General features: G+C 44.3%; 5 protein-coding genes across 5 annotated transcripts; 2 read left to right on the forward strand and 3 right to left on the reverse strand.

Annotated features, from left to right (window-relative positions):
- Window positions 1–18764: 18764 nt before the first annotated feature.
- hibadha (3-hydroxyisobutyrate dehydrogenase a) lies at window positions 18765–42720 on the reverse strand. The gene is made up of 8 exons (XM_070985328.1): window positions 42584–42720; window positions 39763–39923; window positions 39541–39650; window positions 39251–39372; window positions 28038–28171; window positions 26018–26094; window positions 20983–21139; window positions 18765–20242 (listed from the first exon to the last, which is right to left on the reverse strand). The coding sequence occupies exons 1-8, from the start codon at window positions 42651–42653 to the stop codon at window positions 20084–20086; spliced, it is 990 nt and encodes a 329-aa protein (XP_070841429.1). The 5' UTR covers window positions 42654–42720; the 3' UTR covers window positions 18765–20083.
- A 432-nt stretch (window positions 42721–43152) lies between these two features.
- Window positions 43153–61722, forward strand: tax1bp1a (Tax1 (human T-cell leukemia virus type I) binding protein 1a). The gene is made up of 17 exons (XM_070984471.1): window positions 43153–43274; window positions 44748–44962; window positions 48174–48276; window positions 48803–48993; window positions 49298–49453; window positions 52419–52567; window positions 53087–53177; window positions 53301–53486; window positions 53657–53908; window positions 54057–54248; window positions 54386–54458; window positions 55032–55531; window positions 57527–57613; window positions 58481–58667; window positions 58757–58965; window positions 59589–59671; window positions 60176–61722. The coding sequence occupies exons 2-17, from the start codon at window positions 44774–44776 to the stop codon at window positions 60384–60386; spliced, it is 2859 nt and encodes a 952-aa protein (XP_070840572.1). The 5' UTR covers window positions 43153–43274; window positions 44748–44773; the 3' UTR covers window positions 60387–61722.
- A 51-nt stretch (window positions 61723–61773) lies between these two features.
- Window positions 61774–76673, reverse strand: jazf1a (JAZF zinc finger 1a). The gene is made up of 5 exons (XM_070985304.1): window positions 76297–76673; window positions 69432–69504; window positions 67875–68071; window positions 65883–66052; window positions 61774–64686 (listed from the first exon to the last, which is right to left on the reverse strand). Exons 1-5 carry the CDS (start codon window positions 76409–76411, stop codon window positions 64510–64512), a joined length of 732 nt encoding a protein of 243 aa, XP_070841405.1. The 5' UTR covers window positions 76412–76673; the 3' UTR covers window positions 61774–64509.
- A 5088-nt stretch (window positions 76674–81761) lies between these two features.
- Window positions 81762–95712, forward strand: LOC139345907 (cyclic AMP-responsive element-binding protein 5-like). Its single transcript, XM_070984790.1, has 11 exons — window positions 81762–81795; window positions 84328–84394; window positions 84694–84787; window positions 86725–86834; window positions 87267–87499; window positions 90338–90464; window positions 90758–90829; window positions 93673–94026; window positions 94151–94444; window positions 94525–94633; window positions 95438–95712. The coding sequence occupies exons 2-11, from the start codon at window positions 84341–84343 to the stop codon at window positions 95572–95574; spliced, it is 1584 nt and encodes a 527-aa protein (XP_070840891.1). The 5' UTR covers window positions 81762–81795; window positions 84328–84340; the 3' UTR covers window positions 95575–95712.
- Window positions 95713–97824: 2112 nt separating this feature from the next.
- Window positions 97825–100407, reverse strand: tril (TLR4 interactor with leucine-rich repeats). The gene has a single exon (XM_070985073.1). It carries the CDS (start codon window positions 100312–100314, stop codon window positions 97825–97827), a length of 2490 nt encoding a protein of 829 aa, XP_070841174.1. The 5' UTR covers window positions 100315–100407.
- Between the last annotated feature and the right edge of the window lie 4184 nt (window positions 100408–104591).

A 104591-nucleotide genomic window follows, 5' to 3' on the forward strand; every position in this document is an offset into this window, starting at 1 on the left:
TCCAAATCGCCCTACATGTATTGTTAGTTAGGCGAGAATGATGCTTTCCGTCTCTCTTTTTAACAAGGGGATTTGTTAACAGACTGCGCCCGTCTCATTATAACGCAGCTCTCCACACCGGGGCCCTCCACGGCGGCCCGGGCCGAAATGTGCAGATGCTAGGAAAATTAGTAAGTGATGTATATGTACGACCCGGTGAATTTTGAGTGTTGAATTAATGATAATACCAGGAAGGGATCGTTACTGCCAAAAGGTAACAAGGCGCCAGGGGAACGGATTACTACAGCCCGCACGGTTTGACGAGGGGAGGGGAGGGAGAGGGACCCAGAAGAGGATGGAGAGAGACAGAGGGAGGACAATCACAATGGAAAAAAAGGAAGTGAACATTTTTAAAGGCCATCGACCACTCTTTCTGTTCTCTCCCTTTACGACATGAGAGCCAGTTCTCCAATCTGATGAAAATGTGATTGATATACGCCTACAGGCCTCTTTTAAAATATGTTTTCTCGCTTTGCACTGCTACAGTGTCGCCACATTAGTGGGATTTTGTGGAGAAAGTGGACTAGCAAGTGACTGATTATGTTGTTTTTGTCGGTTTTTATTTTATTTTATTTTTTGGCTGGGTTGTCCTCAACGTCTAATTTGCAATAAACACTGTCAAAGAATCAATGGAGCAACGGAGTGTGTGTCTTCTCAACACCTTTATGATGTTATTTAAACGGCCAACAGCCCGAATACGGGTATAAGAGAATGGAAATTCATCCATTACCAAAATGTTACGGAATAAACATTCAATCAGTTTCAAACAAGTTTTCCTCCCTTCAGGTCATTTTTATTTCGCTTGTAGCCTGTTAAGGATTTTCTATGCTGACAATTGGAGTGTCATCCACACCAACCCCCTCCAATAATAACACTAATTTTGTTCTCAAGCGGTCGGTGTCAAAAACGCCAGCGCGCCCCCATATCTCCTGATGGGACGGCTAGATTGACCGTGACAGTTAAGTGGTCCCCGGGCTCCACTAACGGCCCTCATATTTTCTCTCCGACCACTTAATAGACACGACAGAATTAGTTGTCTAGAGATATTGGAAATGCAAAGAGATCGATGATTTCAGAGAGGCCCTCCACCAATCAGCGGGATCTTAATTGGCCGCATTTGATTGGGGCCGCGCAAATTAAAAGTCTTTTCTGAGCGTGATGGGATTTGGCGAGGTGCTGCGGCCCGCTGAGAGACACACAAATCACATTTTAAATGGGGTTTTTACGTCGTAGATGGGAGAGATTAGAAGTTTTGCAGTAATGTGCGCAGGCATTTAGCGCGGGCCTTACAGTCCACCTGGCAAAAAAGGCTGGCCAACTGCGTCATTGTAGCTAATCTAACAAGCAAGGTTGCCTTTTTTCAAAAATACCCAACTGATTTTTTGAGGTGAGACACTATCCTGCAGCCTTAACGCTAACGAATAATTAGCAACGCACATTAATTCAAATTATCCTATTGCATTATTTCCAAGCTGCCTCCTCCATGAACACGAATTCTGTGCCCAAACTGAAGCAGACCCCAAATCGTCACTAGATTTTCATCCTCCTCTGAAGCTTTCTGAGCTAAAAGGTTCATCCTAATCAGACACCGCACAAACACACACAGCACCGATGAGCCCCCCCTCTCCCCCTGCGCTCGCGTTTGATTGATGGCCTTATTAACTGGAGTTCTTGTAAGTGTGACCGAGCTGATTAAAATGCATATGTTTGGAATAATACACCGTTTAAGCCGCCCGGGTCGAGGAGAAACCACAAGGCAGATTTATGTAAACTATCAGCCGGTGTCTTTAAGCCTGATGGGGACACGGGTCACGCAGGGAAATGGTTTTGGCTCGCGCATAATAAAATCGTGCTATAAAATAAAGACGAACCGAGTCAGAGTAGCTGAATATTCAAGAGGCGCAGTCTCTCCAAAATTCTGGTTTCATAGCGGGTTATTTTTAACAGCCTGGAAAGCTTGGAGCTGATTTTCATTTGGTTACACAGGAGCGGCAGCACTATACGATCATCTTCTAAAAGCCGCGTCACACTGTGCCAGAATGACATACTAAAGTGAGGCAAATTACAGCCACATTTACCCAGCCACGCATATGGATCCCCATCTCTCTTCACTGCATAAACTACACGGCTGCATCCTCAGCGGCCTAATCCAGCATCAACATGCCATTTAATCGCTGAAAGATTGCGTATGACTGAGCTTCAAGATATGATGGGCTCATAGATTGCGCACAAAACACCAATTACACCAGCCTTACAAGATCCTATTTGTGCGAATTGGCTCAGGGCTCCCCAGCTCCCAAAACTAGCACAAAGCATTTTGATAGGGGCGGTGCAGTGCAGCTGTCCACCGGCAGCAAATTCAAAAACGCACCAAATGGATCTGTGGCTGCTGCTGCCGCTGTTGAAATTGGATTACATCCTAATTTACAGGCCCTTGTCGTAACGCAAGGGGCTGGCGGAGGCGTGGACGGACCAATCACACAGTAATGATGATGAATGGGAGATTAATGCGCATACAAGCAAGACAATTTAAGCCTTCATCTGTTTAAATAGGCTTCCAATATCATTTGGAAACGGGGGTCACGTTAAATCAATCGGGGGACGCGTGAAAGTCGTTTTCGGCGGCGTCTTTATCAGCCTTATTTACGGTGCACTGGAGACAGCTATATGCAGCTGGAAAATGGGCTGCTACGGGCTTGTGTGACATAGAAGAGCAAGAAAAAATACAGCAGGGTGGATTCAGAATACAAAGAGATGCTCTTAAATGTTTTTAGTTGTTCATATCAAAGCTGTTTCTCAAGGGTTCTGTGCTCATGCATGTTAAAATGTTCCTCTCTGGCCTGAAAATGAACATCTTTAATCCAAATACTCTCGGAGTGTTGGGTTCTGTGGACCATGACACGGCTCGTTGAAGAAATGGCAGCATTTTAAGAAGTACAGACGTCAACAACTTCACAATTGTGTGGATTTTTCTGTCAACAGCAACAGCAAATCTGGTTTGTGGTGGGGTTATTTACAGGCCACCGATGGACCTAATTTATCCTACTTCACCAAACTACAAGCAGAGTAGATACAAGCTCAATGCAATCGGTCTGAAATCCCCGTTTTTTCTTCATAATTATCTTTCCTATCAGCACAAAGTGGTTAATTGTCACAGTTCGTGAATAAAACCATTAACATCATTCATAGATGTCCACTTGTGTCAACTCCAGACTGTAGCAACATAAATGATTTCACCTCATGGCGAGAATTTTACCTAATTTCAGTGCATTTATGTGAGAAAGGAAAAAGAAGAGAATAGAAAAAATGCTTGCTTGGAATGAACATGGTACTTCACATGTGATCTAAACTGCTCCGACATTTCTGTCATCGTGACTCAAACACTCTAAGAGAAGCAACTAGCTTCTTTTTATAGATCTTCTTTGCAGGTAAGAAGTTGGAAAATACCATGCAGGTAGAACTAGGACACCAAAAGAATAAATATTTGTCAAAAAACAACACTAAGTGATATTTAACATTAAAACAAACATTTATAAAAGCAGAAATTAATAAAAGTGACGCAGTGACAAACGATTATCAATGTAATAACATAAAATCGATGTTGTCTATGCACTACACTTCCCTCTTTATTAATATGGTTTGCTCCTGGTGCTTTTAAGCAGGTGTGCGGCGTCCAACGTGTTTGTTGCTCGGAAAATGCACGTGCGGTCGTTTGTGTGTCTTTTTGTATAAGATCACTGTTTTCCAGTTCTCGAAACCTCAAATAGTATAACACCAGTGAGGTCAGCGGTCAATAAAAACTGAAAATCAATATATCATTTGTGCATACGATAACGCAGACTTGGGAATTCAATCAAATGTAGATCAATGCAGCTCCGCAAAACGTATTTATTCCATACTGAAGCGTTAAGATTTCTGTTATAACGATGGAGAAATTCAGTTATATGAATACTTCAAGTTCTGAACCTGCTGTCTCTGCAGCAGGAAGGCCCATTTAGTCCACGTCCTGCAGCACCACTTCAGAGGAGTGTCCTTTGTCAACTTCGAAATGAGGATGTGACCAATAATTTCAGCTTTTAGAATTAATTTTGAAGGTGGCGCATTTGAGGTTGAAGTCAGGCTTATGTTGTGTATTGAACATAATGGCAGCACAGAGTTAATTATTCTGAAACTTACATTCACAATTTATTTTGCATTCAAAAGAACCCAGAGGCCCATGTTTTATGTAAATGCAATACATTTTTATTTTAACCCTAAAATTTGTGCAATGAGCTCATACATTTTTAAAAGTTTCCCACTCTCCCTTCATTTCCCCGCTGCTGTTGAACTAAAATACAGCTTTCAGTGACATATTCCCAATTGTTGTGTTTTCAGCTTAACAAAGATGTCAGTGTTCTGCAGGCCACAAAAGTGATGAACCAAGAAAACACAGAATACTGAGTGCAATGAGACTTCTTAAGCAAGTTATTTGGACAGAAAAAATATCTCTTTCTATTGCTGAGAGCAGACATGTAACACAAAATTGTGACTACATTGTAGAAAACAGTTTGATAATTCATCATGTTGAAATTAAAGGGCATGGACAGGGTTGGTTTGAGTGTCACCTCCCGTGTAACAGCTTTTGCTGTGGCTGGTAGTGAAGCAGAACTGCCTCCTGGGGGATTCTGATTTAGTGTTGATCCTTCCTCATTTCTATCCTCTTTGCCATCATTAGAGTTCTCAGATTTGGAGTCATTTCTGAATGCGATAGAGGACACAAGGATTTGATTATTGATTTTAAAAATCAATTCAGCGACAACAGAGAGGGCACAATTTCAAAGGATTTCAGTGTCTTTTTCCTTTGTATTTTGGCTCATTCTCAGTTTTATGGAGCACCAGTCAACACTCCTGTGTTTTTGCAGAAAAAAGGAGTTTTTTGCAGGCAGGGTCCGAGTCACTGCAATCTTCCCAAATGTTGAGAAGCTGGAGATTAGTTGGCATGACAGAGTGGAATCCAGACGAACGCAGTAAGCCAGATATGCAAGAAAAACAACCATGGCAATGTACAGTAGCAAAGAGCATGCAGGTATTTACCAGCATGCTCTATGGATTATGACCCTTAAGCAAAATGATGATTTATGGATTGGGTGTGTAAGCCAGCACGGTATATTTCATCCCAGCTTTTTTGACATTGGCCATCTTCATATTTCACTCTGCAGGAACTCTGTGAAGTTGCCCCAGTCCAGGTGGAAGCATTCCCTCTGCTGTGATTCATGGAGCAGGAAACGTCAAGAACATTTGACACTCATGTTGCTTGTTACTGTGATCATTCAATTCACAGGTGAAGAAAGGAAATGTAGCTACTTTGATTCAAAGGTAAGATTTTTGTATTTTGCCTGTGCTGGGTAGACAGGACACAAAGGGACAGAGAAGGGACAGTGTGCCACTAAAGTCGCATACAACAGCAGATTAAAAAAACAACAACAATACAGCGCTGATTCTAAAATGAGCAGCAGCCATAAGGACAGTGGCTGCACCTTCACCTAACATCCTGATACCTTCTGCCTTTGTTCAGCCTTCCTTTCAAGCAATGGCCATCCAGCCCTTTTGTCACCCCTCTTGGGAAACTCATAGTATGTAGCTGTGATTTGACTACTTGGAGTAAAAGATTAAATCACTGTATTTTGTAGGCATTCAGTTCAGCAGTTATAAATACGGCTTTTTGTTCTCGGGCATTCATGAATGATCTTCATCAAACCAAGAGCCTTTGAACTGGAGTGCACAATAAATTGATATAGGTGCAATGACCAAAAAAAGAGGACGGGGAAAGCAGGAAATTCAGTTTTCTTTGAATTAATTCCAAGACAATGAAACTGTCTCACCATGAAGTACACTGCACACTGTAAGTAACTCATACAGTGTCGCTGTATTTCATTACATTCATTCAGCAGATGCTTAACATGATTAACTTCTACAGTTGATCATTTTAACTTCCTAGCTACAGTGCAGCTCGTGTTTTCTCTCTTCCTGAACTGCAAGACTCTACATCCTCATTACATGTACTGATGCACAAATCCATATGGAACCTCCTGTCAGAGTCCTCTCAAGGTCCCAGTCCTTTATTAGCCCTCCATTGCAGTAATGGTGGTAGAAATCCCTTCACTGCGGATCAATGCAGCACGAGTTTTAGTTCACCAGCCAGCAAGTGTGACAGAGCAACTGCAGATAGGATAGTAAAGATGTTAGGACGAGTGTGTGTGTGTGTGTGTGTGTGTGTGTGTGTGTGTGTGTGTGTGTGTGTGTGTGTGTGTGTGTGTGTGTGTGTGTGTGTGTGTGTGTTGTACATGCCCACTTGGCCACCAACTTTGAGGGCAGTGTCATTACTTCACACTGAAAGTCCAATACATAACATGATGGTATATAACATACACACTGTGTGCACTTTTTTTTTGTAGGTTGTTCCCACCACCGCACAGAAAGAAATAACCACAGGCTTTATTTAAGTAATGCAGGGGGAGGCTGTACTCCTCTGCTCCTCTGATGTACAATTGTCACTTAAAGTCCAAGTAATGGCCACATAATGGCCAAGTGACACTTTATTGATAGTACTGGGAGGAGCTCAGCCACCAAGGTCTCCCAAAAGTCTTACTCAGCGTTGTGATGATGATCAACTTATTAAATTTCATTTGGTTGTTCAGCTGCTTTCCCCATGAGATCTTTTTTTGTTTTGTGCTCACGGAGCACACCACATCGTTCGATATTGTTTAAAATGATTTAATAAGCACTTTGTTTTATGACGGAGTGTTATTATTTTACGACCCTCTGGGCAGCCAATGGCTTTGCAGATCAGTCCAATTCTCTCCACACCTCATTTTATTTTACAGCACGCTGGTCGCTTTACAGCTCAGCAACGGCGGTGGCTGAAGGCGACAGGAAAACTTGTGCCCCTTCTTTCCCAGAGAATCATCAAACAGACTCCAGAGTGGAGCAGAGCAGAGTGTAAGAAAAAGCATGTTCCCACAGTCCCACTGAACTTGGATCACTCAAAATGCAGCATGCTGTGTTTTACAGGGAGATTGGAGCTTATTTGACGTTGTCTGCCACAATCAGCTCAGAGGTTTGATGGTAATTTGATGTCTGTGCGGGCCATTGGTGATGTGGATGCGCAGTCAGTGTGTCACTACTGTATCCCTGGTGGTGTGTGTGTCTGTGACAGAGCACCCCATTGCTGCAGTGATGTATCCTCATTATGCCTCCATCCCATGACCGTCACACCGAGCCCAGTGGTCCTCTCCTGGGGGATCGGGTCGTCTGGGCTTCCCCTTCTCTCCGCTCCTCCATCTCCCAACCCCCCGCCCTTCTGACTCCGATCCCCCCATCCCCCAACCTGCACTCAGGGTGAAGTGCTGAGTCGTCCTGCTGACCTCTAACTGCTGCTGACCAATAGCTGCGGTTTGGTGATGTTAACTGAAGATGAAAAGCTTATTTCAAAAGCAGAGCAGGACGAATTGAGGGTCATGTATAGAGACCTCACAGTAGAGATATGGAACGAATGAACAGGGCAGAACACAAATGTTTTTCTGGAAAGAAATCCTGATGGTAAACCTTAGAGCAGCGATTGCCAGTCAGCTTCGGGACAACTCTTGAACCAACTAACGTTAGCTCAATTAGCTAGCTAGTTAGAGCTGAAAAAAAATACTGCCAGGAACATTTGCCATCTTATTCATCATATTTGCTGGCCTTGGGCTAGAAATGAGAGGCCAGTTTTGTGTATCTCTGCCTACATTCAAGGAGCCACTGTTTCACAATGTATAAAGATGGGCTTCCGTTATCATTGTAAACAGTATTTACGTACTGTGAGTGAATGCAAAGCCAGGCATTGGAGCAATAACTAGGAGTTGAAGCTATGCAAATGGTCAAGTCCCAATGGAGGAGCTCATACTAAAGATGTGCGTGTGTGTGTGTGCGTGCGTGCACGAATGTGTGAGAGAGACAAAGAGACAAGATAAGTTTGGGAGGTAAGGTTACACCATGGGAAAGGTTGCTGAAGAGATAGTGGTACCAGATAGTGCAGGCATCAGAAGAGGAGCAAAGAGTCCGTGCTTAGTGCCTTAATGGATGATTTGAAAGAACACTCATACTTTTTGACCACGAGCAGACCTCCCCAAAACTATAAAACTGTTGTGATTGACAAGGTAGAGGTGGGGTCAGCGGAGTGTGTTTGTATGTGTGTGTGTTCAGTGCTTTAAGTATCTGTACAAATAAACTTGCCAGGATTATTTCACAAAGGATGATTCAACAGAAACACATTTATCTGTAGGATTAAAGGCACGTAGAAGAAAGTACACAATAACATGTAAGGCTGCAGGATTCAGGCTCAAATGCTAATCCCGATTCTTCCTTAGATGCATGATTATTAATATTGATGATATGATGTACCACATGATCAGATTTTATTGCATCTGTTTTGTTAGAATCTATATCATCTTACTGTGTTTTTTAAAAAACAGCAGATAGAACAACGTGATGAGCCAGATGGTTTGTTACACAGAACCATCTGGGAAATCTTCCATGGAATCTGCTTGGAAAAAGAGAGGCACTTCAAAAAAAATACTTGGCAGGTGATTGGATGAATTAACTGTCACTGTCAATCATGGGCGAAGTTGAGCCAGTCAGATCACAACTCATTAGCCAGAATAAATGTTGACTTTCTACATTTCTGCAACTGTTCTTTACATTCTAACTTTCCGGGGGATTTTTTTATATTTCAATGTAAAATTTTGTGCTGTGACAATGCTGGGGTTTAAGTATGAACAAAAACTACTTGATCAGGGTTAGGAAAAGAACATGTTTTGGCTTATAAAACCCAGTGTAGCTGCCACCAATATGGCTGGAAAATGTCCAGAGCCCTCGTAAAGAATTCTCAGTTTTGTAGTCACAAACACGGCTTGAACAGTAGTCTGCTGCTTGGACTTCTTGGTAGTCATCTGCATTAGCAGCTCTGTCCTGTTCATTGCTATATTTGCTGAATATGGTGTGAAAATACTATGAGGAATGTATCAATGTCTTTGTATTTTTTTCCTTATTATACTTAGGACTAAGGAGCTCTAAATGCAATACAAGAAAAATGCTGCGTCTTTATTTCCATGTCCTCCATGTGGATTATCAACCAGAGAGGATGACAGCTTTTTCTTGGGACCTGTTAGCTCTAGTTTGAGTCTTCCAGCGTGATATAATGCCTGTAGCCATCTGCTCTCATTCCCAGGTCATCAAATACTGTCATTTTGTCCCTCTGCGTCTCATACAAGGGTAACAAGGTAACCTGTAGCGTCGGTATGAGACGCACCAGGCTTTCAGCCAAGTCCAATGCAAACCTATCTGCAGCAAAATTAGACACTTTTGCTTGATACCAAAAGTAAATTTTGACTTATTTTAACTCAAGTACTACTACATATTACATACGTAACATCACATACGTAATGTATTTTACTTACACAAATGTGCAATTCTAACCCAAACCACAATCTTTACCTAAACCTAACCGAATCGTTTTCCTGCCTAAAATACCCACGTCATGATAGTTTTGTGTAAAGCCCCTCCTGCAGAAAGAAATGTTGAACATAATGAGACCAAAACCTACATTAACAAATAGACTATGATTTTTTTGTACAATAAATTGCACAGCATTTAAGTCATAATGTAGAGATGGAAAATAATTCTTAGAATCTTCTGAATTTATTTGAAGTAACATTCTCTAAAATGACCTTATATTTATTTCAAAAAAAGTTGTACTTATTACTCTTACCCATAACCGGTGGACTCCACTCCACTTTTACACATATTGTTGTGTAAAGTCTTTGTTACTTGGGTCTCCCCCTGGCGAACGGGAAGTGATGTGTTTTGTTGCTGGCAGAAGCCACCGTGGTTTGCACGGAATCAATCAAAGAAGAGTTGCTTAGTTAGCATATTGTGACAATAGAAAGCAGGACTGAAAGCATCGGAAAAAGAGGGGATTTACAGTGAACGCTCTGGACAGTGCAGAGAGGAGTAGATCTGATGCTGAGTTCAACACCAAAGATGGCAACCAAATTAAAACAATCACAGATTTCCTCAACAAAAGATCCTCACAACGAAAATTCTTGTTTTCACTTAAAGAGAAAACACAGTTTAATTATTGCTTGTGTAATCTAAGGACACTCACGTATGTACTGACTCAAGCACCTTTGATGCAAACTTCTCTGTAAAGCAGATCTACATGAAAGCAGGCGGTGAATGGACATGGATGAATGGCGAGCCGCTTTAATAAGACAGACAGACTGACGCTGACAGATCTGTGGCGTCTTCAGGTTGTGACTCACAGACCAGGAACCCAGATTAAGGGGGGAGAGGGCGTACGGAGGGAGTCCTGTTTTGGTCATCTGAGGGGGAGGAGGGGGGTTAGGGAAAGAGAGGGAGGAAGAGCTGAAGGAGCAGTGGCTATAGGGAATCCTTCTTTTATAGATCTGTGTTTGTCCACCGCTTAGGAAGGAATAAATGAGAAAAATATCAAAAACTAGAAAAAAAAGGACAATAAAATAAAAGGAAGGCCTGAAGGAGAAAAAGACAGAGAGACTGTGAGAGCGAGGGCTAGAGATTAAGAGAAAGATGGAGGTAAAGAAGGAGGATACGGTTTATGGTGATGCTCTGTTTGTGACGGCTGTCTGCTGGATGAAAACAGGGCCTCTTTAACTCCTCGCGGGTTAATGGAACTTTTATGAGTTTGTCCTGCAATCATGTAACCCCTGGTGTCTCCTTTCCTCTCTGTTTCTCTCTGTCCTTCTCTCTCTGTCTTTTCTTTTTCCGCTATCGCAGGGCAGATCAGAGGTGAGCCGCTCCTGTGTTCCTGTAAACACTGCTCTCTCTCTGCTCTGGGTTTATGAGGACAGGAACAGTTAGGAGGAGGTCGAAGACGGTGGGTGACTCACTTAGTTTACATTAGGTAAAGACTTGTTTAGGCAGTGGTTAGTATAGTCAGGTGGAGAGTATGAACAGCAGCAGTATAATGGCTGCACAGGGGTCTTTATTTTTGCAACCATTGCATTTACTAGTGTGAGAAATAATTGGTCCCAAGTTCCAGAGAGTGGCAATGAGTTTGTAATTAAAAATAAAAAGTAGTAGCTCGTTTGGTTTATTACAACAACCACATTTTGCAACCGCAGACACCAAGACTTCTCTGATACTACTCGTCCAAACCCCTCGGCTAAAAACTCCCACCACTCGGATAAAAGCGGCTTGATGTCTGACAACACAAGGTGCATTAAGTACAGGGGAGGTGGAGGTGTCTGTAGGTGTGGTGGATTGATGGAGACTGGCGTGGAAAGGCGATGGGAACAGAACCAGGTTCTCCCCATCATAAAGCACGGCTGAGGGATGAGCGGCTGCGAGCCAGACGCAACTTTTAATGCCCTGCCATGACTCACGCTGACTGTCAGTAATGAGTTTTATTCACTTCCATCATTTGAGTGTCGATTGCGATCATGGTGCTATCTGAGAGGCATGATTGACGGAATGGAGTCAGGTGTGTGAATGGGAGAGTGGAATAAAGGAGGACAGAAAGGAGATGGACACTGATGCTGATGCAGACGTGCCTTTGGTGGCAAAAGCGTGCAAAAAGCGTTGACTACTGATGAGAGAAAATACACATGTAGTGATTCAAGGCCCATTCCACAAACCAGAAAACCAATCTACAAGACTGAACTTGCCTCTCTTATCCATATATTCCCATCTCCCTAACTTTCTTCTCATTGTTTCATTTCTTGTGCTTTGGTTCCACAACTATATTTTGAATCACAAAACCCCAAAATGGGGAGTTCAGAGCAAAAGTCAGCTATTTGTTTCCTCAAACCTCCTCAGTACCTTTAGCTATTCCAGCTCCTGAAGCACATGGTCAAAGACAGGCAGTTTAAAGATGATAATCAAAATTGATCCCAGTAATAGAGTGAGTGTGGAGCAATGAAAGGGGGAGAGGGGACCTCCTTACTACATCTGGAGGTTGATAGGATCAATGAGCTTCAGAGGATCAAGAATGGATGGTTCCTTGTGTCTCAGCTCAGTGGCGACGACACGGCCAGAGAGATTTCCCAGCCTGAGCTCTACATCTCTCTCATCATCTCTCTGTTTCTACCCTTTTTTCTCCATTTTCCCGTAATCTTGTTACATCTTCACATTATAATCAACACGCATGTTAAAGTGCATACATTCACAGCCTCTGTGTGTGAATGTGTGTGTGCAGGGCAGATGCCGAGGGGACTTGAGATGAAACAAGCCTTATTTTTCACCCACTCAAGGGTATTGATTTGGAGGCAATAAGGCGGTAATCTGCTAGGCAGTTACATTAGAAAGACATGACATATATACACCTCTTTTTTTATAGGCCGAGAACATTAGTAATAAATTACAGAGGGGGCACACAAAGACCCATGAACACACACACCAAACCGCAGATACCTCCTTTTTAAACAGTGGAATAATTAAAACAGATGGAAATAGCCTTATGAGACATTTCTTCTTCTAGGAATAGTACAGAAAAGGCGCAACACAGAGGTGCGGAGGCCTCTCGGAATAGCTGAGGGTGACTGTTGCACTGTTGGCCGTGGAGGTAAAGCTCCCAATCGGTCATGCTTACCTGTGACAGTAACAGAGCTTTTTCTATTCTAATAAAGCTTGTCCTCGCTATATTTACCTGCTTAGCACAGTCCAGTGCTCTGGGGCCACAGTGACCTGCTTCCCCCTTCCTGTGTGCGTGTGTGTGAGAGAGTGTGGGTGTGTTTTGGAGAGACATAATGGTGACTTAGCACCTGGACACGTCAACGATATGTAGATTCAGCGATGTTGATACAGCATCGGAATTGGCAGTGAATGCAAATTTATTTGTGGCCCAGAGTGTAGGGAGATTGAGGGAGAAAGTTCACTCTGTGTGTGTGTGTTTGTGTGTGTGACCGGACGTGCGGTGCGCAGCATGAGAGAGACTCAGATGAAGATTCAGCAGTGTGGGTGAGAGTGTCGGATTAGAGATGACAGCCAGGACCGAGAAATCCCATCATTCCACATCCAGGGAGCGTTGCATTCAGCCAGTGACACGGCCCTCTGGGGTGTGGTAGGAGGTGGGGGTGCCAGTTACGCCATGTCAGGGGGTCTTTCGACCTGATGGATGTAACGCTACGGGACACAGGAAACACCCTGAATATTGCCTCTCACACTTACTGTCGTACAGGAACAGAGACAGGCTCACTCTCATCAGTGCTGCAGGACAGCAGTGTAATCTTCTCATAGTCAATTCTTTGCTTTACCACAGTTTGTATCTTATGGCGTGTTCCAGGACGTGGACAGAACTGCACACATGAGCACGCACACTCTGCAGGATCCCATTTGACCGTGCTGAGCAGCTCTCCACACCTATCATTGAACTGCAAAGCCCCAAAGTTGCACATTCTTTTAATAGAGTGGCATAATAACTATCCATCAACTCAGCCAGCCAACCGTATCTCTCCCTCCTGGCTCCCACAGCCAATCGCCGACCTCGATATTTTAGAGCCAATTTGTCACAGTCAGCAGCGTCCCTCCCATTTCGTCCTCTCCCTGAAGTGAGTGTTATTGTCATCTCACGTCTCTGAGGATGGTTTTATCATTCCTGCTTAGTACGGCACTGGGACATGTGACACACACACACACACACACACACACACACACACACACACACACACACACACACACACACATTCATGGCCATTTTTTCCACATTCTGCAAGCTTGTGATGCCTTTTTTTTTAAAAATTAATTTAGCTTCTTTTTCTCTTCATATATTCCTCGCACACATACAGACAGTGATGGCTGCATGTGTGGGGGTGTGCTGTTTCCCTCCACTCTGCTCTAAACGAACCAATTATGGGTGTTTATGTAGCTTTAATGCGTGTAAGCGTCAGGAGAGAAACATTGCACCGCTCACCACCTAATCAATGAGGCCTTGCATGCTACACCACCCCTCGCTTCTCTCCTCTCGCTCGTCCTCTATCACACCATTCCTTCCTCCTCAGCGGCCCTCGTTTTCTCGCTCTCTCTGTTCCTCTTCCTCTCTCTTGTTCCTTCTCTGTTCAATTAGCAAGAGACAAGAGTGAAGCATCAGGTCAATTGGCCATGAAGAGAGCTTTAAACAGAGCGAGATGAGGCTATCACAGAGTTGCTATGCTCAGGACAACTCAAGGCTGGAATTTGGTATATTCAGAGTGAGTGAGCTAATTTTTGATTAGCATTTTAAATGCTTCTGCAGTCGTGAACAGTGTTTCAAAAAGGTCTCCTCTTCTAAGTCAGAAATATTGTAAAAGAGGAGATGTAGTTGTGATTTTCTGTACTTTTCTTACTGTCAGCTATCCTTTTAAAGAAGATGCACATGAACTTTGTGTTTTAGTGGCCTAAAAAAACACACACTGTTGGAGATTTTAGTGTTATAAAGGTGATTCCAGTCCGTTTAGCAAAGTGAACACTTGTTTACAGCAGGTACCATGCAAATGCATGAAAAAATAGCTGAGCATCGATCAAGACAATGGTTTGACCTTTAATTCATTTTGTTGTGCTCCTCTTTACAGACAATAACTGCAGTGTAACTGCAAGCTATCAATAAATGCTTTCTGGGGTCGCTTCTTGGAGTTGCTTCAAATTACACTCCCTGAAGTACATACAAACTTCCTGAAACTCAACTGATCAGGATTTTATTAAGCATGATATGACCGATCAACAGTCGCTTCATCCGTATCATTTTAACAGTCTGTGCTGAAGCTATCATTTACATTCACTGAGTCACGGCCAGCCACTGCCTGAGTTTCAATGATGTCCATGCAGTGCGGTGTACAGATTTTAAACTTCAGAAGAAGATAGCACTGATACCAGCTCAGTAACTTGTAAGTCTGATGAACCACACCGAGCATGTTTAGTGTGAACTGACCCTTCGGGCTCCCTCACAGTCCTGTGATTGATTTGCCACAGTTTAAAAATTTGTTTGAACTCCTAATCTCATTTTTCATTTAAAGCCATTACTACCTCACACAGATGAACCCACAGAACCTCATTCACCTTTCTAGAAGTTGTTGTAAAACAGAATGTGTTGTTCCCTACTGACTGAGTCGGGCTCAGGCTGCCTTTACTCTGCTCTCACCCATTACAGCTATGAAGCAGCACCAGCAGCCTCTAGAACCGGCCTGACAGCTACCTTTGCCACTGGCAGAGATGAATGTAGCTCAGTGGGAACTGCAACCCCCTGGGTATTTAGGGCCCACCCTGGTGGGTCTGACGAGAACGGCGGGGCCGGAGCCCTGCTACCGACACCGGTGATTATTTACCGGGCCTGGGTCTCTGTGGGAACCGGGCGGTGATGGATTCTGACGGGGGCTGATGATCGCTCTTCCAATGAGAGTAATTAATATAATGAAGAGCTACTGAGCATGTGCAGTACAGTGTGATGAATAGAGTGTGCATTTTGTCGTTACTCATAGGTGACAGAGGGTGTGTGGGGGGTAATGTGAAGAAGGAAGTGCGGTGTAAAAGAGGAGGAAAGGGCAGCAAGAGAGAGCCAGAGCATGATAGGAAAGTGTGAATAAATACAATGTTGGAGGATAGAAATATATTGAGATATGTTGATGGAATTATTTGCAGGCCTTCGAACACACACATTCAGCTCAGAGCAAGATGCGACCGCAAAATGAGTGAAAACAAGATAGTGAGACAAGACCACGTCCTTTCCTCTCTCAGACGTTTACTCATATTGAGATGCAATCTTTTAACCAGAAAGCGGCTCCATGCTTCACAACAACTCTCTACGCCCCCATACATATTCTAATGAGGCCTTCATAGTTATAATTAGCTGTTGTTATGTGCCGCGCTGTCGTCATGACATGTTATGTGCTGACCCGCCGTCTGCAATAGAATTATCTTCACTAATGAACCTAAGCAGAGTCAATGACTCAGGATGGGAGAATGTTGTCTACAAAACAGGATGAAGACTTGTGTGGGTGTTGTGCCGATGTGCAGACACTGTGGGTGTGGATATGGGCTCGGGCTAAATAGCCTGACTATTATTGGTGGGTTCATGTAAAAGATATCAAGGCCACATTACTACACAGTGAGACAGTGGCTCGTTACGCACCGCTGGGTTAGCTATTATACCTGCTAGATTTCAGCCACTAATTTGGCCACATGCCACTTAGCGAGCGTTTGATATGAATCACAGGGTGCCTCCCTGCACTGTGACCCCACCGCTCTTACTTCCTTAAAGAGCGAGTCGTTAAACAGGCGAGAGGATCCACCAGCAGTTATAATGGTGAAATAATGGACACCGTTGCCTCAGGTATTTATCACAGCAGCAGCTCTCAGAGCCGAGGCTGTTTTATTCTCTAAGTGGCAGAAGTGGGGGGGTGTACTAAGTGGGCAATTAACTTCAAAGTCTGAGAACACATCAGCAGGAATGGGAAAGATACAAAACTTGATCATCTGTGTATAACGTACTTAAATTTAATTTCAAGACCAGTTTAGCTCAGCCTCACGCACGTGTTCCGACATCTATGATCAGGAGGTGTTGTTTGATGCTTAAAAAGGTTTAAAAAAGCCATATATCTCTCAGCTCAGGATTGCAAAAGCAGTCTATTCAAACCCCACAATACAAACACAAGTCTTGCATCAAACGCTGAACTCCTGCTGACACATCAGACTGGTGTCGTATCCTGGTGTGGACACAGTTCAGTGTGGTGTGTCTGGTGTCCCGCCACTGGCTGCCTGATTGAGAGGGTGAGGCCCTCCAGCTCAGACCGGCTGGCTCGGGATTCGGTCGGTCGTTCGGTTGCTTGCGTCCCCTTCAGACGTCAGCGCAGGCCGGTCTCACCAAGGCTCCTTTACAGCCTGCTTTCATGTGTCCTTTAATGAGGAAACCGCCGGCTCAGCAGCCTCCTATAAAACACAGGCAAATTAAAACACCCAAATATGAATCAGTTACGCTGCCTAATTCTGCAGGCCAGGGCAGAGGCGTAGCTCTTCTTTAGTGAGACCTCAGGACAACCAGAGTCTGTTGTCTGCAAGGGCCAAGATGCTTTTGGGGGCTAAAAGATACCAAGTCCTGCCCGACAAGTGAGCCCAGCTTTTTTATGGGAAGCAACATGTGATATCAACAGCTTCTTCATCTTAACCTAGCAGTGCTTCCCTTTCATAATCAGGTGAAGATAATCTTCAAAGCGCACAGCCGAGGCAAGTGCATACTTCCCAAAGAACAATAACAGAGTGAGTCACAAGCCCACGACACAACCCCTGCCACCAACGGCTCGCCGCAGTCTGCTACAACTGTGGCTGCCACTTAGACGACAGCAGCTCCATAAAATGTCGCGAAGAAACACCAGCCCTCAGAAAAAAAAGTCAGTAAAATAAAACAAAACCGCATTTGTTTTTTTCCTCTCATTTCATTGTAATGATGGAAATAAGGGCATCATTCTGAGATTAGTGCTGCTATTTCTCCCCGACTGACGTTAAGCATTATATGAGCGCCTGCTGAAGAGCTTTGGAGAAACAATGGAACAACAGCCCACTGAGGAGCAGGACGGCTGGATCAGAGCAAACTCCAAGTGAAGTAAGACTGTGTGACAGCCTCTGAAACATGGGACCAGAAGACAGTGGCGTGTACACACGTGGCGAAACATACAGTTGAAAAGGTAAAGTATGACCCAGTGTTTTGTGTTATTGTCCAATAATAGGAGATTAAGTAGAAATTACAGTTACGTAAATTGGTCTGTTTGTCTGTTGGTCCACTGACTGAAGGAAATATCTCAACGACCATTGCTATAGATTGCCGATTCATTATTGAATTCTAAGTGTCTGGGGGAGGGACTGAATTTGATACTAATCCCCATTGTGGTTCTCATAGCACCATGACTTATGTTAATGCATTAAAGACACACAGGAAGTTTCCATCATGCCGGTTTCCTTCAAACAAGAAGAGTTTTAGCTGTCACACAATGCATGCTGGAGGCCTGAAAATATGATGATCGTGCTTCTTTAGAAATTGATTAATTGAAATTTGATGAGTTGAGTTACTCAGCAGTACATTCATTCATCATTTCAAGTCAAAAGACTTGAAATGAATTCATATCTGTAAGTTTTATCCAAACCAGAAAGTACTAAAGTAGTAAGAGTACTAAAAGTACTCAACTAATATCACTTTGGTGATCTCTTGACTTTTTTATTTTGGATAATTTGAACTGGTCAAATATTTTGCTGCCAAATACATACAAAGTGGACATTCTCATCAACCTTTGCTGTATATTGTAAATCGAGATGGTGGACATGGACAACATACCAGCTACGCTGATGTTAGCATTTAGCTCGAAACATCACTGTACCTGAGCACAGCCTCAGGGAACAGCTAGCTCATCTTATTCCAGTGTAATCGGTTGATTGGCTACAGACATTACGTCTGTAGGTAGTGAATATAGTGGGTGCACGAACATGTGCTTCATCATCTGGAATTCATTTTAAAGTAAACACAGCTCCAGCAGCCATGTTGAGGTGACAGTTAAAAAAGCCACTGAGACACTCTTTCAAAAGCTCTGTTCTTACTAATCACGACCAAATAAGCTGTTTCAACAGTGTGTACATATATCAATAATTACATGAGCCATCTTCAGCATCTTCAGCAGCAAACTGTACCTATCTTACAAAACCAGACAAACACCGAATACACAGAACATCTTTTATTTTAGGCTACAGTGTGACTGAGGATCTGTTTCACAGAGCAAAGACAAACTGTAGACACTATTACTGAATTTTACTAAAAAAAATGACAGTCCATGTAGACTCTTCAATACTACACAACAATATGAAATATACAGTATGTACATTTGCTCAGAGCGGGGAAGAACCGTTCCTCGCTTACACTTTACACAGATGTCGTACAAGCTGGGGGGGCGGGGTATGAGGACAGGCTTTCAAGTAAAAACGGCCAAGAGAAAGTGCCAGACAGCGAGAAGAACATTTTGTAGTGAACAGAATAAAATTTTAACAGTGTTGGTCACAAAGTAATACTCAAATGGCTCGATAAGCAGATGTAGACAGTAGAGAAGAGAGGTAAGTTCAAAGGTATTCTGTAACTGTATCAAAATGGCCCGGCACATCGCACTGCGATGCGCACAGTGCAAAAATAACTAGATATATATATCTCACAGTATTCAAACGGAAGAGCAGAACTGGCCAATCCAGTGAGTGGTGCCTTAAAGTTCTCACATGTACCAAAACAAATCAGATGAAACCACTGTTGACTCACGTGTTCACACATTAAAAAATAAACTGAATGGTTGAAAAATGAAATGGCAGGATCACTGAATGACACCACCTTCCTGCCAAAACACACAAATGTAACAAAACAAGCAAACTTTGAGCCCACAGTGCGGCCAGTTTTGGTTACCTTACATGTAGTGCTGTGAATATGGGAACTGTTTTCAGCGGAAAAAGGGTCCATCGCTATAGTCAATCTGTACAGTCGCTTGTGTTTTTTATTCTATCCTCTTTAATTTAACAGGGACAGGTCTGAGTCAGTCATAACAGGCAAAAAGCAAAACTTTGAACAATCGTGCAGTTGTTTCTTATCAATCACCCTGAAATACCCCATATCACTTGCATTGTTATATGTAAACCTGGAGCTCCTTGTCCTACTTTTCATTTTCCACTCTGGCCTCTCGGACAAGGAGCAGAGTTGATTTGTCTCTAGATAATGATCTAATGTCAGTTTTAGCATTTCCCCCAAGCAGAGGAAGAGCCGTGAATTGAAGATATTATTCGGCTAATGCAATGAGAGGACGTGTCAACATACAATATGTGAATTAGATCGCAGATCTGCGCCTGAGGGCAAGGCCTTGGTCTCTCCTGAGCATAGTGGGATAAGGGGCACTGGGGTGTGTGGTGGTGGTGTGTGTGTGTGTGTGTGTGTGTGTGTGTGTGTGTGTGTGTGTGTGTGTGTGTGTGTGTGTGTGTGTGTCTGTATGGTAACATCCCCCTCTATTCACTGGCCTTCCTCCTCACGTAGGAATTGGAAGACAGATGAGAAGTCCTTGTTAGCGTAGCCGCGGGAGCACATGACTCGGAAGATCTGGTGGGCGAGGGAACCCAGAGGGATGGGTGTCTTAGTGTTGGTGGCAGTGTTTTGAGCCAAACCAAGATCCTAGAAACAGAAGAAAAAGAGAGGCAGAGGGTCAGTTAGGTGGACAAATCCAATAATCTATTTTTGTTTATCTAACGGCGGACAATTCTATGAAATTTGGTGTGTGGGACAGGACTGCCCAGGCTGATGTATGCAGAGCACGCACTGGAGTGTATTAATAGACACAAAGATGCACTAAATAATACACAGACGCAGACTGACCCAGCCAATGCAGTGACAGTAAAATAAAGTGGCCCACAATAAGTCACAGATGGGATGGTGAAGAGGGGAACAGGACTATCACACACACAAAAGAACAGTTAAAAGTGACACAAAGCAAATTACAGGGTTGAGAGACTGAGGAAAAAGAGGCCAAAAGAAAAAGAGAAAGCGAAGTAGTACTAGCTGAAACAGTTATTCAATTAGCTGATCAGCCGAAAATTAAATGGCAACAATCTAGATGGATCATTTAGGTCACGTATCCTGGGAAAAACACCAAACATTTGCTGCTTCCAGCGCCTCAAATGTGAAGATTTGCAGCTTTTCTCTGTTTCATTTTATTGTAAAATGTGAATATCTTTAGAATTTGGATTGCTGCATGGAGTAAATAAGATATTTGAAGTCAGCTTTGGCTCTGGGAAATGATATGAACATTCGCTCTATTTTGGGACATTTTGTAGACTAAACAGAAACAGAGAAAACCTGACAATGAAGCCAAAAAAAACAAGAAAAGAAATCAAGAGATGAATCAAAGGTTGTACCTTGGCCATTAGCGTGGTACCAAAGCCACCCTGGTAGTTGTTGGCTGAAGGGACTCCCTCCATGACACCGGGGACTGGATTATACGTGTCGCTGGACCAGCAACGACCTGAGGACATGTTGAGGATCTTTGCCAGCAGCTTGGGGTCCAAACCCAGTCTGGGAAAAGGAGAAGACAGAGGTCAGTGTCTCCCTCAGACCAGGCAACAGGGAAAACATGTTGTCATTAGTGTGAAACAGTCAAATTACGCAGACAAACATAGCAGCATTCTCCGGTTGAGATCAGGTTTAGTGTATGTGTCCATGTCTGAAGTATTGTGTTTATGGACATACTGACACAGGAGGTAAACTTTTGACAACATTAGCTGCTGAAAGCCCACAGAACATCCTCTTGTATGAAGTGCAACATACATGCCTCGTAACAGGATAATACACCTAATATATCACATTTATAGGTGGAAGAAGAATACTTTTTAGCCTTTTGGCTAACGTTCTAATCCAAAGCGACTCAAACTGCTTGTGATGACAGAAAAAGGGAAGAGGAATTCTGCCAGAGGCAGAATGGACGTGGGACAGACGGGATGGAAGGGATAGGAGCGCTGATTATGGAATTAACTTCAAAACGGAGCAAAAGAGGAACATGGAAAAAGATGGGTGTGGGGTGGCTGGTGATTGTAGTGACCCCCATTGAACCTTATGCTAGGCTGTGACCATTCCTCAGTGTTAATGGCTGAAGGCTTTGTAATGCTGGCTAATGCAGTATTGATGTTTACCAGCACATCTATCCTTCATCATCCCTCTTTCATGAAAAAAGAAAGAGGAGGAGGAGGAGGAGGAGGAGGAGGAGGAGAAGTGGTTAAGCAGCACAGGGGAGCCATAAACCTCACTGTCAATGTACAGAAGTATGCTCTTACTTCCTTGCTGCCCCATTTTGCTGCAACCCACTTTCATATGCAAGAAGACAAATCTCCATGCTACGAGAAGAAACAAATGAGAGCGAGAGAGTGCAGGCAGACAGAAGCAGGGAGTGAAACAAAGTGCCAGCCATTACAGTAGGGAGGGTGTAACTGTAGCGTCTGTGTCGGTCGTTCAATCTGCTTGTGTAGTGCAGCTTTTGTATATTAACGTTTTAAAGGCCAGTGTAAAGCTGACCACATCAAGCCCTGGCTGCCTCTGTTCACTGTTACTTACGGGCCTGTAACTCTATTCTGCTCTCAATATGACAATTAAACCATCATAGGTCCTTAAGGCCAACAGCCTCCCCCCCCCCCCCCCTCCACCTGGCTCTCATTCTGCCATTACTACCACAGTTTTTATTAGCTGTCTACTAACTAATTAAGAATGGGAATTGCATTTACACTCTCTCCATGTCTCTCCCTCCTCCCTTACTCTTCGTCTCTTTTGTGTTCGCTCAGCCCTCTTGTGTTTTTTAACAAACTGTTTTGGAAATGTGGCATAAGTGGCACTACGTGCGTGCATGTGTGTGTGTTTTAGCTTGCAATTTTTTTTTTTAATGGCAGTCTCTCTGATGATGGCTTTTTTAGCTTATGTCTGTAAGCATCCCTACACCATCCTGCCTCCCTTCTCCTCCGCCCCTCGTCTTCCCCACTGACACCTCCCTGTCTGAGGACTCTAGGGGACATATGTTTGACATCTCGCACAAACCCCAGCTCCCCCAATCTCTCCATGCGCACACACACACACAAGCAGGCAGCCCCTCCCTGCGTTCTGGGTCAGCAGCTGAAAAGGTTACTGGCTGAGCTACAATAAAGCGCGTCCGAGCGCGCAGATCGTTTGTTATAGCGACCAGAGACGCTGACGGGGAGCTGTTGTCCTCTGTTAACGATAAATCAATGAAGTTCCCCTCCTGCTCCCATCACACACACACGACCGCTCACACACGCACGGCAGTGGTTATTAGCTGCCGCAGTGGTGTTGTTCCTCGCCTGCGGTAATTTGCGTGGAGAAGAGGACATGTCACGCTTTAACAAGATTGACATGGATAAACACACAAAGACACGGACGGTGAGAAGTACGTGTTGCTGTGTGACGCTGCTGCAGATTAAAGAAATGCAAGAGCGAGATGGACGGAGATGAAAATAAGAGGGGAGGGTGTTTATGTGTTTATGCACTGAGGGAGCTCTAGCAGGTGGAGTTCATTTGCAGCGCCGATATTAACTGTCTGTTTCATTGCGATTAGCTTCTCATCCTCGTCTGATGCCACAGGAGAGGAAGCCCAACCCGTTCCTCATTTATTATTACATTAAAGAGCTAACGAGCACATATACACACACACCAGCATTTACTGTCCCATTTATAGAGGCAACAAGCGCGTTTATCATCCAACTTTAATCTTCATCGGAACATATGTTCACAATTCATTTAAAAGCGGGCAAGATGTGTGTCTGTGTTCATGTGTGTGGTGGCAAACCTATTTCTGTCTCTCAACACAAAGGGTTGTGTCTTATTATACCCTTTGATTGACCCGTCATTCTTCTCATAAACTGAATAAAGGGGCAAATATGTGAGTGTCTGCTTGTGCTTCAATAACAGTGACTGCATGGCTTGTATGCATGAATGTGTGCAGGTACACAGGCATGCAAGGTGAACCGTAAGCTGTAAAAGCCTCATATCCCTCCTTGGGCCAATTGCCTCTCTCCTCTTCTTCCTCTCCTTTCATCTTCATGTGCATCATTAAAACTGCTACTCTCCGCAGCTTCTCATCTCTCTCTTTCACTGACTGGTTGGCTGCATGCAGAAATTACAGCCGGCGGAAAAGAGGCAGAGAGGAGAGACGATGGGATTAAAAGAAAAGAATAAAAGGAGGAGGTAAAGCAAATAGGGATGGGGGAAATAAGCTGAAAGAAAGGACTGCAGAAAGGCAGGGTGGTTGTGTATGTGGGTTTGGGAGAGAGAGAGTGTGTGTGTGTGTGTGTGCATGCGCGTGCTCATAATTGTCATGCGTGGCCATTCCTTGCACTAAGAGTACGTCACGCTCTGTTGGAGACGGCCCCAGCTTCCATCTGAGATCAACAAATTAGCTCCACGAACAGAGCTGTGTGTGTCAGCCGGCATGTACAGGTAAGAAGAAACACACGTATTTGAAGAAAGGGCAGCTCTATCAGGCCCAACCCCAGAATGATAAAATGTTATTGCCGTTTTCCTGTAAATTGGCTGTGAGCGCTCGGTCTCCTTTGTGTCGGACTCTGCCGCCTGTGTGTGCGAGCGCGCATGTGTGTCTGTACACATACGCCTAAGAGAGCGTCCTCTCTGCATAAGAGACTGGGCCGCAATGCAGCATGGGAGATTTACGGGTGTGGGCTCTCTCTAAACGATGACAGTCTTTGTCAAACCGAATAACAAAGCCCTAGAGATTGACTGGTAAGAAGGAGGGAAACATGGGATCTCACACACACACACACACACACACACACACGCGCACACACACGCACACACGCACACACGCACATGTATGCACACATGATCAAGACTGAACGCGAGTCATTTTGAAAAGATGTAGGAAAATAATTCACACTCATACTGAAGGGATGCTGTACTTACTATACCTGTCCTTTTTCATATACATTATAATGATGTGCACAGTGAGTAGAAGTTGTTGTAGTTTGGTGGAAAACTGCTGTCTTCAGTGTCTGTGGATGTAAATCTGTGTGTCGAAGTGTGTGTGTATGTGTGTGTGTGTGTGTGTGTGTGTGTGTGTGTGTGCCTCAGAGACAGTGTGGCAATGTGTAAATCTGCGTTGCTCCCTTAATGCCTCCATATTTCAGAGGCCTAGTGGGAGGATTTATGTGCGTCTGCTCATGCCAATTTTCCTCCTCTGTCTCAGCACAGATAAATCAGCTGCACTAACACAGCTGCACTATGAAGAGAGCAATTCACGCACATGCATACACACACACACACACACACACACACACACACACACATGCAACTGGGTGCACACACCTTTTAAGTTGCAGAACCCATAAACAACACATAATAGTCACACAGTGAGCAGAGGAAACGGTGTATTATTGACAGAGATATGTATGAATAGAGTAGATAATAAGGTGAAAAACTGACCTGATGGTTTAGGTAAGGTTATTCATGAGAGGGACAACCGACTGTATCCCACCTTCCAAAAAAGGGAGATTCTCACAGGATTCTGGATGCTAAGACACTTGTTTCACTACTGTCCAGCATCCTAAGGTGAGCCAGATATTTCAGATCATATCAAACCGCTTTGGTTTAACTCAGAGGACTTCATATCCCATCATTCTCAGCCCCCTGGCCAAACAGGCTCTGTGCCAGCACGAGGCATGATGGATGATGGGATTTCTAGGCGGTGCTCAGTGACAGTGTTGTGACAGGATGCTGGTGAGAGCTCAATCAGCAGATGTAAATCAGACTCTGTGGCTCCACCCCCTCATCCATCTCTCTGACTCGGGGCTGGGCTGACCCCTTCACACTTCCATAAACTACACTCACACACACACATTTCCAAACCTGTGCTGAAGTAGTAAATTACTGCCACAGTTACAAACATATCACTGTTACAGTAATTGTGTTTATGGTGACGGCTATATCTAAGGGCTAGGTTGAAGCCAAATTCATGCGTGGCTAAAACGTGGAAGCCTCAAACATGCCCCTTTTAAGTTCATGGTGCTTGTACTTAACAAATAACAATTGTCTGGAAACTGAAACATTTTGTTCAGTCAAGAGGAAAAGTCCTTGTCCACATGCCTCGATGGAACCGCTCTGGATCTACCGGACCATGAGGTTACACCTCACACAGCTTCATCTGCATGTCAACAACATGTTGTGTTTACTAGCTCATATTACATTTAAGGGTATAAATTTAAGTTAGGTATATCCACTTTTAATATCCCACATTTCCCTGTGTCAGAATTTCTATCAGTGCGCTACCGCTAACTGTTACAGTGACATTAGCCTTGCTCATGTAAATCTAGTGTTTCATCCATGCTTTTTTCTCGAGGATACAGGTCGGAAGCAGCTTAGCGCAGCATTAGCTGACAGTACCTGATGCCGAGGTTCATGGTCTCTGCGGTCCCAATCATCCCGATGGCCAGCAGCATGTTGTTGCAGATTTTAGCAGCCTGAAAAGGATTGACCAAAAAGCGGAAAAGACAATTTTACTGTGTGTATATATGAGGAGGTTTGCAGAGCAGCATGTAATTCAAAATATAAACACATTTAAAGGCACATCATAACAGAACCATAATCAAAAGATGACCCAGCTTTGGAACCCACTGCCTAGATATATATTTGATTTAAGCACCTCATGAATCGGGCTACGATGTAATGACAAAACAGTTATTGATGCATCTTCATGCATCAAGATGCATGAAGATTTTTGATCTCTACATTATTTATTTGTTCTCAATGTGTGACTACGTGCTACCTTTAAGTATATTTGTAATGATCCATCCATCCATTTTCTATACCGCCTATCCCTTTCGGGGTTGCGGGGGGGCTGGAGCCTATCCCAGCTGTGAACGGGCGAGAGGCGGGGTATACCCTGGACTGGTCGCCAGTTGATCGCAGGGCAACACACAAGACAAACAACCATTCACACACACACTCACACCTAGGGGCAATTTTAGAGTCACCAATATTTGCAATGATCCGTAATTCAAATAAACAGATGAATTTAGTATCCTTGAACTAAACTAACATGGACTTGCCCACTTTTCTAAGTGATTGCATGATTTTAATTTTGGTTTTGTTGTAGACTGGCTTTTGTTGCGTTGGAAAAAAAACGTCGAGATGGTATGTTGTATCTCAACTCCAAAGTGTGCAACACAGCATGAAAGCCCTGGTTCTCAATGACTGAGCAGGGGTTCAAAGCTGTGATCAGATTTACCTTGCCCTTTCTGAGTTGGGTTTTAGCTTTAAATTCACTTTTTCAATTGTTCTCTGGTTAGCAGGAACTACAAACGGCTGTTTTCTCTTCAAATCCAGGAGGAAAAGTGATATATAGCTGTGTTCCCAAAATATTTTACTTTAGTTAAACACGCATAGAATGCAGTTCTTGTCCAGGTCCCTTTTCCCTTCAACTTCAAAGAGGTCTAAATGCCTCCATAGCTTGGCTTTTTAGTCAGTATCCAGCTGGAGTTGCTCACACTTACTCATCCTCACCAAAACCCAAGAAGTAGTCCAGTTTAGAACGTAAACACAATGCACATGTTTACGTATAACCATCCATTTGGTTCAGCAATAATACAACCCATTACTGTTACAGGAAACCATAATGTCCAGAATTGGGTTTGAACTTTCTGATCATTGATTTTCTGCAACGAGACATAATGTTTCAAGAGAGAATTGCGATGCATCTAAGAATCAATTTTTTCTCCCACCCTGATGTCCATGCAGAAAGTGTATTTAAGAAGAGAAGAAGAGAAGAAGAAGAAGAAGAAGAAGAGACGTACTTTTATTATCACACACAGCTATGCAATGCACTACATGCACACACACGCCATGCTTATGTGAAATTATTTCTCCGCATTTGACCCATCCTTGGTCTGTCCATCCTCCGTGGCGGACCAGGAGCGGTGGGCTGCTACCCAGTTCCTTCGGTCACCATTGGTCAGGTGGTGATCGTGCATGTTTTTAGTGGGGGTTTTTTTATGGAGGATACCCCAGGTGAACATGCGAACACCACACAGAAAGGCCCCTTTCTTCGAGCAGCAGGCACCAAAAGTATGGTGGAGGACACGCCCCCAGCGCCACAGACGAGAATTGAACCTGGGACCTTCTAGCTGTGAGGCGACAGTGTTGCCACTAACAATGTGCCACCATTTCTTTGCCATTTCTACAGTATGTGTGGCTATATACAAGCATGCATGTATGTTAGTGAAGACGTCAGTGAATGAAGATGCAGTTTAGAAAGCAGGGGGGCAAGTACTCTGTGTGTGTGTGTGTGTGTGTGTGTGTGTGTGTGTGTGTGTGTGTGTGTGTGTGTTTGTGTGTGTGTGTGTGTGTGTGTGTGTGTGTGTGTGTGTGTGTGTGTGTGTGTGTGTGCGTGCTGGCATGTCTTTACCTGTCCAGTGCCAACCTGTCCACAGTAGACCACATTGGCTCCCATGCAGGTGAGCAGTTCCTGAGCAGCATTGTATTCCTCCTCCACTCCACCAACCATGAAGGTGAGTTTGGCCAGGCTGGCAGCCCCGACACCTGAACACACAACACGTGTGCAAACACGGTGAAGAGGTTTACTGAGGTGTACACCTCCTGTGCTTATGATATGCATTTGACGTATCAATGCCTGGCTTTTGAAATAGTCTAACCCGTGGACACACTGCATACTTGATACAAGGCTGAAGTGTGAGCTGAATTTTACAAAACTCTTAATAAGACGAATCATAACTAAGAGAAAGTAAACAGGTGTATCCAATTAAAACATATGGATTTACCAGACAAAAGAACATAATATATCAACCATTTGACTGTTTCTACACTACCAACTGTGTCTAAAAGGTCAGCTGTGCACTTTTCTCTGTGTGTGTGTGTGTGTGTGTGTGTGTGTGTGTGTGTGTGTGTTAAACTCATAGTGGGACAGGCGTGTTAAGTAGTGGTGCACCAGAGGGACAGAGGTATCTTTAAAAGCCGATTGTTGCCATCATCCACTGCACAACCCTCGTGGGAGCCTTTGCCTTTTGTCCTGTCACCCTTACTCTCTCTCTCTCTCTCTCTCTCTCTCACACACACACACACACACACACACACACACACACACACACACACACACACACACACACACACACACCAACAGCTGTGCCTGAGGCCAGCCCTCCTCATGGGGGTATCAGTGACAGGCGTGAGGGGTAATTAACTTTACACTTTATCATGTTCAATTAGGCGTCCCTCCCCATGCCTGATGGCTTAAGGAGCGTGCCATGTTGTAGGAGGCAACCTTACCCCCACCAACCACAGCCAATCCACAGGGTCCTTAATGCAGAAATAAACCCTTTTCAGAGTAGGCTGGACCCAGCCGGCCTGATTCTCCCCTTCACTGTCCCTTAAATGCTTCATCAACTAGCCCAAAAGAAAGATGAAATCTGGTGGACACAAACTGCATACACATAATCGAACAGGACAAAAAACAAAAGATGATGCTGATCTCGCAATACAGTACAGGCCACTTGATACAGTGGAAGTAAAAAGGCTGTGATCATGTATATAAAATGACAGACTGTTCAGCTCTTCAGATGGGATGGGAGGAACGGAGAAGATCTCTCTTTAGGGTGTCGTCTGGCTCTAATGAAAGGCCTCTTAATAGTGAAAGCCTAATAATGTCAGTGTTAATAATTGAAAGGGAATTGCTGGGGACCCAACAGCTGAAATCACATTATCAGACTTCACTGCAGAAGCGGAGGAGAGGAGGCTTACTGTATATTTATATACCTCATAAACATAAATATACATCCCTTTCCCCCTCCCCCCTCTTTAATTGGCTGTGCTGTTGTCAACTGTACGATGATGCCACTACACTGTATGTGTGTGTGTCAGCGCTGAGCTGTCAGAGGGTCATTAGGGCCATATAATGAAGCCCAGAGCCCACTCTGCGGCAGCTGCCTATGGACACACGCTCACCATAAGGCCGCCACACACACCAATCATACACACATATGGTCCACAGACCATGGACATGAGAGATTCAGTTCCCTTCTTGTTACTTTATGTTATCTTTTTTTTTATCTAACTCATAGGTCTCATTTAACATATCTGAGTCTACTTTCACTTTAATACAATGACATTTTTATTTAGTGGCACAGAGATGGTTCACATGTTGCCTGCTTGACCAGCTTTAGTCAGGCATCACAGTCAATGAACATTTCACCATCATGCAGTAATTTTGAAATAAATAATAACTCAAGTAGAGTTTTCTTTAATTACAGCAAGTTGTAAAAGTTCATGTAGTATCATGTAGTATCGCCTTTTATTAACATTTCATTTACTAGCTTTCAAGTTTCATGCTCATCTTCTCCCTCTCACAGACAAATACAAACACACACACATAGAAAGAGCATTGTGACAACTGCGCTGGTTCATTAGTGGAGATCACTGTTCGCGGACGACTAAAGAGGAGATTATTGATATCACAGTCAAGGTGCTGATCAATATATGTCACTAAGGAGAGAAAGAAGGAGAGCAAGACAAAAGAGAGCAAGAGAGAGAGAGGAGTAGAGAGAGATGCAGAGACGACAGCCGAGGAGGAAAACGATCTTTCTCTTCCTACCTCCCAGCATCCCTCCCAACTCTCCCTCCCTCAAATTAACTAATCACCCATAATAAGCTCTTATGATCTGTAGTGGATTTCTATAGGCAGTGACACCGGGATGATGGAAGATCCTTGTTGGTGGAAGAATAACACATCATTAGCATAACAATATGTGTGTGTATGCGTGTTGGGGGTATCTCTGAGTCTGTTCATTGTGCACGGGCAAAAGTGCATTTGTGTTTGCGTGCGTGACAGTGTCTATGTAGTGTGTACACTTTTACCGTGCGTGTGTTTTTGTGGTGTGTGTGTGAGGGGACATCCAGCTCTCGGACTGGTCCTGTCAGAGACGGATTAAAGAGGAATCCTAATGAGGCTTCCTGAGCGCCGGGTCCGCCCGGCTCATCCATCCCTGCGGGAGTGACAGTCCTGGATCGTTAGCACTGCACAACTACACAACGCCCCCTAGGGGGGGAGCCAAGGTGTGTGCGTGGCTGTGTGTGCGTGGCTGTGTGTGTGTGTGTGTGTGTGTGTGTGTGTGTGTGTGTTTGAGGGATGGGGGGCACCTATGATAGAAGATACAGGGTTGAGAGATGAGAGGAAAGAGTAGAAGAGGGACAAAAACACTAAAAAGACATGCACAAGAGAAAAAGTTCTGCATATAATACCACGCCAAATACTACTTAATAAACTGAGGATGATACAATTATGCCAGAGTGCTAAAAACAGTACATACTGCCACTTCTTTCATAGAAAATGACAGCAGATCCAGAATAAAGACAAAAGTGCCACTCCAATGTGCAGCAGGCGATGCTTTCATGAGAAATAATTCTCTTGGGAAAGAACCACCTCTCTTCTATGTCACTTTCTCTCAGAGCAAGTTTTGGTTGACTGAGTAGTGGGTACCCATGTTCTCACCCCCAAATCACCCAACGCAAATATTCTCAGAGCATGCTGGATCTGGCTGGACTATTAATGAGCTACTCTGTGGCTTTTACTGTGTAGAGTGCAAGGGTGAGGAGGAGGGGAGGTGAATCAAAGTGGCTCCTACAGCGTGTTGTATGACGTACGAGGAGGCGCTGCACAGTGTGTATATCTGTGTCTCCCTGTGAGTGTGTGCGTAGTCGTGTGTGGCCCGTGCGCAAGTTAGCTTCCAATCCAATTTCAGACACACACAGACGTCTCCTTCATCTGATCTCCTCAATTAACAAGGTCCAAGTTAATAAGCAGGCAATCAAGCACTATTAGGACAGATGCTTAACAGCAGGATTCGACAACAGGCATTAACCATGAACATAAGAGGGAGAAGCCGCTGGTGTGAAGGCAAAGGAAGATCAGAGAAACAACTTTGGTTTAGCGTGTTTGTAGCGAACACTGAATTCATTAGCACTTCTTTCATTACACACAAAAGGATCAACCAAAGCAATTCATGACAGCCTTAGAACCTTTTAAACTAGGGCTCTTTTTGAAGTGGTGGATGCACGTACAAAGTAAGTGAGAATGTCTGTGTACATGTGCATGCAGTATCTGTGTGTGTGTTCCCTGTCTGTGTGTGTGTGTATCAGGGGCAGGTGCAGATCCCAGAGCCGGCCGCCAATAAGACGTCAGTTAGAGCTTCTGAGGCCGTGTCTCAGAGTTACAAGCGGCATGTAAACCAGTAGGCACTTTTTATTGGCGGTGGGTTTAAATTAAACTACATTTGTGAATATGAGGCTACGCAAACAACACACATACTTGCAGACACACACACACGGACTCAAAAAAGGGATGTTCCCAGAGTTTGGTAATGAATGACGCATTTGACAATGTGCCACAACCCTGCTCCCCCCCACCCCCCCAAGAGAGCATAGGGAAAAACACTTCAAGCAAAACAACACCTATAATATCATTAGAGCTCCTCCAAACACCTCATTTCCTAAAATGATAATGTAACTGCTCTCACTTCAAGAACGCCAGCAGATATTTAGGGATACGCCAGATTTCATGTCACACCTTCAAGTCCAAATGCAGCTGGTGTAAACAAACTCCAGCTTTGGCAATATACTACACTGTTTGCTCCTAAGTTTTTAACTATGTGCACATGTAAGGTTAAGGTTTTGGCTCGGTTGCAGTCATCTATAATTCAGGCTGAAAAGAGCCTTCACACTTTACAGTGTAACAGCCTTGAGTCAATGGGAGATGACTGCATGCAGTGTAAGCCAGTGGGGGTAGGATGTTTACAGGCCAACAACGCAGCCTCATGTGGTCCACCATTATAATTACACCCAAGGGCAGATCTTTTTCTAAAACAAATTAAAAACCCAAACAGGCCCCGTAAAAAGCATAACGGATATCAAGTAAATACGAGAAACGGTACGAGGGTGCGCTTTAACCAAAATCGCTCACACACATATAAAACAAAAATCAGCACTTTCAATAGTTTATCTGCCAACTTTGCTAATGCTCCTCTGTTATGTTAAAAACAGACTCTTTATCGGCTCCAGTTAACGAGCGCAGAGCCATGAGAACTGACTTTTGCACACAAATACTCCATGAGAACCTCGACCGTGAAGGCGGCTGGAGAAAGTTTGGGTTTGGGGAAAAAAAACAAAAAAAAAACAAGAGAAGAGTTAATTCAGTTTAGAGACGTCAACAGTTTCTTGTATATAAGTACTGCTACAATCTTAAGGGTTTAGTCTGTAGTGCTTGTCCATTAACCACCAGGCCAAGCCTCCTCCTCATCATCATCATTATCATCATCATCATCAGTAACTGCTCTATTCTGTAGGGGCGAGGTTGGTCAATGGTAGGTGACAGAGGCTGGAGGGAGCAGGAGAGATACACAATCAATCCTTTCCCTGGCCCAATGAGACTCATCTAGGATAGAGCAAGTTAATAATGATCCCCAATTAGGCTGTTAGCAGGCAGGGACACAAACACACACAAACACACACACACACACACACACACACACACACACACACACACACACACACACACACACACACACACACACACACACACACACTCACTCACATGGTTGCACAAACTGTCCGTCATACAGACATATTGCTAATTCGCTTTAAGGTTGAGTGACACGCAGTGTGACGTTTAGGCTACATTTGACGGACAGAGACTTTTTGTATGACTCATACACCAGCTGACTACTTGCCTGCACACGCACAAGCACGAACACACACACAGAGCAGATGACATAGGGGCAGGGATGTGAGAGCCAGTCCCCAGCTGCTGTGGCTCTACCTCCATCTGGAACATGGGCTAGAGCCCCCCGTCACCAGCCCTCCATCATCACCATCCCTGGTCACTTTACTGCCCTGCACCCTCCCTCCCACTCGTCTCCCCATTCCCCTCTATGTCACCAGAACCCGTCAGTGAGAGGCTTGTTATGCTAATCTAGTCTTTGGACTGCTGACGCTCTCTAGTAGTGGTAAGCCATCAACATGACAGACTGCGACAGCACCACCCCCTGCCCGTCCAAACTGATTCCTTAACTCAGTGTCAGAGAATCATCAGTAACCTTCACTAAACGGCCATCAGGCTCCCAGACTCATCTTCTCAATTAATCCCATTCTCAGACTGGATTAGGTTGGCCTGATTGCTCTCCTGCTCCTTCCTCTTACCAGACCTAACAATGGCAGGTTTTACACAGGCAAGTACGGCTGGTTTTAGGCTTCCAAAATTACTCCCTATTTGCTAATTCCACTATATTTATTTTCGAGCGTCCCAGTTCTCTGTGTCAATCTTATGCACAATGTTCCCACAATGGAACGAAAAAGTATCCATAGTATGTTCACTACTTTTTCCTAAAGACCCCAAAATGAAATGTTTCGACTTTGATGGATGTGAATATTATGTAAGGACTATTGAATGAGAGAAAAAGGGGGTAATTTCAGTCCTGGTGACAACAGAACACAGTTTTTACTAGAGCTGAATGGTATGTCAATTAATAGATTAGATGATCAATGGAAAATTAATGAACTATTTTGAAAATTGATTACTTCTTTAAGTATTTGCTCAAACAAAAAATGCCAAACATCTTATTTTATATAATCAAATAAAAAAACAATCACCTTGTGCTTGAAGAAATTGTGATGGACAATTTTCAGAATTTTTTGGACCTAATGATAAACTGATCAATTAAGAAAATAATCAACATATTAATCATTAATTAAAATAACTCTTAGCTTCCCTTTTTGGAACCATAATTACTTGGAAAAACTGGGAAACTCTTAGGCTATGTGTGTGCTAATCATTTTACTTCATACTGCTTTGAGGGCCAATAGAAAGCAGGATTCACTTTGAAATTGAAGCTCAAGGATGGATTGATACCAACGTCAAACTTCAAACCTGTAAGTTTTGACATTTTTATGTTCCTTGACTGTTTATTCTGCTGCTTAGCCTGTTGCAGTTAGCGTTAGCACATTCCGCGGCTAATGTGGCTAGCAGCATCTACTGTGTACCCACACGCTGGAGCAACGTTACTGTATTAAATACTGAGGGTCAGTCAAGAGAAACTGTCTGAACGTTAAACTGAACGTTTTTTCAGGTTGCTGTTTGTGTCGTCTTACACAGCCAGAGCTAACGTTATCTCCACACTTACTACTGCAACACAAGCTCAGCATGAAAGCTCCCTCTCTGCTGTGTGCTGCGTGGGGATGTGCGTGTTACCGTATGTAAATGTACTAGATAGACAGGACCCGTGGCACACTGACTACTGTATTTTCATAGTATACTTTGGGTTTCCTGCCAAATAAATGCTGTTGCGATGCCCCACCCCCCTCTTGTCTGACTTCATTTACTAATTAACCTGGATTATGAGGCAGGTTATTCCTTCCAAAACACGTTGGCCTAGACCTCATTTTCATTCCTATCTGAAGCCAATAAACAAATCCATTTTTTTAAATCATTTTTTTCTCCCCCAAGATATGTTGCTTTACATTGTTAATAGAGTGAAAAGAGGTGGAATCATGTTTGGAATGGAGTATTCCTTCTATTTTTGTAATACTGTGATGTAGTACTGTCGCAAAAAACAAAAAAAAAACATACTGTGATATAAATTTTCGGTCATATCGCCCATCCCTAACGTCTACACCCTCTCACTGAAAAATCCAGAATCTAATCCTACTTCCCTGAAAAGTCCTTTCTCAGTGTTCTTGGGGGTTAAAGTTCCCACAACATAGCTGTAAATTCTATATTGGACAATCGATTTGCTTCACGTCACAAATCCTGCTCATACATCCACGTCTTAAACTCAAATTTGAGATGAGCCCAGAGAAAATGTCCCCCTTCAGCAGATGAATGTGGAAACAGCCTTCTCCTATCAAACTGCACATGGTTGAAAGCTCCAGAAAAAGGATTGTTTTGTCAAACTATCACCTCCCAGGCCCAGAATGAATGTTAATGCTTTAATAAACTACACAACTTTAGGTAACCAGTGAACTAAAATGTAATAATAACTTCCTGAATGAAACTCAAGTCTGACTATTTGTTATGTGTAAGAAGAAGAGGAAGAAGCCTCAGGTCCTGCGTGTCTGGAGGGAGAAATAGAACCTCCATCAGTCAGCAAAGGAGTGGACTGGCAGCGTTGACTGACGAACAAACTGGTGCCAGCATTGGCTTGAACAAGCTCCTACAGGCTGGAGGATGACGTTCAAACTGTCTGCAAATGACACACTGCAACACTCAGGCTTCACTTTATGTGGTATGGATATGATTAGAGTGGTGTTGAGACTCAGCCTAAATAGGTAGTTAGCTGAGGATTATAAGACCTCGCAAACAAGCAACATTAGCCTGAGTACCCATGGTCCCACAACAGCTAGGCTCCTTCTTGCTTTCATTTGCAGCCATAGCTGACTTTCCCAGCACTGAGAAAAACACAATGAAAGGTTTTTTTAGGGCCTTTTTAAAGCCATCGTCCGTTAGCAATGTGGCAGCCCACCATGGGCACACAGACACAAACACAGGCATTCTGGGTAATTACTGCTAACGACCCCGCCGCTTGTTAGCCAGACCTCCTATTTTTGCCATCGCTGTGCCAACACCCTGGGCCTGTGACATCAGAGCGTGTTTTGTTGTGGGTCAACTTTGCATGCGGACGCTTTTAATGACACCAGACAGTGGTAGTAGTGTGTGTGTGTGTGTGTGTGTGTGTGTGTGTGTGTGTGTGTGTGTGTGTGTGTGTGCAAGCAAGTGTTAGCATGCCTGAAGAACCAGTGTCTAAGTTAATATAAGTGTGTCTATGCAGAAAAGGTTTTGCACAGAGATGACAACTCTGCATGGATATGCGTGTGTGTGTGTGTGTGTGTGTGTGTGTGTGTGTGTCACAATGGACACAGCTGGGTCAAGCAGGGCTAAAGCCAAGACACTGGTCAATGTGCAAGAACCAAAGCCAGAAGGGTGCCCATGAGAAGAAAGTGAAACTTTTTTTTGATTGCTCTTTTTAAAAAGGGTTATGACTCCGCCATTCAGATCCCACGGTTGGCTGCCAAACCTCTGGTGACGCACACAACACACACACACACACATTTCTGTGTAAAATACACCACCTCACACACCACTCATACACGAAAGGATTCAGTTTATATCAAAAGAAAATTCTAAATTAAAAATGAAAACAAATGCAGAAGCCACAAAGGGAACAGGCCGTCTGCAGAAGTTTAAGAGTTCGAGAGATCACGGCAAGTCTGTGGTGAGTGTATTGTTATTCTCAGTGAGCAAAACACATTTTGATTGGACAAAGCCTCAATCAATACAAGCCATAATAAATGATATAAATTAAATATGAATATGATATTATATTATTGCCTGTTTCCGGAGTCTGTCTGAGACAACGGCTGCTGTTCAGGAGTATTTTTTTTTTTGCCTTTATGCCATATTGTATTTCATTTGTGAACATAAAGTATTAAATATGATGAACTTGAAACTAGCTGGTTTTGGCCCTTGACATAAGCATTTACCGCCTGCCTATGCCATAAGTTAATCTCTAGAACTGTGCCTTAAAATACTCTCAGTACTGCAAGGGGGGGTGGGGGGGTAGGGTGTTATGTGCGGGATGTTCATTATTTATGTTAAACTCTGCACTTCTTGTCTTCTTTTGTTTTATTGTGTTTTGTTTTCTTCCGTTAAAATAAGGATCTACTGTTTACTCTGTGATCACTATTAACATATTTGTCTGAAAAATCCAAATAAAAATATTTGAAATTAAAGCATTAAATATGAGAATTACTTAGAGCTGATTTCACTCACACTTTGCTCTCTTGGCCACACATACACAAACCTCATGAGTATGACAATGCCCATTTGGGTAGGGTGCCATCTCCTGGTTGGAAGAGAGCATGTAACTTAACATCCCACCTAGGGATGAGGGGTGGGGTGAGGGGGTGGGGATGGGGGGGATACAGGTCTCTGCAATTTCCTGTGAAGTTGCCACAAGATGAAACACTCTTCCGTGACCTTTATATCTCACAGGCTTATCCTGGCTCACCAAGGTCGCACCATCACCACCCACTTCCATTCTTTATCTCAGAGTGAGGCTGCATGTCTCAGTCTTATTAGGGCTGTAACTAACTATTTCTGTTCTTATCAACAATTGTTTGATTCATTTTTAAATCAGCAGATTCATTGATTTGTCTATAAAGCTTCAAAGTCCCAGGTGACATCTTTAAATGACTTATTTTGTCCAACCTACAGCCCAAACCTCAAAGATTTTCCATTTAGACTAATACTAAACAAAGAAAATTAAATTTCAGAAGCTAAAGCCAGTGAACGTTTAATATCTTTGCATCATATATGACATTAACTGATCATCAGAATTATAACACATTCACAAAATTGCTTATTTCTTACTTGTTAAACTGGCTGTATGCACTTATGGATATGACTCGTGGCTGTCTCGAGGTGACACTGGGTGGGCGGGTGCATGCAGCAGTGTGCGTGTGTGAAGTAAGTGTGTCTGCAGTGCAAGCTGCCAGGGCCAGAGGTAGCAGGTAAATCATTGGTCATCTCAGGCTAGTAAAAGAGGCTTAGTTAAGAGACAGGAGAGGAAGAACCTTCACAGAGGACTGCACACACAAACTGTCCACTGTCTATAGTATGTAAACAGTGTGTGTTAAGAGAGAGTAACAGGCTTAAGGCTCTGATCTCGCTGACTGCAGTCGGTCTGTTCTCCAGACGCCAGCTGGTAAACACGCCAGTGTGGGCCAAGTCTGTGTTTGTATGGGAGAGGGCGGGAGCTACACTGCGTATTGTGCGTGAATTGTGTAATAAAAAGCAAACAGAGTACATTCAGTGCTAGTACTAGTACTCTGATGTGCGGGAGTGTCATGATGTAGCATACCTTACCTGCATACCTGAGTGAAAAGAACCGTGTGTGTGTGAGTAAAAAGAGAGAGAGACAGAGAGAGAAAGACAGAGAGATGGACAGTTTAACTGCAGTGTGTCTCCTTCATGTCTTATCTCCCTCCTCTCCTCTCTTGCACTCCATGTGAGGCGCAGTTTCTCTCCTCTTTATGACTCTTTATCTGACATGAAAGGCACTAACATGGGATACCCGCCATTACGGCTCCATCAACATGAAAAGCTCTGACACGGGATTCTCCACCGCGGCTCAGCCCATTAAGGGCGACTGGTGATCCTGTGCTCTGTCAAGAAGCCGTCACAAGCAGACAGCAGCGACATAATGAGGACTTAAAACCTTAACCTTGCCTTTAAGACCCTTGGTCAAAAGCACCAATAAAACCTCAAGAGGGCACCTACTGGCTGTCCCACTCAGTAATTACAACCCATGTCCTAGCACTAACCCAAAAGGTCCCATAGTTTAGATATACAAAAGACTGTAAGACGATTCAGAAATATGACTGAGGGGTCATAGGCCTAACACTGTGATTGGTATTCTCAAATGGACAAAGTGGTGGTCTGAATCTGCTTTTGATACCGCCACCTCCACCTGTTCTTATAATCTCTTTATAGAATGCCTGACAAGGGACACTGGTGTGAAAGAGAGAAACAAAGCCTGCAGTACCATTTACAAACATTACCTCCTGACACTGGAGCATCCATGAACACGGCCCCCATCTTCTCTGCAGCGACCGCCATCTCTTTTGAGACGGAAGGGTCGATGGTGGAGGAGTCGATCAACAGTGTGCCCTTCTTCACCTTCCTGAAGAGTCCGAGACAAAGAGCATTCAAACATTTTGTCTGGCTAAGCCTTTCTGTTTGTACATTAAACACCTTGCGACTGTTCCCATTCTTTTTGTAGAAGCAGGGTGGGGTTGAATGAATGTCAGAAATGTAACACGCAGAGCCCGTGATAGTAAAGCTTGCTTACTTGAGGATGCCATTTGGGCCTGTGTAGACTTCTATGACGTTGGGGCTGGAGGGTAGCATTGTGATGATGCGGTCTGCTTTCTCCGCCACCTCTGCTGGAGAGTCTACGACCTGAATATTGCAGCCATCGTTACGCAATATCATCATGGCATAAACACAAATGAAACGCCTTCATGATCAAATGCATCAAAAATGTCCATAGGTGTTATTGACTGAGTGTTACCTGGGCACCAATGTCCTGCAGCTCCTTGCAGGACTCAGGGAAGACATCGGTGGCAATAACAGGATAACCATTCTTTAACAGGTTTTTGGCCATGGGACTGCCCATGTTCCCCAAACCAATAAACCCCACTGGTGTTTTTGAGGCCATTGATCGTGATGACACTGAAGGGGAGATGACAAAGATGCCATTAGAGGTGTGAGAAAAAAAAACATGAAGTATTTGTTTAGCAATACAAACACATCACAAACAGTTCAGAGAGCCTGTAGACAAAACTTGTGAAATCACATACAGTAGCTCTCTGCAATAATATAACTTTTACTTGAGATAATGCAGCTGATTAGTTCGATTCTGCTTACCCAATAAAGAGAAGGCAAGTGTATTTCTATATCAGAGGAAATTCAAAGTGCTTTACATACAATGAGTAGGGCTATGAAAATCTTCGGCCCCTATGGCTAATGAGGGAAATGCTCTCAGAATCAATGACAGCAGAGCAAATCTTAATGCTGTAACTTACAACCAGCTTTTGGCAGTCTGGCCAAGCTATTAAACACTGCTGCTTCAGCCAAGGTCCAGCCAGGCTAACAGATACTAAACAGAGCAAGGTGACCAGACTACAACAACAGGATTAGGCCTTGGTAGTGAAGCCCAAACATAAAGCCTATCTGAAATTCAAGCCCTCAGCTTACACTGCAGATGCTACACTGCCTTTACTTCAGTGAGGACACTTTTACCAAATTACCAAAACAAATATACTTTGTTCAGGTGTTGCTTCCTTGGCGTGGAAAAATATTCATGTAATGGGACACCAACATCTAGTAAGATTGAGGAGTATCTCTGATTGCGCATGATCTACGACATAAAAACAAAAACAGGTGCCTCCGCCAGACAGATATGTAGCCTTGGTGTGCTATCTGTCCTTACAATGCATGCCTTCTAACGGTCAATTTGAACTGAACAAGCCCCTTAGATGACAGGCAAAACATTTTCAAATTTCTACAACCAAGTCCAGTCACTCTTGATTGAACCCTCCTTGGATAACCATGACCTGGATGACTGAGGATCTTCCCAGAGATCTTTCAGTCAGACTGGGAATACCGTTCCCGGACTTAAGGCTGATGACGCATTTCAGATTTCTGACACGGTTTTTTCTCCAATCCTTATTTTCTCACTTGTTCTCCACATGGACCCAATTTACACGCTCACATGAACAAATTATCCGCTGTTTCATTTTGCAGTCTCAGATATAAATGTGAGTGCAATAACAAAGTGAAACTTTAAATGAAAGGCAGATTTTCAGGTACTGCTTAGTTTTGAAGCTAATTATGAATTTTCTGCAGGTTACACCGCTTCCTTAGGTTGTATACTCAACAAATACAATAAAAATAACAGTACAATGACATTTTGTAATTACTTTAACTGGAGCTGTGGCTACTTCTTATATCAATTACCAATTAAAATGTTGAGTATTTTTTACTGATTTGTGTTTAGTCTATCATTTCTGCAATTTCACTTCAAATCATGTATTTTGTTCAAGAGACAGTCCAAAAAAATGCTAGACCGTTTTCGGTTTACAATTATTCAAAGAAGAGAAAATCCTCACATTTGAGAAGCTGAAATCAGGAAAATGTTTGCAGTAAAAGACTGACTGATTTTCTATTTTCTCCCAATTAATATATTAATTTATCATTGCTGCACTAATTTTAATCTTAGCATGTAATATTAGCATAACTGTTCACTGAGTTTTGAAGGGCTCAGGAGGGGTTAAGTTTTCAGGTAATTTGTCTATTTCTGCTATTTAATACTTTGTAATTAGCGGTTTTAGAGCTGCAACGATTCACCAATTAGTTGTCAACTATGAAATTAATCACCAACTGATAAATGGCTTTGAGTATTTTTTATTTTTTTAAGAAAAAATAAACATTCTCTGATTCCAGCTTCTTAAACGTGAATATCTTCTGGTTTAACCCTGTGTGACAGTGAACTGAGTATCTTTGGTTCGTGGACAAAACTTTGGGTTTTGGGAAACACTGAATGTTTTAGCAATTTTCTGACATTTTATACAAATGACCAAACAACTAATAGATTATTAAAAAAAAATAATAATAATAATCATTAGTCGCAGCCCTACACAGTTTATACATTCATCATCTAATTTATTTTACAACATTTTCAAGAAAAATATAATAACGGATCACACAACCGACCCTTCCAACAGCAGAGTTACATACAGAGAGACAAGGGCCAGTGTAATTATAATATCATGTTAATGGCCCCTGAATTTCAAATAGCATCTTCACTAAGATCATTCAAACCAACACTCCCTGCTGATGTGTCTGCAAACTTTGCATGGGCAAGGAGGAGTGGACACAGGAGGCGTTGTGGCAGTGATGCAATCCTTGAAGGTGTCTAATGTACAATGAACTGTTGTTTTGAGAAGAGAAGCACTTGAAGCAGACTAATACAATCAAAACCCAAGATGGGTCTTACACACAGCCAACGACAGTTCTATAAAGAATTCATTCATTTAAAACGAGCTGTTACTGGCCAGTGCTTTACATTTCACAACGCTCATTTCCATTCAGCACATTGTCCGAACATATCGCATGATTGAACACCCCACAGCAGGTGGCTAACTCAGGGACACTGTGTCCAGACTTAAACACGTAACTAGCAAGGGCAGCCACTCTTCATACTTTGTTCACAGGGCTAATGTGCTAGCTAACAGGCTGGGGCAGGGAGAGCTCCGCTTACATTTTCCTCTGAACGCGCGTTCTTAAACGGAAAAAGCGGCACAAGAAAACAACATGAGCGAATACGTTACCGAAGGCACGGGCGACATGCTTATTCCACCTTAACAATAAATTTCGCGACCCTCTAAACAACGCAGCCATGCTTCTCTCCCCTTGACCTCGGCGTACGGTGACAGCTGTCAAGCCAGGAAAGCCAAACTGAACTGTTATGATTGACTGTGAGTTTCGCCAATCGCAGCTCTCGGTGAGCTTCTACAGCCAATAGAAACGAGGCAAAGGCGGGATATCCTGTGTTTCTACTTAATTCCCTTTAGCCGCTTCTGTGAGTGCAATGTCCTCTCTTAATTGTTAAAAACGCAAAAAAACTATTTATTTAACAACGATAAATTGACTGTACACTATATATTCTGCTTTGCAATGAATGGCACAGCTCGACTCTGCTGAACATCTCCACTGTTGTCCTGAGAAATCGTTTTAAGTCAGCAGGGATATACATGTACGAAGCAAACGAACTGAACTGTAAAACAGATTTAAGTGATTCAAGTAATTAATAGAGTCCTTCTTAATTGTAGAGACGCCTGCTTCCCAAACTTGGCGTCCTCAGCATCATTGGTACAGCTCAGCATCCCGGAAGTTCAGCATCATTTGCTCTTTCAGGAAGAGACGCATCAGAGCTTTGACAACAACGGGGACAGTGACAAAAACATCGGCCTGTCCAGCGGAATTTCCTTCTTTTTCGCAAGTGGAATTCATATGAAAAGGGTACTCTTTCGATTTCAAGCTAAATTACAGCCTGTCATTTTCGTGTCAGTCAGCCAGCTAGCTGGCCGACTCGGATAATGTTTAGCTAGCCAGTGACTTGACACGACATGGCCTGTTCACAAGCTAATGTTAGCTGCCTAGCCACCGTAAATAAGACTGTCCTGTGGCTAATTGAGTTCGTTTTATATGGCATAACTGTGCGTTGGCTGCGTCGTGAAACATATACTCAGCGTTGGTCTCTGTGGCTCAGTGTGCAGACGATGTTATGTTAGCTGGTTAGCTGAACTGAGCATCAGTTATGACTTAGTCTGTTTCACTTTCGTTTATCTTACAGAGGAGTCCAGCGTTGCTTTGAATAAAGAATGATGGGCAGGAGGGAGTTTGTTGTTTTAGCTTCATTCTCATCCAGGAAAAGATGACAGTGATGCAAAGCAGCTGCATGACTGCAAGCAGCGACACACACATTCACGCCTGCTCTTCCTCTAATCCTGACCACCACCAAAGGCTCAGCCTGAGCTGTTCAAAGGCAGCTGCATGGTGCTTAATCACAGTAATGTGGTGGTGTCTTGGTAGATTGGTATACAGTGGCTTCCAGCCATCTTAGCAATACCATCAAGGTGATGTAGTTAAGAGAGTTACATGAAAAATGTATCCTTTACTTAATAAGGCACTCCAGCTATTTAGTATTAAATTTCTGTGAAGTTAGGGGAGGTTTTGACTCACCATGCCATCACCATCTCTGACTTGACATAGCTCCTCCAGAGCCACATAAAGCACATGATGCCCTGTTTTCACAGGCTGAGTAGCTCTTTCTCATCATGACTAGTCAGTTGACTTTGGCAAGAAAAATCATGCCGTTCCCTTTTAGGTCAAAGTACAATACGACCCTATAGAAATACTCCATTTGATGCAAAAGTCTTGAATTCAAAATCATACATGTACTAAGATCGCACTTCTTCCCAGGCTTGATGTCATTTTAGGACGGTGCACCAGCTGCTTGGTGACCTATTTTAATGGTCAAATATACGAAACAAAAGCTTTCTTTGTGCAGCAAACACAGATTACAAGAAATATTGTAACATGACTGGCGACAGGTTTTTGCTCTGCAAAATGGGCCTATTTTAAGTCAAGTCAGTTTTATTTATACAGCCCCAAAATCAAAAAGTTGCCTCAGAGGTCTTCACAACGCCCTCTATCCTTACACCCTTGTTTTTACATAGGAATACGCCTGCCTTCAGGTGGCTATATGCTGTATATGCTCCACTTCTCTGCTGTGTCTTTTCCTTAATCCATATATTGTCTGAGATGGTGTGGAACCTCAAAAAGCCACTGGAAGGCTGGTTTTTCTCTCCATTTTTACTTAATTTTGTGTTTTTGTTCTGTGTGTGCCCCTGAAAGAAAGACTTTTCCCTTTCCTTCACTCTGCTGTTTGTGAAACTCAGCTTCTCTGTCGTCTGCTCTTTTGTCTTACAGACAAATGAAGTGACCACCAGGATACAATGTCATCGTTCCAGGTGGTGGACTCGTCACCGGGCAGCAGCATGAGCGTCATGGAAACGTCCAACTTTGCCCATGTCATCTTCCAGAATGTGGGGAAGAGTTTCCTGCCCCAGGCCCCCCTGGAGTGTCGCTATACACTGACACCTTACATCGCCCCCCACCCCAAAGACTGGGTGGGCATCTTCAAGGTACATCACGCACAACACAACTGCTTCAAAGACACCATCCAGCACCATCAATTAAGCACCAGACTTTAAATCATCTGAATCATTTATGTTACAAAGAGAAATTTGGAGACTGGAACCACTCCCAGCCTATTACATAAGTGTTTGTGATATGGATTATGTGTTAGGGTTTTATTAATTGGCTATAGATTTGCAGTTGGCGCATTAACACTTACATCCGCCTTGACACTAATGGTTGAGCTCTTCACTACATGCCTAGTACCTCACCACAAGCTTTGGTGTGGTTGCTCCGCATGCAGGAGGAGGAAGAGTGTACATGGTGGGCTGGTTGCAGCAGGTCTCGCTGGGGGGCAAACATTTGGTGCTCTTTATGGACCACTCTGATTCTTATTAGGACCTCTTTTCCCTCCACTTCACTTGTTCGTTCCCCTCTGTCTTTCCATCAGTCTTCCCTCTGCTTCCTGCTAACAGCCTCCGCTCCGCTCTTTTATCAAGGCCATCAAATCTCACACGTAATTAACAGGAAATGTGAACTAGGAAACTTAATGTCTCGTAAAGTCAAAAGACAAACATTTTATTGTTGTTTAAGAACTGACTTCAAATCCACCAGCTCAATTAAAAAGGAATAAAGACGCTGGGTTTATATGGAAAAAAGTCAATTGGAAAATTTAATTGTTGTAATCCACGCTAATGAAGCCCGTTTGATGGTCGCCGCTTCATGTCAGGGAACAAGCAGACTGCGCTCCATTAATCCTTTTGACGCACATGTCTGTCTTTTTGTGATAAGTAGAGATACTTGTCTATTTATTTCTGGCAAAATCTTGGCGCTGTGTGAATACATTCTATTAGAGAGAAACCATTCAACACGTGATTATTTCATCTTCTTGTCAGTGGGGCATATATCAAGGGGTCAGTATTTGTTTTTGCTTTTCCAAATAATAATTGTCCTCTTTGGATATAATAGAAATTAAGTTGTGTCACCACACTGAGGCTAATAAATCATGTTTTTTGGCTTGAAGTTTGTCAGGATGGTTGAGCACTTTATTGTCAAAATGAACGGGTTGGTGGATCATTAAAAATGATTGATTAGATTTCGCTGAGCAATGATGATCAACATGTTAATGAAAATTTAAGTCCTCTGTCATTTAAGTCTTTTTGCCTCCCAGAGGCAAAACCTTTGTGCAGAGATGACTCAGGGAGAGAGCATTTCCCCCCCTTACCTTTCACATCATAGGCGTTACCTGTTTCAGAGAGAGACACTGAGCAATAAAGCAGACTTGCCATGAGGATGACTCAGACTGCACAGACAGGCACTGCTCATTTGAGTTGTGCACAGACACCCCCTAGTGGCTGAAAATGGTCATAGTACAATAAAAAGGATCCTGGTTTAACAAACGTGCTCCTAGATGCTGGTGCCCTCAAATAGTACTTGCATGCAGTGTATACACAGTAAACATTAACAGAGTGTAATCTAATCAAGCTGGACAAGTTTTCTTTTGTTTTCCAGCATGCTAACAGCATTATCCATACATCACCTGTAAATTGCTTTGTAGATTTCCTTTGTTTGGCCAGTGAAAGCCTGGTTTAGTTTAGTTTGATGGCTGACACACGCACGCACACACACACACAACTCCCTAAAAAAGCCCCGTGGAGGTTTTTGGTTGTGGCATGTTTGTTGGGGCAGCAGGGAGAAACCCGTTGTGTAAGTGTATAATTAACGTGTCATCGTGCTGTTCCCTCACACCTTGGCTGAATGATTGATAGCTGCTTTGCCTATGATTATTTTATAACATCACTCCCGTGTTGGAATGCCACACCATACCTAACCAAATGTCAGTCAACTTCACTCTGCAATTAGCGAAATTATTTATGTCTGTTCTCTCTTAAGCAAACACACGTGAGCACACAAGCAAACTTGGCAGGGGTCCATCGCAGCCTGGGCTCTCACTGAGATGCTGTTGGATGTGGAAAGAATGTTCTTGGCCCAGGTTTTCACACTGACGATTACCATTTGTTTGGAGTGGCATTATACTCAGCGTAATGGGTTGATAAGGCAAACACTACAATTAGGTATCATGCAACAGCATTATCAAAACAGACATTTTGACAAATGTTTTGAGTAGCTCAGTTGATTTACTGTCAGATATTGGCCTATTCTTATTTCTTTGTCTTTTTTTTTAATTCAGATTTTTTTAGTTGTAAATTTGATTGTTGTTTATTTAAACATGCATAAATGGTTTTATATACACATGGTAAGAATTTACAGGCATGTTATTCTTTAATATTTGAAAGTTATGGGTCCTTTAAAATCCAACACAAGTAAGAAACCCCTCCCAGTGTCTGTCGCATCCTATAATTTCCAATATAGCATAGTCAACCAACTGTCTAAACATGTAATATTATCCTGTTACTATGTGGCAGCTGTCCAAACGAGAGACTCTCTCTCGCACCACTTTCTCCATTTTTAAAATGTAAAAATGTCCCATGGTGCCACAGGTGGTTGACTTATCCGCAGCTGAACTGCAGTTATGTAACGTCACAAACATGTATCGCACATGTGAGTTGAAATGAGGTGTGTGCGTGAGCGTGTGCGGTTGTGTGCGACAGATTTACGACGCAGGACCTGAGTTATGATGTTCACAACTCCCTTTCATCATCTGTCACCTAACAACACATGAAATCCACGGAATTACATCTCCCTTGCCATTTTGTGTAAAATTTTCACCTTTTCTTCCCTCGTTCTCGTTTTTTCTTCCCCCCCGCTCGTCTCATTTCCACGTGGGTTGTTCTCTGCCGTCTCACGAGTCTCTGCATGTGTGTGCACGCACACAAAGCTGCACACCCCCCCGCCCCCCATTCTCACACCTTTGCTGCCCCTCTTTTGTGTGAGCCCAAAAGGGGCAGGAACTGAGGGGAAGGAGAGGAGGAAGAGGAGGTGTGTGGAAGAATGAGGGGGCATGGTTTTAAATGTTTCCATTCTTGCCTTGAACGTTGTATGTAGTCCTCCAGCTGTCTTTACCAAGTGTGTTTTTTAAAATGTGATGATGAAAGACATTAAAATGTCATCTGGCTATTAACATTTTATATTAATGCAAAACATCATGTGACATTTGTGATTTTTTTTTTTTCCTTTTCACATAATATCTTCATTCTGTCCAGTCAGGCACTATTTTTTTTTGTGGATCAACATTTTCGTTGTGGTTTATGTCCTCAGGTGGGTTGGAGCACAGCCAGAGATTACTACACTTTTCTTTGGTCTCCTATGCCTGAAAACTATGAACCAGGAAGTACTGTGCACAGGACTGTGGTGTTTCAAGGTACGCATGCACACACACACACACACACACACACACACACACACACACACACACACACACACACACACACACACAGACTATGTAAACCACTATACAGACCCAGGGTATTCCAAAGTAACTCCTCCATTTTACGGCGCATATAAAAACCAGCACTTTTATTTAATAAGGGAACACAACCGCAAACGGCGGCCTGGGACCTGAGCACCTCTCAAAGCACACACACACACACATGCAGGTTGAAGGCCTGCAAACTGGTTTTACTGGGCCTGGAACGGTCAGATATTACACAGTGAAAATATGAGAGCATGCTGTGGTGTGTCAGTAGTCAGTAAAACCGGTTGGCTGCTGGATGTTCTGTGCTTAGTCCTCCGTCCCGGAGAACCAGGCCTAACGTGTGAACGATGTGCTCCGGTGGGATCTCACAGTGTAGCTACGGGCTGTTTGACCTACTAACATGTATAAATGGTGTGCCATTGTTTTTTTGATAAAGAGAATTTAACACAAACACACACTCATCTCTTTATAGGTTATTACGTTCCTAAATCTGATGGAGAATTCTACCAGTTTTGTTATGTCACACATACTGGTGACATCAGAGGAGCCAGCACACCCTTCCAGTTCAGGACAGCCACACCCACCGAAGAGCTGCTGACTGTTACAGAGGACGACAGCAACTCAGATATACTGGTCGTCACCACCAAGACTGGACTGCTGGAGGTACACCACGGGAAATTGAGATCATTCTTTTTTAATTTTCTGTCTTTCTCTCTGCCCATTAAAGGGTCCTACAGCGAGGTACTAGATCCCTAACAGATCCAGGGCTTCTGTTCCCTACTTCCCTCCCTGACTCTGACCAATCACAGAGACAGCACACAGTATATCGACACAAATTGAATTTTATATAAAGCTTTTCAAGTGTTGACAAACTGACAAAACTAAGTGACTTGAACACCGAAATCTTCAATGCACATGTACCCTCACTTTCTTTCTCTCTCCCCTTTACTCACCTCCTGCCTGGCAGCATGTGGAGGAGGCGCAGCAAGAGCGCAGGGAGCTGCTGAAGGCCATGCGTCTCCTCCAGGAAGAGAAACAGCAGCTGCAGGAGGAGCAGAAACGACTGGCCAGGGAGAGGGAGCAGGAGAGGGAGACATGTTGCCTACTGCGGACACACAACCAGGTTAGAGAGGAAGCGAGGGCAGGAAGTGAGTTAACTGATCAAACGGTATTTGCCCAACATTGAGATTAACCGCCATCCCTTATGCCACAGGTGGTCATCATCATTTAACTTACCATTATAGACTGGAAAAAATTATTGCTCAAACTATAAAATCATTATTAATTCGGAAGAAGTAAAAAGAAAAAATGCATTCAAAGCAAAATAGAATTTGCAGCTCACACAAAAATAAGGCTCTAACAACAACACGGAGACTTAAGGTGAGTTTCAGTGTGTTTGTGCATGTGTGTGTTTGTATGCAAGTGTGTGGGGAGTGTGTTCATGTGCAGGAGTGAGTGTCCACATAAACAGACAGTCTCTATTTGCACATGTGTGTGCGGAGCCGGTTCCTCGCCAGTGATCACAGGTCTGAAAACTTCAAAGACCCGAATTTATGAATAATCAGTGTCCATGTTTGACAGACACACAAAGAGTGTGTGTATGTGTGCGTGTTTGTTTGTTTGTGTGTGTGTGTGTGTGTGTGTGTGTGTGTGTGTGTGTGTGTGCGTGTGCGTGCGTGCCAGTCTCTCTCTCCCTCTTTAACGACCTGACTCAGTGGGCCAGAACGGAATCGGGACCCAGTTTTCTCGGGCATCTGGCGTCAGGGACGATGCCATCGCAACCACAGAGTGAACAAACATGACGTCAAACGCACACAGACACACACGCACACGCTCACACGCGCACACGAACCCCCCCCCCCCCCCCCCCCCCGCCTTCACTCACACACTCACACACTCACACTCACATTCAGGTTCCACACCACAGGGCCCCCTTCTAATGTGCATTCACACATGCACAAGCGCGCACACAAACACAAACACACTCATTATGCCACCCGCTCGCAAACCCTTTTAGTCTGTGTGTGGAATGAGAGGAGGGTAGTCCGCAAAACCGCTTGCCTGAAAAAAGAGCCCTGCCCAGCCTCAGGGACAAACACCACTCAGTCACGCGATGCAGTGGCCACTGCTTTCTCACTGTCTATTTTCTCCCCCGGCTGGCCCTCTCTTCCTCTCTCACAGTTTTCAATGAGGTGTTTTTTGTTTTTTTTTTGTTAAAGCATGGTAAACAAAAATACATTCGGGAACACTAATCAGAACAATCATTTGCTAAAAGTGAACCTCTGCTTCGATTTCCTCGACTTTTTCGCTCGCTTCCCTCCCCGTGCGCTCACTCACCAGGATGAGTCAGGTTTTGGATTTTAGTGTTTTATGAGTTTCTCATTTGATAAGCAGCTACTTGGCACACATGCCTAAAAGCAGTCAACTCAAGCGATCTCAATGAAAGCAGAGAGCGGTGTGGCAGAAGGGGGGGGGGGGCGAAAACTCTCCAACTTGCCAAGAGGTTTGTGAGTTTGAATCCAGTCTCTTATCGCCCCCTAGTGCAGCTCTCTGGTCGAGGCTCAGAGCAAGAGCGGGCTGCTTTGAGTTAGTCCGCTGCTCTTTTTTTATGAAGGACAAAGTCGCCATAAATTACGTGGTAATACACACACACATGCGCACACACACACTGTTATTACCGTGCTGCTTTTCATTCAACGGGCATGTCCATCTGTAGATATACGACTTGTGTGAGTAGGGGTGTGTGTCTCTTTTTGTGGAGCATTTACAGTAGGTGTGTGAGCTCATGCCACGCTGATGAAAATATCCCGAGTTTAACATGAAAACATAAGTACATATTTTGTGGCTGCTAATTTTACGACTACACTTTTTATAAGGTCTTTATGCACTGCTAAAGTGCTTCCCAAACGCCAGCCGTAAAAATCATACAGTAATCTACGCAGAGCCAAGCCCAGAGGGAGACAGGCCGGAGTACGCATTGGTGTGTGCATGTGCACTCTGCCTGCTTCAGATTCATGGCCGTACTCTGCTATCTGCCTGTCTCTGAACGCCCTTGAGAGTGTAGCTGTGTGTCCGTCTTTCTGCTGCTCTCAGGTGTGTTTGCGTGAGTGAGTATGCGTGTGCATGCTGCAAAGAGAAAGGAGGGCGTGTGCAGAGGTATGTTGTTCTGTCACAACCAATATTAGCTATGGATGATTTAATGTCCTTCACTGCTGATGAGCAGCAAGTTGAAACAAAGCATCCCCTCAGCACGCCTCACATGCAGAAAACAGAGCTTGTATGATCTGTTGTACGCTTGCAAGAGTTTGTTCAAAGGAATGCGCTGATACTAGATGAGTGATGTCTGCATGCATTCACCACATGCTTTACTGTTTGTTCCGTCTGAACACTGCAGCAGCTTCAGATGCTGAATGTGTGTTTCACGTCAGTCAAAAATCTCACGAGTCATAATTTGTGACTGGCGTGTTTGATTGATGAGATAAGACTTTACTGATCCCCAGAGGGGAATTTCACATGTTACAACTGCCCTAGAAACAGGCTGCAGAGGTAGGAAACAGAAGGACGGCCTGTTTAAAATGAAATAAAAAAAACAAAAAACAGAATGAAGCAAGATGTAAAGCTATGCATTATATATGCATTACAATGTCTTACTCTGTTTACATGAATTTATGAATTTTGGCAAACCTTTGTGCAGATGCACATGTGCAGGGATTGTTAGTCCAGTAGTGCAAATCTTAACCATTTGCAGCATAAACTGGACATTGTAACCTTCATGAAGGCTGTTGAAGTCGTAGACTGCTTTAGTTTTATGTGTGTGTACCTAATAAAGTAGCTGCTGAGTGTTGGTACAAAAGACAAATACAGTGTGTATGAAAACAAATAAAAACAAATCGATACTGCAGTGTGACATACGCACTACATACAGTCACATGAAATTTTACCATCTGTGATTAAAAATGAGTATTGCATAAGCCCCTGACTTTGTCCAGCACTCCTTCCCCTCTGCCAAATTCAGCCTGCTGATTTGGTGGCTGCGATTGGCTGTCGCACCTGTCGCTCTGACCCACAGCTGCTTCTCTGTCCCGTAGGAGCTGCTGCGCTCGTCGCAGGGCCTGTCAGAGGAGAGGGAGGAGGTGAGGAGGAGGCTCACAGAGGCCACGGACCGGGTCCGCCAGCTGGAGGAGGACCTGCTGGGAGTCACACAGAGAGGCCTGCAAAAGGAGACGGAGCTGGATTGGTGAGTGGAGACTGCAAACAAGTGACTATCAATCATCCAAAGTCATCCATTTCTGTGAAGACATGACTGTCAAAATGACTGTGTTTGAGGAGGAGCTCTTGTCTGCCCTCTGCTCCCTCAACGTCTTCATCATTCCACTCATCTACGCTGAACTAAATGATGAAAAGCACAAATCATTCACTCAAACATTGAGATTAGATCCAATCAGCACATCCCTGATGCTGTAAAATCTGAATTTGCGGGTTGGTATTTTTTTCCACAGATTTTGTGGATGATGGGTGAGGCATGACCGTGCAGCCAGGCCTTCTGGCAAAAAATGATTTTGCTGACATTCATTGGGTCATGGTTTCTAATTTGGGAACTTGTTCACACACACATAGCATAATTAGAAAGGTCTTCTTAAGCTGCCCCCTTAGCTCCCAAACAGCAGCATGTGAGAATTAGTGTAATCTGATGACGCTGTGGAATGTTTGACAAAGAAAGCTGCACAAAAGTTATTTTCATCATTTTATGTCTCAGCCTGCGTGACCGTCTGAAGAAGCTGACAGCAGAGAGGGACAGCCTGGAGAGCCAGCTGAAGGATGAGAAGGACGAGAGAGACCTCTACAAGGTGGGAGAGAGCTCCTCAGGGCGGAAAGGCCTGAAGAATGAAAAGGTGCATTTTGACGATTAAAGCCTTTGTGTCTTTACTCTGACCTTGCCATTCCTCTTTCTCTTGTCTCGCTGTGTGTAGGCACACCTGCGCAGCACCGAGCTGGAGAACACAAAGCTGAGTGCAGAGCTGCAGATGCTGAAGGCGGTGGAGCTTAACCGGGAGGTGACCATTGCTCAGTTCCAGGAGGAGCTGGATAGGCTCAGGGCCTGTGTTGCCCAGCGGGACAACCTGGAGAAAGAGCTGCTGGCACACAAGGCTGACAAGGTAGTTTGAAATGATACTGCTAAGATCATCTAAACGAACTATGCAGCCAAAATATAAAGACAAGTAGTAAATTGCTCGCCTGTTATCTCATGTGGGAGCATCCACCCACATGTGTGCGTCTGTATAGCGAAATCAGTTCATCTGTTTAATTTTCGTATTCATGTCTTTAGGCAGAGCTGGCCCATGTGCGTGAGCTCCTCCGTCAAACAGAGGAGCAGCTCCAGGCGTCCCGGCAGCAGGCCTCCCTCCTGGCCTCGGAGCTCCGCGACTCAGCCAGCGCCCGTGACCACACGATGACCGAGCTGTACCGCGCCCGCTTGGAAGTTGACAAGCTCCGTGCCAGTCTAGCCGATGCCCAGGCCGAGTGCCAACGCATGGAGAGCCAGCTGGACCGCATGAGGAGCACTGCACAGAAGGAAGTGGTCGGTGTCCGACTTCCTCGTTCTGTATCCGTGTCTTTCATTTTCTACGCTATGATAGGCCAGCAAACCAAAGAAATTCCTTTCTTTCCTGAGGGATTTTCCACATTATTTTTTCTCAAAATTTGCTCTTAATTTGCTTCTGTTCCAGGGTGTTGGGACCAGTGGGGAGATGACACCCAGCATCTTGGTGGTGTCAGAGGCGGAGGCCGAGCTGCAGAGAGAGGTGGAGGAGCTGAAGCTGCGTCTTCACATGGCCGCTGAGCACTACAAGGAGAAATACCGGGAGTGTCAGCGTCTCCGCAGGCAGGTGGCTAAACTGAACACAGCTGAGTCACAGGGGGTGAGTACTGTGTGATGAAACTCATATGCAAAGACCGGGCTAAAAATAAATGCTACACACAGAGCAGTTTGTGCCTAAAGCAGTAGAAATTACATTGTGTTGATACAGCGTTCCTGTTGTTCTGTGTATTTTCGCAGGAGCCAAAGAGAAATGCATCCACTGAGACAAGACAGGAGCCACTCACCCCGAGTCCAGAGTCACCAACAGCAGGTAAATACACACACACTCATACACTCACTCCCACACACACATACTGTAGTACTCTTAAGTCAACTATAATTACCTTTCTTCAAGCAGTTGTTTCCCTTGGATGCCAAATAAATGATGAAATACTGAAACTAGTTAAAGAAACAGTCATGTAATGAGGAACGTTGCTTCATGCAAGCAGAAAGCTAGAAATACAAGATTTTCCACTAACAGTATCTTCAGTCGACAGTGACACATTGCAATCGTGTGACTTAATGAAAAGAAAGTGTTGTGACTCACTTTCATTTGACTGGACAAAACTCTTTCTGTGCTGTTAATGTTGCTCCCTTCACCTGACACACGAACATGCACATCTCAAAACAACAAGGCGAGGCCTGGGTGACGAATAGCGATTGCACCAAAAATGTTAATTACAGTAGTATGATTGAAAGAGTTTGTCATACGGAGAGCAAGAAGTGATGGTGCTGACATAACCATAATTAGCACTTTATTTTCAGTTTTAATACCTGAATCAGCGACTGTCCTGCTGACTGTGTAATCTTGTGTGTTCTACTCTTACTTTCTGTGTTTGTACAGGGAATATAGCTGCTGCAGTCCTACAACAAGCTGCCCAGATGACAATCACTCCAGAACTTAATCACAGGGAATCCACACATACAGACGCATGTATCAGCACAGAGAAGGAAGAGATGCAGAGAGAGAAAATGCCAGAGGAGAAGGCCGAGGTGGAGGCTGAGGAAGGAACAAAGCGAGGAGAGGACACACCGAAAGAAGACAGAGAGAACGAGGAGAAGAAGGACAGCCTGCCGGAGGAGAGCCTGAGGATGACGAGCTGGGTGGAGGTGGAGAACGAGAGGCCGAGCGCCCGGGAGGACAGCGAGGTGGAAATGGCGGGGAAGGAGGAAGTCGAGGAATCGAGGGATGTGGTGGAGGGGAGGAGCATGGGGGAGGCGGAGAAGGAACAGACTCGCTCGGTGGAAGAGGAGCTGGCGATGATGGAGGAGAAGTGGAGGGAGCAGTGTGCGATCAACGAGACTCTCAAACAGCGGTTGGCCGACGAGGAGGAGCGATTCAGAGTAAGATGTGCACAGAGTGGCTGGAAATATGAGGGATCAGTATGTTCCTGATACTCAGCGTTTCTGTGTAAGCCTTTAAGCAAGGCAGCTACTGCAGCCCCAGCGCAGCATACATTTCCTTTAGTGTAGATTAAAACAGCACTACGGTGCAGGCTGGCATTTATGAAAGGAAGCCTCTCACACTAATTCTATTTCTTATCATCCTCAGTGCGCACAACTTTTTAAGCACCTCAGATCTGTAATCCCTGTTCTCCCCTTTCACGAGTCAATTTTCCAGTCCATTTAATTAGTCCTTTCTATTACTGGATGTAATTACACACAAAGAAAACCAGTCGCTTGAATTAGCTGTTGAGGCTGTCATCAGTCACATGTTACACATGTTCTAAAGTTTGTTTTATTTTAACAAACACTGGTTATTTTGTCCTTCATTCGTCATCTTTAACATGTCTCATTTTCTAAAAACATTTTGGCATCTCAGATGAGCCCAGTGTCCTGAGTGTCTGTATTTTTATGCAAATGAGCTTTGACTTTGAACTTTAACAGCCTTATGGATGCTGATTCACGGAGAGAGCCTACAGAGGAGCTTGTGTTTATTTGAGTATGCATTAATCAGAGTAACCGGGTTACTCCACGCATGCACACATAGCCTCTGCGTCCATGCCCCACATGAGCCGTTGTGTGTGGTATGTGTGTGTGATTCGATGCAAGCTCCTGAGCTTGTTACATCTATGTCGGCCTGTTGCGTTTTGCGTGCGAATGTCCTGCCAGCATTTAATCTCCATGAGTGAGTGTGTGTTTATCTGCGCTGTAAATAAGGCTCTCCCTGACTTTGATAGAGTCTCCTGTCTGAGGCAAATGCCCGGGGCCCCGAGCCGCTCTTAATGGCCCCGGAGACTGACGAGAGAGGCAGCCGCAGAACGCCATGCTTTACGGCTGTTTACATCAGCCACCCAGAGGATGGAGCGAGGGAGAGGAATAGACAGGGAGAGAGGAGTGGGAGTCGGGGGCACAGAAATACATTGTTGCAGAATCCCTTCACCTGAACTTAACCCTCTAATGCTGCACCGTAAATTTGCGAAAGAGGGGGAGAGCGAGAGAGGACAAAAGGAGATGAAAGAGAATGACGGGAACAGAATTTAAGAGTGAAAAAAGTAGGACAGACAGACGGTCATGAAGCAGAAAGAGAAACCGGGAGAGGAGGGGATTTGGAACCTTTGTAATGGGATGAAATGAGAGAAGAGCAGGCAACCAGTCATGTAAACTATCCCACAGGGTCAGTCCTGTTAGAAAGTCCGAGATTTACTACGATCCCCTGGCCGGCTCCAGCCTGTACTGCTCCTCCAGCCTGCCCTTGACACGCACCCTGTTTCTGTGGCTGTAGCTGTGTGTTTTACAGTAAGCACCACACATTTGACACCAGGCTTTTTTGACGATCCAGGCTAAATAGAACTCAACTGATCAAATATTATGTTCACTTGCTTGACTATGTGATGCCAACTGACACTCCTCTTCATCAGTCGGCACGAGTAGAGTGGAAGCGCAGACTGAAAGCAGGGAAAGGAAGGGATGAGTGAATCTATAATGAGTTGGTTTAGTTAGTTTTTGAGCTGAAACAAAAAGTTTATGAATTAATAAGTATGAATTTAAATACATATATATAATTGGAATTGGAAGCTACAGTAATGTCCCATGTATCTTTCAGTATTCCTACTGTACATTGTTCTCTTCATCATCACTAGTAAGCCAGCTCATAATTAAGTAGTTTTAATAGTTAAATTTTTGCTACTCTAAAAAAGCACTAATGCCAGAAGGCAAACACAAATGTTACACAACCTCTGCTCAAAGACCTTGTTACAGCACTGCTGCTCATAGTGTTATTTGGTGTGGATGGTTTCTTTTTCTCATTGGTTAATGAAATTCAGTCATCTGTTGTAGAGCTACAGTAATTCCAGGGTGCATTGTGGGTTTTTATTTCCTTTCCTTGTGTGTCTCTAGGTGCAGATGGCAGAGCGAGCCGGCGAGGTGACGGAGCTGAAGCGCAGCCTCGCTCAGGCCCTCAGAGACAAGGAGCAACTGCAGGAGGTAAAGCAGCAGCTCTCGGTGTGCAGTTTTTTTATCTCAACAGATGAAACAGTGCAGTTTTAGGTCTTAGTTTTATTTTAGTAAAGCCACCTGAAATTTGCATCTCAACATACAGCTTGTGATAGATAATGTAGGCTCTGAACTGAAGTCTAGCAGTATCATCACATTCGGTTGTGAGCACTTCAGTACAGTGTATGAACTCCTTCTGTAGCCATTCCTGCCCTTCTCCATACTCCCCTCCACCCACTAATTAATACATCCATACTTGCTTCTTTCGCCCATCGGTACAGTGCCATTAGACAGTGCAAATGCCACGCGACGTGTCTGTTTCACCTTCCCAACCCTGGTTTAAATGTTAAACCTGATAGCAGCGCACTAATGAAGTCATCAAGAGAAGAGGTCAGAGGGGGGAATAGCGAGAGGAAGGAGGGAGGTAAAAGAGGGAGAGGGCGAGCGCCTCCATCAGCAAAGCCAGAGCAGAGGGAGCCAGAGTCTGACACCCATTACAGTAATGAGTAGGGTACTAATGCTCTTGTTTCAGATATAATCACAAAGGGCAGAAACAATGTAGAGGGAAACTTAACTCTGAGCTGAAAATACTTACTCCCCGAGTGGTTCCAGTGGTGAAAATTAGCTATGGAAACATTGACTTTCTTTCACACAGCTATTCTCATCAGTCTCTTTTCTAAAACTAATGTATATATAGAAGATAAAAAATAATGAAATGAATAATGAAAAACATGTTTGCCTTGCTGTTTTGGCAGCATAGCATGCTGAGTAACAGCAAGCGTCGGTTTAAAAGACATGACAACAATATGTAGTTTGAGGTACTGTGACACTCAGGGATCCGTCTCGTCCCCCGTCCAGGAGCTGCAGCGCTGCATGTCCAGGCAGAGGGAACAGGAAGTTGGTGTTCAGGGTGCTGAGATGAGGCAGCCGATGGTGCTGCGCTACCCCCTGCCGTACCCTCAGGACCCTTCTCCTCCGCCACTGGTGCCACAGAGGCCAGCTGAGTTGCAGTACGGCAATCCCTACTCCACTGACACCGCGAGAGGTGGGAGGACTTTAAAAACTCATTCGTCCATGTTGTCTCCACACTGCTTCTGTTTTTTCCCTTTAAGTCAAATTTTGCTGTCTCTCTAGACCGGGTGGACGTTGCGCTGTCTCCAGAGCACATGTCCCGTCCTCCACCTGAGGCCCCACCCTGCCCTTCTCCCTGCGCACCCCCGATCGCCCCGCCGAGTCCCGGCCCTGGGGCACCAGGCTGGGACCGAGAGGTGGTCTGCATCCAGCCCTCCCGCACCACAAGTCCCCCCGAGAGCCTGGAGCATCCACTGGAGGAGCCACGAAATGTGAGTGCACGCAAAGACGCTGCCACCTAACAGAAACCCAGGCTGGTGTTATTATGTCGTTTCCCATGCAGAGGATTATGCATAGATGATGCATGTATGAATAAAATCAGTCTTAATTGGACATGTTTTCTGCAAGCACCATAACTGATCACAGCATCAGTTCGATCTCAGTGCAGAGGTCCTTCCACATGTAGTCTTGCAGAGCTTTATCCATATTTTAAAGCAGCATAAAATACAAACTAACTGTGATCCCAGTGTTTGTCCTCCCACCCCCGCTTTGTGTAATCCCTCTCTCTCCATCTCTGGAGTGCTCCTCCTTTCTGCATGAAGGGAATTAGTCGCTTGCCCTTAAAAAACGAAGCTTTGAGCTCATTTGCATAAAGCTCTAATTAGCGTCACTCCCTCAGAGCTCCAGAGAGACAGAGATAACAAGGGCTTGGAGAGTAATTAGGGGAGATTTTGCAAAGGGACAGACCTAAGATCAGTTTGTTGGAGTATATCTTTTGGTTGTTTGGGGGGTTTACAGTGTGTTGTTCTTTAAATAGAAATGACAACACACACCCATATGATATGTAATATAGATGGGCATCATTTTCCATCCTCCTGTGTTTGTGTTTCATCAGGCTGCCGATGGAGCTCAGTCATCCTGTGATCATCAGTCCAGCAGACGTAGTGAAAGCAGGAGCAGCTTCTGCTTTGACTCCAGGTAGCGTGCCAACCCACAAGCATAAAACACGACTTTAGGATGAATAGACTTTTTGTGTTTCACTTAAAGACGCGATGAAGAAACAAGATTACGCAAGCAAAGACGAGGACGTCAGTAAAAATGGAGAGCATTGACGGTCACCGAGACCCCAAAATATGTAGAATTACCTGAATTACCCGGTCACTGTGTCAATGGTGAGACAAACAAGGCTAATAAAAAAGAAATTCTTCATAGTGCAGCCTGCAGACTTGCAGATTAAGATGTAGTTTTCATGACCATGTGCAAGCCAAGGGTTGGATTTTCATCCCCACAGATCTAAATATATCACCTTTCTGTAAATACACAGATTTAGACATTTACGACTTCCACTTAGAGGATCATGTATGTTTTAGAAGGGAAGTTGTATATACAACATACATACCTACACATCTATGCGTGCATGTGCACAGTGTGTACATGCCATGTGTAGAACAAACACTGACACATCTGCCTGTCTCTCTCCAGGAGCGACGTTCACAAGCGCTGCCCGTTATGCGAGGTGATCTTCCCACCGCACTTTGAGCAGCGCAGCTTCGAGCAACACGTGGAGAGCCACTGGAAGGTCTGTCCTGTCTGCTCCGAGCAGTTCCCCCTCAACTGCCAGCAGCAGCTCTTCGAAAGGCACGTTCTCACGCACTTTGACGGCCACGTGCTCAACTTCGAGCAGATCGAATGAAGGACGCGGCGGGCAAACAGAGAATTCTGACATAGCGTATGGGTAAATGTGTGTCGTCAGCTATTAGTTTATTTCGATTGGGATTCGGTTAAGTTGTCTTGTTCATATCCAATCATTAGCACTTTTTTGCAGTCTGAACAAAGGTTAGAAAGAATGTAGTCCACTTTTGAAAGGAAACAGTTTGTTCTTTGCCGGCTACTCCACCAAGGTGTTTATCAAGTAGGGTAGCTTTCACCTTAATGCACGGTAGGTAAAAGGATCATTAACACTCGGGAATAGTGCCATGGTCCTTAACTTTTTTGTATCATTTTTACGCTCCTCCTGCTGCTTCGAGGTCCCAAAATCACTGCCTGTAGCGCATGCATTTATTGTGTTCACAACACTTCAGAACCACAGCAGTTCAAGCTAAAAGGGTGAATTTTTTTCACAGCAGGAGGTTGAACCAGAAAAAAAACAAAACATTTCAATATGTTAATGTCCCCGTTCTTTAACTACCCTGAACATATCTTCACCAGTAGGATTCTGTTGTGTTACAGCGACCAGGAAGTCTTCATCTTCTAAACATCCACGCAATTCAAAGAGTTTGGAAAGGCTAGAGAGAGATAAGAAAAAAAGATTTTTTTAAAGTGTAAATGCATGGTGTGTTCATCATTGACGAATGGTGTGGTGGAGATTTTTGTGACTTGAATGGGAAGTGGCTTCTCCCAAACTACAGTACTACTGTACGTATGACAGTGTTTTGCAAAGACATCAGATGGTTTAAACAAAATCAGCACTACGTTTTCATGTATCTGCACTAAATAAGGCTTTATTCTGAATGTACTGTACATATGAAAATGAGTATAAGTTGTGGCGAGATCTGTGAGTTACTGTTGTGACCCTAACACCCACCCCCGCCTTCTACTTGTTACTTCCCTCATGTTTTGGCGATGACAGAATGACGGACCAATGATGTCTTACTGCAGTAAGACCCTGGGAAAATAGACTGCAGGACACTAAGTTACAGACACTTTTATTGACATGTACTTCCACGTTTTAAAATTAGACTTGTGAAGAAAATCATTGCTTTGTGTGCAGGTCCACATCACGAGTGAGTACCATTTATGCGTGTGTGTCCACAGGGCTCCATGTCACCGCTTGTCTATTTTCTGTCATTACAAAGTGACTCCTGACAGTGTTGTGTTCAGGCTTTAAAAATTGCACATGCCCAGTAATCACAAGGCAAACGTGTGTGTCATGTGTCCGATGCAGCCCTTTTCATGTGAGAGTGTCACACTGGTGGTTGAAGTGTGTACCGCAAAGATCTTTATGAATAAACTAAGCTTGTCTAAATGCATTCAACTGTCACGTCTCCTTTGGGTTGAAGAGGGAAGAAACGACACGAGCTACCGAACATTTTGCTTTATTTTTCTTTTTTTTTTTCAGTCATTTCCTGTTTACATTGAAGCAGCTTCTCTTTTATATAGAAAGACAGTTTGACATCATTTACAAGTTACTCTGCTCAGAACCTGTTGTCCCCCCATACAAAAAGGAAACATCGGTCTCCACGTTACATACGAAAATATAATTTAAAAGCACTTGACAAACGGACACACATTACAATACATTCACTGTACACGGTATACTGAAACCCCTCCCTCATCTCCTCCTCCTGCACACAGCCTCCGCTCCCCCTCTCCCATATGTCTAATACTGCAATTGGCCCAGGTGTTAAGCTGAAACTATCGCCATGGTGTCCGTGAAGTGGGGATGGTTTTACGAGTGTTTGACAGAGCTCCTGACGGGAGACTCTCAGTCTCCGTCTGTCTTCGGCTCTGCTCTGATCCCAGCCTTGAAGCTTTTCTATCACACACACCATTATCTCAGGGTTGCTTTCAGGGTAGTAAGTCCAAAGATGTTGAAACTGATATCAGGATTTTAGAGATCTTGGCCCACTTCTTGGTGCTTCGACATAGACGTGGATGTCTTTCCGGCCACATTTGTGCTTATTTGTCAGGTAGCACACTACTTAAAGGCATTGCGATTACAGTAAAGGCGCATGGTAATTCCTAAAATAAGAACAGGAAATTAAGAAATATGGGGGTTTAAATAATACTTTCATTTAAGAGGTTAAAAAAAGAAATACCAGAGAACAAAATCTGGTACCTGCCTTGCAAAGACAATGTGGAAAATGAAGCATTATCACAACAGGTCAAAAACAGGTCTCTTTGCCACGCTAACACAGTGGTTTCCATGGCAACAGCAGCTTGGAGGACAGGAGGGTGTGTGCATGTCAGAGGTCGCTGTACCCATCACATAAACAAAATAGAAACAGCCCATGCTTCGAGCCTTCCACAGAATAAAAAAAAAACGTCGTGCACAATGAGAGAAATGATGTCACAAATCTGTGTGTCTTGGCTCGCGGTGCTTCACCGCACCGCTCTTGTTTTTCTTGAGGCAATGAATGATGAAATCCCAGTCAGTGGGACAAGGTGGCTGCCGCTACACTACATGAAGCAATGCTGCCAGGCGGCCGGCCAGCCGTCCTGCTCCGCAGGAGTCAAACCGGCGGCCTGGCGCGGAAAACACGACAGACCCGAGCACTGAAACACAGAACACAGTAACACTCTACAGGCTGATGACACTGCTGAAAAACACACTCACACACACACACACACACACACACACACATACATACAGTGACCTGGAATGCTCCTGTCTACAACACACACGCACAAATGACAGGTTGTAGATGCTAATCTCTTTGAAATACAAATCCACCGGCTCCTCTCACACGTCGTTTCTCCTGTTACGACACAGAAAGCATGCACGAAAACATTCTGTCGATGTACATCCGCTCATCCGCACGTTTAGGAGGCGCAATGAAGAAGAAATCACTGCCACGCGTTTGGCGACCTCCAGGGTGAAACCATTACAACTCCCTACATCCCACCCCCCCACCCCAACCCCCCCCATCAGGCACATGGTATGGTCAATGTTTGGCAGTGGAGAGCTGTTGGCAACAATCATGGAAAAACAAAACAACTAAGATCTTGGCAACTGGAATACAGTATGACGCTTAACCTGCTTTCACGGCTAAGTCTCTGGAGCACAGCTCTGGCACTCGGAATGAGGAAACACTGGAGATATGAAAGACATAGATGGCTTTCTGTGGGGACGACAACTTTAAGGTATGGATTACTGGCCTGGGCCGTGTCCTAGTACGTTCAGCGCTGAGCGTCCCTTCCCGAACGACAGTGAAACATCGCACGAGATTCAGAGGAGTGTTGAACTGAAAGGCGCGTCGGCTCTTGACCTCGAGGATGCGGCGAGAGACAACCTGACTCTCCGAACCAAAAGTCAGCCAGCTGTTTGACTTCAACCTCTGAGGTGACAAAACTGGCCATCTCAGCAAACAAGGAACAAAAGGAACACTTACTGATTCAAAGAAAAGAACACTATCTAAAACACTGACAGAAATATATAAAATAAAGCTTGAAAATAAAGTGTAACTATTTATGTATATGGTCATGAATACTTTTATATATTTTTATGTACACATACATATCTATTGTTTATATATCAATATATCTATTTAAAGTATAACTTAACTCTCGCACCTTAACCCCCAGAAGTTGCTGCGAAGGCACAGATTGAAGCTCAGCGGGGGTGTTGGGGAGTGTAACGAGCGCTGAGCTCAGATCAGCGCACGCGTCAACTTCATTCCACTCAGAGGCGAGCAGGAGAAGGGGCGGGGCTCGTTTGCACTTCCTGTTTCACATCTTTTACGTTTCCCCTCTCTTCTTTCACGCCATTTGTTTTTTTGTCTTTTCTTTCTGTTGTTTTTTACAGTTAGCACCTTATGTAAGTCAAACAATAGAAAAAAGTAACGTGATAGCATATACGAATGTGCAAATGTACAACATTAAAAATACTACAAAGATACCTTTTTTTTTCAAAAATACAAGTGATATAACATGGATATAAAAAAAATAACACGAACAAAAAGATGGAAAAAAAAAGTAAATGAGAACAACTTAAAGCATGCACTTCCTTTAGTGTGAAGGGTGTGTATAAAAGGGTCGGGTAAGGAGCGTCACGATAGGGCTATGTTTGGGGTAGTTCGCTGGTGGGGCCGCGGGCTCTAGCCTTGAATCTTGCGCAGGATCTCAGTGGAGACGGGCGGGTGGAAGTTGATGGTGTGGTGCCTCAGGCCCTGCGAGGTCTTGTAGCTCTTGCCACAGCGACACTTGAAGGGTTTCCTCACACGGATCTGCGTGCGGTGGCCATTCTTGGCGTGGTACTTGATACCATTCACGTTCTGAAGAGACGGGAAGGAGGAGTTGCATTATGGAAGGGGAGAAGGGTTGCGAGCACACATTTTAATTTCAATTTTCAATTTTATTTGTATAGCGCCAAATCACAACAGAAGTTGTCTCAGGACACTTTCCATATAGAGCTGGTACAGACCAAGCTCTTTTATCTACAAAGAAACCAACAATTTTACACACGAGCCCCACGTTTGACCTGTGTTCATACCAGACTGCAGACTTACTGACTCATGTCCGCACCTGAACCGAACACAGCACTGCTAAACCAACTCTCATCTAAGGTGGTTAGCTTAGCTTAGCATAAAGACTGGAAATGGGTGGAAACAGCTAGCCTGGCTCTGTCCAAAGACAAGAAAATCCACCTTCCAGCACCTTTTACAAGTTAGAATTTTAATTCTTATGTCAGAGCAAGACTCAAGGAAACCAGGCAACGAGTGGAGACTCCAGGAAGTCACTGCAGCCGGCCATGGAACGGTCCAGCACCTCATTTTTTCCTCTGTGGTTTTTGTTAATTAGTGAACTTAGTGGTGCTGTTGGGCAGATATTGTTACCTATAGACTTGCCTAGCATAGCCAGACCTATCTGACTTGGTTTTAGCGCTGTGTCACTGTTGGAGAAAGGTTTGCCTGAATCCATTATAATTCTGGTGTTTGACACTATAGTGTGATTACAACTCAATGATCACAATATTGTTTAGTTTTGACAACTGATACTACTAATTACTACATAATCATCCTACAGAAATCTTTAAAGTGAAGTTTTTAGAGAAATCCCTCTTTACAGTTTTACATCACAGCGGGTCAGAACTCCATCAAACCTCGCCAGACGGCAGGCGGAGAAGTCAGTTTGAATAACACATGTGAACAGACCAACGATCAATGTGGCTTTATCCCATGTCACTGTTTTGCTCTAAAAAGGGTAGAAGAGAGAAATTTTCCCACAGTGTCATTTAGTCAAAGAGCAGCCACTAAAAGCTGAATGAGGGTTTTGTCACAAACTGTAATAAAATTCAACCAAAGCAAATATACATGATATATTTATCCCTGTTTCCAATCACAACATTCTGGATTTATAATGTGCTTTTTCAAATACTTTGTCAGACATGTGATACTCGGACAAAAGCTCCAGTGTGGAAAGCTTGTGTGCAAAGCCTGAGCGCCTGGGAACGACTCTGGCACAGCCGTACCTTGTATCTCTTCTTGCAGCCGGGGACGGGGCAGGCGAACGGCTTCTCCTCTCCCCCGTTCATGCACATGGAGCTGAGGATGGACTCAGAGCTGATGGCGCTTTCTGTGGTCCACGACTCATCGCTGTCCGACTCCTCGTAGTCTACCTCCTCCTCATCATACTCACTGCCTGGAGGCACAATGCAGACACACAGAACAAGAAAGCTGCTAGTCATCCGCGATGAAATATGAATGGGAACATACCCAAAAGCGCATCATGACTTGGGAATTTAACAAACAGAGATGATATGTGACTTTTTCTTTGAAATATTTCATTAACACAATCTATCTTATCATTTGAAGACACGGACAGCATTTTACACGCTGTCATCTCCTCTAACCTCAGCTCTGCTTTAGCCTCCTCGCACTGGCTCCCAGCATGTTTTACATTTGATTTTAGGATCTTTCTGCGGCCTTTCAAAGCGCTCCCTCTCTCCACGCTATACATCTGACCTCTTAGTCGCATATGAGCCAGAACGTAGCGTGACATCCTCGGGCATTGGTTGTTAATCTGCTCCTGAGGCGCGGCTGAAAACTGCAGGTGACAGAGTGTTTGCAGCCACAGCCCTGAAGCTATGGGGCGAGCTGCCTGAGGAAACCAGAACCGGCAGAATCGGCGACTTCTGTTAAATCTCTTCTTAAAACCTCCTTTTACCAGAGCGCATTTACTGATTCTACTTCATTTTTATTGACTGGTTTTATTAGTGTTATTGGTTTATCTGTTTATTACTCCACCAGCACTGTTCTGATGATCAGCTTGTTAACGTGGGTTTAGGAAGGCGCTCTATAAAATAAGGATTTCTATTGTTAGTATTGATATTATTATTAACAACAGTTGTCTCTATATTCTGCTCTTAGCGTATTCTTTAGCAGCCCGCATGTCACTGAAATCACTGCACTCACAAAGCAGCAGTGGTGTGCATGTGTGTTTACATGTGCGCCTGCGAGTCAAAACGCAGGGGTTGGCACTGAGAAAGAGATCATTAAGTGGGAGTGATCCCCATTGCTCAGCCTGGAAAAAGTGCTTTGCTAAGTGCAGAACATTTTCCACTCACATGCATGCACACACACACATACCACATTATTGAAATGTTCAGGCGCACACACACACACACACACACAAACACATACATAAAGGCCCACTGACCCCCAACCATCTCACAGGAAATGCTGCACCTCAGCATGAGGAAATGGATGGCACCCTGGCACATGTCGAAAGAAGGCGTGTGCATGTGAGTGTGAGTGTGTGAGTGTGTGTGTGTGTGTGTGTGTGTGTGTGTGTGTGTGTGTGTGTGTGTGTAGCCGCGCTGGTGTATAGGCCCAGACCTAACACTACGTTTGGAACCATTTGGGCTGGAATTGGACATCTGCTTCTGGGCTGTGCAACACACGGCCCCATGCAGACACACAGCGTGACAGCTGCTATGTAATTAGCAGAGTGTTGACTGGTCTGCTCACTACAGGGGCCACCAAATCCAACTCACAAACAGCAGACGCAGACACATGCAGGTACAGACACAGACACACACACACACAAACAGCAGCAGACAGTGATTGGGGGTTTGAGCCTCTTCCACATTTCACTCTGGAAGTCAGTTTTCTTTGTGATTCAAGAAATATGAATATTAACATCCAAAAATCCGACTGACTACAAAATAACTTTTATGGTTAAAAGTGAGTGATGCGCAGATATTTTAGTAATGTTTTGATTTGCGATGAAATAAACTGCATTCCTTTCATGTTGCAAATATCTTCATTAGCTCCTCAGTACGCTGTCTGAATTTGACGAATGGGCTCCTGATGGTGCAATCCTAATTGCAGGCGTTTTTTGTTTGCCGCCACTGGGGTTAATTTGCATTAGCCCGTTTCAACACCTCCATTCACTCGACAAGTGGAAGCAATCTGCCTTTCCTCGCCTCAAACACACATTTCAACACACACACCTGTCGTACCTGTGGGCGTGCTGCTGCGGAAGGAGGAGGAGGGGGTGATTGGGGGCGTGACGGGAGGCGTCAGGTTACCGCTGGTGTGGCGAGGAGGCGTGGCCGTGCTGTTCCTGGACACTCCGCTGGTGATGGACAGGGACAGTTTGGGAGTGGCCTTCTTCTTCATGGTCTCCTGCTCCCGGCGTGCCGCATCCGTCATGAACCTGATGGAACACAAGAAGATCTAATATAATCTACCAGCGAACCTCCCACCTGAGAACCATAGCGAACCTACTGAAATGCCAAACTTTATCACTTAACCGATAATTATTGGGTGTTAATTTCATTGGCCATTGTTTGTGTTATGATGGCTGTTAAAGGCTACACTGATCAAAGGAACTGCTGAGATCTTGGAACACACACACACTGCTACAACAGAAGTGTGATGGGGCAACAAACGCGCAGAGGGACGGGTTGCAAACATGCCAGAAAGCCACATTATTTAGAAGTAAAGCTAAAAACGATGTCAGGAACAATCCCTTATTGCACAGGAAAACTGCACATACAACTACGGCAAGTGTAATAAGACAAAAATGAACCAGGAAGTCAGTCTTTAGGCTGTAATGGATGTTCACAACAGACCGTCTGGATACTAATGTTACAAATCGCCTTTGTCTTCCCTCCCAAATGAGTTCTGCTTTCTTGAAAAACCTGTCTGATGGCCTGATTGCGGATGTTTTCGGCCCCAACTTATTTTAACAGATGTTGCTGAGTCCCCAGATCCTTGGTGACTACAATTCTGACGGGAATGATGGTCAAAACCACAAAATGAGGCCCCAGTTCAGCTGTGATTAACTGGAAATCTACTTTAATAAAGCCTATCTGCTGTTATGTTCTATAAACCTGACTTCTATTCATGTTTTCTCTCTGTCTCATGTTATTTGTGACCAGCATGGGAGCATTTAAGGTCTCATCTCGTCTAATTATAGCTTTTCTGTAAGCTATGAGAGGGAAGTCTGAGGTTTGACAAGACATAACTGAGCTGAATGAACTGCCCCTTTAAATATACAGTCATCACAACGTTGTACAGTGAATACGGATGACATTTACAACCTCGCCACTCGAGCAGTTACCACAGAAAACAAACCTCATCCTCTCTTGCCCTCTATGTTTCACCGTTATCGTTGTCAACGTTGGGTCTCGGTGTGATTTAATGGAGCATTAAGTGGGACGTGACACATCGGTTCACCGCACAAAAACACACATGCCGTAATCCTGAAACGGCGCCTTTGGCTGTGCCGTTCGCAGCGCGTGGAGTCAGGAGTGATTGTCTTGTGTGGTTTTCTGCGCTGGTCTGCGGATGAGTCACTGCTGTGTCTATGGGAAGGCATCAGTCACTGGAGCTGCCCTCTGCAAGCCACATGTGCACGCTCTCACACACACACACAAAAACACGGACTTTCACCGGTGGAGCAATGCTGCCCCCTATTGGACGTACACCTTTGGTTTTGTGTGTGTGTGTGTGTGTGTGTGTGCGTGTGTGTGGGTGTGTGTGTGTGTGTGTGTGTGTGTGTGGGTGTGTACCTGTTGATGTAACTTAGGGCCAAATAAGTGGGCTGCTGTTGTTCCTGCTTTTCCAGGACCCGTGGATCTGTGTCTGAGAGAGAGAGAGAGAGAGAGAGAGAGAGAGAGAGAGAGAGAGAGAGAGAGAGAGAGAGAGAGAGAGACATGCAGATTAATCACAGCTCTCTGTGGAGGGAAAATGTTGTGGGAATATTCGTAGCAACTAGCTGACTCATACATCTATTCTTCCTGCCAGACTGGCTGATAGATTACTGGATGTTTCTCACACTGCGTTCTCTGTATTACTCCATAATATGTGAGAGCCTGCAGATAGATTTCGGATACTTTCATAAGTGGCGCATTATTACGCCAGCGCCAAGCCCTCAGTAATTTACTACCAATGCCTTCCCAAAGTGACCCAAGGCTGCTTAATTATCGCCAGAGGCTGAATGTGGTATAGACGAAATTTGTCCGTGAGTGAAAGAGCGACTTGGAGGCGTGATGAATGTACACAGTGTATTACACCAAATGCACACAAACGCACACAGACACATGCTTTTTCCAGTTGAGTTGCTAAGTCAGTCACACTACAGTAGGCAACTTCCACTGCCTGAGGGAAGCAGTGTTAACTTCAAAGCCCCACCTCCCACCCCCCTGGAAAACAGGGGCAAGTGTGCATGAAAACGCTGTGGGTGGGTGCATCTGTGCAGTAGCAGTGCCATCAAGTGTTCAACAGGGGAACATTCAGAGGGAGCCACACTCAAAAAACTCAGCTCAGGCCATGGCGTGCATGGCTGTGTCTGTGTGTGCATGCGGGCATAATTGCAGCTTTATACGTAATGGCTAGCAGATGTATCGCGATTCGGATCCAAGAACTGGATCATCTCTGCGCAGCGATTAACAACACACTCCTGGACGCTCCCTTCCAACTAATCCCAAGTGTGTGTGTGTTTGTGTGTTGGCCTTCTTAGCCCTTTGGTTTTTTTAGGCTTTCACACCTCATAATTAAAAAAGAATGCAGACTTCCCACCGCGCGGGAGAACACCGAGGAGCCCAGCAAACACGAAAACAACCTCGAAAAAATGCGCACTGCTGCCGCTGCTGCTGTGCGGACCGCAGTCCTCCTTTACATGTGATTAAATGCAAAAACACTGAAAAGGCTAGCCGAGGAAAAAAGATAGCAGGGGCGTGCATCCATGAACACACACAGACACAAACAGGCATCTGAGGTGGTCCACAGGGGAGGTCTTTGACAGTCTTTTATAGCTGAGCCTTAATAATCCTACCTGCTGCTCAGATATAGAGGCCAGAGGTCTCCGCACATGCACACACACACACACACACACACACACACACACACACACACACACACACACACACACACACACACACACACACACACAAACATACACACATGGACCTACATCACTGACAAGGCTGTGTCACAAGACATGACAGTGAAGTCTGGCCTCCGCTGAGCTTGAATCTTTGTGTAACTTTATATGGTGATATAATGTGGTGACACTAGGAATGACCACTGAGGTGCTCTGAGGATTTTAAAAGACAAAGAAAAATAGTAAATATGGATGTGTGTAAGGGTATTCATTGCTCCTTGAACTCAACTGAAGTAGTGTATCATCTGACTGCAATGTAGCCCTCAAGAAGCAAAGGAAAAGAAACAACACATATCATGACAAAATCACAACAAACTGACTCCTTCAGGCAACATCTGTCAGATATCAAACACTACTGACTGCTGTCATCAGTTCAGCCCATTATTTTCTGAATTAAATGATTAATTTTTGCAAAAAAGGCTGCGAAAAATGCTTGTTTAATCCAACCAACAGCTCAAAAGTCAAAGATATTCAACTTATTATGCTATATGACAAAGACAGGAATAAAAACCTGGAAGCTGGAACCAGCACCACACTGATGATCAAAACAGCTGCGGATTAACTGTGTTGACTGACTAATCGACATATCGTTCCAGTTCTTGGTGCCGCGTCTATGAAAGGTCAGCAAAGAGCAAAAACTGGAGGCTACAATTTCCCAAAGTGGCAAACTGTATATGGAACACAGAAGTACTGTCAGCTGGAGTCAGCTAAATGCCATTTCGGCAAATGTCTCACAGCCAGGTATTAAAGAACAAGTTCCAGGAGAAAAAATGCCAGAGTTAATAACCTGGGATGTACAAGCAGCTCAGATATGAGGTAAGTGTGTGCATGTGTGAGTAGAGACGGGGGGGAGGAGGGGTGTCGGTGGCAATGGAGCGAGCCAGGTGCAGAGAGAGAGAGAGAGAGAGAGAGAGAGAGAGAGAGAGAGAGAGAGAGAGAGAGAGAGAGAGAGAGAGAGAGCTGCAGTAAACATTCACTGGCTTTATGACTTCCACTCACCTAGCAGGACAGGAAGCTAACACACTGCTGATCCTCTACACACACACACATTTAGACACACGTACACACAGTAAGCTACATGAACATCACTTTTCACTGATTCAATTAGCCAGTTTTACATTTTCCCTACACAGGGCATTAAGGGCAGCCTACTCCGCGTGTGTGCTCCATCCACATTTCTGTGCATGTGTGCTGCACATCTGAGACCTTTCAGGGTCTCTGGGGTCTATAAATATCTCCCTGATTGGCATTGCTGTCATTAAAAGCAGAAACCAATCAACAGCCTTCGCTCACTTCAACGCAGACATCCATCTCTGGCCAGCGGTGCACTGCTGCCCCCTGCTGAACGCACACTGAGTGAGTCCACATGTATGTGCACATGTGTAAGGGGCTGTGCCTTATGTGTTGAAACCAGGCCAAGAATGCATGGCTTGTGTTGCAGACTGCTAATTAAGCCACAGAGAGCATTTTAACGTGTTTCTAGAGCAGCAGGCAACCGGATGGAGGGAGAGGAGGAGGAGGAGAAGGAGCAGGGGGGATATGGGTGTAAGGGGGGGGAGGCAAACTTCTCTGTAATTACACTTCCCAGTGCTTGGTGGGGCACTCGGGCCCTGCGACTTCCGAAAGGCAAACTGTGTGACTGTGTGTGCAGCGTGAAAGGAGAGGGTTTGCAGTTTCCAGTTGGGGATGCCAGTCCACTAATTGCTCCGCTACACCCTGACAGGTCATTTGGGAAGTATGGTGAACGCACTCTCTCACAAGCACAAACACACACCCCTTCCCGTGTCACACCTCTCAAAGAAGGATGGGAAGCAATCGGACTGTATGGCTTAAATCACCCTCACGGTCTTAACAAGGGGCTTTTCTGATACTGACTTACATGACAGGGCAAATGCTTGATAAAATCATATCTTAAGCAGATTTGTTGCTTCTCTCTGTCATACATCACAGATCTGATTTAATCTGTCTATGAAATGTCTGAAAACAGTTTGCCTGAGTTAAAGGGGACAACTTTGAGCGCCTCATTTTCTCTGACCAGCCATCCGAAACACAAAGCTACTCATTTTACTACAATGTAAGATGAAGAAAAGCAGCAAATCTATCAAAGCAGTTGCTGATTCAACGTGTGCCTATGAAACTCATCCATGAACTGACTAATCATTTCAGCTTTGACGATCACTGTCAGCACGACTGCACCTGAAAGCCATTAAACAATCACATTCAGAAGCTGCTCAGTCCCACAGGCACCATATAAAAAACACAAATCCAAAAACGAGTACAAATCCTGGCAATACCTCCAAAGCTATGCAATTATATCATTATTCAAAAAAACTAGCAACAGCAGGGACGGGGTTTTCCTTCCTGTTAATGACAGACAGGTTAAAACTGCTGCACCATATTGTGTTTGCATTCGCCTTTTGTTTGAGCCAGAGCAGATAATGGAGCCAAACTTGGCCTGTGGGCTGAATGATTTACATCTTTAAAAGTTACAATCGGTTAATTATCAGCACGCTTCAGCAGAGCCCGCATCATTACAACACATGACTCCTCGTGTCAGGTCAACCCAAGTATTACATATTATACACAATTCTGTCCAAACAAAGCTGAGATATTTGGGATTCCCCTGCGCTCACACCCATATTTTGCCTTCCTTAACCTTTTCTTTCAAAGATCTTCCTTGGTTTTAATCTCTATCTGACCCCCCCCCCCCCCCCCCCGCTCCCAGCTCCTCTGTGGTGAGGTAAGAGGCAAGTGTGTGCTTGTGCAGGTGAGAACACAGTACAGCCCTGCTGTGCTCGCAGGCAGGCGAGCCTGACATCATTACATTCCTCAGACCTTACCTAGAGTCACCGCACAAAGCCTTCGTCAACAACCGAACATCACACTAAACACAGTTCACCGGACACATTCTTCCTGCATTCAGCTGTAATCTAAACAGTACGTGCATGTTAAGGGAGGCTGCTGTCCTTTCTTCTGGGATGAGGTCAGCACTGAACACCCACATATTATCTGATTTTCTCATGGAAAAGATCCCAACAGGCTCATCTGGTCTGTTTGCTGCCGGCTACTGTGTGCTTCAAATTAGGCGCACAGGGGACCAAACCAGAGGCAGAACGCAAAGTAGACATTTTTTTGAGGGGGCTATGCGGCACATAGGATGTCCTACCACAAGAGGGCAGCACAGTCTACAGTAATGACCACATGTCTGAGCACAGGCCTGCACTGATTTCTGCACCTTGACCTGAGACCCACTGACTCACTTCTCACCGCTATTTATGTCTGACAGCACAAGCCTGTTGTCACCTCCGCATTATCTGATTTATTGCGAGTGCCTGCTTTTTCAGAATCTGTTTGCACAATCACGCCAATCTGTTATCTGCAGAGCCTCAAACGGCTTATCTGACGTCTCGTGTGAAGGAGCTCGGAGGATCAAGGAGGAGGTTCACTTATCTCTCCATTGACTGTTGATCTCACACTCCAGCTCTATTTCAAAACTCCAAGGGGGGAGTCGAAGCTGAGCGCCAGTACCCATCCTCCCCCCTCCTCTTCTCCCACACTCTCACCTCAATTCCCTCCATCTGTCACACTTATCCCCGTGGTAACTGATCTGAGAGCAGTATTGATTAGGCTATGTGTGATCTTGAAGCTGCAGATGACCAGCAGAAGCAAGCAGAGGGGCGGCTCATTAATCCAAGTGATCTGACTGGTAAAGCACCATTCTGCTCAGCTGACGGTTGGGGTCAAAGGTCAAAGAGCCAGATGGGGCATATATCAGTGTCTGAGGGGTTTGGGCTGTGCAGCCAAAATAGACTAAATCTATTCAAGCATTCGTGTCAGTTTGTATCCTTTAATTTGCTCACATGGTTTTGGGGAGACACGGCGGTCTGCAGGTAACAATAAAATGGCAAGTGATGATTTCACCCTCCCCTTTTGGTTAATTTTCAAACGGGGTATATGGCAGGACGAAGAGCGGTCCACAACACCACCACCCACACCGCTCCACTTTCCTCCTCACCCACAAACACACCCGCAGGAACACTTCACCCCCGCTGTGAAACCTCAGCTCATCAGTCCGGCTCCACGTGTGACCTGACGTCACGCGCGGGCCGTCCTCACCACAGCTGGCTGCTCGGGAGCGCTCTTTGTTTTTGAGACAGCAGGTGTGCAATAACTCAGCCAATATACAGCCCCCAACCCCTTCAGAGACAGCCGGTTGCCATGGAGACTGGCTCAATGAAGCATCCATTCTACCCCCTCACCCCACTGCCTCACCCACTACAAAAAGCCTCCCGAGGACGGATACATGCCACAAATAACGATCAGTCCACATCAACTTTGTCACAGATTATTGAGTGTTTGGGGATTCAGACTTTAATTTGCTGTGCTGGATCACAGGTGTATTATTTAGTGCTTAAGCAGATGCGAGCATGTGGACTGTGCATCAAATAGTGTTAAATATTTAACATGCATTACATTGCAGGGTACTAATTACAGTGCATCTCAATGTTTTTTCACCCTCTCATATCATCAAAACCAGACTTTTCCAAAGATTTAATTAACTGTGCCTGCGTGCATGTCAGGCATTTCTGCGGGAAGTCATTAGTTAGTGCAATTAAAGCATGATATCTATCCAGTTCTCTTGAGAGGCTATTTTTATTATATGCATTGACACGTAAGTTGATAAATGCATGAATTACCACAGGTAGCACTTTTTTTTAAAGCACTACTTGTGTCTTTATTAGTTAGTTAAAGTTAGTTAGCAATAAGTTAAAGAACTTCACTTCCTATGGCATTTGACTGTCTAATGTTAATGGAGGGTGAGGTGATAGTGAGTCTTGATATGCTAGCTGACAGTTATCGAAGGGTTTACTGCCCGATGAAAACCTAATAAGCGGTGCAACAAGTTGTAACTTGTGCATGTAGAAGAAAATAAAATCATCTCACTGAACGTCTGCCCCCACTCGATTGAAGTATTAAGGCGTAAAACGATAATGAAGTGACGCCGACATAATCTGAAAGCGTTACAAAAGGTGATGTCTGGGTGCGCTGAGGTGAAAAAAGCGACACGGCAGATCAGGACACAGACGGTGTGAGAAGAGCCCCGGCTGCTCTGCATCAGGCCCGGAGACGTAAACACGGGCTCCTCTGCGATGTTAGCCGAGACACCGCTGCCTGGTCGGAATGCTAGTTACACCTATGAGACCTACGCGGCCCTCTCAGTCGACTTACCGCTGCAAAAGGTAACTATCACGGCAAATGCAAGACAAAACAAGCCGGCCGCTTATTTCACACAGAAGCGGCGTTTTTTTTTTTTTTTAAAGAATTCAAGTCGTGCTGCCGAATAAGTCGCACTCCGACGAGCCTCGACGGCGAGAGAGCAGCAGGAATAGCGGAATGCAAAGCTGAGCCTACGTGCGTTCGGCTAACTAGCTAGGAGGCTAGCTAATACCAGCTAGCTGCCTAGCTCCGTCTCCCCCTCTGGCTCGACTCACCGATGTGATTGTCCTCGATGTGGACGATGAGCTCGGCGAGAGACTCGAACTGGAGACCGCAGCCCCCGAACCTGCAGGAATTAGAGAAGAAAGAAGCGGCGGCGATGCCCGTCATGTTTTCGGCGCTGGTGCATTCACCGGGTGGAGAGGGGGGTCTGGGAGCCGGGGTGGTGAGCGAGGAGAGTCTTCGGGGTCGGGGTGGGAGCGCCGCAGAGCGCGGAGCGGCGGAGCAGACACCGGGCGGCCAGACAGGACAGCGGCGGACGCAGCTGGGAGGCAGACGGGACGGTGGGGGTGGGGAAGGGGGTAGGGCTGGCTGGTGGCAGCCTACGTCACGGCCTGCCTACCTGTTGGGATCCGTGCCCCCGTGGCTGTCTGTGACATTATGGATGACATCAGACACACTTGGAGAAATCAGAGTTAGATTTTAGCTCATTTGCATGCGTTAAGTACAAATCACAGAAACATACAGGCTTAGGTAAAACACAGTGAAAAGAGTGTGTAGTTTGTGTGTAACACTTTGAACATAATCTGATCTACTTTTTTTTTTTTTCTCCAGATATTGAACATCTGGTTTATATTGATTGAGCAAAATGTTTCGGTTATATCTCTCTTAATTAGTTGCAAATGAGTCAGTTATGGAATCAATAGGTATCAGTGAATTCAGACATGTGTAATGATGTATTTGATGGAATTGGTATAAATATTGATGACCTATAACAGGTAATACACTGTATATTTGCAATACAGTGTGCATATTGCCTTTTACAGTGCAACAGCCTTTAATAGCATCAGAGCTTTCCAGTTCGGCCTGCAAATATACAAAAATTTGAGTCTTTGGCAGAGCACTGTACACTGAGCGATGAAACGGTCATCCAGAACTTGTATGGAAGAATAAATTAAATTTAACGTGAATTCATCTGATATATTAGTGACTGTATTTACCCCAATTTTTTTTTTTAATCGGGAATGCAAATCAGAAAATTCATCCATTGCAGGTAACATACTGTTCATTTGTCCTTAAGTTGATGGTCAATTTGGGCCAGTTAGCCCCTTTAGGATCTCAGAGGTTGCCAATGAACAGCCCTGAATAGTCATGCAAGTACTGTGTGGATAGATGTTTGGAAGAGGAACCAAGTTTCTGGTGATCAGAGTCACCTAAGTTCGGGCATGGCAGCTTCATAGGCCCAGAATAACAGCTGGTTGTAAGCTGGACATATTGACAATCTACATTCTTCTATTTATACTCATCATGGTGAATAGTTTCTGGATTCCAATTTTTCCACACATTATTTTGTAGAAAAAATGTGTCCTGCTGTCCAAAAATGTCTTTTATGCCTTACGCAATCACTTTGAAATGTGCAATACAAAATACTTTGCCTTGGCTATATTAATTTATTTATTTTTTGTTTAACTGAATCTATTCAATTATTGCCAGGCGACGGGCTAGATCCAACTTTGTACGTGTTTAGAAAACATGTCGGTGCTTGACCTTAATCACTGTTAATCACTGAGGTATTTAAAATTGTTGTTGCTCCTTTTCCATCACTGGCAAAGTCACCCAGATAATTTGATAGAAAGGGGTGTTATAGTACAACATGTAGGCCTATCTGTGTATCAATTTTTAAGTTATAGCAGTTACATAACCCATTGACAACAGCATCTATTACATCCATAAAGTTAACGGATTAATGTTACCCTTTAATGGCTCAGTGGTGAGGAGAGGACTCTGTATAGTGTGTGTGTGTGTGTGTGTGTGTGTGTGTGTGTGTGTGTGTGTGTGTGTGTGTGTGTGTGTGTGTGTGTGTGTGTGTGTGTGTGTGTGTGTGTGTGGCTCCCAGAGAGGGGAGAATGTCCTTAAATCACTGGGGCTGGCTAACCAGAGCCGGCTGGCCTGTGTTGGGCCTGTTAATCGAGCGTTAAAATGGCCTGTCATAAACCACTGGCCAGTGACTTCAGCAAACAGCCTTAGACCTGGGAACACACTCGCTCTTTTTCTGACTGCCCTCTATCTACCCGACCGCATGCAACACATGCGCACAGAAACATCAAATAAACTCCAATTCACCTCCTCAAGTAAGTCCTAACTGTTACAAACACATTCACTCACACAAACAACATGACATCACAGTCACCACAGTCACATGTACAGTATAGAACTTCAGTGACTTCATCGTCCTAACACAGATGTTCTCTCTTACACACAAACGTGTAGACACACACTCAACATAAACACACTCATTACGCACACATGGTGTATCAGAACTGTGGCAGTGACGCAGCTCCCAACGCCATTACGTAAATGAGAAGTGCTAGCATGTGTTGCGAAGTGCAAGAGAGAAAGGGAGAGACACTGAGAGTGTTTATGGTGCGTGACATCATCTGATCTGAGATCTGTGGGTGGTGCACAATGTAACAGCTTGGGACAGATTTCAAACTAGCACAGATTTCTTGATCATCAGCTCCTTTCAGCTGAAGACAAATAGTCCAACCGGTCCAACGCACAATTTAGGTGTATACATTTGTGCAATGTGACCCACGCTAAATCATAACACACACAAACATGCACACATATACACACATCAGCAGTCTGCTCTTGAGGGGATTTGTATGCGAGGGCACAGTTGGATGTAAATTTAACTCCAACCATCTCATTACATAATCAGATGACTGTAACTTGTATACTTAGATGCTGCTTAAAGTATCTGTTTCCAGTTACTTTTTAAGTCGCTCATTAATCTCACATTACTCTGCACCTCCCCGATAAAGACAGTCACAAACCACCGTGTATCAAACTGAGGTGGTTTGGCAACAGAGCCAGATGTGTGATGTGGCTGCAGTGAGGATAATGCTACATGGGGACTGAGGTCAGTAAGTTTGTTCGACCTTTGACCTGCAGCGCCATATCTTTACAAACAAGGTGACATCAGGCTCTGAGCAGGCAGCTCGCTAAAGCTCCCAGTCTGGCTGTTAAAAACCATGCTGGGGTGAAGATGCCAGATGGTAATGGCTGGTATAGCCACTGAGTTATGGAGGTATTTGTAATCCCAGTAGCATCGTCTGCTCCGGAGCACCAGCCAGAGACTTCCTGTCTGCCCTGATGCACTTTTTAGTGTGACTGCGCACTCTTCACCAGCACACACACACACACACACACACACACACGTGCTGTAAAACATCCTTTATCTTTTCTGAAAACAAAACTCAGTGATTCACATGCACATGGGGGAAGAGCTCAAAACACAGTGACATCATCACAACTTCCTGTTTCTTCTCGTTGCCGTGGCTACCAGAATTTGCATACTTCATGCCATTGGTGGATGATGAGTCAGTAGGGTTGGGTCCCATTTTGCACTTCATCCACAACACAACTATAACCCTCACCGGAAAGCCTGACCAAACATGGCAGAGATATTACTCCATGGAGATGTGAATGGCCAAAGTCCCTCCTGTTAGGTTGTATGGCCAATGGAATTTCATGGCATCATATAAATAAGTTTGTCAAATTACATAAGTCACCATTTATGTACATTTTTGAAGCAATAATTTACTGTGACTTATTGAAAAAAGGATATATAAGCCTGAATATACCATACACCCTTGTTTAAAAGGTCTTAATACAAAACATGATGAATAACAACTTGTTAAGCTATGAAGCTCCCTCTGTAAAATATGACACAAACTTGTGTCAGGATGGGGTGCGACTCCTTGCCCTGATCATGACTTATGACATCATATCAAACACACAATGGCGACAGTGTGCAGCGACTGTGTGCATGTACTGATGGTAACAATAAACCCAGTCACAATGTGTCAAACTTCATCAATAGTGCTCCCCTGCTAAAGCTTTTGAACTACCCCACATCTCCTCTGTCTTTTAAATCTTATAGCCACAGTATACTGTATGATCCAATAATAACTTGATGTCACTGTACATACACCACATGGTTGCTCTAACCTCAGCAAAACTACACTCAAGTATATGCATCTTTTAAATGGAATTAACTGCAAACAGCTTTCATCCTTATAAATCCTTATAATCCCTAATATGCTTTATGATTACTGTGATAAAATATGTATAATAACATATGTGTATTAATTATGCCTGTTCTGTTGGTCCCTTGATTGTCGGTTGTCTGACTTAAAATATGTAATTTATTGTGTGCTGGTTGCATGGTTGTCTGATAACATGTTTTTTATTCTCAGGTCTCTCTTGACAAAGAGATCAGAATCAGCTTCATTGGCCACGTGTGCACGCATTCAAGTATTCTGACTTTTTTTTTTTTTTTTTTACATTGCTCTCAATGTATTTACACAGTTCCAAGAATAGTTTACGTGAAGATAGAAAAAGACATACAGCTAAGAACAGGGGCACCAAAGCTGAACAAACATAGGTCAAAATAAAGGTAGAACTACTATGTACATGCAAGTATATGTATAAAATCAAGCAATATACAATGTCTACATACAGGTTTTTTGTTTTTTTTCCTGTAACTTGTAAGCACATTTGAATAATGCAAAGGAATAAATATTGAATGACTAAAGAAGATGACTTATTTACATGAAGTGGATGTTATGTACAGTACATGTCTATATACAATATGTTCAAGTGCAGATTTCAAATTTGACAGTGATGGATCATATGGCTAATATATATTGGCTTAAGTAAGCATGTTAACTGTAAATTTGTAGGTAAGTGAATGCTTTAGTATTAGGTTGTTATTCAATAAGACTGCCTGATGAGATAAAGATTTTGGGGCAGAGAGGCAATATATTTTTTGGGGTCATCAGAGATTAAAACAGAGGCTCAATGGACCAGTTTAGCCTATTATTGTTCATATTCATATGTAACAACAACAGTTTTATTATTTTTATTACTACAGAATTAGGTCAATCTTTGCCGTTAGCTGTCTACTTAGGATATGTGCTATTAATCATATTCTAGTCATCGATTGGGATCAGTTCAGGACATAGCATGGCCCAATTTCTCCACGCCACAAACCTGTTTTGTTTCATAATAACAATTTAAATCCAAAATAAATTAAACGACATCATATACCTCAGAAAACTTTTGAAAAGAAAAACCTCGGGGCCTGTTTTGCTCATGTTGACGCATTGACTCGATGCAGACGCTGGGACGTCCCGTTTCAGACACTGAAAGTGTGGAGAGAGGAGAAAAAAAGTGGGTTTCATCCGCCCACCCGGCCTGTCCCGTGTCCCGTCACGTTGCTGCTAGTGTGTCTGACTCGGCTCGTCTGCCGGTCCAGGTCCACCAGCGTGTCCCTGCCCGGTCCTTCCCCCTACCGGCCGGTGTCGTAACCCCGCCCCCCCCTCAATCCCTCTCTCCGTACGGGACCGCAATGATTTAGAAGTTCAGGAATCCCACGTGACGTCACCGGGAGGGTGATGTAATGCTTCTGTAAATAGAACGTATTGTAATCCCGCTCCAGTCCAACGTGGTTCCTCTCTGGAGCGCCGCTTGTCCCTCTCCACTTGTAGGTAAGCCTCCGCAATTTACTTTCATTCACAAAACTTAAAACCCCGCAGCGAAGCGCTTTTCTGACACTCACCACAGTCTGCTGAATTTATCTTTAATGTTTATATTATACGTTATTTGACGCTACTGGAAAGTTAACGGGGGAAGTTTTTTGGCTAGCCGTCCCGGTGAAGTCTCATCATCAGGCGGACGGGTTGAGCGCGAGAGTCTATTTGGGGGGTGTGACAGCACTCTCCATACAGCTGTGCCGGGCTTGTTTATGAGTTGAACAGGTTGCTTTACGGAGCGGTAAGGGAAAGGACACATACCGGCATGTTCCTGAGAAACACACAGACCCTGACCGGCCGCCTTGACGGAGGATTTGCTGCTCAGAACCGCTGCCTAAATGTGAGCCGAGTGAGCTGTAAACCGGCGCGAGCGCTCGATGTTTTGTTGACATTCATCCATCAAACATGGCAACTTTGAGAAGTAGTAAGTAGCTCAAGTCGGCTCGTTCTTAGCGGAACAAGAGGACGCTGTAGATGATTCACAAGCACAGGTGGTTTTAAAAGTTCTGCGTGTATCATGTCATTCACCATCATTACTCTGACGATCGTGAGTGTCGAGCAATGCCAGAGGAGGAAGCAGGGGGAAAAAAGTCGTGTAGTTTAGTCGCCTCGAAGATATTATTTTTTTCCAACACGGGCATTAATCCGCCTTGAATTGGCAACATGTTGTCCTGTCTGTTGTTGGATTTATGTATTAGGGATGACGTCACTCTGCATTGATGTAACCGCTCTGACAGAAGGTTTTGCTGAAAAAGTGCTGAGTCTGCTGATCCGTGTACAAGTGCGGCTGAAAGTAGGACAGAGGTGAAAACGGTTCAGGATAACGATCTTCACATTATCCAGCTCTCTATTGATCTCTCTAATATCAGGTCATGTAATCACAACCAATCACGTATCACTGCTGCAAGACAGGCTACACACTGTAAACTTCAATGTTTGACATTAAAAAAAAAAGTGAAAATATCTGTCTTTTTCAGCTAATTTGCTAAACTATATATCCATCTATAGCTGTGTTGTGGACACTTGCTTGCTCATTCGGTTTTCTGACACACAAACAAAGATACACACTCACACACACACACACACACACCTATGAAGTCACCTCTACTTGCCTGGGGTTGGAAAACGGGGGCTGAGGCAGGTTCAAACCTGTCAGGAGTCAGGCCCACAGCGCAGCCCTCCCTCTGCTGCCTCCCACCCTCATTCCTTCTGTCTTCCATTCATTGTGTCCTCCTCCTTCTTTCTCTCACTGCCACTTGCCCTTTCCATTCCCGTGTCCATCACCTCAATGTCACTCTCCAACCCCCCCAATACACACACACACGCACACTTTCCATTTCATATGGAAGCATGTACTTTTGCCCTCTGTCTCTTCACTCTCAGTCTTTCCCATCACATCAGGACCAACTTTACTGTCTTCTCTGTGCTTTCGACTCATGCAAACGCAGAGTTTTAAAACGTGTGTGTACCTGTGAAGTGTCTAACGCATTTCTCATCTTTGTCATTCCTCGATCACTTCTTCCGCCTCTCTGTGGTTATCAGTACGGTAGGAGGATGAAAAGTCAAGGAAGGGTCACCCTGTTGACCTCTGGGTCTTCTCTACAAGTGTGTGAATCTTGTTTGGTGACACTCAGCTCAGAGGAATGTCTGCGGTCAGCTCTTCTTCCCCTCTTTTGCTCTCAGCGGAAAACAACGGGCCAGCAGCGGCAGCAGCACTTCAAATAGGTCGTAATTACTGCCCATCACTGGCTTAATATCTCCACTGAAGAGCTGAGCAGGTCAAGCCTGGGTTAGCGCCGCTTGTGGGTTTATCATTATACTATATTCTGTTTGTATTGGTATTTTTACCCTGCAATGACTTTATTTTCATGTTACGCATTGGAAAGTGTCCTTTCATCACCCGCGTATTATTAGCTGATGCCCTGATGAAAGCCTAATTGTAGGTCAAAACAATTGCACTACAGTTGGAACGTAGCTACATAATAACCATGAAAAGTGAAGATCTGTCAGATCTTGATGCGATTCTGGTGCTTACATGTTATTAGCAATGTGTAATGAGTAGTTAGGAAAGACACAAACAGATTGTTTGTATTATAGTACTTGTCCTAATAAAATGACTACCTGCAGCATACAGTGATGCTGGTAGAAGCCAAGACTGTTACACTCCCGCTGGCACCAAAGGGATCATTTTCCTCTAGATAATGTTGTGTCTCAGGGTGAAACATCCATCATCTGTGGCATCTACCTCATTACACACTGCTTCCACAATAAAGACGTGATAATAGGAGGATAACTGTATCATAGAAGCTTAGGGTGTGATTTATCTCAGGGCATTGTCTGTGCATAAATAAAAATACAGAACTGAGAACTGCAGGCTTCCTGCTGAGTGAAATCATCATACAGTAACTGGGACCTGAGAAACTTCCCCACATACAGTATGATGAAGTTGCAGGTTAACGTGGTGTTCTTGTTTCTTCTGTTTTCTAGGCTTCTGTATGACATGAATGACAAACAGGACAGGCCTTATGTGTGCGGCGCCCCAGGCTGCTCTCAGGTCAGTTGGATACATTATGTGTGTGCTACACCCGCACTGTAACAGCAAGAGTGGAAATTGTTTTGTGGGAAAGTATATTATATGTATACTTATGCATATATGTACGTGTGAGTGTATATAAACAGAAATACATGTATTTATACATGCATATATATTTCATTTTGACTAAGAGCGTTATGACTGAATAGTCAGCTACGAGAGCCATCAGCCGATTTAACATGAACGTCTCATCCCATGTGTCATGTCATACAGCTGCACGCATCTCTTCATGTCTTTCTCACTCTGTCGGTGTGCTGCAGCGCTTCCAGTTAGAGGAGCATCTGATCATCCACAGACATAAGCATGAGATGACCCTCAAGTTCCCTTCCATCAAGACGGATACGGCTTTTACAGGTGAGCCAGCACAACAGAAGCGAGCAACCATGCAAAGGAGGAAATATGGAATGACAACTCTCACTCATTCCGCAGTTTTATTTAACATTAAGATGACCATTATCATATGGAGTTTGTGTGCAGTATTTAGTTTCTCAGAACCTTTGGAGATATTTTACTTTGAATCAGTAGTTTTTCCCCTCATCTCCCTGTAATCATAAATAATCTTCTTCTTTTTTTTACTACTTAGACATGTTATATGTCCCACAGTTCACCTGCTGTCTGGCTGCATGAGTGTGTGGTGGCCTCTTTTCAGGATCAGTGCTTGATGAAAAAATGATGACGCTACGTTATACAGTATGAAATGAGATAAGCTCGATACAGGCTTCCTTCCCTCAGATAGTAAGTGCTGTGTAACAGAGTCGCCCATGTTGCGACATGTACAGTATACTCCATCAGATTAGACCAAACATACTGATAAGACCCACTTTGATTAAAAACACAGGGAGGAGGTGTACAGGGGTCAGCACACAGAATCAATGTAACCATATGTGTGTGGATAGGCGGTACTGTCTGCACCAGGCTTCGACCATAACAGTGAACTAGTTTGCTAATTAATTGAGCAAATATTTACCAAAATCAGATGGACAGTAAATACCATCTATTACATCAGTGGGTTACTGCACTTAAGTATACTGTACTGTGCAATCTGCTGATTACTTTCTTGATTAATCAAATCATTGCTATGAATATAAAATGTCAGAAAAGAGCAACATAAAAAGTCAATCACAAAGTCCAAAATGACATCTTCAAAACAGCTTTTTTTTTTGTCCAACCAACCGCCAAAAACCAGAAGAGGCTGACTATTATAAAATACAGAGAAACACAGAAAATTCTCACCTTTGACACGCTGCTTGTAAAATAACTAAAACATGATTAATTTCCATTTATATTTTTGTTGATCAACCAGCCAGTTAATTGGTGAATCATTTCAGTTCTATAACAGAGTTAGATAAAAACTGCAAAACCTCCTGACTTTCATTTTTCTGATTTTGTAAATTATTTATCTCCTTCCAATTCTTTCAAGGCTTCATTTCCCCCCAAATGAATAGAAAAGGGGTCATCCTGTTTAAAGACCTGCTAACCCAAACATAATTGAATTATCATGGGATTCAGTGGGGAGATTTTGTGTCCCATTGTTGTCTAAATGCTGCTTTATATCCTTTTTTGTCAAAGCAAAAATAAGAATAAGGGGAAAAATGCCTTTCAGAAACCATAATTAAACCCTAATGTGTACTTCATGCAACAGCAAATTATTATTGCTGTGGTTTTTAACTCAACTTAGACATTAAATAAAACAGATTTGCAACTATTTGAAGATGAAGTGTTCAGATATTTGGGGCATATTTTTGCTTCAATTCACTAATCACAGCTTTAATGTTCTAAATTTGAAAGCCCTGAAAATGCTAATGATGGATGCAGGATAGGTGCATGACAAGTGGCTTCACCAAGCATATTTTTTCTATTGCACTGCCATGATCCAGACTCGTCACATGACACTGTCTGTAACCATAGAAACAGCTGTCTGTCTGGACGTAAACATCAGCATGACATCTGACCTCTCCAGACTCTCCCTCTGCGCCTCTCTCTCTCTCTCTCTGTGTCTCTTTCTCTCTCTGTGGCTCTGTCCTGCAGCCTGTCACGCCTCCTGCAGGAAATCTCATGTCAAAACAAAGAGCCCTGCTGACCTTTGACCCCTGCATGTTTAGACGGCTCTGAGAGACAGACTGATGCTATCACAGAGAGAGACGAGGCTTGGCATTACAATTTGGATGACAGTTGACTTTGAAAGCAAACAAGCTAAATCAGGGGAGAGTATTGCAGCAAAAGACAGCAGTGCATGAATGTGCTCTAATTTTTATAAACCCGTTTTTTTTAATGTATATTTCTGCTTCTAGACGAGACTCCGACGCCAACCCGATTCTTGCAGAACTGTGAAGAGGTTGGTCTATTCAAGGAGATAGAGGAGGAGTTTCTTCAAGCGCAAGAAGAGGAAAAGAGCAAACAGGTCAACAGAAACATGCAAACCAAAATATTGCAGAATTTCTCTGTCTTTTGGCTGACGTGAGCCTTAAAACAATAGAAAGAAAGAATCAAGACACAGTGCTGACAAGTGTCTTCTTTCTTGTGAGGTCTGTCAGGTTAGCGTTTTGAGTGACACTTAATGTGAGGGAGATAAAGCAGTCGGACCCAATTAGACGACCGAAGATATCTGACCTGCTGCAAGGAAAGACACACCAGGCGATCACATTCTCCCCTGTAAATTAAACAGCTAGACATCACAGGCACAAGCAGACACGCGCACCTCAATAAATGCATGCATGCACGCACACACACATCAAAATCACCTCATATCACAGCACGCACTGACTGAAAGTAGACACTGCTCTGTGGGTTCAAAGTGGTCCCAGCTGATTGTCGCTCTCACTTCTCCCAACAGACGCTTTCTCATAATGGGCCGTCCTGTATGAACCAGCTCAAACCCCAGCTTCAGCTCCAGCACCCACATCCCCAGCCAACGCTGCACCATCCCCAGACCCATCCCCTGCAGCATCCCCAGGCTCATGGCACCATGATGGGCCCCAGCTGCAGCCTGGCTGCCCAGCAAGCTCTGGCTTCCTCCCAGTCCGGATCAGTCATCACCCAGGCTCCTTCCCCGCTCACACACTCAGGGTGAGTACGGCCTTGGCTGCACACATTCACACCTAAAGGCATCTGAATGTATACAGTAATACTTATTCTCTTCATCACACACACACCCACACACATACATCCCACACACATATATTTCCTTTTAACGCTGCCTCTTCTCGCTCTTTCTTCCCCTCCTTCACAATGTCTCGCCCATCCTGTTTTGGATGTATTATAACTCATTCTGTCTGGCACAGACTGGCATTTCCCCCTGCATAATTTATCACTGCGCTAATGAACTGAGAGAAAGAAGGGGAAAAAAATCAAACATCAATTTACTGAGAGAACAAAGTCATAGCAAGAGAGATGGAGAACGGCTGCGTAACACCCACTCAAACCCACTGACACCACCCACCCTGCCACCTAAACACAGCCTCTGTTATGTCTGTTAAGACTCAGAACCAGACTGGAGCCTCTCAGCGCCTGTTCAGCTTCCACGGCTCCCTGGTTATCACCCAGTTCAACAGACAGATTAGAGGAGTTCCTGTCTTTCATCTGACCAGCAGCTGTTCTTTCTCTTCCTGCCATTTCAACTCGGTTTTGATTTATGCCATTCACATACACTGTGAGTTTAATGAAAGATATCACACCAATTTTACATATTTTGGATGTTAGATTTGGTGTAGAGTACGTTTACAACATTCCACCGTTTTAATCTTGGAAATGTCCTTTCAGTATCTTAACTATTTCAAATGTTTCAGCTGTAAGCACACTTAATGTTTCTTTTTAGTCAAGTTTTTCTTTGTCTAATAGTCATAGTTATCACCCAATAAATGAGAATTCGTTTCATTAATAGATTTGTGACACTTTGTGACTTTTTTTTTTTTTTTTTTTTTAATATTTTATGCCTTTGTCAGAGAGTCAACAATAAAGACAGACAGGAAATAAGGGGAGAGAGAGAGACAGAGAATGACAATGAATGCAAAGGTCTCCAGCCAGACTTCAACCAAGGGACATTGTGAGCACATGGTCAGTGCCTTAAACAGCCAGGCCACCAGGATGCTTCACATTTGTAGCACTGTTCTGAATACTATGAAGCCTAAGAAAGAATTTTAAACCCTTCTCTTATCCCAACGCCCAGTCTTACAAAAATAAAAGCCTTCTTATTACCACCCATCAATAGACCCATAACTGACTTGTGCTTGCAACACATATTGTGGACAAACAAAGCCTCTGTCACATCTGTGCTGTTGATTGGATAAATCGAGGTACCAGAAGTGAGTCAGTGACATAATAAGCTCCAAACATCTGTCCAGGACCAGACAGGACAACGGGACAGAGGAGAGAGAGCTGACAGTCAATTATGGTGCAGGAAATCAGTGCCAGCTGAATCCAGACAGCATGTTACTCAGTGTTGCTGAATGAACCATGGATTGGGTGTCTGACTGTTTCTCCTCATGTTTACCACCGGTTTCCATAGCGACCCGGTCTCTCAGTGTCTGGCTGTTGGCCCGGCAGAACTGTTGTGGTTACGTTAGGAAATGCTGTTTTGGTTTGTGTGTACTTTGTTGTATGTTAAACGGGCCGCATACCCCAGATTCAGTGATGACATCATTGCCGATGACCTCAGCGAGGCCTACGCTGTCCGACTGGCTGAGAGCCAGAGCAGTTAGGTCAGCACATGGCACCCCGGGTCTCCACATCCCCCGCTGTGATCCCTGAGCTGCTCTCCTGGCCCTCAAGCTGTCCCTTTTATCCATATTTGTTTTGTTTTTTTTTCACTTTTGTCACCTCATCATAGTTTCCATTGCCATTGCTTCACCTCAAACCTCTGTTTACGCCTTTTTGCTCACTTACAATAATTTTTTTGATTCGTCCATTTGTCCAGATTTGTTTTGAGTTGGTTGACCGAAATTGCAAAACAACTTACTTTCTCACTAACACGTCTCGTGGTTTGTAGCTATGCGGATAGATTTGATTTTAGGTGCCCACATTTCTTTTAGGTTTCCACCTCTGGGATTTCATCTGCCACCCAGCGGATTTGACTGACACCAACCAACCAAATACGAACCTCAAATCTGCCTTTTGTCTCGCCGCATTTCTTTAGTCGGGTGTGACTGCATTTTGTTAAAATCACATGCACATGCTGCTTGGTTGCAAATATACCTGCATCCAGCCAACGCTTAAACTCTGTGGCGGAATATGAGCATGACAAGGAAAACAAAGCATTCAATACTAAGCCATACCTCCAGTATTCAGTTAAAATAGTATAAATTTGAAACAGAACCAGATTCAACTGCACCAATTAAAACAGTATGACAAATGATCACAAACTGCCCAAAACCTTTTAGAATCACCCAATCAAATAAAAAGTAGCCTAATATGGCAAAAACATAGCCTCCACCTCAGTACAATGGATGTGAACAGAGTGTGGCCACGGAAACAACTCTCTTCAGAAACAATGTCCATATTATTCTGGATAATCCAAGCAACAATAGATTTCATCTGGAATATTTGTTATATAAAACTGTTCACAGTGAGGTCTGTGGATTATCCAGAGTAACTGTGACACTGTTTCTGAAAAGGCACATGGCTTAAAATGAAGCTGTTCAATGTTTTGAACACCCAAACCAAACTTTCAATCACCTCCACTGAATTGGGGTGGAGGCAGAAATCTCAGAGACCCATAATCTCTGAGGGTAAGTCGGAAAATGTAAAATAACCATGCCCATTTATCTCAGTCTCACCTCCATCTGCCATTAAGACCCAGCTATAAATGTTTCAACTTGCACCTCTGTCTGAACCCGGATTAGTGAAACTGTAGCTGTGGATAGCTGTCTGGCATGACCCGTCCCTCTCTCTCTTTGTGGCTGACCACAGGCCGGTTCCCGGGCCGCTCTCCTCCCTCCTCCACATGCGGAAAAGACACAGACAACCGCTGCCAGCCTCCTTACCTGGCACCCTGCCAGACCCCGCCATGCAAGGGGCATCTGCTCAGCACATGCCCGTAAGTATGGGAGAGCGGTTACTCGCACACAAACATTTGCATTCAGACAGGCGTGCATTATGATTTATATATGCAGGTATAGTGGCCAAAGTGGTCAAGATCCCCGAGTCAGAAATATTCATGACTGACAGAAAAATTCACTTCACTCTTGTGGATGAATTAATCAAAGTGTCAAACTCCAAATGGATATGACCTTGTGGGGAACTCTTTATACTGGAGGTTATGTATGTGCTGAAGCCTTTTCTTGTCATGGTTGAAAGGTTATTTTTGTGTCAATTTCTTCCTCTCTTCAGATAGAGAAGCAGATGTCCTGTATAATGGGTATACCAGGTCCTGTACACAACCCCTCCTGCTCCTCGCCTCAGGTACTGAGCAGTCCTTTCAAACACTGATATTTTCTTCCTGTTTCTGTGGATTATTGCTTTCTCCTCTGCTAATAACATTTTACGCCATATGACAGTATGAGCACAACACATATTACAATTTATGAGAGGTGTAGTCTGAAAGATTTAAGCAGATCTATTGGCAAGCAGTTGAATCTTATCTTCATAAGTATGTTTTCATTAGTGTAGACTGTACATACACTACAGCAGGACCACAAGCGGCTTTTTGACAATTGATATCAGTGCCATTATTTTCGGACTAAAGCTGACAATCAGTTGTTAGTTCAACTATTAAATGAATAGTTTGACATCTTGCGAAATACACTTATTTGCTTTCTGGTGGAGACGTAGATGATTTATACTCATATTTGTATGGTCAGTATGAAGCTACCACCAGCAGCTGTTTGGCATAGCTTAGCATAAAATTAGAAATGGTGGGAAACGACAAGCCTGGCCTTCTCCAAAGGTAACAAAACCTGCCTACCAGCACCCTGAAACCCTCTAATTTATTTCATTTACTTAATCCGTGCTCAGATCCAAGATTTGTTTTTGGCACATAACACACTAGAACATTGAATTATTGCCTTCGGTTTTTGAACAGATTACACAGTTGAGTTATAACATGTTAATTAGTGAGCTTTTGCTTTGGACAGAGGAAGGCTAGCTGTTTCCATCTGATTCCAGTCTTTAGGCTACGCTAAGCTAACTTACTGTTGGTTGTAGCTTCATATTTGCGTTGTATGTAACAGATAACTCGGAGAGTCTTCTCATCTAACTCTGTGTTAGTGTATTCCCCAAAATGTCAAACTATCCCTTTAACTTTGTATGAGCTCACCTCTGTATTCTCATCTCTGCTCTTAAACAAAAGCCACAGAACACACTCTGCCTCACACGCTGCCTTTGGCTTATTACTTTCTAATCAGGATGGACAGGAAACAGAGTGTAACTCTACACTTAAACACACACACTCACACACACTCACAGGTCTGTGCCACAGGAAGTCACGATCTACATGCTCTCCCAGGCTTTCTTGGTTGTTATATTTTCCTTCTGTCAAAATGCTCTCAGTCTCTCCCCTTGTAAATTTTACATTTCCTCTTTCTAGGTGCATGTAGTATGAATTGTTAAATATATGTGTGCTATCAAAAGCAACTTGAAAGGGAAAACTGTGAAATCGCCGTGTCCACATGCACACACTCAGAGGCTTCATGTGCACAGCTTGTATATAGAGCGGCAAATGAAAAGTGGTTTCAGGTTTCAGTGTCTGGGGTTCAAATCTGAACCGCTCTTCTTCTCTTGTTTGAGCACACACACACACACACACACACACACACACACACACACACACACACACACAGTTCTTCTCTAGACCGATCTTATTCTATTCTATTGTAATTTAGTCTTGCCAGGTGTTTTGTTTTGCCTTTCCATGGTGTGAAACGGGACTCTGCGTCTGCTAAACCACAGGAGGTATATTAACATGCCTCCATTGTACAGTAACTCCACACTCAGCTGAAGTGGAAAAGTAAACGTTTGACAAGTGGATCAGTGTTTCGTGTACAGTTTCGTGTCTTCATTCACTGATCCCTCCAGACAGAAATATCAACGTGGTGTGTCATCCAGTCCAAGGAGATCCATGATGTAATCACAGGCCCCAGTGTCAGGGTGTTTCTATGTAGCTGAAACACTCGTGTCCCGTCCTGTTCAGTGTGTGTGGCTGTGTGTGCGTGTTTGACTGGCAGCCTGGCTGGCTGGTAAAGCTGGCACAGACAGCTCGGTGACCTCATCCTTGGCACCCGCTAAATGTGCTCCCTTTTTTCGCCGCTGAATGGTTGAAGGGGGGAAAAAAATCTGCTCCTTCTCTTAAAGAAATATTGTGTAACAGGGAGCAGATAGCAATATTGCCAGGGAGGGGGGGTGATGTCATGCTCTAAACATGACCTCTCCCTCTCTCCCTCTCCTCTGCTGAGCATAGGAGAAAGGTGAGATGAGGTTTAATTTAGCTCTTACAGTCTGTTTAGTCAGATGATACGCGGCAATGATAAAGTGTGAAGGTATCAAGCTGCAGACGATAGCATTTATTGGAACACATTATCCCACTTATCTACAGTTGTTTCCACGGTTGTGGACAAATGGCGATGATGGACCAAGTGTGGTCTGAGAGCACTTATCATTTCAATTTTGAGACATAGAAGTGGGATATGTGGGAGCCTGCTGTTAAGACTTGTTTTACCTGAAGTGGCCTGTAGGTTTGGAGCTTAGCTGCTGTGACTAATTTAGCTGGTGTTGGGGGTCCAGCTCACCCCACCCACTATGGGAGAGATGGAAAATGTTTATGTATAATCATGAGCTCTTCATATACAGTGTTTGTATTAAATATTCTTGTACGATCTTACCAAGAGAACTTGGATGATTCATTGTCTCCAATAGAAGCGAGTTAGCTTTTTTCTCAGCTAAGCAAGAAATTTTGTGAATAATTCAATATGTTGTAGGAGGTATAGAATATGGAAGACAGACGGTCTGGAAACAGGCACCAGAGGTTCGGATGTAATGTTGAAGAGTACAGGAGAGCAGAATATGGTAAGGGGCTTTGAGGAGGTGAGATTTTAAAAAGCATCTTCATCAATGCTTCAAAGTCTTACCGGATCCTTCAGATATCCGAGAATTGAATTTAGTTGTCTGTAACATTCCTACAGGCCATAATAAACTCAGAGTTATGAGTTGATGAGGATGCTGACTACTGAGACTCCACTGTGTTTAATAATGATAACAGTTTGTAATAATGTATACCTATGTGTATTTTTGATCTATTTATCTGCACTCAGAGATCCAAACAGACGCTGGGGCATCATTTCCAACAGCACCACCCAGGAATGGTCGCCATCAACAACCCTGTGACGTCCATGGGGCACATGATGGAGATGATGTCGCAGCGCCATCAAGCACCTCCGCTACAGCACCACCATCATCCTCAGCATCACCATCATTCTCAGCTTCCAGCTCCACCCCTCACCTACCAACAGCGATGCCATGCTCCACCTCCGCACCATTTGGGAAGCGCCCACAGCCACCAGCTTCACCAGTCAGCGAATGTACCACACGCTCAGGCTCACCAATCACCGCCTCCCCACATGCACCAGGGCTCACCTCCTGCACCTCCCCTGTCTGTTCCAGCACAGGTATAATGCATTACATTTACATTTATGTATATATTTTGTATGTATTTATATCAATGGTGTTATAAGTAACACCTGACTCACAGTATGGCTACTTTTTTAATGTTTGTCTTTGTTTTGTTTGCAGTTATCTCCTGTTGCGCAGCAGATGCAGCCTTCCCAAGCACCCCACTCCCAGTGTGCAGTGCAGGCAGGTGGTAGCTGCAGCGGTGGAGGAGGAGGAGGAGGAGGAGGAGGAGGAGGAGGAGGAGGAGGAGGTCGTCGCAGGAGGACGGCAGAGCATGACCCTGATGAACGCAGGCAGAAGTTTCTGGAACGTAACCGGGCTGCAGCCACCCGCTGCCGACAGAAGAGGAAACTGTGGGTGTCGTCGTTGGAGAAGAAAGCTGAGGAGTTGACGCACACGAACCTGCAGCTACAGGTGGGACACGCTCTGACAAGCACACACACAAACACAATCTACACCTCGAGGATACTGAGTGTTTCTCTTTGTGTTTCCAGAACGAGGTGACATCATTGCGGTCAGAGGTGGGTCAACTGAAGCAGATTCTGCTCACCCACAAGGACTGTCCTGTCACCGCCCGGCAGAGAGAGGCACAGGGGTACCCCAGTGAGTAAACCCCACTACCCTGCACTCCTGTCTAGAAATCTCACCAGCTTTGCCAGACGCCTGACACCAATCATCTCCATCCACCACTGAGGGTATATTTCAGATACTTTACACCTTGTATGTGCAAACCACCGTTCTGCACACACAGGGACCTTAAACTGTACCGCACAGAGTGCAACCAAACAGCACTTGAAGAGTAAAAACTCTGCTTTTAACCCCACTTTCTCCAAATATTGGTACATGCACTTTTATTCTGATGGAGAGCCAATCAGGGGAAAGCACTGCACTCTTAACTCTCCACTTTAAGGAATGTTTTTCATTGTCATTTTGATACTCATTTAATGAACCAGACCTTGGTGGTATTTAAAATACTGTTGGAGTGCAATGCAATATTCTGGCATTGGCCATTTTGCCTTGCATGAAGCTAGCTTGCATCACAATGCAGACCATGCCCATCTTGCACTCCTTGCAGGCTTAAGTTAACGTTCAACAAGAACTAAACTTGTATGTGACCTAACATGAATGATATTGAAAAATACTGCACCTTGTGGCTTAAGTGAAAGCAGCCATTATGTTTTATGTGTGGAGCTGCAGAGAACAAATGATGAGATGCAATATTGGCATGTGTTATATTTGTTTACTTCTATTGTTGTCTTTTTACATGTATTTGTTAAAATAAAAGAGATATTTTCCTTTAATCTGAGCTGTAGTTGGTTTTTCATTCTATGCTCACGAACTCCACTCACAGAATGGACAGTCCACACAGGGTCAGTGACTTTGATTGACAGCTGTCTCTGTGTCCAGCTGCAGGGGTGAGCCCAGGAGGAAGTCCCACCCCTGCAGGTCCTGGGTCTCAACTGCAGGCCATCCAACACAACAGCATCTCCACCTCCTCGACAGTCGGAGGCGACACAGGGCATGACCCCCACCCTGGACGCTAGCCCTCACCGTATAGAGGAGGGGGTGGGAACTGGATGGCTCAATCTGACCAGACTGAATTATGTTTCTGTCATAACTACACTTAAGTCTCACTCAGCTGTGGATCTATTTCTCTTTGTATTGTAAATGAAATACTGAACTGAATAAGGTGAATTTATAAATCCATGTGAACACTGAGGTATTTTTCAACATTATTATCCTCTTTTCTGGTTGGAGGAGAGACCAGAACCACATACTGATACATTTCCATAACAGATGCAAAAACTACCTTATCTGAAAGCCTTGTTAAAAACTGTGATGGTTACATGGCAACTGGACCCTGTGTTTATTCAGAAAATGTCTGTTTCTGTCCACAGCAATCTAACCGTTGCCTGCTGCCTGCTGGCTTTGCACGTACACAATCATAACACATCCTGCCAGTGTCTTTTGCTCTTTCATCTTGCACTAATTTTGAGACTATATATTAGTTTTATATTTCTAACTGAGCATCTGTGAGTGCACACCTTATGCCTTCTCTTCAACGCAGACGCAGCTTCACAACTGTATTTTTCTACAAGTAATTAATACTAAGATTAAAAAGAACGTTTATTTTAAGAGCTCAAATCAAAGCCACATCTGTCTTGGAAAGCCATTTAAAACATGATTGTACAGTATTCAGGCACTTTTTTCATACTGCCTCAACACTAAATAACTATAAACTGCACCTCATGTCTCAATCCCTGTCAGTAAATAATAAAAGCACTTATTCTGGTATTTCCTTGTGGGTTTTTTTTGTTTTGTTTTGTTTTTTGTTGTTTTTTATATAATATTTTAATTTTTATGACATAAAATCTGAATTTGTTTGACTCATAAAATCACTGGTTGTAACCAATGAAATTATAGTTATGAGCTTGATTCTGTACATACAGTGTGGTCTTTACTGCCATCTAGTGACTGGTTTTGTTAGTGGTGGCTGACTGTAGTAACTGGAGTGGCCTGCAAAGATCAGTAGATGTTTTATGTTTGACTAATATAAAAACATTTCTTAATATATAATACACAACGAAATGGCCTTAAAATGACTTTTGTTTTTAAATGTTTACTTGTCTAACTGTGAGGTAAAGTGTCCCAAATTTCAGGGCTTCATTTTGGTACTGGTTGTAAATAAAGTGACTCTTTAGTGCAAAATGGTTTCATGTCAAAAAATGTCCGTTCTGACGTCTTGACTGGTGATATGAAACTGCTTTGCGTGCCTGCATGTATATGTGTGTGTTTGCGCGTGTGTCTATGATTTGGACTAAGTGTGGGAGGCACTCCACCCTGTCTACTCAAACAAAGGGACTGCTTAACTATTGCCAGACCTCATCTTGACACGCATGCGAAGCATAGATGCACACTCAGACACACACACTTACGTCTCCAGCATACTATTGCTTTTATCTTCCACAACCTCACACATCTCCATCTGAAGCACTAAATACCAGTTGCATAGGAAAAAATGTCATTAACGGCTCTGCATTTTAAAATAAAAGAAATAGTTTCATGCTAATATCACCAGTGAATGGCATGAAGAGTAAAAATAAAGCTTGAAACATAACCTGGAGTTCAAAAGGGTGATGATGAATGTAGCGTTTGTATATGAATATCTACTGTTTATCAATGGATGTATAGAGTACTCTGCATATAATTCCTTTGTCTCTGGAAATATAATCCCCTTAGAGGTAAAACACCTATAAACACTCAAATGACAAATCAATCACATTGTTGGGGATTTTACTTAATGTAATGCAAAATTATATATAAAAGTGTAAAACATGATAGATGTAATACAAAAGTGTTTTTTTTCCTGCCAACCAGCAGCCATCATTACACACTGTACAAATATGAGACATTATGATGTCTGTGAACTCAATATTAGCACCATAGTTGAAATCAGTGGTCAATCATTCATGCTTGCACACTTGCCATCACAACAACTCCCACATTTAGAAAGAACGCAGGTGCAAGGAAATGAAAGAGGAAAGGCGCAAAGCAGGAAGAGGAAGTCAGAGGGATTGGACTTCCTCTGGTGTCTGAAAAGGCACTGATGAGCTCAGCTGTTCTTTTGTCCCTTTAAAAGTTTTTTTGTGGTCAAATGAAAATTGAAAGGCAACATGGCGGTGATTGTTGGCTTGGTCTGTGTCCACAGAGAAGACTTAGTATTTTCTATAGTCTGAAGGCTACACCAAAGATTCGCATATTTTCCTGTTCTACAGTGTCAGGTTTTAACGGCTCTAGTCAGAGAATCTCTGCATGTCACTGTCTCTGCGAACACTGTTGCTGTCCATAAAGCGGTCACAAGGGAACTCAATGAGGTCCCCTTCCTCCAGGGGTGCAAGTCGCGTCGGGCGGCTGCTCTGGTAGCTGGTGAAGTCAGTGGACACTGAGGCCGTCGCCATGGTGGGACGAAACGGTCGTCTGGTGGAGTACATGTGCCGCACGTGCACGGCCGACTTCCTCCTCTGCAGCCTCCTCTTCAGGCTCCGCCCCAGCCAGACGCCGCCAATGACGAGCAGCAGCACGGCGTTCCCTGCCAGCGTGGCCACCGTCACCAGCTGGAGGTCAGAGGTCAGCACACCTCCGCGGCTGAACCCCTCAGGGAGAGTGACCAGCCCTGCACAGTGGTCACGGGGTGCAACCTGACACACAGATCCCCCGACTACTCCTTCCACGCAGACCACGTAGGTCACATCTGAGCTGAGTTCTCTGAGGGTCACGGAGCGAGCTGAGCCACGGGTGTAAACGTAGCGGGGGAAGCGATCAGGAGTCCCAAAGCGGTCAAACAGAATCCGGTAGTGGACTTCATCAAGGCCTGGCCCAGGTCCTGGTGTGTAGCGGTGATGATCCCTGGTGGTCCAGTAGACGGTGACAGTATTAGATGTCACTTCATCCACTGAAACATTAGTGATGAAATGGCGATTGAACACACAAGGATCTGTGATTACAGGCAGAGCCTCCTCCTGATCTGACCTCAGAAGATCAAACTTTTCCCCTGACTGGACCGGAGAGGCGCTGGTGATCCCTGTGTTTGGATCAGTGGTGTTTCCAGGATGACTTGGTGTGGAAACAACTAGAGGATCAGTTCTGGAAATGACATTTGACCTTTGTCTCCCTTTAGCACCTTTCCCAGCTGCCTCTGTGGCAGGTCGTGATCGTGGGCGGAATGACATTTTCTTTGGTTTCTTTCTTTCCAGTGAAGAAGAGGATGATGCCACCTCTACACCGCCTTGGTCTCCCTGGATTCCCAGTTCCTCCTGTCCCTCTCTTTTCCTTTTCTCACCCTCTTTCCTCATTTTCACCCCATCCCTGTCCCCCTGTCTCAAATCTATCCCTTGTGTGTCCTCCACCTGACCCTCTTCACCGTTCTCCTCCTTCTTTATTGCAACTGCTGGTCCTATCTCTTTTCTCTCCACCTTTACCAAGACACCCCCTCCCCGGCTCTCCTCAGGCCCAGCTTGGCTCCTACACAAGTGGGTCCAGTTCCCCAGAATCTGCAGCTGGGAGCTGTTCACATAGTCCAGATATTTCCCCCTCAGTGTGGTTGGGTGATAGCATTGCACAAAAACAGTCAATAATTTGCCCTGAGAATGCGCAGCAGTCATCCATTTTTTCAGCTCATCCAGCCGACAGTCGCACGTCCAGTTGTTGCCATGGAGATCCAGGTCGTAAAGCACGTTGTTGAGGGCGAAGACGCTCCCGGACAGGCTGGTGAGCATGTTGTTCCTCAGCTTCAGCACCTTCAAATGTTTAAGTTGCGAAAAAGCCAAAGAGTCCACGCTGGAAATCCGGTTGCGACTGAAGTCAAGTTCCTCAATGCGCTCCAGGGAGTCGAGGAGACCGGCGGGGATTTCCTCCAGCTCGTTGCCGTCAATCAGAAGCTCTCTGAGGCTCGACAGCCCCTTCAGAGCCCCTCTGTCCAGGCGAGAGATCCTGTTGTTGCTGAGGGACAGTGTTGACAGCTTTTTCAGATTTTGGAAGACGTGGTTTCCGACGTGCTGAATTTCATTTTCAGACAGCAGCAGAGTTGTCAAAGCTCTGAGTTGGGAAAAAGTGAGCGCGCTGCGCACGGCGGACTGCTTGTTGTGGGCCAGGTTTAGAAAGCGCAGGTTGGTGAGTTTAGAGAAAGCGTTTCTGTGAATGTGCTGCAGTTTGTTGGATTCCAGATGGAGATAATGTAGACTGGTCAAACTTTTAAAAACGGAGTCCTGCAGAACTTCTACTGAGTTACCGTCCAGACGCAGTTTCACAAGATTATCCAAGTTAGCAAACAGTTCCGGGGTGATTTTCTTAATGCCATTATTATTTCCATAGAGAATTGTTAATTTCTTCAGGGGTTGTAAAGTTCCGGCGGGTACATTTGATAAAAGATTGTGTCCCAAGTACAGCTCTTCCAACTTGGAGAGTTTCTCAAATGCTTTTGGGTGGATGGTTTGTATCTGATTATACTGTAAATTCAACCTAACGAGGTCACTGTACCGTGTGAAGTCGAAGGCGGAGATGTTGCCAATGAAGTTACCCCCAAGGCTGAAGATCAGCACCTCCTCGGACACTCGCGCGGCGGGTTTGGGCACAGCGCGCAACCCGCGGTTGGTGCACATGAGGTGCTGCGGGTGCTGACAGTCACAGCGGTCGGGACAAAAGCTTGTCGCCGGTGAGGAAGAGATAAACCCACTGAGCACCAGCAGGAAGAAGCATATCCCCGCCAGGAAATTGGCGGTATCCATTCCCACAGCGCGGCTGGCACAGCCAGAGACTGGTGCGGCATGCGCTTTGTGCAGCTCAGGTGCAGTCGCCCTTCTCCTCTCTCACGCTGGAGATCGACTCGTCCATTGTCCACTTGTTGCTCTGAAAAGTGGAGAAAAAAGCGATGCACACATCAAGCACACGGCTCCATCACTTGGCAGCATCGTCTGTTGAGCAAATTAATTTGTGCAGTGCGCTCCGATGCTGTCTGAGGAAACGCTCACATCCACAGTAAAGCCTCCATCCCCCCAAGTGGTCATCTGCTGCGAATTACAGAGTTTCGCCAAAAAAAAAAAGAAGAAGCGTGCTCTCTCTCTCTCTCTCTCTCTCTCTCTCTCTCTCTCACACACACACACACACACACACACACACACACACACACACACACACACACACACACACACACACACAGAAAAAGTCCCTCCCACGCAACTCTGCGACCCTGCCAAAAACAGATGTGCACAACTCTAGACGCACGAGAGCCAGAGCTTTGCGCGTGTACGCAGGTAATCAAACACACACACACACACACACACACACACACACACACACACACACACACACACACACACACACACACACACACACACACACACACACACACACACGAGTCTGTACAGTGAGGGAGGGAGGGAGAGTTTGAGAAACCCTTTGACCGAGTTTTCTGCGCGCCCCCGCAGCCACCGGGGGTCTGAGATCTGGATCAGATCCCTGGTATGGACAAAGCAGACAGGAAGATCTCCTTCCCACGGAACCCCAAGAGAACCCCAATTCCCTCACAGGGGGGCACAGACAAAGTAAAGTAGAGTCACTCATGAAACACGTTTAGCAGAAAGCTTAAATTCATATTGCCATTGTGTTTGATAAGGTATGAAAAATTATAATTCATGAAAGAGCTGCAGCCCAGTGAACAGTGATGCATTCTGCGAGCCAGAGGCCATTAAATCTGAACACTGCATACACAAAAATGAGTAGGCCTAAGTATAAGCTACAGTCAACAAATCAGCAGCTCAGCCTGCACTCTTTACAGTAGGAACACCATCATCATGCAGCTTCACTGCAGTTCTCTCATTAACGCGCCTTGCGATGCCGGGGCCATAAGGAGCACAGATGGTTCACATTTTGCAGATGAGGAATTCGGGTCGTGAAGTGTGTTAAGACTGACGAGGAGAGGTGCCAAATCTGAGTTAAAGATCTCCAACTTGAAAGCGGGGAAATAAATGCAGGGTGAATGAAGCATGCAGGCTTTGTGCAGAGTGAGGTATGATTATCTGCAGCGTACATGGAGGTTTGTGCTCCAGTCCGGTTTGAAAAGCATGCAACGTTACTGCCAAGACATCTGCACGTGTGGCAGATGAGGTAGAGTGCTTATACCGCTGACATATACACAGCCTATATCAGTGGTTCCAAACCTTTTAAAACTGATATGTCATCACAGCCCTATTAGATGAGCTCAGTAGCCTACTCCTTTATCAACACCATGCATCATGTTTCCTCTAATTTTGAACAGGCTTTTATTGAAGTAAAAGTGGATTTTTTTGTTAAATAGTTGACAGCAATCTGCAGCAGAAGTATGTTTATTCGACATAACCTTAAAAAGTTATATTAAAAAAAATTTAAATTCAATAAATCATTACGTATGTCTTTGATATTTTTGTCATATATAGATAAGGAATGATGATTGCTGGGTAATATGTATGTTGATGTTGATCTTGATGTCTAGTCTCTCTTCGATCATGTGACGAGACCATATGAGTGTGCTTCATACAGTAACTTCTAACAAGTGTGCACGAATGTCTGTGAATACAGATTTGGCAACCATGGGAAGAATGAGCGGTCATAACTCACTCGTGCACATTCACGCGCACACACAGGCAACTTCCCTTGAGAAGCACGTGATGCAATGGTTTCCAGTGCCAAGCTAATGGATGACTGTTGCAGCTCCTGTCATTTCCAACACAGAGCAGAAGCATCAAACACACTCTCCGACTGGCCTCATTCTCATGCATATCTCTTGGAAGACTTCATAGTCAGACATTATAGCTGTGTGTGACTGAGTGTCTGTGTATCAGAGAGAAAAATACAACCCTTGGGGAAGCCCCCTCTCTCTAGGAGGTTATTTCCTGTCTGGCCATCTCTGCTTAGTGTTTCTGCATCTCTGCTCCCTCCCCCCTCTGTATCCCTGTCTTCCTAGTGTCGCTTTCTCTCTCTCTGAGGAACACACACATTGAGAAAACACTCAGAGATTTTGCCGATGACACACCAGTCCAGCTGTTTTATGGCAGTCGCCCGGTCCATGTCAGAGTTGAGAGGGATACACAAAAGATTCCATCGGCAAAGACTGGGCTTTCACCGGAGTATCAGCAATAACTTCAGCTTAACTCTCATGTAGTAACGTTTGGAGGGGGATAAGGGTGAAGCGTTCATTCCCAGGAGAGCTCTGTGTGTAAATGAGATGGACGGATAGAATGAAATAACAGGCTAAGAAAAGAAAACAATCTGAGGGAAGTGTGAGCAGGGGATCAGAGGTGGAGGGAGGGGAGTGCAGTGTTAGACTGATATAGACAAAGATTGTTGAGAGGGAAAAAGTGTTCTGGAGTTGACCCAGATTCGCAAAGAAGCTGGCACAATAGGCGACACTGAGGACCTCGTACTGAGCTGTCTGCCACTGTGCCTGCACACAATAAACACTGCAGAATGGTTTCGCCAGCCCATCCTTTCATCACCTTTCTCTCCTCCGAGCGGGCCTCTTACATAGACCAATGTCCAATCAGCCGGCCATATGACACTTCAGCCTCTCAGCAGAGAAAGAGAGAGAGAAACCTAATTCCATCAGGGGGTAGAGAGAGAGAGAGAGAGAGAGAGAGAAGGGCTTGTGTTTCTGTCTGCAGCTGAGTATGCCTGTTTCATGAGACTGACAAATTGCGTGTGTGCATGACAGCATGTCTACATGAAATGAAGAATATCCAGGTCAGTGTAGGTGAGTTTGTGTGTGCGTGTGCATGTAAATGAGCTGAGGCTGTAGCATATGTAGGTCGTCTAGGAGGGTTACATTTCTCCTGTACAATCTTCAGGTGTTGAACCGGCTTTTTCTGTGAATGAGAGAGAGAGACAGAGAGGGAGAGCAAGTGTGTGTGTGGTGTGTGTGTGTGTGTGTGTGTGTGTGTGTGTGTGTGTGTGTGTGTGTGTGTGTGTGTGTGTGTGTGTGTGTGTGTGTGTGTGTGTGTGGAGGGAGGAATAAAGCCTGTTTTTTTATGAGGGGCAGTTGCATAAGCAACAGTAAGCATCATTATACATGGTTTATATTTCACAATCTTTATCAACAGCAGAGGTGAAAAGTCACCAAATACATTGTTACTGGTATTGTTGGTGTTGTAGGTCAAACACATGCAAATGCTGCTCAGACTAATGCATTAATAATTTCATATTCTGATACCACTCCTTTGTCTTTGTACATATGATGTCAGCAACTGATTAGCTTAGCTTAGCACACAGACTGGAATCACAGCAAACAGCAAGTCTGGCACTGTCCAAAGGTAATAAAATCTGCCTACCAGCACCACTAAAGCTCACTAGTTAACACATTATCCAGGCCAGGACAGCTGTTTCCCCCCTGTTTCTAGTATTTATGTTAAACTAACCATCTCCTGGCTCTTGTTTCATATTTACCCTCTAGGCGTGGGAGTGGTCCGTCAAATATTGTTTAATCCAGATCTTTGATGAAATAAATAAATTTGATAGTACCTCACACTGCAGCACAGCTAAAATGTGAAAAGAGGTCAAATGCTTCATCTTGCATGCTGTGCCAGATAATGCACACAAGCAGGAATTTAGTACATACTAGCACACATACACATATAGGACTACAACATCACATTACAACCAGCAGGTGATACTCTTGAGGTGAACATTTATCATATACCCCATATGCACCAAACGCAGCAGAACTGACAGTGTATGGCACCAATCACCAAAACAGAGTCACAGACTTGCACAAAGTTATGCTAGTGGAAACATATGCGTGCTATTGTACATCACAATGAAGGGGTCGCAACAGCTCGCTTTTCCCCGTGGGCCTAATATGCATCAGAGAGATGATCCATATGGGACACATCCTGGTAACATAACAGAGCATGAAACTAGTGCATATCTGGGGCTTATCATAGTAATCAGTGTAAAGGATGGGCCACAATGAAGATTAACAGCAGCTTTGTTCCTCAGCTAAGTCCTCCAACAGCGCTCTAATCAATAGCAAATT

The sequence above is a fragment of the Chaetodon trifascialis genome, chromosome 17 (genome assembly GCF_039877785.1).
Source record: "Chaetodon trifascialis isolate fChaTrf1 chromosome 17, fChaTrf1.hap1, whole genome shotgun sequence".
NCBI lineage: Eukaryota > Metazoa > Chordata > Actinopteri > Chaetodontiformes > Chaetodontidae > Chaetodon > Chaetodon trifascialis.

Bases quoted from the DNA above. Each gene is read 5' to 3' on its own strand.
- hibadha (XM_070985328.1), bottom strand. From the start codon at position 42,653: ATGGCTGCGTTGTTTAGAGGGTCGCGAAATTTATTGTTAAGGTGGAAT. The intron at 39,373-39,540 runs GTAAGCAAGCTT...CGGACTCTTCAG, and splicing joins GGCCCAAATGGCATCCTCAA to GAAGGTGAAGAAGGGCACAC. The intron at 26,095-28,037 runs GTAAAGACATGC...AATCCTTTTCAG, and splicing joins GACAGGTTGGCACTGGACAG to GCTGCTAAAATCTGCAACAA.
- tax1bp1a (XM_070984471.1), top strand. From the start codon at position 44,774: ATGTCATCGTTCCAGGTGGTGGACTCGTCACCGGGCAGCAGCATGAGC. The intron at 52,568-53,086 runs GTGAGTGGAGAC...TTTATGTCTCAG, and splicing joins AAGGAGACGGAGCTGGATTG to CCTGCGTGACCGTCTGAAGA. The intron at 59,672-60,175 runs GTAGCGTGCCAA...GTCTCTCTCCAG, and splicing joins AGCTTCTGCTTTGACTCCAG to GAGCGACGTTCACAAGCGCT.
- tril (XM_070985073.1), bottom strand. From the start codon at position 100,314: ATGGATACCGCCAATTTCCTGGCGGGGATATGCTTCTTCCTGCTGGTG.
- jazf1a (XM_070985304.1), bottom strand. From the start codon at position 76,411: ATGACGGGCATCGCCGCCGCTTCTTTCTTCTCTAATTCCTGCAGGTTC. The intron at 66,053-67,874 runs GTACGACAGGTG...TTGTGCCTCCAG, and splicing joins CCGCAGCAGCACGCCCACAG to GCAGTGAGTATGATGAGGAG. The intron at 64,687-65,882 runs GTACGGCTGTGC...CCGTCTCTTCAG, and splicing joins GCTGCAAGAAGAGATACAAG to AACGTGAATGGTATCAAGTA.
- LOC139345907 (XM_070984790.1), top strand. From the start codon at position 84,341: ATGAATGACAAACAGGACAGGCCTTATGTGTGCGGCGCCCCAGGCTGC. The intron at 86,835-87,266 runs GTCAACAGAAAC...TTCTCCCAACAG, and splicing joins AAGAGGAAAAGAGCAAACAG to ACGCTTTCTCATAATGGGCC. The intron at 94,027-94,150 runs GTATAATGCATT...TTTTGTTTGCAG, and splicing joins CCCTGTCTGTTCCAGCACAG to TTATCTCCTGTTGCGCAGCA.